This window comes from Cheilinus undulatus, linkage group 21 (assembly GCF_018320785.1).
Source record: "Cheilinus undulatus linkage group 21, ASM1832078v1, whole genome shotgun sequence".
In the NCBI taxonomy this organism is placed as follows: Eukaryota; Metazoa; Chordata; class Actinopteri; order Labriformes; family Labridae; genus Cheilinus; species Cheilinus undulatus.
Window position 1 is genome coordinate 27213394 of NC_054885.1, and position 138271 is coordinate 27351664.

At 39.2% G+C, this 138271-nt stretch overlaps 11 protein-coding genes across 18 annotated transcripts; 4 read left to right on the forward strand and 7 right to left on the reverse strand.

Moving 5' to 3' along the window:
* Positions 1-213: 213 nt before the first annotated feature.
* On the reverse strand, positions 214-34288 carry LOC121503856 (GEM interacting protein). 4 transcript variants are annotated; one of them, XM_041778427.1, is made up of 21 exons: positions 34068-34288; positions 32957-33044; positions 28765-28861; positions 28566-28629; positions 24273-24398; positions 12838-12902; positions 12573-12680; positions 12403-12483; positions 12020-12181; positions 11157-11294; positions 8758-8948; positions 8419-8510; positions 8260-8322; positions 8051-8137; positions 7811-7953; positions 7548-7724; positions 7333-7470; positions 7032-7231; positions 5308-5632; positions 3161-3263; positions 214-1088 (listed from the first exon to the last, which is right to left on the reverse strand). In XM_041778427.1, exons 1-21 carry the CDS (start codon positions 34111-34113, stop codon positions 463-465), a joined length of 3120 nt encoding a protein of 1039 aa, XP_041634361.1. In that variant the 5' UTR covers positions 34114-34288; the 3' UTR covers positions 214-462. The 4 variants fall into 4 exon arrangements, with proteins under 4 accessions (XP_041634361.1, XP_041634360.1, XP_041634358.1 ...); XM_041778426.1 differs by having other exon boundaries at positions 5296-5632; XM_041778424.1 differs by having other exon boundaries at positions 28765-28876.
* Positions 34289-35949: 1661 nt separating this feature from the next.
* colgalt1a (collagen beta(1-O)galactosyltransferase 1a) lies at positions 35950-48709 on the reverse strand. The gene is made up of 12 exons (XM_041816812.1): positions 48329-48709; positions 44472-44582; positions 44260-44377; positions 43523-43657; positions 41086-41290; positions 40853-40972; positions 40611-40687; positions 40381-40487; positions 40152-40284; positions 38659-38786; positions 38366-38572; positions 35950-38268 (listed from the first exon to the last, which is right to left on the reverse strand). The coding sequence occupies exons 1-12, from the start codon at positions 48550-48552 to the stop codon at positions 38001-38003; spliced, it is 1833 nt and encodes a 610-aa protein (XP_041672746.1). The 5' UTR covers positions 48553-48709; the 3' UTR covers positions 35950-38000.
* Positions 48710-48797: 88 nt separating this feature from the next.
* pgls (6-phosphogluconolactonase) lies at positions 48798-55046 on the reverse strand. 2 transcript variants are annotated; one of them, XM_041817401.1, is made up of 7 exons: positions 52500-52626; positions 52201-52274; positions 51559-51850; positions 51311-51418; positions 51119-51220; positions 50317-50457; positions 48798-50190 (listed from the first exon to the last, which is right to left on the reverse strand). In XM_041817401.1, the coding sequence occupies exons 3-7, from the start codon at positions 51820-51822 to the stop codon at positions 50044-50046; spliced, it is 762 nt and encodes a 253-aa protein (XP_041673335.1). In that variant the 5' UTR covers positions 51823-51850; positions 52201-52274; positions 52500-52626; the 3' UTR covers positions 48798-50043. The 2 variants fall into 2 exon arrangements, with proteins under 2 accessions (XP_041673335.1, XP_041673336.1); XM_041817402.1 differs by lacking the exons at positions 52201-52274; positions 52500-52626 and adding an exon at positions 55028-55046.
* Positions 52722-54344, forward strand: LOC121529494 (zinc finger protein 572-like). Its single transcript, XM_041817399.1, has 4 exons — positions 52722-53017; positions 53139-53217; positions 53306-53408; positions 53594-54344. Exons 1-4 carry the CDS (start codon positions 52722-52724, stop codon positions 54277-54279), a joined length of 1164 nt encoding a protein of 387 aa, XP_041673333.1. The 3' UTR covers positions 54280-54344.
* LOC121529495 (zinc finger protein 239-like) lies at positions 54543-57397 on the forward strand. Its single transcript, XM_041817400.1, has 4 exons — positions 54543-54881; positions 55041-55180; positions 56589-56694; positions 56780-57397. The coding sequence occupies exons 1-4, from the start codon at positions 54623-54625 to the stop codon at positions 57388-57390; spliced, it is 1116 nt and encodes a 371-aa protein (XP_041673334.1). The 5' UTR covers positions 54543-54622; the 3' UTR covers positions 57391-57397.
* Positions 57398-58862: 1465 nt separating this feature from the next.
* On the reverse strand, positions 58863-61379 carry LOC121529493 (zinc finger protein 54-like). Of its 2 annotated transcripts, none has more exons than XM_041817398.1 (4): positions 60953-61379; positions 60717-60838; positions 59936-60041; positions 58863-59833 (listed from the first exon to the last, which is right to left on the reverse strand). In XM_041817398.1, exons 1-4 carry the CDS (start codon positions 61215-61217, stop codon positions 58863-58865), a joined length of 1464 nt encoding a protein of 487 aa, XP_041673332.1. In that variant the 5' UTR covers positions 61218-61379. The 2 variants fall into 2 exon arrangements, with proteins under 2 accessions (XP_041673332.1, XP_041673331.1); XM_041817397.1 differs by having other exon boundaries at positions 60941-61379.
* Positions 61380-61442: 63 nt separating this feature from the next.
* On the forward strand, positions 61443-64701 carry vac14 (vac14 homolog (S. cerevisiae)). The gene has a single exon (XM_041778493.1). It carries the CDS (start codon positions 61569-61571, stop codon positions 63939-63941), a length of 2373 nt encoding a protein of 790 aa, XP_041634427.1. The 5' UTR covers positions 61443-61568; the 3' UTR covers positions 63942-64701.
* Positions 64702-68156: 3455 nt separating this feature from the next.
* Positions 68157-72761, forward strand: trim35-13 (tripartite motif containing 35-13). The gene is made up of 6 exons (XM_041777681.1): positions 68157-68653; positions 69363-69458; positions 69550-69780; positions 69877-69899; positions 71214-71332; positions 71411-72761. Exons 1-6 carry the CDS (start codon positions 68252-68254, stop codon positions 71947-71949), a joined length of 1410 nt encoding a protein of 469 aa, XP_041633615.1. The 5' UTR covers positions 68157-68251; the 3' UTR covers positions 71950-72761.
* Positions 72110-82643, reverse strand: slc27a1a (solute carrier family 27 member 1a). Of its 2 annotated transcripts, XM_041777680.1 has the most exons (14): positions 82518-82635; positions 82247-82359; positions 81771-81938; positions 81283-81677; positions 80404-80571; positions 77540-77609; positions 77366-77457; positions 77177-77286; positions 76849-77058; positions 76644-76770; positions 76405-76542; positions 76001-76165; positions 75760-75906; positions 72110-73101 (listed from the first exon to the last, which is right to left on the reverse strand). In XM_041777680.1, the coding sequence occupies exons 3-14, from the start codon at positions 81935-81937 to the stop codon at positions 72944-72946; spliced, it is 1947 nt and encodes a 648-aa protein (XP_041633614.1). In that variant the 5' UTR covers position 81938; positions 82247-82359; positions 82518-82635; the 3' UTR covers positions 72110-72943. The 2 variants fall into 2 exon arrangements, with proteins under 2 accessions (XP_041633614.1, XP_041633613.1); XM_041777679.1 differs by having other exon boundaries at positions 82247-82643.
* A 393-nt stretch (positions 82644-83036) lies between these two features.
* On the reverse strand, positions 83037-86341 carry ptger1c (prostaglandin E receptor 1c (subtype EP1)). Its single transcript, XM_041817547.1, has 2 exons — positions 85451-86341; positions 83037-83279 (listed from the first exon to the last, which is right to left on the reverse strand). Exons 1-2 carry the CDS (start codon positions 86339-86341, stop codon positions 83037-83039), a joined length of 1134 nt encoding a protein of 377 aa, XP_041673481.1.
* Positions 86342-93500: 7159 nt separating this feature from the next.
* Positions 93501-119545, reverse strand: LOC121503751 (adhesion G protein-coupled receptor E2). Of its 2 annotated transcripts, none has more exons than XM_041778296.1 (20): positions 119400-119545; positions 104986-105094; positions 102365-102454; positions 101965-102126; positions 101719-101871; positions 101431-101577; positions 99574-99696; positions 99403-99446; positions 99191-99295; positions 98776-98929; positions 98439-98561; positions 98153-98343; positions 97898-98062; positions 96299-96493; positions 95994-96211; positions 95558-95618; positions 95379-95470; positions 95070-95238; positions 94893-94988; positions 93501-94446 (listed from the first exon to the last, which is right to left on the reverse strand). In XM_041778296.1, the coding sequence occupies exons 2-20, from the start codon at positions 105017-105019 to the stop codon at positions 94405-94407; spliced, it is 2364 nt and encodes a 787-aa protein (XP_041634230.1). In that variant the 5' UTR covers positions 105020-105094; positions 119400-119545; the 3' UTR covers positions 93501-94404. The 2 variants fall into 2 exon arrangements, with proteins under 2 accessions (XP_041634230.1, XP_041634229.1); XM_041778295.1 differs by lacking the exon at positions 119400-119545 and adding an exon at positions 105206-105290.
* Positions 119546-138271: the final 18726 nt, after the last annotated feature.

A 138271-nucleotide genomic window follows, 5' to 3' on the forward strand; every position in this document is an offset into this window, starting at 1 on the left:
AAAGAAAATTAATCAATGAAAATCAGACACTGCTTTTGAACTGTGGTTCAACAGAATTAAAAAAAAAAAAAAAAACAAACTCATGAAACAGGCCTGGACAAAAATGATGGTACCCCTAGAAAAGATTGAAAATAATGTGACCATAGGGACATGTTAAACCAAGGTGTGTCCTCTAATTAGCATCACAGGTGTCTACACCAGTCAGTCGGCCTATTTAAAGGGTGACATTGCAGAAACAAAGAAAATGAGTTTGGTAATTACCAATGCTGTTAATTTAGGGCAGCTGTGGCATGAACTTTACTTTGGGTGGTGGTCTAATAAATTTGTTGAGCACTGTATGTGAGCATTTTATCCATGAAAATATGTCATTAGCAGTAGAAGTTCTTCAACATGATAAAAGTGGCATTGAATGTTTTATAACCCAGTGTGTGTGCATGCGTGTAAATGTATTTCAGTTTCTCCTCAGACAAAGAGCTGCTCCTCCTTGCCTGAGTGGCTGCGTTTCAGCTTCAGGCCTGAAAGGATCTTGTGAGCCGGTGAGGTCAGTTTGTGCTCATGAGGAAGTGATTTAGAGGTGTTACTCTGTCCAACACTCCGCTTGTTATTGGAATGATTTATGTTCAGATCAGCCTGACGCCCAGCTGACACCACCTGAGCAGAATCTTTTGTTGAACTGGATGAAGTCAAAGCTGCAGCCGATGTAGGTGTTGAGTCCAGTCCGAGCATGTACTGCACAACCTGCCGAGGTTTCACCGGCACATCCACTTTACTCTCTCTGGCACTGCTGATCTGCTGAGTCTGGTTGCTGTTGTCACTGTGGGGATCTAAGTTTTGGGACAGTCTCTGCGTTCCTGGCTCTGGAGAGGAGCTACGACTGCTGTCTGCACTTCCTGGGGGACCCCTTGCTGGGGCTTCCTGATGTCTGGCTGTACGACATGGGTTGGGGAATCTGGTTCCTGGGTTATGATGCCGCTGATACTTCACAGGCTGTCTGGTGAAGCGATAGTGTGGCTGGACCCCCAAAGCAGAGTCTGGTTTTCCCACTGGCTCACTTTGAGGATGGCTGGATGCCCCTCTTATAGCCAGGACTGAGATAAGGGGGGAAGAAGAACATGTGACTCATAAAGTACATGACAATTATCAACACAGACTACTAAATATGATTAACTTTCACTCTTATTGCTTAAAGTAAGCACAGAACCTGAACAGTGAAAGCTTTAGTTGCATCTAAAAAAAAATTAGAATATCATGAAGCAGTTCATTTTTTTTTTCTGGTAATTCCATTTAAGAAGTGAAACTTCTTTATATTCTGGACTCATCATTATAAAGTGAAATATTTCATGACCTTTTAGTTTGAATGATGATGATTACGGCTCAAAAGAATAAAAAACCCACTGTCTCACAAAATTTGAATATCACAAAATATCACACTAAAAAAGATTTATAATACACAGATGTTGGCTTTCTGGAAAATTATGCTCATTTATGCACTTTGTAATTGGTTGGAGCTTCTTTTGCATGAATTACTGCGTCTATGAAACATGGCATGGAGCCGATCAGTCCGTGTCACTGCTGGAGTGTTATGAAGCCAAGGTTGCTCAGCCTTCAGCTTGTCTGTATTGTTGAGTCTGGTGTCTCTCATCTTCCTGTTGACACTTCCCCAGAGATTCTCTATGGGGTTCATGTCAGGCCAGTTTTCTGGCCAATCAAGCACAGTAACACCATGGTCATTGAAGCAGCTTTTGGTACCTTTGGCAGTGTGGGCAGATGCCAAGTCCTGCTGGAAAATGAAATCAGCATCTCCATAAAGCTTGTCAGCAGAAGGAAGCATGAAGTGCTCTAAAATTTCCTGGTACTGGTACTAGTATGCTTGGATACAGCACTGTGTGAACAACCAGATTCTTTAGCAATGACCTTTTGTGGCTTACCCTCCTTGTGGAGGGTGTCAGTGAGTGTCTTCTGGACATCTGTCAAGTCTGCAGTCTACCCCATGATTGTGTGGTCTACTGACCCAGACTGAGAGACCATTTAAAGGCTCAGGAAACCTTTGCAGGTGTTTTGAGTTAATTAGCTGATTAGGGTGTGACACCATGACTTTCCAATATTGAACTTTTTCACAATATTCTAATTTTCTGAGACACTGAATTTTGGGTTTCCATTATCTGTAAGCCATAATCATCAAAATTTCAAGAAACAAAGGCTTGAAGTATTTCACTCTATGTGTAATGAGTCTATATGATATATGGGGTTCACTTTCTGAAATAAGTGACAAAAAATATTGAACCTTTCATGATATTCTAATTCTTTTAGATGAACCTGTACATGATATTCTGATTCTTTTTTTGAGATGTACCAATCAGTACATTCTGCAAAGCAGGCTGGGTCTGCATCTATCCCTGGAAAGTTAAACAAAAGTTTAAAACTAATTTTACCTTCCAGTATCTAATGTTCTTATATGAATAATTTTAATTGTGAATAGATGCCTTGAGGCTGCTTATCGCCACAAAGTGGAATGCAAAGGCAAGAAAGCAAGCAAAGATATACAGCAAAAGATAAACAAAGTATCAGCAACAGGGAAAAAGACTTTATTTTACAGGGCTGATACAAAAATGTAACCAAGTCTAAAAAATGAACCAAGACCTCTTACTAAAATAAAATAAGTTATTATCTTTGAATCTAATTATCTTTATTGAATAATCCATTTGATCCAATTTAAAAAAAAAAAAAAAAAAAAAAAAGAGCAGAAACAGAAAGGAAGGAAACCTGACTTCCAAAATTAACCAGATGAAACTTGTAAAGTCAAAAGAAATCATGTGGGGCAGCCTGCATGATTCTTTTTTCATATTTTCATCACCCTAAGGTAGAGCATTCAACTGTCTGTCAGAAATTATGTTAATCTTAACAACTCAAGATATATTTGTGTTGTACCTTGAAGAAATCCAAACTAGAGTTCTTTTTAAACATGCTCGTAACCTGCAAAAGAACAGGCACACACTTCTATCTATGATTCATCATCACAGCAACAACTAAACACTCATCATCTATAGACTTGCTACATAAAGCTAAGCTATAAAAATAAACAACACTATTTGAATTCTATCATTATCTTGTTTATTCTATCCAATCAGCAGGATCTGCTCTGTCTCCGAGTCCCGCCTACCTGCTCTCTCAATGGCTTCAGGGCTGAGTTGGTCCACTGCCTCATTGGATGAAGACTTGTCAGATATATAACCCTCGCTTGACTCTCTCTTGATTGTTCGATTCTGTTGGAATGACACAGTTGAATAGGTTTCTGCAAGTGTTTTTAGAGCACTGCTAATCTGAAATACTACAGCTCTATAGGATGTACAGCGTCTATACAAAGTATTAACTCTCTTGGGTGTTTTACCCTTAATTAATTTTATAAATCAATCATGCTCAATATAATTAGCCTTTTTGGCAAAATAAAATAACCTCTTTAATGTTAAAGTGAAAAAAGATTTCCACAAAGTAATATCAATTAATTAAAAATACTTAAAATAAAATAATCGACTGCAGAGATCTGGCTAGTTGGTGCTAGTGGTCTCACAGTTAGTAAAATGAGAATCACCTGAGTGCCGTGGATGTGTCTCAGGTGATTGTGGTATAAAGACACCTGTGTCTGGAAGGTCCAGTCACTGGTTAATCAGTATTCCTGACCACTATTAAACCATGAAGACAAAAGAACACCCAAAGCAACTCCGAGAAAAGATTATTAAAAGTATGTCAGGGGATGGATACAAAAAATTCCAAGGCCCCGAAAATCCCCTGGAGTTCAGTTAAATCCCACATCAAGAAATGAAGAGAATATAGCACATGTGTAAACCTGCCTAGATCAGGCCGTCCTCAAAAACCGTGCGACTGTGCAAGAAGGAGACTAGTGAGAGCCACCAAGACACCTATGGCTACTCTGAAGGAGTTACAAGCTTCAGCAGCTGAGATGGGAGAGACTCTACATACAGTAACTGTTGCCCAGGATCTTCACCAGTCAAAGCTTTATGGGAGAGTGGCAAAGAAAAGCCACCTTTGAAGAAAACTCATTAAATTACATCTCCAGTTCACCAAAAGGCACCATGTTCAAGTGAAGTTCTTTGCGCTGATGAGACTAAAATGTCTGATGCTACGTTTGTGAACACCAAACACTGCACATCAAACACACCCCCACTGTGAGGCATGGTGGTGGCATCATTATGTTGTGGGGATGCTTCTCAGCAGCCGGCCCTGGAAGGCTTGTAAAGGTAGAAGGTAAAATGAATGCGGGAAAATAAAATAAAATCCTGGAGGACAGTCTTATTCAGTCTGCAGGAGAACTACAGCTTGGGAGAAGATTTATTTTCCAGCAAGACAATGACCTGAAGCTTACAGCAAAAGCTACACAGAAATGGTTTAAAGACAACAAGGTGAATGTTCTAGAGTGGTTGAGTCAAAGACCAGACCTCGATCCAACAGGGCTGTTCAGGCCTGATCCCTGTGCACTCTACTAGATACTGACTTGAAGCTAGTATGTATGCAGTCACTTATTTTATATTACATATATATTTTTTAATTAATTGGTATTATTTTGTGGACATCTATTTTCAGTTTGACATTAAAGATGTGTTTTGTATTTTTCTTGTTTTTTTGTTAAAAAAGCCAAAGCATTTTGACCATGATCACTTCATAAGAATAGATGAAAGGGTAAAACATCCAGTGGGTGAATACTTTTTAAAGACACTAACTGTGACTCTTTAAGGCAAAGGCCATGAATTAGTGCCAGATTACTCTAGCCAGTGTACATGATGTAAGTTATAAAACCTGTCCAAGACTTTTTCAACAAAAAGATTGGGTAAAGCTCATAATATGAATCATTTTCAACTCCTCTCAAAGAAAGACATTTTTACTTTTGTGCTTGAAGGCCCTGTGGAAGACACTGTAAATGTCAATAACTCTTTTTTCTCTCTGTCTTTCATGTTGTTGTTTATCAGCCAGTGAAAACTCCACTTAATAAAGACTGACAGGAAGCCGTGCAGATCAGAGAGCAGCAGAAAAGCAGCAGCTGTCCAGCGTGTTAATCCTGACAGAGAAAGCGTGAAGTGCCAGGTGCTAAGGAACTTATAACAGCAGGTAAATAAATCATTAGGAGAGGTTTAGACATGACCACACACTACCTATGTGTATGCCACATAACTGCTACTGGTCATTTTACACTCATGCTGCTCATGCCTGCAATGGACATTTGTTTACACTTGTACACAATCCCAACCACTGACTCTGTGTTCAGACTGAAAGTGTCCTTACCGTTGAACTTACTTCTAGTGAGAGTGGCCGCTCTCTAGAGGAGGTTTCATGCTCAGAGTCAGCGTCAACTTCTCCGTCCAGGTGACAGGAAGCTCTAGGAGGGGTGTCAGGAAGAGGTGCAGTGGGGGCTGGGGGAGTGGGCGTACAGCTTTTTGGCTGGATTCCAAAAATCTCGTCATGGTGAGTGATGAGGAACTCAACTAGAATAGACTGGTAACTGGTCTCCAGCAGGGTGATCATTGACATGTCTGTGGACACTAGGGGGCGCAACAGTGTCGGCCCAAACACGATACCCAAATTGCTCGGGGACATCTTGTTTTCTTGGTTCTCTGACACCCTGTGAAGACAGAGGGAGACATCAGAGCAATGCAAATGAAATGGGAGGGTTTGTTTACGTGCAACTACAAAGATTTAAACTTCAGAAAATATTCAGAACCCCTTCCATTTTTGTTCATTTTTTTAATGCTGCAGCCTGATGCTACAGTCCTTTGAAATCTATTTGTTCTCTTACTCATCTATACTTAGTGCCCCATCATGACGAAGACAAACAAGAATATTAGAAATTTTTGAAAATGTGTCCAAAATAAAAACCTGAAATATCACAATGACATAGATACAACACTTGAAATTTAGCTCAGCTTCCTCCAGTTTCTCCACCTCTATTGGAGTCCACCTGTGTAAAATGAAACTGATCGGACATGATTCGGAAAGGTACACACTTTTCTTTAGAAGGCCTCACAGCTAGCAATGTATATCAGAGCAAACCTCAAACCATGAGATCAGAGGAACTTCCTCCAGAGCTCAGAGACAGGATTGTTGCAAGGCACAGATCTGGGGAAACCTAAAAAATCTTGGTTTGGCACAACCAGAGCTCTTCCAAGAGCTGACCATCTGGCCAAACTGAGCAGGCTTGTAGTAAAAGAGGTGGCCAAGAATCTGATGATCACTCTGACTGAGCTCCAGAGATCCTGTATGGAGATGGGACAAATTTCCAGAAGGACAAACATCACTGCAGCCCTCCAATGATCTGGGCTTTATGGCAGAATGGCTAGATCAAAGCCTCTCCTCAGTACAAAATATGTGAGAGCCCGTTTGGAGTTTGCAAAAAAGCACCATTCTGTGACGAAAAAAAGATTCTGTGGTCTGATGAAACCAAGATTGAACTGTTTGACCTAATGTTATGTCTGGCAACCAAGGCATCGCTCATCATCTGCCTAATACCATCCTAACAGTAAAGCACGGTGGTGGCAGCATCATGCTGTGGGGGTGTTTTTCAGCAGCAGGGTCAGGGAGACTTGTCAGAGTTGAGGGAAAACATGGGGTAAAGTTCAGAGATATCCTCAATGAAAACCAGGTCCTCAGCACTCAGGACCCCAGACTGGGCCGAGGGGTCACCTCCCAACAGGACAATGACTTTAAGTCCACAGCCAAGACAGCACAGGAGTGGCCCAGCCAGAGCCCAAAGACCTGTAAATGGCTGTACACCTACAGTCCCCATATTCAAAATAGACTTAAAGCTGTAATTGTTGCCAAAGGTGCTTCAACTAAGTACTGAGTAAAGGATCTGAATACTTATGCCAATGTGATATTTCCATTTTTTAACATTTTTTTCATTATTGGGTACAGAGAGCAGATTAATGAAATTAAAAACATAATATAAATGACGGTAGCATCAGGCTGCAACATTGCAAAGATGAATAAAGAGAAGGGGATCTGTAACTCAGCAGCATTCTCACCTTTGCAGGTGACTCATCAAATGCTGCAAAGTGCTGTAGCAATAAAAAGGGAGTCTCTGTAGTAGCTTTTGCAGGTTGTTTATGATCTCCATTATCTCATTAGTGTCTGGTGTTGGCTCCTTTTCACTCAGGTGCTGAATGTTTTTACCCACCGTGATGAAGTCATTGTACAAGTCAAAGGTTAGTAAGGGCTCTGGAAGCTGAGAGAGAGAGAGGAATAGAGAGGTTATTCATGGAGAGGGGGGAAACTTTAACAGAGCTTAATCTCTCACTTAAATGTCTAAATCATAAATTGAAGTACCTCCTTAAAGAAGTGTTTAAGGATTGAAGTGATGTCATGTGGAGAGAGATCAGAGAGGTCCACTAGCTCTTTTTGTGTCTCAAAAGCCTGACAGTGCTTCTGGATTCGAGGTTTAGACCCACTCACACGATACACCCCCTTTAAAAGATGAGTTATCAGACCAAGGCAAAAACTTTTTTGTTCAAAAGTTCAAGCACTGTGATAGTGAATCATACCTGAACAGAAAGAGCGCGACTCTCAATCTCAGAAGTGCATCGCAGCACCACGAAGGGCACCTCATCTGGCCTGTCACGTGGCAACAGAGACAGGTCTACTCCGAACACAGTCCCCTTCCTGTGTTCACACTCTGTGTGACACACCTCCATGCACTTCCTGTGCAAAGACAAGCCGCACTGAGGGCAGAAAAAAAACAAGTCAGAGGACACTACGATCTCACCCATCACCACGTGAGTGTGTTTCTCTTCATTTTGCCTCATACCTCCTCACATTCAACCCCGTTGACAACAATGTAGTTCTCACACTGTTTGCACTTGACCATTTTGCTCTTCATCTTTCTGAGGCGGTGTGTCAGGGCAGCTCGTGAGGGTGTGCGAATCTTGGCTTGCTGACCATCGATGCACTCTTCAAGGACAGGAATAGAAAAAATATACTCAGCTAAATTTCCATGGGAGCTACTTTCAAAGCTCTTAACAAGGGAAAGGAAGTAGAAGTGGCAAACCTGATTCAGAGGCAAGATCCCGTTCATCTAGATCATCTGATGACACCGTCAGAGTGGATGAAGTTTTAGGGAGCCTTTTGGTGTGAGCTTCATTTATACATTAAGCATAATGCAGGGAGAAGGGAAAGATAAATCAAATGTGTTAATCTTCACAGGGGTTGATACAAAGGAAAAAAAAAATCACAGAAAAAGTGCAGACTTGAGCTTACCAGGGCTGGTCAGAGACTCTAAACTTCCCCCAAAACTTTCACCGTCACTGTACCCAGCTTTCCCTAAGTATAACAAAACACACAGGAGAGCAAGAATTAAATCAAAGTGGATAGTTCGCAGGTAAATATCATGCTGGTTTAATCAGTGGGAGTCCGTACTGCCATCATTTGGTCGTCTGTGAGGACTGTCATCTGTCATTGGTGAACAGTCCTGCTGAGAGCTGAGAGTGTTGCTGGTTTTCCGTTTGTTCCTTCAAAATTAAGAAAAAATTAAAACTATTTTTATGACTTGGAAAGTTTGCTTTTTACAGTCTATAATACCGTCATGTTTTCTTGTGTGATATTTGAATCTAATGACATCTTAGGAAATAAGAACAGTGAGTTTCTAAATGCATGACTGTACAAACTATTTCATTACATTTCATCACATAAATACATCTGTGTCTAACCGTCTGACTAAAGTATGAGCAGAGGCAGTCATCGGTCAGCGTGGCTTACCCTTTGCCCTGAGGGAGATACTCCTGGAAGGCGAATGTTTGGAGGGGCTGTTCAGGACGAGGCTTGCTGAGGATGTACAGCAGGTAGGGCTCCCCAGGCTCTAGAGACCTGCATGTCAGCTCCAAGTTGTGGTAGCCAAGGGGGACGGGCTCTGTCTGCTGCCTCTGGTAGTAAAACATGTTGACTGTAGCCTAATGCATGAAGGAGACATGATGGAGGAGACAGAGGGATAACCCTTTAGGGCACACATTGAAATACTTGGAAATTCAAAATTTAAACCCAGAATATTATTGGTTGACATCCCAAGACTTTTAATTTTAAACTTTTGTCACTTATATATATTGTTTCATTATTATGGTGAAAATCAAGGTCAACAAAGTGATCATATGGTTCCTTGCCTGTGTTGTTTTTTATCTTGACCTCGAGTCCATAATAAAGTTTGAATTGAATCAAATTGGATTAAACAAGAATAACAAAAATCACACATATTTCAATATATAACCCCCATTTTTCCAATAATTCCACCAGAAAACATTTTTAAAAGATCACAGATATCAATGTCCGAAGTAATGTAAGCATAAATAAGTCTCACAGTAAAAATTAAAACTAATATAAACCACATAGGTATAATAAAACTGTTACAAGGTTATAAAACTGACCAAAAATGACTCCTATCTAATTATTTACACCATGAAATTTTCTATAGATTAGTAAAATTTAACACTGGATCACTCTTTAAATTTTTTACAAATCTGTAACATCTAACTTCACTATAGAGCAGTGGTTCTCAACAGGTGAGTTGGGACCCAAAAGTGGGTCGCAAAGCTGCTTTCAGTGGGTTGCGAATTGGTGCCTGGAAAAAAATGTAGCTTTGTAGCAAAGATGTGCAGAAATTCTAGGTTGACATATTTTCATTTATTTTATTTTTTAAATTTTACTCTGTTTTGGTGGACAAGGAGTACATTTTGGTTGAAAGCTTGAGATTTTGACTTTTTATTCTGTTATTTTAGATATATTTCAGAAGTATATAATATAATAAAGAAATCTGATTTTTTCCATGAGGGTGTTTTCTTTTTTTCATATTTAAAAACAGAACCAAAATCCACTTTATCATGGTACAACAGAATGAAATGACATGTTTGCATGTACATCCTCCCAAAGTTTTGTCCAGTATCTTTGTTAAGCTTGGTGTTTTGCTCTATCAGTGATATTAACAGCAACATGTTTTGTTGAATTAATTTTAGTGGCTTACATTAGTGGAAATTTTGATTGAGATTTCATGTGAAGGAGGTGTTAGTGGTGTCAGCTGAGAATCATTGCTATAGTAGAGTACTATCATCCTACATGATATGGAGTTATTTGTTAAGAAAATACCCTTAGTATGGCTTGTTAGATGTGTTGGCTGTATGCCTTAAAGGTCACATTTAACCCTTTTAAGACAAATTTATATTGGTCTCAGAGGTCCCCAAAACATGCCTGTGAAGTTTGTTGCCAAAAAACAAAACAAAAACAAAAACAAAACAAAAAAAAAAAAACACGCCAGTATTTGATATTGCATGTCTAAACACCCCTCAGTTTCGGCCCTGCTCAGAACGAGCTGTTTCTGTGTCTGTGGCTTTAAATGTTAATGAGCTATCTGACTACTCCCCTCTCAGGAAATGGATGTGACTTAATGGATGTGGCTCTCCTGATCCTCCTCTCAACGCAGGAGAAGAGGGTGGAACTGTCTTCCAAGCGGGGAGGGCCAACTGAACTTGGGGGCGGTGCTAACTCCCCACATGACATCATGAGGGGAAAATCTGAGAACGGCTTGTTTCAGCACACATTTTCTAAAAGGTGTGTGTGTGTGTGTGTGTGTGTGGGGGGGGGGGGGGGGGTATTTTTGGGGGGATTGTGGACAGCCCAGGGGCACACATTTTTGCTAGAAAGGCCTGAAAAAGTGTGTTTTGTATAATATGTGACCTTTAATATAATAACTAAAAGCTGTTTAAGTGGCATATTCAATTAAAAAAAAGGATGGCCATTTTGATACATTTTTGAAATCCAAACCATTTGTATACTACTAAGATTTTTTCATAGTGCTTTGCTGTTTGAGCTATTATATTCATGCCTACTTTACTGTATGTGTGTATCTGTGAAAGGTTCACTGTTTTATAATAATAAATGTGCTGGAATGTGACGTGTCCCAGGAAGGCAAATTCTTTAGCCTAACTTCTTTAATTTCTTAGTGCAAAAATGTTTAAATGCAGTCTGCATATAAAAGTCTTAAAGACTGACTATCATTGCAATAAATGTAACACATGTTTAAAGATATTATTCCACAGCCTTTAACTGCACTGTACAACCTTTTTGAAAGCATGCAGACATGGGGACAGACGTGAAGCTCTTCGATTACAAACCTCTTTGAGCACAGTGTCCCCCTGGCAGATGAGCTTGCGAATGTGGGAAATAATTCTCTCTTTGACCTTCACTAACTCATCTTGGTGAAGCCTGGCATCTGCCACACATTGTTTGTAAAAAATCTCTGCATCCGTCACCTGGAGGATTTACAGAGAAGAACAGAGAGCTGCTTAAATAACACAAATCTTGTAGTAAATACTGTAAAGTGAATACAAACGTTGTGTCTTAACACATGTTAACATGTCAAAACCCTGAGATCTATGTTGGACTGATTTTTTAATCTAGACTGTTAAAAGGTTGGTCACCTCTTTCCTGGTTTGGTTTAATTTAAGCAGGGCAAAAATCTAAGCCCATGACATCTCTAGTCTCTTTGGGGAATTACCCTGCTCCCCTAATGCTAGTGTTTTTGTTTGTTGTGAGGTAAATTTCCCGAATCTGTCAGCCAAAGTGGCCTATGGGTCATTAAAAGCGTCATAACAGAGAGACTTGTGCTAAAAAACAGTACATTTAACCCCCAGAGCCAGACAGCTGTGCTCTGATCAGATGTATTTTTTTAATTGAGAGGATGGTATTTCATGTGAGTGGGTGTGGCTTCAACTCATTCAATTGACATGCCAAAACCAGCCTAGAGCAGATTTTACTGCCTCATTTTTCATGATTTTGAAGCTTAATTTGATAAACTTAGAGATGTTTCTCATGACTGAATTTTGGCCTGGTGGTTCATAACACAGTGGCCTGTCATACAACCAACCTAAAATATTGATTTTTTAAATCACTTTACAGGGACTTTAAAAGTCATAAACAGTCTTAAATACTAAACTTGCATGAGTGATGTGTGTTGCACAAAAAAGGGGACGTTCACCTTAGTCTGGGCTTCATCTTTGGACTTCCTCCTCTTGTCCAGAGTTTTGAGTCCAGTTGTGTCATCCACAGCCTTAGCTGATATAGCTTTGGCCTTTTCTAACTCATCACAGCGCTGGTAATACTGCTGACGAGCCTTTTTAAAAGCGGTCACTGACTCATTCTGAAAACATGCAAGAGAAAAGTTTTTTACTATCTGGGCCATTATGAAGTCTTTTAAGTTAAGAGTGGTTACCAACAAGTTCAAAACAGTCCTTGTCCTTTTTCAGAGAGAATTTGTGGCTCTTGAGCTAACTCTCCAGACATCTAGTTGTTTGAAATGTCTCAAACTTGACAGTTTAATAAATTGGGCTCAACTAAAACAAATGAGTAAGATTCTCTTACCATCCTCCTTTGTTGTCTTGCCCACTGCTCTTTAAACTCTCTGCGCCATTTTTCAATCTCATTCCTCTTTGCAGACAAAGCCTTTGGGAAAAAATAAGATTGATCAATTAAACCTAAAGATAAAAAAAGAAACCCTTAAACTCTAACTTTTATTGTGTGGCCCTGTATACCTGGTAACAGCGATTTTGCACAAGCTCTGAAATCTTTTTGGAGGTCAGGCTGTTCTTAATGTCTTGCTCCAGCGCCATTGTGTAGATGTACTGAAGGGGCATCATTTCCTTTAAAAAACAAGAAAAGCTTTGAGCAACAGTAGACATAGACCAGAAAAAATATGACGAACTTATCTCTATATTAGTTATTAATTAAAAAAAAAACATTAATACTGTGATAGATAAAATTTATTCTTTTGCACACATTCACATAATGAAGCCATACCTGCTGTGCCACATTGATTTTGGCTCCTTCTGCTGTCTTTATCACATTTTTAGCAAATTCTTGTTCTGTCAAAAGAAATCTTAGAGTTACTCACAAGACACAGTTCATTATAAGTAGAAAAAGGGGAATGATAGGTTGCTAACAAATATGCTTAAGTCCACAACAATTAAGAGGGAGATTGTGGAGCGCATCCCCAGGAAGTCACCGGTTCGGAGGTTGCAGCAAACTAATGTTAATGTTTTATATGAATGCTTTAAAAAATGTCCTTATAAGAATGTCTTAATCATTAAAAAACATGGATTTTTGAATGATTTAAAAACTATATTTAAGACTTTTTCTAAATTGCATCCTCATTTTCACATTTTACATCTCTGGAGGCCTGGTTTCCCCTCTTTTAGTGTGTATAGCTCTGTGAATCAATGAAAAAAAAAAAAAAACAGCAGCAACAATATAAGGCTCTCAGAGTTTAATACTGTAATATTCTTCCATACAGTGAATTTTAAAATAACACAATCTCTGTTATCTTTATTGATCTATTCCCATACGTTTTTTTAGCCTGTGACCCCCCTAAAAAACAGTGTCAGAGACCAGGGTACCACTGAATCTTAAGGTGGTTAAAGCATACAATGTTGCATAAAGTATCTGAAACATATTTACATTCTGGGGAGTTTTTGTACACATTGCTGACATTTAAGCACAAGTCTTACACATCTATGGTTTTATTTTAGATTGAGCTCTTTTTAAAGATGTTCTTTGCAATATCAAATAAAATTTGCTACACTAAATCTTTTTAAAAATTCTTCATTTCTTTTGGAAAGCATCCCTCGACGGCGTTTTGCAACCCACTGGGGGGTCCTGACCCCCAATTCAGGAACCACTGATTTATAGTATGGAAAAGTGCAGTTGCATAACATAGGAAAGAATCCTTAGAAATATCACAGGCAAGCTCCTACATGTTGTCTACATTGCACAAAAAACATTAGCAACTGACATGTTGCAATTTTTTTTCTTACATGTAAGAAAATGTACAGAACTTGCTTACAATTTTGTTGACGGAAATTAAAAAGTTCATAATAGCTTGGATTTATATGGTGCCTTTCATAGGACCCAAGGCTGCTTTACTGAAGAACAGAAGAGAAGACAACACTAAAGACAAACACTAAGTTGAGTGTATGTAGGGGCAGGTTTAGGAGATACTAGGCTGTGGTGAACAGGTGGAGCTTGAGGAGGTTTATAAACATGTCCAAAGATAGAGGATTGCAGATGTTTTCAGGAAGGGTGTGTGTGTGTGTGTGTTGGGGGTAGTCGTGAAGGCTCTGTCTCTATAGGTATGAAGTTTGGTGGTGGGAACAGAGAGAAGCTAGTATCATTACTAAAGATTTATCTTCTGGTCTAATGACAACCCTACTGCGATATTTATCATGTGAATCATTTGTTGAGTTGATATGACCCTTAGGGCACTCATTCCTAAATTCTGAGTTGAGACAAAAAGTTGGGTCATGGGAGAGTTTTCATAATTTCTTTGCCACAGTATTCAGTGTGACAATAATGTCTGCAGTACACATTATAGCATTATGGAGGGCTGCACCCTATAACACTCAACCTCTCCGCCATAACAAAACACAAAACAAGGCTCTACCAGCCACTGGAAGCCTTTCATTATTTCAAAGTTGTTGGGTCCTGATGGCTTGAACCTTGTAAAAATGGGCCACCAGAAATAAAATTTGGGAAACACTAACATAGAGCCTTGTGTTGGATCATATCTGAGTAACTGTGTCCTTTATGGAAGTAGACAGAGTACTGTTGCCATTAGTATTATAACAGTGTTGCGATTATAACATTGTTGTCCAGAGTAATATAAAAGTGTTGTCCAGTGTAATATAACAGTGATGTCAAGTATAATATAACAGTGTTGTCCAGTGTAATATAACAGTGTAGTTCAGTGTAATATAACAGTGTAGTTCAGTGTAATATAACAGTGTAGTTCAGTGTAATATAACAGTGTTGTCCAGTGTAATATAACAGTGTTTTCCAGTGTAATATAACAGTGTTGTCCGGTGTAATAGACGGTGTTGTCCAGTGTAATATAACAGTGTTGTCCAGTGTAATATAACAGTGTTGTCCAGTGTAATATAACAGTGTTGTCCAGTGTAATTTAACAGTGATGTCCAGTGTAATATAACAGTGTTGTCCAGTGTAATAGACGGTGTTGTCCAGTGTAATATAACAGTGTTGTCCAGTGTAATAGACAGTGTTGTCTAGTGTAATATAACAGTGTTGTCCTGTGTAATTTCACGGTGATGTCCAATGTATAGGACAGTGTTGTCCAGTGTAATATAACAGTGTTGTCCAGTGTATAGGACAGTGTTGTCCAGTGTATAGGACAGTGTAGTCCAGTGTAATATAACAGTGTTGTCCAGTGTATAGGACAGTAATGTCCAGTGTAATATAACAGTGTTGTCCAGAGTAATATAACAGTGTTGTCCAGAGTAATATAACAGTGTTGTCCAGTGTAATATAACAGTGTTGTCCAGTGTAATAGACAGTGTTGTCCAGTGTAATATAACAGTGTTGTCCAGTGTATAGGACAGTGTTGTCCGGTGTAATATAACAGTGTTGTCCAGTGTAATATAACAGTGTTTTCCAGTGTAATATAACAGTTATGTCCAGTGCAATAGACGGTGTTGTCCAGTGTAATATAACAGTGTTGTCCAGTGTATAGGACAGTGTTGTCCAGTGTATAGGACAGTGTAGTCCAGTGTAATATAACAGTGTTGTCCAGTGTATAGGACAGTAATGTCCAGTGTAATATAACAGTGTTGTCCAGAGTAATATAACAGTGTTGTCCAGAGTAATATAACAGTGATGTCCAGTGTAATATAACAGTGTTGTCCAGTGTAATAGACAGTGTTGTCCAGTGTAATATAACAGTGTTGTCCAGTGTACAGGACAGTGTAGTCCAGTGTAATATAACAGTGTTGTCCAGTGTATAGGACAGTAATGTCCAGTGTAATATAACAGTGTTGTCCAGAGTAATATAACAGTGTTGTCCAGAGTAATATAACAGTGTTGTCCAGTGTAATATAACAGTGTTGTCCAGTGTAATATAACAGTGTTGTCCAGTGTAATATAACAGTGTTGTCCAGTGTAATAGACGGTGTTGTCCAGTGTAATATAACAGTGTTGTCCAGTGTAATAGACGGTGTTGTCCAGTGTAATAGACGGTGTTGTCCAGTGTAATATAACAGTGTTGTCCAGTGTAATAGACGGTGTTGTCCAGTGATATATAACAGTGTTGTCCAGAGTAATATAACAGTGTTGTCCAGTGTAATATAACAGTAATGTCCAGTGTAATATAACAGTGTTGTCCGGTGTAATATAACAGTGTTGTCCAGAGTAATAGACGGTGTTGTCCAGTGTAATATAACAGTGATGTCTAGTGTAATAGATGGTGTTGTCCAGTGTAATATAACAGTGTTTTCCAGTGTAAAAGAACAGTGTTGTCCAGTGTAATAGACAGTGTTGTCCAGTGTAATAGACAGTGTTGTCCAGTGTAATATAACAGTGTTGTCCAGTGTAATATAACAGTGTTGTCCAGTGTAATATAACAGTGTTGTCCAGTGTAATAGACGGTGTTGTCCAGTGTAATATAACAGTGTTGTCCAGTGTAATATAACAGTCTTGTCCAGTGTAATAGACGGTGTTGTCCAGTGTAATATAAGAGTGTTGTCCAGTGTAATAGACGGTGTTGTCCAGTGATATATAACAGTGTTGTCCAGAGTAATATAACAGTGTTTTCCAGTGTAATATAACAGTAATGTCCAGTGTAATATAACAGTGTTGTCCAGTGTAATATAACAGTGTTGTCCAGTGTAATAGACGGCGTTGTCCAGTGTAATATAACAGTGTTTTCCAGTGTTATATAACAGTGTTGTCCAGTGTAATAGACGGTGTTGTCCAGTGTAATATAACAGTGATGTCCAGTGTAATATAACAGTGTTGTCCAGTGTAATAGAACAGTGATGTCCAGTGTAATATAACAGTGTTGTCCGGTGGAATATAACAGTGTTGTCCAGAGTAATAGACGGTGTTGTCCAGTGTAATATAACAGTGATGTCTAGTGTAATAGATGGTGTTGTCCAGTGTAATATAACAGTGTTTTCCAGTGTAAAAGAACAGTGTTGTCCAGTGTAATAGACAGTGTTGTCCAGTGTAATAGACGGTGTTGTCCAGTGATATATAACAGTGTTGTCCAGAGTAATATAACAGTGTTTTCCAGTGTAATATAACAGTAATGTCCAGTGTAATATAACAGTGTTGTCCAGTGTAATATAACAGTGTTGTCCAGTGTAATATAACAGTCTTGTCCAGTGTAATAGACGGTGTTGTCCAGTGTAATATAACAGTGTTGTCCAGTGTAATAGACGGTGTTGTCCAGTGATATATAACAGTGTTGTCCAGAGTAATATAACAGTGTTTTCCAGTGTAATATAACAGTGTTGTCCAGTGTAATATAACAGTGTTGTCCAGTGTAATATAACAGTGTTGTCCAGTGTAATAGACGGTGTTGTCCAGTGTAATATAACAGTGTTGTCCAGTGTAATATAACAGTCTTGTCCAGTGTAATAGACGGTGTTGTCCAGTGTAATATAACAGTGTTGTCCAGTGTAATGGACGGTGTTGTCCAGTGATATATAACAGTGTTGTCCAGAGTAATATAACAGTGTTTTCCAGTGTAATATAACAGTAATGTCCAGTGTAATATAACAGTGTTGTCCAGTGTAATATAACAGTGTTGTCCAGTGTAATAGACGGCGTTGTCCAGTGTAATATAACAGTGTTTTCCAGTGTTATATAACAGTGTTGTCCAGTGTAATAGACGGTGTTGTCCAGTGTAATATAACAGTAATGTCCAGTGTAATATAACAGTGTTGTCCAGTGTAATAGAACAGTGATGTCCAGTGTAATATAACAGTGTTGTCCAGTGTAATAGACGGTGTTGTCCAGTTTAATATAACAGTGTTGTCCAGTGTAATAGACGGTGTTGTCCAGTGTAATATAACAGTGTTGTCCAGAGTAATATAACAGTGTTGTCCAGTGTAATAGACGGTGTTGTCCAGTGTAATTTAACAGTGATGTCCAGTATAATATAACAGTGTTGTCCAGTGTAATAGACGGTGTGTCCAGTGTAATATAACAGTGATGTCCAGTGTAATTTAACAGTGATGTCCAGTGTAATATAACAGTGTTGTCCAGTGTATAGGACAGTGTTGTCCGGTGTAATATAACAGTGATGTCTAGTGTAATAGATGGTGTTGTCCAGTGTAATATAACAGTGTTTTCCAGTGTAAAAGAACAGTGTTGTCCAGTGTAATAGACAGTGTTGTCCAGTGTAATAGACAGTGTTGTCCAGTGTAATATAACAGTGTTGTCCAGTGTAATATAACAGTGTTGTCCAGTGTAATATAACAGTGTTGTCCAGTGTAATAGACGGTGTTGTCCAGTGTAATATAACAGTGTTGTCCAGTGTAATATAACAGTCTTGTCCAGTGTAATAGACGGTGTTGTCCAGTGTAATATAACAGTGTTGTCCAGTGTAATAGACGGTGTTGTCCAGTGATATATAACAGTGTTGTCCAGAGTAATATAACAGTGTTTTCCAGTGTTATATAACAGTAATGTCCAGTGTAATATAACAGTGTTGTCCAGTGTAATATAACAGTGTTGTCCAGTGTAATAGATGGCGTTGTCCAGTGTAATATAACAGTGTTTTCCAGTGTTATATAACAGTGTTGTCCAGTGTAATAGACGGTGTTGTCCAGTGTAATATAACAGTGATGTCCAGTGTAATATAACAGTGTTGTCCAGTGTAATAGAACAGTGATGTCCAGTGTAATATAACAGTGTTGTCCAGTGTAATATAACAGTGTTGTCCAGTGTAATATAACAGTGTTGTCCAGTGTAATAGACGGTGTTGTCCAGTTTAATATAACAGTGTTGTCCAGTGTAATAGACGGTGTTGTCCAGTGTAATATAACAGTGTTGTCCAGAGTAATATAACAGTGTTGTCCAGTGTAATAGACGGTGTTGTCCAGTGTAATTTAACAGTGATGTCCAGTATAATATAACAGTGTTGTCCAGTGTAATAGACGGTGTGTCCAGTGTAATATAACAGTGATGTCCAGTGTAATTTAACAGTGATGTCCAGTGTAATATAACAGTGTTGTCCAGTGTATAGGACAGTGTTGTCCGGTGTAATATAACAGTGTTGTCCAGTGTAATAGACGGTGTGTCCAGTGTAATATAACAGTGATGTCCAGTGTAATTTAACAGTGATGTCCAGTGTAATATAACAGTGTTGTCCAGTGTATAGGACAGTGTTGTCCAGTGTAATTTAACAGTGATGTCCAGTGTAATATAACAGTGTTGTCCAGTGTATAGGACAGTGTTGTCCGGTGTAATATAACAGTGTTGTCCAGTGTAATATAACAGTGTTGTCCAGTGTATAGGACAGTGTTGTCCAGTGTATAGGACAGTGTAGTCCAGTGTAATATAACAGTGTTGTCCAGTGTATAGGACAGTAATGTCCAGTGTAATATAACAGTGTTGTCCAGAGTAATATAACAGTGTTGTCCAGAGTAATATAACAGTGTTGTCCAGTGTAATATAACAGTGTTGTCCAGTGTAATAGACAGTGTTGTCCAGTGTAATATAACAGTGTTGTCCAGTGTATAGGACAGTGTAGTCCAGTGTAATATAACAGTGTTGTCCAGTGTATAGGACAGTAATGTCCAGTGTAATATAACAGTGTTGTCCAGAGTAATATAACAGTGTTGTCCAGAGTAATATAACAGTGTTGTCCAGTGTAATATAACAGTGTTGTCCAGTGTAATATAACAGTGTTGTCCAGTGTAATATAACAGTGTTGTCCAGTGTAATAGACGGTGTTGTCCAGTGTAATATAACAGTGTTGTCCAGTGTAATAGACGGTGTTGTCCAGTGTAATAGACGGTGTTGTCCAGTGTAATATAACAGTGTTGTCCAGTGTAATAGACGGTGTTGTCCAGTGATATATAACAGTGTTGTCCAGAGTAATATAACAGTGTTGTCCAGTGTAATATAACAGTAATGTCCAGTGTAATATAACAGTGTTGTCCGGTGTAATATAACAGTGTTGTCCAGAGTAATAGACGGTGTTGTCCAGTGTAATATAACAGTGATGTCCAGTGTAATAGATGGTTTTGTACAGTGTTATATAACAGTGTTTCCAGTGTAAAGAACAGTGTTGTCCAGTGTAATAGACAGTGTTGTCCAGTGTAATAGACAGTGTTGTCCAGTGTAATATAACAGTGTTGTCCAGTGTAATATAACAGTGTTGTCCAGTGTAATATAACAGTGTTGTCCAGTGTAATAGACGGTGTTGTCCAGTGTAATATAACAGTGTTGTCCAGTGTAATATAACAGTCTTGTCCAGTGTAATAGACGGTGTTGTCCAGTGTAATATAACAGTGTTGTCCAGTGTAATAGACGGTGTTGTCCAGTGATATATAACAGTGTTGTCCAGAGTAATATAACAGTGTTTTCCAGTGTAATATAACAGTAATGTCCAGTGTAATATAACAGTGTTGTCCAGTGTAATATAACAGTGTTGTCCAGTGTAATAGACGGTGTTGTCCAGTGTATGTAATATAACAGTGTTTTCCAGTGTTATATAACAGTGTTGTCCAGTGTAATAGACGGTGTTGTCCAGTGTAATATAACAGTGATGTCCAGTGTAATATAACAGTGTTGTCCAGTGTAATAGAACAGTGATGTCCAGTGTAATATAACAGTGTTGTCCAGTGTAATATAACAGTGTTGTCCAGTGTAATATAACAGTGTTGTCCAGTGTAATAGACGGTGTTGTCCAGTTTAATATAACAGTGTTGTCCAGTGTAATAGACGGTGTTGTCCAGTGTAATATAACAGTGTTGTCCAGAGTAATATAACAGTGTTGTCCAGTGTAATAGACGGTGTTGTCCAGTGTAATTTAACAGTGATGTCCAGTATAATATAACAGTGTTGTCCAGTGTAATAGACGGTGTGTCCAGTGTAATATAACAGTGATGTCCAGTGTAATTTAACAGTGATGTCCAGTGTAATATAACAGTGTTGTCCAGTGTAATAGACGGTGTTGTCCAGTGTAATATAACAGTGTTGTCCAGTGTAATAGACAGTGTTGTCTAGTGTAATATAACAGTGTTGTCCTGTGTAATTTCACAGTGATGTCCAATGTATAGGACAGTGTTGTCCAGTGTAATATAACAGTGTTGTCCAGTGTATAGGACAGTGTTGTCCGGTGTAATATAACAGTGTTGTCCAGTGTAATATAACAGTGTTTTCCTGTGTAATATAACAGTGTTGTCCAGTGTAATAGACGGTGTTGTCCAGTGTAATATAACAGTGTTGTCCAGTGTATAGGACAGTGTTGTCCAGTGTATAGGACAGTGTTGTCCAGTGTATAGGACAGTGTAGTCCAGTGTAATATAACAGTGTTGTCCGGTGTAATATAACAGTGTTGTCCAGTGTAATTTAACAGTGATGTCCAGTGTAATATAACAGTGTTGTCCAGTGTAATAGACGGTGTTGTCCAGTGTAATATAACAGTGTTGTCCAGTGTAATAGACAGTGTTGTCTAGTGTAATATAACAGTGTTGTCCTGTGTAATTTCACAGTGATGTCCAATGTATAGGACAGTGTTGTCCTGTCCTGTGTAATTTCACAGTGATGTCCAATGTATAGGACAGTGTTGTCCAGTGTAATATAACAGTGTTGTCCAGTGTATAGGACAGTGTTGTCCGGTGTAATATAACAGTGTTGTCCAGTGTAATATAACAGTGTTTTCCAGTGTAATATAACAGTGTTGTCCAGTGTAATAGACGGTGTTGTCCAGTGTAATATAACAGTGTTGTCCAGTGTATAGGACAGTGTTGTCCAGTGTATAGGACAGTGTTGTCCAGTGTATAGGACAGTGTAGTCCAGTGTAATATAACAGTGTTGTCCAGTGTATAGGACAGTAATGTCCAGTGTAATATAACAGTGTTGTCCAGAGTAATATAACAGTGTTGTCCAGAGTAATATAACAGTGTTGTCCAGTGTAATATAACAGTGTTGTCCAGTGTAATAGACAGTGTTGTCCAGTGTAATATAACAGTGTTGTCCAGTGTAATATAACAGTGTTGTCCAGAGTAATATAACAGTGTTGTCCAGAGTAATATAACAGTGTTGTCCAGTGTAATATAACAGTGATGTCCAGTGTAATATAACAGTGTTGTCCAGTGTAATATAACAGTGATGTCCAGTGTAATATAACAGTGTTGTCAGTGTAATATAACAGTTTTTTCCAGTGTATAGGACAGCGTTGTCCGGTGTAATATAACAGTGTTGTCCAGAGTAATAGACGGTGTTGTCCAGTGTAATATAACAGTGATGTCTAGTGTAATAGATGGTGTTGTCCAGTGTAATATAACAGTGTTTTCCAGTGTAAAAGAACAGTGTTGTCCAGTGTAATAGACAGTGTTGTCCAGTTTAATAGACAGTGTTGTCCAGTGTAATATAACAGTGTTGTCCAGTGTAATATAACAGTGATGTCCAGTGTCATATAACAGTGTTGTCCAGTGTATAGGACAGCGTTGTCCGGTGTAATATAACAGTGTTGTCCAGAGTAATATAACAGTGTTGTCCAGTGTAATATAACAGTTACTTCCAGTGTAATATAACAGTGTTGTCCAGTGTAATATAACAGTAATGTCCAGTGTAATATAACAGTGTTGTCCAGAGTAATATAACAGTGTTGTCCAGTGTAATATAACAGTAATGTCCAGTGTAATATAACAGTGTTGTCCAGTGTAATATAACAGTGTTGTCCAGTGTAATAGACGGTGTTGTCCAGTGTAATATAACAGTGATGTCCAGTGTAATATAACAGTGTTGTCTAGTGTAATAGACGGTGTTGTCCAGTGTAATATAACAGTGATGTCCAGTGTAATATAACAGTGTTGTCCAGTATAATATAACAGTGTTGTCCAGTGTAATATAACAGTGTTGTCCAGTGTAATATAATAGTGTTGTCCAGTGTAATAGACGGTGTTGTCCAGTGTAATATAACAGTGTTGTCCAGTGTAATAGACGGTGTTGTCCAGTGATACATAACAGTGTTGTCCAGTGTAATATTACAGTGTTGTCCAGTGTAATAGACGGTGTTGTCCAGTGTAATATAACAGTGTTGTCCAGTGTAATATTACAGTGTTGTCCAGTGTAATAGACGGTGTTGTCCAGTGTAATATAACAGTGTTGTCCAGTATAATTTAACAGTGATGTCCAGTGTAACATAACAGTGTTGTCCAGTGTAATATTACAGTGTTGTCCAGTGTAATAGACGGTGTTGTCCAGTGTAATATAACAGTGTTGTCCAGTATAATTTAACAGTGTTGTCCAGTGTAATAGACGGTGTTGTCCATTGTAATATAACAGTGTTGTCCAATGTAATATAACAGTGTTGTCCAGTGTATAGGACGGTTATGTCCAGTGTAATATAACATTGTTGTCCAGTGTAATATAACAGTGTTGTCCAGTGTAATATAACAGTGTTGTCCAGTGTAATATGACAGTGTTGTCCTGCGTTGTGTAATCCTGTGCTCCACCAAGTATTACTCATTCAAATGCTGGTCACACAGCTGAGGAAAGCTACTCCCTCATTGCTCCATATTCTGATTGTTATCACCAGACTTGAATACTTGGCAACTCCAGCACGGACACCTGTGCTTGCTGATATTAGGATAATCACTGTCTATGTACTCTAAATGCACCCATCTCCTTTATTACCCTGCCTGGCCTGCTAATCTGCCCTCTAATCCTTTCTCTCTGTGTGCTGTCAGTGAGTTAACTCACTTGGGGACTGCCCCACTAGCAGATTACAACTACACAAGACAGACCATTTTACCAAAGGGTAGTCAATCCAGTGACATTGGAAATGATTTGTTAAAAATTTTGTCTTCCTTATTAAGCAAGGCTCTGAACTCCTATGGCCAGTGGACTACAATGGGGATTTGTACTGGTGTATCTTAACCACCTCTCAAATATTAGGTTTATTGAGGCAATAATAGTCTGAAGTTAAAAAATCTAGTTATGTTTATGTAAAAACATGGCTTCACCTTCTTTTTCTAAATGCTATATGGTGTCCACTCTACAAAATAAATGGCAATGCCTTTGTAAAGCTACCCCCTGCCCTCTCATGCATTTGGATCTGTGTTAAAAACACAAACACATCTGAATTTGCTAAACCCCTATCTGCCCTTGTGTGCAGTGTTTACCTTAATGAGGAACTACAGATATGTTGTGTCAATAATTTGCATGATACTCTACTGTTTCCTTGTCCTAGCTGCATTTGCACTCACCCAAGCTGATTCTTTTCTCCATCCAGGCTAGGAGGTCCTTGGCGTAGCGGCACCACATCTTGGCGTACTGCAGTGCTGTCTCCACTCCACATTCGCAGCGACACAGAGCCAGGTCTGCTTCCTGGGCTGAGAGGGAGTACATCAGCATCACTGCAGGCTACTCAGACTTGAAGCGGAACCACCTAGATCAGGCAGTGTGCATTGGGATACACCCAACAGCTCATCTCTCCTCAAACTTAAAGAAAACAGCACCCAAGGAAGATCAAGAGTCAAAACCCCCCAACTAAATAATCACACAAGATAGAGATGCTAAAAAAATCAAAGTCACTTAAAAAAAGGTGTGCACAAACCCAAAACAGGAAACAATGACTGCAAATTGCAGTCCATATCTGCTCCTTAGATAAAGATCGTCTGGTTTCTAGAAGGTCTCTGGTCTGAACTCCTCCACTGATGTTGTGTTCTTTAACAATCCCAAGTCCCCCACTTTAAACAACGTAAGTGAGTGCTAAAAGAGTAGGGCTCCTGTGGTCAAATCCAAACAGCTTTTAGCTAAATAACTTCCCTCCTCTCCTCTTTGCTTCTCTCTAGTCAGCCCCTCCCTCCAACACCTGTTCACATCCACTCAGCCACACAGAGAGAAGCTGTGGTTATAGCAGACACCACCACCACTCAGTGCCAGTGTGCAGTTTCAGACACTGCCATGTCAGAGCTCTACTGTGGCCAGACATGCAGGGTGCTGATCAGACATCCCCTCTCATTCTTCCTCTTTGACTCACATCAACCCAGAGTGGATGATGTGCGTGTAACAATCAAATTGCCTCTCAGGTGCCCCCCACTCAACTCATTAAAGTTCACAAAAATTGTCCGCTTGTATTAAATCTCATTCTTTTCCATGGTCAAAATATGTAGCACATGCACCCATCTCAAACTTTCACTTCTTCTAACAGTCCACAACACAGTTCCAAGTATTCAGCTATGTTTTTGACTGAGCAAGCACGCACTGCCCAAAAGAGTGCAACAACTTCCCTTTTAAGTTCCTCTCTGTGACATGCAGATTTGGCTCTGCTCTGTTCCTTTTCACGGACATCAAAACCAGTTCCTGTTGAATGAAAAATCTCTGTCCTCAAACACTGTCCACAAGAACCAAAAGGTAAATCCACAACAACGACAGGTTTTTGGCCTTTCAGTGTTTTGATTCAGAAATCAGCCTCCATGCTGTTTCTACACGGCCTTATGGCTGTAGCCCTCTCTGCTTGGTTTGGGGATTATCCTAGTCAGGTCCAGATTGTGGATCGACGAGCTTTTAAGAAGCACCGAGTGAGGTTTACCTCCTGGTGTGTCACCTACTGGGAGGTTAAGGGATTGATGGGTATCCGGTCTTAACCAATGGCAGGACATGACACTGATTACCAAAGAGCATGCTATCATGCTGTATTGGCGTATACTTGATTTCCTAAGACATGAATGCATGTCTGTAATACAAGGGTGCAAGAACGTTTTCATCAAGCAAGGCCCAGTATCAGAGACTGCAGACTCAGATGAGAACCTGTTTAAATTGTGAACTTTAACTCCAGTGTCTCTGCATTTCTATTTACTTCTCTAAACATTATCTGTTCCTGTAATTCCTAATCTTATTCCTGTGCTGTGACCTGTAGTGTATGCCACTGTGAGGTCACAGCTTTTGGCAGAGACTTTCTGTTTGGACTGTGATTAAGTCTAAACCTTTTCGTCTCTATTATATTAACAGTCAAAGCCAATACAAGACTGATGTCGCCTCTGTCGCTGCTTATGTCTAAAGTAAAAACTGAGAGCAGCTGTCTGCTGCTCTTATCCATTCCCCTTATCCTAATCTTATTACAACAAGGCAATTACAACTTACAGCTAATTGGAGGAAAACAAGCAAAAGATTTCAGATAACGGGGAACTTTATATAGCAGCCAATACTTCAGTTTATGAAATTATCCTGCTTTTAAGGGGCAGGGTATTATCAAGAGGTGGGTCTTTAATTATTTTTGAACTAAATTTGAGAAGGACAAAATTGTAATAGAGTAGAAAAAATATTGAACTTAGTATAAGATTAGGATATCCATAAACAAAATGTATGAAAAGCCCCAAACAGTTCCTGCTTTTTAAGACAGCCCCTATATGTCAACGTGTTGAGCTGTATGAGAGAGACAGAGATGCCTGTAGGGAAGTATAATAACTATAGAGGTGTTCTAGCCTGAGCTGTGTAAACATTTCAGACAGTCTTTCATTTTTTTTGAACCAGTGGTACTCTACCTGTGGGTTGACCCAAAAGTAGGTCACAGATCTCTTTTAATGGGTTGCAAATGTGTGCCTGGAAAAAATAAAATTGTTGCAAAACAATCTGTCTTATACGAACACCTGAAGCATACTTTAGCATCTTTAAGATCTCAAGATAATGGGAAAAATTGTTATTTTTTCACCAGAAACGACATGACAAAATAAAATTCATGCGTGTCCTCCAAAGCAGTGCTGGGCTAACCTGTTACGAAGTAATAGGTTAGCATACTCAGGTCCCTTCTTGGTTGTAACATATAAGTGACAAACATATTTGTGTTTAATTCCAGAGATCAATTATCTTTTAAGGGCAACAACTACAAAAAAGAAAGACAGAATGAAATAAAAGGAAATGGCCAAGGCATCTGCACTGTTTCTGTTTCTCTCCTACTTGTTTGTGTCTGCAGGTCAGTGCTTGTTCTGCTAGCTGACTGAGTTGATGAGATGGCAGAGAGGACAGAATTATACGGAGGAATTATGTTGATTTTTGAGATGAAAAGGACAAGAACATTATGGTGAAATGTAAGGCCAAAAGTTCATGCTGTATTGCTGATATTGAAAACGCTGTGCAGCCTCTCAGTGAGGCAAACAGTTTTACATACAGCCTATGTGTAATACTGTTTGACTCTGCCTCTGTCTGTTGTCAGATTCTGAACATATTAAAGCACTGTAAAGGTTTTTACATCTTTTAAGCCAGGCATTCACTGCGCCAACTTTGTGACAGTCGTGACAGTGCTCATACTGTACGAGTGAAGTCGGGACAATCTGTGGAGTTTCCTTTGAAAAAATCTCACACTGAGGTTTAAGTTGTATCCAGTTATATCCTTGCTCTCACCTTGTTCTCTCACCTCGCATCACCATCTGTGTCAGCTGGAGGTCAGTGGGAGAATAGGTTATTTCCTACTTGTTTCATTTCTTTATTATAGCTGGGGTGAGGAGGCATTAGAAAGTTATTCCTGCTGTGGTCCTGATGATTAAGGACATTGTCTGACAGTTTACAAAAGGTAAAAATACCCCAGAGTTGAGGATTGTGCTCATGGCTCTCACTTTGGGAGTATGTAGAGTCATACAACCAAAATATCAAACGTCAGATATTTATCCGACCAGTCAGGAGCAGCTAGATGTGTCATAGACAGGCGGTGGTAGGCCGTCGTATCCCACTGTACACAGCATGACAGCCGACATGAATAAGGGAAAGTGAGTCGTGCAACACAAAATTTGTGGCTGAATCGGAAAATTCATGTCCAAGTTATGATTACTGCAAATCTTATTGGTTGAATATTTTTACAGATTTTGGTAGCATTTTCTCATCAACGAGGCTGTGGTAGATTCTGACTCTGGAAGAGTTGAGAGCGGTTGCTTATCTTTAAAGATCTGCTCTATCTTTAAAGCCAGCACAAACAGATGAGTTGTCTACTCTCACTCCCAGAGGATTCCTTTTTTTTTACTTTCTGTGAATGTCTAGCTAACTGGTCTAACCTTCTTTCTCACACAGCTACCATTCTGTCCTTCTTGGAAAGATGTTGAAGTTTATTCTATATTTTTAATTGCCTTGCAGCTTCTTCTCCTTCATTCTAATCTGCAGAGTATTTAAAAACTAAATGTATAGGGACCTCTGACTGGAACTGGCCTTTATTTTTCAAAAAAATGAAGCGAGACCAGGCTACAAAAAGGTTTAGGTTTAAATTGAGATGGGCTTCTATTTAAAGTGTCATGATGTCTATTTATTATTAGGTGTCACAGGAAAAAAAAATCTCCTTAAGACTTTAACTGTAATTCATAAAGATGACAGATGTCATTCAAAGAGTGGTTGTTGTCTAAACAGATGAAAAGTGGTGGTGACAAACAACACATACTATTAATGGATTCCCAACAAGCAGGGCTTCACACCTGACACCACATAGACCTGCACTGACTCACACACATGATAACACACATGCCTCCACGCCTCCTCTTGTACGCCTTCCATCTCTCTTTCCATGCAAATGATACCTGAGTGGTTTCCAGCAGCCTCACCAGTCCCATCACGTTTCAGTGCACAAAAAGTATCTTCCCCCTGTTGGAAAATCAAACAGTCTACTGTGAAAACCTCCAAAACATGGCAACAATATTCTGTAGGTGGTTTCCTGAGTACAAGCAAAAAGACAGAAATGAAGACCTATCATTTAGCTGAATGAACAAGTTGACTTACAGCTAAATCCTGTTCATCTCTGAGCTCCTCGCTTTCTGCAGAGATGGATTCTGAGATGGACTGTGAATCAGGGTCTACCAGCAGATCCTCCTCTGCTCTGAACACAAAAAGACTTGATTGAAAAAAAAAGACAACCAAATAGTAATGCCCTAGGTTTGTCAAATGTAAGCATGCCTAACACAAACATTGTGATCAATCACAAGCTTCTTTTCAGGAAATTAGTGGGTTACGGATTTAAACCATCAGCAGTAACTTGGATGGAAAGCTATCTGACAAATAGATCGCAAAGAGTTTTCTTTAATGGAAGTTTTTCAGTGTCTCCCTAGAATGTGGCCTTCCCCAACATAGCTGCCTAGGCCCACTGCTCTATTCTCTTTATACAAATGATTTACCTTTTGTTCTATCAGATGCTAAATCAATAATGTACGCAGATGATATTACAGTATATGCATCAACAACTACACCTTCTGATTTGACCACCACTTTGAACAAGGAATTAAATATCATATGGAAATGGATTCAAGAAAACAAGCTTATACTGAATACATCCAAGACAAAACGCATAGTTTTTGGGTCAAATCATTCTCTGAGGCAAGAGCCAGAGCTTAAACTCTTCATCAATTGTTCACCTATAGAGCAATTAAAGGAAATTAAACTATTGGGCATTACCTTAGACAACAAATTGTTGCTTCACTGTTACTGGCAACATGGAAGCTTTTGCTATGTAAAACACCTGTTAATCAGTGCAGGAAACTAAAGGGGATTTAGAATCGTATAAATACAATCCTAGACAGGCAACAAATGGACAGTTTTCACACTAAAAGCAAACACTAATTTCCTAAAACGTACAGTAGAGTACAGAGCAATGAAGGCATGGAATTCCTTACCACTGTTACTGACTCAATTAACACAAAAATTTCTTTTTAAAAATCATATTAAAAAACACCTTGGTACATCATATTTGTAGGACACAGAGTGTTTGTGCTTTTCTTATTCTATCCTTTGTATCAATATTTTGTGGCTGACATTTAGTTTACTTCTGACAAACGTTATTGTAAAGTTCAACGGATATTTTAAGTTTCTGGATTTTTGTAAGTATAATTTTAATTCTCATTTTTTTTAGCCTGGACCCCAGGGAGACTAGCTGTGCTCAAGGGCACAGCTAATGGGGATCCAAATTCAATAAACAAAAAAACAAAATAAACAAATAAATAAATATAGACCTTTTGCCATATTTTCATATGCACACCTGCATGGGCGGTTTTACCTTTAGGCAAAGGCTGCCACTCATCAGGGGCGTCTTGCTCCAAATGGTCCTCAAGATTTAGTCATTACAGGGATGTGTCAGATATGAGGTCTATCTCTAAAATTACTTTCAATGATTAAGATATGTAATTTGAACATATAAAAGTTGATAAAATAGCATAAAAATAGGTTCTTATTGTCACAACAAGACCCTAAGTAGGACCCTTACTGCTGGTTTGTTAGTTTAGTTTAGTTTTTATTTTACAAAAATGCTTTGTTTTTGTTCAGTTTTTGTTAGTTTTAGTGTTAGTTTTAGTTTTTGGGGCAATGTGGGATACTTGCCAGGGACAAAACCTAAAAGGCTCTTCACTTTTTCACTTTTCACTGTAATTATTCAACTTTAATGTTTGTATACCAATCAAGACCAAATTACAATTGTGTGAAGTTATATTCAACCAAATCAGGCAATTTTACTCTCTAGGCTTGGGTGTTAATGTCAGTCACTATGCTAGTGTCAAATACTAAAACTAAGAAGATTTTGCCTGATTTTTGGTAAGTTGTTGGTTTGGTTGTATTTGCAAAGCTTAGTTTTTATTTAGTTTCAGTTAACAAAAATGATTTTTACATGTTAGTTTTAGTTATTTAGTTAGTTTTAGTTAACTATAATATTCTTGCATGGGGCCATGCAATACTAACCCTTTCTGAGACCCTAACCCTAATCATAGGGTCTGTTAGGTCTACTATTCATGCCTAAACCTAACCCTTGATGTGGGACCATGCAATGCTAATCTCTTCCAAGACCCTTACCCTAACCCTAACCGTAGGGTCTTTTGGGTCTTCCCTTCCCAGTTTAGGGCACCATAACTCTCACATCCCTATCCTAAACACTTTGTAACCCAGATAGAACGTTCAATTACTTTCTTGACTCCATATGTCACATCAAAGACCTAAAAGTTTAATGTTACATTTTTAACTTGCCGACATTGCCTACATTATTGCCTACTATTACATTAATGACTTATTTTATTGAATCAGTACTTTATTAATTTACAACTATTCAAGGCACCCACTGACACCCTTTGAATGTCTAGTTTCACCTTTGGACTAAAGACCTGACTAATTTTCCTCCGGCAGTTTTATATAAGGTCCAAGAGTTACGTTGATAAATGAGTCACTTCAACATGAGCAGGCCCATGAATCTTATCAGTTCCTACTCCAAGCCACCCATAGGTGGCTGTGTGAGGGGAAGTTAGTTATATCCTTGACAACTCCTAACCCTCATAATATTGTGGCAGTTCTCTGGTAAGTAGGTGGCATTTTACCAAGTCATTTATAAGAAATATGATAATTTTCTACATAAGTTACTTGGTAATACCCAGGTAATTTATTTTGGCCTACTAAATTAAAGTGAGTCCGTAATGAATCATTTTCATGCTGTTTTAAGGGTTAGGTGCCCAGGGTTAGGGATTAGGATAAGGGTTAGGGTTTTGGGGTAAAATACCACCTAATATCAGATAATTAACACAATACATCATGATGTTTTACCAGTTTTATTTGAAGACCCTGATCTTGATTTTAACACTGACCTTTTACACATTTTACCACAATTTGGTGTGATTTTAATGATTTCATTTGAAAAACTTGACGCTTTGGCCTGTTTTAAAGCACTTTAAATCCATTTTTGTGTAGGGGCCAGACATGGGAGGCTCTTTTAAACCACTTCTATCTTACACATATTGATGGAATACTTGAGACTGATTTTATGATGATTTACAGCACCTAGGAATTAAATTCTTTTTATATCTTTAGCTTATTAAAGGGGTTATCTTTTTAATTGACCAACCTTTCAAGCTGATATAAATTAGTGAATCCATGCTCTTGATTTCATCACTTTTTTGTATTATATTTAATTATAAAACACTTTAATGTCTGTTGTGGTTGACCTTCTGTTTTTATAATTGTGTTTTACACTTTTTTAATTCCTAAGCACTTGTTTTATTGTGTGTTTCCAAATATTTTAGAAGCAGCAGCTGGATAGCTCAGTGGTTTATGCTGCTGACTGTGGTATGGGAGATTTGGGTTTGGGTTGCTAAATGACATTACAGATTTTAGCACTTGTTTCTATTTAATTAAACATGGTCTAACTATTCATTATTCATTTCTTTATTTAAAAAATTATACATAAACATTCTTGGGTCATTTCTTCAATGACACTGGGTGATAGGAGCATTTTGGTAATAAACAAACTTCCCATTGTTTACCCTGTTCAGTGGACCAATAATCCCTATTCTTGTAACAAACTTTTAACCAACTTTTATTTTATGTTATTTACCCACCATCCTGTTTTTTCCAGTAGTTTTAAGAGTTAGGGTTAGAAGGTTAGGGTAAAATACCGCCTCATTACCAGAGAATTCCCACAATACCACAAGAAATTCCTTGGTAACTAATATATTATTATCAGGTAAATATTTCCTTAATATTACCATAATCCTGATTTATTGCTTAGTAAAATGCCAACCTATTGCAAGGTAAGTACAACTTTATTCTTAAGAAAACACTAGATAATTACTGCTTATTACTATAAAATTAACAGGCCCACTAAAATAACATATTACCAAAGTAATGTGTTTTTTAAGTTACTTAATTTTGTCTGCAAAATTAAGAAAATATAAACTAAACATTACCCACAACTTAGGTCCGGGACTTCTATATTTACTGTCTTGGTATCATGCCAAGGTGGTAATATTTTATAAAGAATGTATTAGTAGCATACTGAAGTAAAAAATTCTGCTGCCATGATGTCTGCACTCATCAGATGAGTATCATCCTGTTTGGTTTACCCACGTTAAATGACACCTCACTACCCACGGTTGTTTTCCTGTTCTAGAATTAAGGTCAAACTATAAAAAAAAAATGAGTTGTAAGGTTGATAAATTGTGATACTTACGAAGGGATAAAAGATAAATCCAGATTATCAAACTCCCTGAAGATCTCGCTGTATCGTTTGGGTTCAGATTTATGCACCCTCTTCACCTCTGGAATTAAAGAAGTGGAAATACATTAAACAACAACATAGTCCTGCTATGATATTGTACCACCACTGTAGTTGTGACTGGAGCACACAGGAAAACCGGTATAAATCCCAAACAACACCAATATTCTCTTTGTAAAACGTAGGTATGTGAAGATTAAGGCCTAACCAAGTTTAAAAAAATACTGTGGATAAAATCATAATAAATACAGAAGCTATAAACTACAGATTATTGAACACAATAATACAAATAATTTTGTTGTAACTGTGACGGGGTACTGGGTCATAAAATATTTTTGCTAGGTCAAAACTTAGTAAAATTTCAATAAAAGGCCACATAATGTAATGAGAACATTAAAAAGTATACAGAGAGATAATATAGCTCACAAAAAAACAGTTAAAAGATATTTTTTAAAAACCCAGCTGATCTCATCCCTGAAGATACATATCAGTATTTTTTTTAGTTCCAGAGATATAAAAAAGCTTTAAGTGAACATAATTTAGTTAAATTACAGTGGTGCATTATGAAAACAAAGGCGTAACCTTTTAGACCCCTTGTTTTAACACCCTTTAAAGGTTGGCATGTACCAAAAGTTTAAAACTGACAATTTACAACAGTTACGGCTGAGAGAAAAAGCAATCTCTCTCTTGAAGAGACGTCTCCATTTTGGTCAACCACATCCTGCCTGCAGTTTGTGTCACTTCTCATATTGAATATAAAGTCCTTGTTTTTCACACATGCAGTGTCTCAAGATCTCAGCTCAAATCCAACTTTATCATCAATCTTTTGAAAATACATCAAAACTTTGCCCTTTTCAGTCTTAATTTCCGACATATTGATGACAGCTCCTGAACAAAGAAGATTCTTGTTTGATGTGAAGTGTTGATGCATCTCCCTAATATTCCTCTAGGGTTTTAAAGAGAGAAATGTAATGCATTAAAGTGCACTTAAACATGATGGCTGCCATTTCCTCTCAATGAAATAAACTTCCTCACTGTGACCTTACACCACAGTCTTTGTGCTCACCTGCAGTCTGAGAGGACCCCTCGTTTGGCACTTGATCTTCCTCCATTTCTTAACAACCACCCCGGCGAGACCCTAGAAATGCCTCTCACTCATCATCTGCCCAAACAATTCACCATGTCTGTCAAGTGGTGGATTGGCCAGATGTGTGGCACAAGCTAAAATATTAGTATGCAGCGCTTAGCATGCTGCAGTTTGTGCTCTCAAAAGGATCTACTTCTGGTACAGTGGAGGTTAACCAATGTTTTCAACACGATGGGAAGAGGAAGTGTATCTTTCTGTCATGGCAGGCCCCACCTACATTCTCACATCACTCAGAGTGAGAAGCTGCTTGAGTTTAATCTTTGCTGTGTTTGCACAAAATATTTCAGCAATCCCTAGTGTCAAATGAGTATTTCTAAGTGCAGTTTGGATAGCACGTAATTTGACTTAAAAGAGATACTTGACATTTATTTTGCATCTCAGAATTAAAGAAGTATTTGACCGACAAAACAATGGAAATTTCATCAGTTTTGCATAAGAATACTTAATTTGTTCGATTAAAACCCTCAGGATAATTATTTCTTTAACATCTAATGCATGTCTTACAAAAAGGTGACTTAAATGCTTTGTAAAGCTTTGGATGGCATCACTGTTCAACCTTACTTCAGTAAAACCATGACACCTTGTGGACCACCCAGGTAAAACAAGCAAGAGCAGGCTCAGCACATGCCTCCATCCCAGTGTTTTTGCATGAAACCTGGAACGCAGCAAAGGATTCACTTTTCCAGTTTTGGGAGGTCTCTATAAAGACTGACGATTTTATAGAGAGGTATGCAGCATAGTCAACATAAACTATACGGACAAAAGCTTTTTAATTATTGAATTCAGGTGTTTCAATCAGACCTGTTGTCACAGGTGTAAAATCAAGCACCTAGCCATGCAGTCACCATTTGCAAACATCTGTGATACAAAGTAGGTTGTTCTGACTTCAAGTGTGGTACTATGATGTTGCCATCTTTGCAATAAGACGGTTTGTGCAATGTTGTCCTTGCTGGCGATTACACAGACACCTCAGTGATATTAGAAAGTTGAAGCATTTAGAAACAACAGCAACTCATCCACCAAATGGAAGACTACTAAAATCACAGAGTGGGGTAAGCAACTGCTAAGGCACATGGTGCGTTAAAGTCCCCAATGCTCTGCTGGCTTCATAGATGAAAAGTTCTGAACTACCACTGATATTAATGTAGCACTAAGACTGTGCGGTGGGAGCTTTATGGAACGGGCCTCCAAAGCTGAGCAGCTGCATGCAAGCCTCAAATCACCAAGTCCAATGCTAGTCGTTGAATGGAGTGGTGTAAAGCACACCGACATTGGACTGTGGAGTGGTGGAAACGTGTTCTGTGGAGTGATGACTCACGTTCCTTTGCTTGGCAGTCAGATGGATCAGCCTGGCTTTCTTGGATGCCAGGAGAACGTTACCTGCACTGCGCCAACTATGAAGTTTGGTGGATGAGGGATAATGGTGCTGTTTTTTCAGGGTTTGGGCTATGCCCCTTATCTCCAGTGAAGGCCAATCTTAATGCTTCAGCATACCAAGACATTTTAGACTATGCTGTGCTTCCAACTGTGTGGCAACAGTTTGGGGAAGGCCTTTTTCTATTCCCACATGACTGTGCCCCAGTGCCCAAGCAAGGACTATAAAGACATGGTTTGATGAGTTCAGTGTGGAAAAACTTGACTGGCCCACACAGAGCCCTGACCTCAACCGCATTGAGCACCTTTGGGAAGAACTGGAATGGCAATTGGCCACACCTTCTTGTCCAACATCAGTGCCTGACTTCATAAATGCTCTACAGAATGAAAGGACACAAAATCCCACAGTGGAGACGGGAGGGTTTATTAGCTACAAAAGGGGGGGCAACTCCATATCAAGGCACATGTATTTGAATACAATGTCATTACAGTCCCTGTTGGTTTAACAGTGTGGCACCCGAAGACCTTTGTCCGTTTGTATATGAGAGTTTGTCTTTTTGTAATGGGTCCTTGGCCTTCTCCTAGCAGACTTTGCCCCGTTATTTGGATCAAACTTCTAATGTGATGGTAAGTGACTGTGAGAACATTTTTTCAACACACAGAAACATCTAAGAGTAGCTATGTTTCATCGCCAATGCATAGTTTCAATGTAATCATTTTGCAAACAAAATGCTTTCTGCTATAAAAAACACTTGGGTGTTGGGCCCGTGGGGCATCCACAGCCCGACCAGGGGCTTGTGGGAATCCTACTACAGTAATCAAGGCCCCTTACTCCACCCTACAGGTGTGGACTTTATTTTTTCAACAGGTTATTTTCTAATGTCACTGCTAATATGTAACTGCTAATATTGCAAGGACATCTAGAGTATAACCTGTATTTATTCCTCCCTGCCACCTAATGGTGCCCTCAGGTGGGCCATTACACACCTTACTTCCTCCTCAGTTTTTGGTCCAACATAAAAGCTTTGAACTTACTGTTTATTGTAGACTTAGTGTTGTTATGCCAATTCATTTCATAGTACATAAAAAATCTATTTACATTGTTTCTTAAGCATTTTTTCCTATTACTTACAGTGCCATTCACTCGTCTTTAATGGAGAAAAAAGAAGAGGGCTTGTTAACCCTTAGCAGAGCTCTTACCAGCTCTCATTATAATAATCATAAAAGATAGGATATTAAACATTTTTGTCTTCCATTGAGTGTAAATAGGTATAATATTGTAGTTCATAACATCTGTTTTTGTTTTACATTATCTGGTTCTGCTACAGTGTTCAGCTGTTACAACAACAATTTTAACAACCAGGAAAAGCAGTTACACCTGTTTGATAGCAGGGAGAAGTGATTACAAATTCAGCGTTTTCAAAAATAAAACATTTTATTTCTTGTTAGTTTGAGCACAATTCATGGCTGAATGTTCCTACTATTATCCTTTAAAAAATTAACTTCCCGGCAGCTAAGCTTGAAATCAGTTCCAAGTGTGATTAAGAGGTGGAGAAACTTAAATGAGCTCAGATGTGGCTGGGTTGGTTCTTTTTATAACCCTGTTCCTCCCACACCACCAAACTAGAGGCGTGTACAGTGGTTTGTCTCATCTGTAACCCTGTCAACAGCTGGTTCACAGTGTGAGTCTGGAAGCCATACAAAAGTGGCAATAAGGGAAAATGAGCACGAGTGCATTAGTTTATACTCTACTGTATAAGTCTACACAGTTTTGGTTGACTGCAACTGTGCAGCCCAGACCTGCCCTCCTTGTCCTCAGATATGAACTGGCGCTAGGCAAATAAAGATCGATTGATTGAACTGCTTTGTAAAAGTTCTGCTTTGAGAATCTTTAGTGATGACTAAAGATTATAACAACAGAAATAAGAAAAGTGTACAAGGATAAAAAACTCAAATGAAAGAAAACGCAGATATTTCTCCTGATATACTTTACAAAACTCAGACTAATGGTTTAAAACATTTGCACACTGTTGTAAGGCATACTAAACAGAAGTTTTGAACCTTCTAGCTGTAGCACAGTTCACTTGCATATCTCTGGAATTCATTTAAAAAAGGCATTTCACAGTGTAATTTCAAACAAAGACAAATTTACTGCCTGATGAAATGTTACAGTCTGATTGCATTCTTAACTATGTATAGGTTAATTTCTGTATGACAGACAGATAACGGGTACTGCAAATGCCATTCAACATGGCAAGTCTAGTGCCTTGATGAAATAAAAAACTACAAATTGACAGCATGAAACTACAGGACAAAACTGATCCCTTAATGACTTGTCACATCTGGATAAATTAAATCATTCTCAAAACTCTGATGCCACATCCCTGCTGTGATACATTATCAAAGATGAAACATGGTTGAAACACTCGAGTGCGTTTGTCCTACACAGCACCACATTTATCTCTCTTTAAGTTCCTCTCATAGCTCGTCTCGTGCTGTGCTGTCCAAAGGTGATTGGAGAACGTCTGAGTTCTGCGCCTCGGAGCTGATCTTTGCCTGCTGGCGAGTTTTTCCCGAGCGCGCTCTGTCCCAGTCTGTACGGACCTTGTCATTGTCCCACACGGTGGAGGTCTCAGTGTCGCTGATGTAACCGTCGTCGCCCGTGTAGTGTGTTGGAAAGACAAGAAGAGGCTCAGCTGAGAAAGCCTTCAGGTCCCTGGTTTCAAACTGTTCATTGTAATCAGATCTGTGGAGGAGATGGTAGAGTTATAAATAACAGAAAAAAGCACAACTCATGAGCAAAGTTATTAGGGCTGTCACACCAGATAATGCCAAACACTTACACAGGGTGCTTATCATACATGATGGGCAGAAACTCATCCACAGGCAAAATCTTATTGAGTGGTTCTGCCCTCAGGAGCTTCTCTGCACCTTGTAATGACATCATATATCCTAGTGTCCAGTAAGAATAGTCAGCCTCCACTAGGTTGTGTATATGAGGCACTGCTTTCTCGGGGTGATCCACTTGCATTCTCTTACGGCCAATGTAACTGAAAGACAGAAATAACAGGAGGAAAATTTGAAAGTACAAAGACCCAACATGGATTGATATAATAACAAAGGAGCACAAACTCACATGAGATCCCAATCAAGTCCTTCTTCTTCCACCTCACTCATTAAATTCATCAAGCGACGTTTGAAGAAGACCTCGAAACGCAGGTCATCTTCAATCACCAAGGAGGTCTCCAGACCTCGCTCCACTATCTAAGGCAATGCAAAGAATGATCAGTTAGCCACCCATTTGTCAGGCTCACAAAGGTTCAAACTAGGGTGCAAATTGTTGAAAAACCAGAGAGGAGGGTGTTTTCTAAAAAAAGAATAAATAAAACTGCTTGTGCACTTCTTGCAACTGGATTTTTATCTATCACCAGGGACTAACGGTGTACTTTCAAGCTTGTTGACTGCACATTCTCCCACAGCGAGACAAGAGCCACGAGCAGATCCCCAAATGTCAGGGCATTTTTCCAGAGTAAACTTTAGTAGTGTCTGAAAACACCATGACTATAGCAGAAAGGCCTGTCTCCCATACACATGATAAACGCAAGAAATATCTGCATCCATTCAGCTGGCTGTAATGATGTGCCATCTGCAGACGAGGTGGTTTTAAGAAGCAGTCTTTTAATAACTTCATAAAAGAGGTGTAAAAAAGGCATTCAGCAATGTGTTTTTTAAGTCGTCATTGCTGAATTTAGTTCATTTGACAAAGGCCAAAAAAGTAGTTTACCAGATGAAGAGCTGTATGAACATTAATAGTGTAAGTACTATCTCTATAGTTTAGTTTAGTTATTTATTTATTTATGAAGGGACAGTGTGCAAAGACATTGATCATTCATACAAAGTAAATGAAAACATGGTTGCACCAGATTTACCGAGTTGCTAATTTCCATCTATTGTCCCACATAAAAATGACACAAAACATACAAAGTCCCAAAAACAAGGGCAGACACCTGACAAGACCACAGCTGACAAGACAAAGTACATAAAATACACAATTGATCACTATAGAGGACAATAAATAAGTCCTACTTTGTACAAATTATATGAAGGTAATAAAGTAGTCTAAAATTTTCACATATGTATTTTAAAGGCTAGGGCCTAACACACTAGCTAAATAAAACCATGAATAAAACCTATTCTATGAGATATATTAAGCGCAGAGCATTATCATTAAATGAACAAGATACAGTAGCCGCAATATAGAAATACAGGAAGGCAATTGATATGTCATGACCATTACACCATTAACAACATTAAGTAGTGCCTAAAATGCCACATTGAGATGATTGAGTCACCAAAATTCATCATCATGCATGAAATAGCGAGAGTCTCTTTCTCTGTGTTTATATCTGAGCAAAAGATATATCTGACAAACATATAAACAGGTCTTTTAAAAGAAACTTTTTGACTTTTGTCTCAGTTCATCCTGACACAGGCAGTGTGCTCTATTGGACGGAAATATGAACAGATAAATCCGGAGTTTTGGTTGTGTGTCATTAACATTTCAGTTGTACAGCAATGCTGATATTAGACCATCACTGTTAAGAGTTGATATCAGAAGAAGAAGGTTACCTCTTTCCAGATATTATAGTGGGAAAGGAAGCATCCAAGCTCTCCCTTTGTCAGCGGGCGACCGTGGTATGGGTCACTGTATCCAGGAAGCATGTGGATGCCTAAAGCATGGATTTCACTCGTATTCATGGCTCTGAAAGAGAGAGAAAGAAACAAACTGGTGAGGAGAAAGTAACACCAAGAGTGATTGCTGAGTTATACATGGATTTGAAGGACAGAGTGAACTTACTTTCCATCTACAGCTGCAATCACCTTACATGCAATCTCCTGCTCATATAACGCCCTCAGCATGCGCTCTCTGCGGTCCGTTCGCCTCTGCAGGTTTATCATGAACACCTGCATACAGGCAACAGTGGAGCAAGTCCATGTAATTACAGGCTTCTTACATTAGGGGGAGGCATTCAGCACGAAAGCAGATAGGAGGCCATTTTTGCATTCTTCATCTTCACTTCTACTCACCTCATCAAAGCCCAGCTTATCAGGTTTTTTTTTAGGAACAGGTATGTATTTGGAGGGCATCACTGGGGGATTGCGCACTATACAATGAGAGGGAAGATGGATGCAGAAATGGTATAAGTGATAATTAAGAGACCCATGCTTACTGTCCTCATTATGAAGCAGCTGTCAGTAGCATAAAGACTTAAAGCCAAAGAGAAGGCCAGGATTTGAGAGCAAAGAGTGAACGAATTCAAGCTACTCACCATTAACCTCCAGCAGGGAGTGCATGAAACTGTCAACTTCATCTTGTAAAGTATTGTGGGATCGCAGCGGCACAGGAAAGTAACCATACGTTTCTTTGTTACACAGAAACATTTGGACATCTGTGGAGAGCAGACAATACAAACACTTTCTCAATTCAACAACAGGTGAAAAGATGAAGGTTACAGATGAATGTGCATAAGTGTTTGGATTTAAGCACTAAATATTTAAATACCTGCCATCCGAGCAGAGTAGGCAAACACAATAATGTCATCAAAAGCCCAGCTGTATTCTGGGTGTGGGGGATGAAAGGCAAGCTGTCTGGAAGCCTCTTTCCTGAGGTCTATCAGAAAGGTGGAGTGGACCATGGGGACGGCAAAACAGCCCCGTCGAACCTGCTTCCTTATGGGTATGTAAGCAGGAGTGCGCTTATAGTAGCCCTATAGAAGTCAAGGACATTAATAGTTGAATCAAAAAGAGTTCACAGATGGCAACAGCAATACCCCACTGTTCCAGAATGAATGTTCAGTAACTTTAGAATGGTGTTATAATGGTGAAGCTTTGTACAACTTTGTAGTGAAGGCAAATTAATCAAGGGTGTATGGATGAACAGGCAGGCAGTTTAAATAGGGCTTATATGAATGCATGATGAGTAATTAGCTGTTACTGCACTGAAATAATATCTAACATCTCACATACTTGTACTCATTTAGACACACCCAGCAATTTTTCTTTCTTATCCTAAAAACCAACAATGTAATTGACAGCCATGCATTCAGAGAGCTCCTTCAGAACGTTTCCGGCCTGGTGAGCCTCGTTCATCAACTGTTTTAAGAAAACATTTATTCTTAAAACCCACTTTCACAGTTTTTAAAAACATTCTGACATTCACCAAAGCTTTCTTATCCATGATTTGTTCTTACGTTAAAAAAAAATCTAAAAAACAAAAAATGCATTTGAGAATTGATATGACAGTAAAATGATTAATTTTGTACTTACCAGCTCTCAAATGTACTCCATTAAAAAAAGACAAAGTTACTTATAATTTTATAATATATTTGACTCGAAATTTAGCACTTTGTTGTTATTAAATAACATTTACAAATAAATGTTCTGAATAAAGTCATCTTTTATTTCAACCATGCAGTGTTTTACCTTAACAGTAAAATGTTAATGCCACATTTTCATGTAAGACACATGGTTTGTGTTCTTTTATTAAGGAAGTGGTGGTAGGTTCTGACACTATACTAGTTAAGAACCATTGGTTCAAATGATGTTCTGCCCTTTAACCCCTTAGAGTTCTGGGTAAAATTAGTCATGCCTATCAAGTAATACCAAAAATAAATTAAATTAGATGCTATGTTTGAACCTTTTGGAGTAAAATAACAAACAAGATGTCTTTAGAAAGAAAACACTTTGATTTTTCGTACCAAACTCTCAGACTCACTATAGCTGCTACTAGTATTAAGTATATACTTTTTTCCTGCCTGAATTTGTATTGTGAAACAGAGGTCTGTAGGTGACCGTAACTTGGGGGTATTAGCTGGAAGACTTAACTGGAACAAAGCATGAAGTCTTGGCTAGTTTAGGTTCAAAGTTGATAAGAATGGAACAGAAAACAAGGATTTTACACCTGTTTTATGAGGAAAAGTCCAGGTATTTCAAACTGGAGACTCAAGCTTGGCAGACACTTTTCTTTATAACATTGCTAATAGTTGCCTGAAAGAGGACATCATTACAGCAAATACATTAGACTATTGAGAAATATGAAAGCAAATACAAAATACAAAACCAGTCCATGGATCTTTACGGATGTAATATGGTTTTTGGACTAAAAATTGGACTGGATTCAGATTGTGGGGAATCGTTCTGATGCAGCAGGTCTGTTTTTGTCTGGATATTATGATAAGGAGAGTACAGGAGAGCTTCTGGTAGTGAGCTGTGTCACTTTATTATTGTTTTTTGTAGCCTGACAAATGCATTAATTGTTGCTGCTGTGGTGGTTTTTATCTAACCTGACATGCCAGATAGACTGTTTCATATATCCATTGCATTGATGTTTTACCTTCATCTGGGAAAGCCTGCTATCATGGCGTTTGGGACAGCTCTACAACAAACCTACAGGTGAATGCTACCATCATTTGCCGTACAAGAACTGCACAGGCTGGTCTGGGAGGAGCCAAAACGTGTTCTCTCTGCCAAGAGGAGCTTAAAGTGCTGCTCTTTGCTTTTAGTTTAATAAAGAAATGTGGTTCAGTTCTGATAGAACTGCTGCTATACCAATGCTACAGCCGAGCTAACTGCTCCACCAGCTCCCATTGTATATACAGACCCACAGTACAACCCCCACCCCCTTCTCCTATAACTCCTTCAAACTCTTGCTGAAGCAGGCCGGCAGAAGAGCATAAACATCTTTTCCATCATGAAAAGCTTTCAATGCTGTTTCTTGTTCTTTATTGCATGAAAGAAATGTGGTCCAGTTCTGATAAAACTTCTGCTATATTCCAAAAAGCTAATGTGAGGGAATTCAAGCATGTGAGACATTTTTTTTAAATGTAAAATGTGTTTGCATCTCTTGTATTATATGTTTTATATTGGACCCTTCATAACTAGATGATTCATCTCAATAACGAACAGTAACATAAGCACTGAGGCAGCCATAAGCACAGTACCTGGGAGGTCATTCCACACCAGAAGTTTGAATAGGCTGCACGGGATTCCAGCATTGGAGCAATGATGGTTTTATTCTCTTTCATCAGCTTCCAAAGCACATTGGGATTGGTGAGGAGGTTGTCGCAGTCCGCCAACTATACAGAGAAGAGATAATAAACAGTTTAAATCTATAATTGCCAAAGACGATACGTGATACAAAAAAACTTTACTGAGAAAATAACTACTCTCTGCAGGCTACATGGGTCAGCAAAACTGAGTAGGAAAAAAAATATCTGCAGTCATTCATTTTAGTTCTTTTTTTAATTGAAGAACACCAGGAAAGTTTCCAAAAATTTTAAAACTAAATTATTGCATCTCTGGATGTACTTTGCTGAAATTATACCCCACAGAAATAAGACAAAGAGGGCTGGAGAACACAAATAGAAATGCGCTCAAATATGGCTCATGCGAAGTTTTGTGTCCTTGTGAGGATACAGAGTTAGTATATACCAGTGCAGCAGATAAACTTTAACCACAAAGGACAGAAAAATACAACTGTGTCCTTTTTCAACACCCTGCCTGCTACCTAGACAACAATTGTGGTTGTGCTTTGAACTAAACTTTGCACATACCATCCTGCTGCTATAATTGAACAGTAAAGATGGTAGGGGTAAGTTCTATGGCTTGATGTTTGAAAGGGGAAATTATAAGTTATTGTACTTTCTTTTGTCTGTAAAGGGTTTTTTCATTGACTTACCATAAAGTAGTCCGCCCACATTTCACGAGCTGACTCCAGGGCTACTTGCCGAAGCTTCATAACATGCTCGTAACGCTCATCTGTCCACTGCTTTGGACCTTCTTCACTCTTATATTGGCTACAGGAGACATTTATGCATGAATCAGACTGATTTGATCATCTGTCTGAGTACTTTGGAGAAAATATTTTACTAGATATAATACATCACCAACCTAGGCTCCTCTTTTGGCCTCCACTCCACATAATGGTAATGGCTCTGCACTTTCACAAGCCAGTCCCGCAGAATGGTTGTAGTGTTGTCCTTGTTATGATCCGTTGCTACCCTGTTAATATGTGACAAATGTTAATGTTAGGGTTGGCCAGTGGTCAACACAAAAAGGACAGATCATTTTTTAACAAATGGAACAAATAAAAGGAGGACAGCATGGAAGGCTGAATGAGGATCTAGTAACAAACCAGATTCAAGCTAGAACAAAAGGAGAAAGACGACACTGTGACTCATAACAATAGGGATGTATTCACTTTTTGTAAGTCCATTATTTGCAACTGTGAGAACACACACAAGTGTAAATGACACCAACATCACAACCCCCTGAACAATAACTTGATGTGTTTTTATTGTTTTGTACAGCTAGGTTTATTTTATAAAAGATCATCTAGAATAACATAAAACATCATTACTGCAGTGACACTTCTGTCTCTTAGAACAGAGGGAAATCATTCTCATTGAATGATACCATGTGAGATGAATAAAACATGGTGAGACAGCTTCAGTCTGGTTCTGCAGATGCATTAAATCTTAGAACCAGTATAAAAAGTGAGAATTCATGCCACCGCCTTCTATTTCAGCCATGCTGAGTTGAACAACAGTCTCTGCTGAAAAAAGGAACAGCTGCACTAAGTCAACTGAGATTGTATTTTGTTGAGAACTGCAGCCAAGCTGGCTTCTCTTGACAGATTTCGCATGGATCTGTGAGAACACTGCAGCTCCCTGCTAAACCTTTCCTTCCCTCACTCCTGCTGTCCATCCCTCCAAATTCTCAGACTTTGAATTACAGCAACATGTCCGCCTCATGTTCAGCTCGCGTAAATATTTGTTCGGGGATTTAAAAGCCAGGAATACTGGTGCTCTAAACATACATCTGCAGTGGGTGTTTGACTTACATCTGGTCTATACAGTTGGTTCTTATGGAGCAGCAATTCTGTGCTAATTGCATAGACCAAAGATTTAAATGACTGCGTAGTGGCTTTTTCTGATCCAGAGGCTTTTGCATTCATACAAGCAGAAACAAAAAAAGTGTCTAGCATGTAGTATTTACAGCATGAGACAGCCATTTGCATTCTCCAGATTTAGCTTAATGTGCTTGCAAAACATGTCAAAACAAAACCGTGATTTCCTCAAACACATAAACAGACTTTAAATACCACAAAGCGAAAAGGAGAAATCAAACATTTCACTCCTATAAACCCCCAAATAAAGTGAAACTTGTTTATGGAGGTGGTGAGTGAAAAGCATACCTTTTCAGCCCTCCAGGCAGTCGCACAAACTGCTCAGAGCTTTCAAGCTCGGAGAGGGGCTGTTGGAGCACGTTGTTTAGTTTTTATGTGAGAAACACCTCCCTTTCACTTCCCTCAACGTCTGCCAAAGCATGGCAGACAGATGTTTAAATGCTCTATAACATCCATTTGCACTTCCCACTAGATAACTGCCTTTAAGGTATAAGTCTGACCCAGTGACAGATTGGGTGCGACTGCTAAGTTTGGTAAATAGCTGACAGAAACACATGTTTAGTAAGCTATAGTACAGTATAATACCAGGCTTTAGCTCACAGAGTAATTAAGCATGTATATCAAATGTTCATGGCAGACATGTCACCACACTAAAGACGCAGACAAAATTGCTCCGACCATTTATTTTGTGTTTCTTATATAATGTATGCTTTACATTTTCCTCCTATTGGCATGTGAACTCATCAAGCCACAGTAAGGATTTCCTTAGGCTGAAACTGTACATAATGTAAATCTCAGTTTATGTGTCTGTTTCCTGCAGGCGTGGAAAGTAACTTCAACTTCACTCAAAGTACTGCAATAGAGTAGTTTCTTTGGTACTTGTACTTTTTTTTTGCACATTTTGAAATTAATACTTCTATTTCAGGAAGTTTATTTTATTTGAATACTATACTCTTGACATAGAGAGAAGTATTCCACATCACATCTATAAATAGCTGTTGTACATAGCAAAAACTGGAGTGTTGGTATCTCAGGGTTAAACATTCCAGAGTCTCAGTCCATTTTTTCAGTGTTGGAGTTATACGACAGTGTTAATCCACCAATGTTAGTTCAACTCTGTAAAGAGTTATTGATCTAAGCTCTGCACACTGCAATTTCAAATCTGTGGGATGTATGGACTGAGCTCCCCATCATGCCCTTAGGCAGAATGTTATGATGTGTTTTATATGTATTCAGTTGTGTTTGGATGTTGCCTGTTGTAAAGTGATCCTACTGGGGTTCTTTTGCTCATGTTTCCGGTGGACTGTCGTTTTTGATGTGAGATGCACTTGCACAATGAGTGAAGTTATTCACTGAGGTAGAGTTTGCGCCTGTAAATTTGGGTGTTCCTAACAGACTTATAGCATGTATTCTTCACCAATGAATTGCCTTTCTATTAAGGTTGACTCTCTGCTTTGTCCTTCCTAGAGGAGACCCCCCTGTCACAGACTTTCAGGAGTTACTGCCGTAGTTCTGTCATGCTGCAGCACTTTCAAATGTGCAGTTTGTGCAGACGCTTTTAATGTGTTAAATCTAAACGTGTGGGAGTTTAATTAACACTTAATTTTTGCTGTTTTTTTAATCCTTTATTATAGAAGTGTGACTTTACTTGAATAACCTGGTTGGAGAACACTTCTCTTGTTTCTGCCAATGAGGAAAGATCATACTCTACTGTACAATTCCTCAGTAGCCCATTCAACTGACACACCCACAGCATCCTAGGGCAGAGTTTACTGCCTCATTTTTCATGTTTTTGAAGCTTAATTTTATAAACTTAGAGATGTGTTTCATGTTGGTAATTTAGGTGGGGGTTCATAACACAGTCAGCCATAAAACAAACCTACAATGAAGATATTTTTTTTTAATTTACAGGGACTTCAAAGTCAACTTTAAATTAATTACTTTTTTACTTTTACTTGAGTATATTTACTTTTACTAAAGCAAAGTTTAACAAGAGTAACTGTACCTTTACTTGAGCACAATAGTCTTGTACTTTTCCCACCTCTGGTTTATTGGCAGGATCAGGAGTCAATCACTGCACTATTTGAAGACTTGGGCTGTGTTCACACTGCAACACTTGAAAATTGCGCAGATCTGATTTTTTGTTTGTCTGCTCACAAAACCTTTATCAGACTACTACCATCATCACATCAATTGATTCACATACCAGAGTGGACCAAATATGACTTTGGGTCAGGTTCGGCTGTTACTTGTGGTTTCAAACTGCCATGGAAAAAAAAAAACTCTGCTTCATTTCACTTTGGCCTGTGTGAATGCAGCCATAGAGATTAGCCTGGCTGTCAGTAGGGGAGACTGAGGGTGTCATATAGCTTTGTGCTAATAGCCAATGCAAACATAATATAACTCTTTGTTAAAACTGAATCATGTAGCTCCCCTCGTGGACACCGGAGTTGTGTCCCCTCCCCTCTCCTCCACGTATACAGATCAATGCATGATGAGCACGATGACCAGATGTGTGCAAACCTCTGACATGCCAACAATAACCTCCCTAGGCCAGGATTGATATTCGTGGTTACAATTGCAGTTTTCTTTCTGCTCGTTAGAACTTGTTCGACATTTGCAGACAAAACTTGGCTACAAAGTTGCAGATATTAACCCGTCAACCTTCGGGTCCGCCCCATTTTTTCTCCTCTTAAAACCCAACCGATATTCACGCTACAGCGTTTGTCTGATGTAAGAATTTTAAAATTAACCATGGCTATTAACGGGGAACTCCACTTTACTTTGAAGCTGATAGCTGGATTTATAAAACTCGAAATAAACACCGAGAGTAACTCACCACAGAGCCATTCGTTCCTTGGGGTAGTTGAGGCGCTCAATAGTACCGAGGAAATAGGGCAAAGAGTGCTCGGAGTTTCTACAGATGAGGGCGAGTAGTACCCGGGGAGCGAGCAGCGGAGACTCGGGGCTCCAGCGCTCCTCTGCAAAATATCCCCGGGCAGGACCGCAGCAGGACAGGAGCAAGAGGAGCAGGGCGGCGGGGAGGCAAGCAAACCCGAGCATTGCGACAATAAATAAAGAATTATATCAAAAAATAATCTAAATGCTCGAGGGCTGTTACCCGTTAGGAGACACTGCTATGTAAGAGTTGAATCTCTACTTTCTGTTCATCACAGAAAGACTAAATCTGTGCAGCAGCAGCTCCTGATGTGACAACACTGCGAAGTACAGCTTTAAAGGGGTGGGATGTGTCAAGGATCTTAAAGGGGATGGACTAGCAACCATTTATGTAGAGGCATCACAAAATCAACGTTTAATCAAGGTTTTCTTTATTTCTATTAAAACGTGTAATGGCTGAAGAATCTTGATTTACAGTATCATTGCATGAATAGCCTTCATATTTCAAACAAGATGTAGGCATTTGAGGGGTGACAAAGAATACACATTTTACAGTCTATCCATAAGGAACCTTGTCAAGTGTTTGGTCCAAATACTAAAAATTATTTGTACATTTGATTAATCTAATTTTCTTAACTGTTCTAAGAAATATTTTAAACACACAAACATTTTTGCTGACCTGCGCACATAAATGTAGAGCTCTAGCACAATGGTTTCCAACCCGGGGTCCAGGTACCCCTAGGGGACCGGCAAAGATCTCAGGGGGACAGTGTCTGTTGTAGGTGTCACATTAATTTGTATCCATGCATTTTTTTTATAACCATGAGTCGAAACATAATGCATTGGGGCCTACCTAAAAGGTGAAAAAATGGAGAGAATCTATTCATTTTAAGCAAAAATAGTCACATTTTTGGAAGAAAAAATCCTCCTAATTTTTGAGCATATAAAGTCATTTATTTACAAGAAATCAAACTAAGAGCTTCAGATTTACAAGAAAAAAAGGGAACATTTCCAAGTATAAGAGGTAGACATAAAAAATGTCAAGTTGTCAAAATTGTAAATTTGTAACAGCGTACAATAAAACCTTTTTAAGAGAAACATAACTGAAAACAGTGGCTGGACTTTTGACTTTATAGTCTCAAAACTTCTGATGTGGTTCATGTACACTTACAACTTTTAAAGTCTTAAAAATTAACAGATCCTCTTTATTATTTTTTCTAGAGTGGCCATTATAAACTGTTGTAATAATGGATAGTTTAGATCTCTTGTTGAGCAAGTGTATATAGTTATTTTATGTTGGGATTTTTTTCAATCAAAATAATTAAATTGATGATTCTTTTTTCCAAGTGGGTCATGGGGGGGTTAGCTTTTCTCAAATATGAGTAGGGGGGGACCCTAAGGAGAAGACGTTGGGAACCACTGCTCTAACACATACACAACCTCAGTAAAATAAATGCTAAATGTAATGCTGAGCTTAACAGGGGTCTCCCCTGTGAGTTTTATTTATTTCACACTCTATCATATTTTTCTGTCTTACCTATAAACCAGCAGTGCCTTAAAATGAAAGGAGGAATGCAGTGTACTTTTTCCAGTCACATCATTCAAGTATACACACCAATGTAGCACTGTCTACCTGCATTCAGCAGGTAGACAGTGCTACAGTTTTGCTCCTAAGCCTGGCCTCTCTACATTGATAGTTAAGGAGGCAGCTGCAGGGTCATCAACAAGCCAGAACAGCTCTCCGTTTGTCGGCACTACACGAGCTGCTGGAAAAGCTGGTCCTTCTCTACCCTCCAGGACTTCCTGCAAGAAAATGGCATTTGTTACATTTACTGGGGTTTGCGTCTACATATATTCTAAGTTGCAGTGTATCAGGAAATAATTTTGATTTTTTTTTTTTTTTGGTCTAAAAATGTCTTAAAACTTTACCTTCAAAACTGGTGCTTTACTTCCTCCTGTAGATACAAAAGCCACACAGCGTGCAGAGTTTACAATTGGAAAAGTCATTGTCACACGCTGTGGTGGTGGTTTGGGAGAATCACTGATGGGGGCCACAATCTTCTCAGTTTCCTGAATATAGGGTACACCAGAAACCCAGTCATCTTTCATGTGTTATAAAAACAGTCACCAAAAGAGTGACAATGTGAGACCTAAAACCCTCGAGGAGGTAGTTACTGTCAATATGATACAACACGAGTCAGATTTCATCAGAAACATGTAGTAAGGATCAAACGTCAGGGACCACAAAGTCCAAGTTTCACTTAGATCAGAACATATAATTGATCCATACATAGTAAAGGGTGTGTCTTTACATGTGAAACCCATATTTCTCTTGAAGAGCTGTAAATCAGGATCTACATCCAGAGTAGCTACCAACATGCCCCAAGACCTTAATTAGTAGCCAAAACTAAATTAAATAATGTGTTACCAAAAAAGTCATATTTCTGGACTGGCAAGTTAACAAAAACATTAAAGAGTGACATTGGCTGTGGAGTTTAATAACCAGTTGCAAACCGGTAGACATCCCTAAAATAAAGTAAAACAGTTAAACATTTTCAGCATTAAGTTTTACTAATTAGAGAGGTACACATCACTTATCACTTTGATCAAGTGATCCAACTCTAAAGTATCAGATGTGCTTGGTGAAAACTCAGGAACATCTTTCATTACAGCAAGAATATAACATATTCTGCCTAAATGCCTGTTAAATTCACTAAAACACAGCCCTAACCTCCAGGAGAGGGTGGTCTGGGAAGAGGGAACAAGTGTGTCCATCAGGGCCCATACCCAGCAGTAACATGTCAAACACTGGAATCTCTTCACCAGGGAAGGCCTGTGTGTTTGAAAAAATACAAACAATCCAGTTAACACTCAGCTTAATATTAAAATGTAAAACAAAACTAAACTGTGACAGACATCGCACCTCTTTCAATTTCTGTGTGTAGTCCTCAGCACACTGGTTCACAGGCATAGAGGAGTCTATGGCTAAGATCCCACTATCAGGGATGTTGACCTTGGAAAACAACTGAGCCTGGAGAGGAAGCGGAGGAAACAAAGCCTAGATTTTATCTAATATACAAAGTGAAGTCATTTCCACAAACAGGACAGCGACTGAGTTGAACTGAATTGAAGTAAATTATCAATGATAGACAAACGCTTCTGACCAGATACCTTGTACAGTCCATAGGTGCTTTCAGGATCATCAGATGGAACCAGTCGCTCGTCACAGAAACCAACTAACCACTTGCTACAGTCCAGGTCTGGCAGAGAAAGCAGCTCTTTGCTGAGCATGGACACAAGGCTTCCTCCAGAGAGCCCCAGGGTGAACCTGCCCCGAGAGGTAATGGCCTTTTCAGCACGTGATATCACCAGATGGGCCAGCACTGGCCCAAGCTCCACTGAGGAGGGGAAGACCACGACTCTTCTACCAGCCATGACACAGCCGTCTGAATAAAACAGGTTACTGGGCAGAGAAAGGGGGGAGAGAAACTGGGTTGAGAAATGCACAAGGAAGTTACAGAAACAATAAATTAGCAAGTCATCATGATTCCTCATTTGCAGTCCACAAATATACTGCTTGTGTTGGTAAATGAACAGCCCTACTTTAAATCATTTTACATAAATATGTTTAATACTGTTATTTTATCAGTGTTTATGTACAAAGTGTGAGCAAACGCTACAAATCCCAGCTCTTGGGGGATTACTGCACAAGCTCTTCGTGGTACTTTTGAAGAAATGCGCATTGCTTTATTTCTTCACCAATTTGAACAATTCTCACAAGAACTACAACAACATTGATGTAAAATACTTTACCTTCGGTGAATCTCAAGAGTTGAGAGTCATGAGGAGGGTTTTCAGTCGGCAAAAGCAATTTTTCGAAATACTTCCTGAAATGAGATCCCACCAACCAATAATATTCTAGGTTCAGACCGCATTGCTTTATGGTTAATGTAGGCAATAGGAATAAGTAGTTTCGCCGACAAACACCAGCGAACAAGTGACAAAGTGGAAAGAAGAGAAGACCTCCGTGTATTCGAGCAAATTTATAACGACTAATTGGCACGATAGAGTAAACATTTAAATACTGTCATTAGTATAAGTCAATATCTTACTTTTTAAAGGGTGGCGATACTTCCTCCTAGCCGATATGTGGTGACACTCTACTATTCAACCCCTTGAGTTTTGCAGAGACTCACGCGTAGTGAACATGCACATTACAGTTGTGTCGTACATTACGTCGTAACAATATTTAGGCTATCAGTAATTGTGCAAGACCACTAGACTGCAACAAGTCGTCCGCTTAAATCTTGACTATCGACAGAAACTAGGCAACCATGTCGACGGTCTTTTCTTTCCAGACACAGCTCATCTCCATCATGGACGCGTTATCCAAAACAGCTGTGATTGAAATAAGCAAACTGGTCGACATTGAGTCAAAGATGCTGAAAATAGAGATAAATCGAGGACGAAACGAGATAGCCTCTCTCACTGAGAAACTCCAGCTGATGGAGAAATTGCTCTACATGGCACAGGGGGGAAGGCAGGACGCAGTCGCTTCAGCATGCATGGTGAGGGATGGTTCCGAGGACGGGATGTTTGCGTCTGAGAGGACTAGACCTGCAATAAAAAGGTAGGCCAGTTTCATCTCGTCACTTATAAGCGGTGTCTGAATTTTACGAGCACTACAACTACATTATTATCATAACCTTTTCTGTGACATTCACATTGTCCAATGTGTTTACTTTTCCTAGTGAGGGTCGCTTGGAAAGGATAACTTCTTCCAACGAGAGAAGCAGTTTGCATCAAATTGAAGAGCCTACTGTAGCTGAGGTAAGTCCAGCAGTAATCAAGAAGCCATTTAAGGAAATTGTCTCTCTTTTTTAAAGTTACAGTATCTACCTATTGTTTTTCTTATTAGGCCCCTAGTCCACCCAATGGGGAGACTGAGTTGATCATGGTTAAGGAAGAGCCGCCAGAGTTGAACAATGGAGACACTGAACAAGAAAGAACTAATGAAAATAGTAAGTAAAAAAATATTGTCAACTATTTTCAGAAGATTGGGAAAGCTTAAATGTACTATGGTTTGACGATGCACTGTTATAATCAGCAATATGTGGTCTAGAAATAGTATTGTAAAGTGTTCAAACATGGACAACTTTTTTGGGAAGACTGTGAAAATGTTACCCCCCTTGTATGCTGTTAACAGGACAGGAAGCACTCCTAGATACCCAGAAGACTCCAGATGGCATACATCATTCAAAACCTGCTGCAGATCACCCACAGCACCTGTTTTCTTGCTTTGTGAATATAGCTAACCAGTCACCTCCCTCAAGACCAGGAAGGAAGGAGACAGAGTGGAATCCACAGCTTAGATCTGCACACACAACGGTTGAGGCTGAAAAAACCTCTGCTCAAAATGTTGCCTCCCAAAGCTCAAGTGTGCTTAGAAACACAAAGCTTCACAACCTAAGGAACTCTGCTGCTAAGAGATTTGGCTGTCTGCAGTGTGGCAAAGGTTTCAGATGCTTTAGCCAGCTTGAAATACATCAGAGAAGTCACACAGGAGAGAAACCTTTTAGGTGCACACTGTGTGGAAAGAGATATGCACAAAAAGGACACCTGTATACACACCAGCGCACCCACACTGGGGAGAAGCCATACCGCTGTCCTATTTGTGGAAAGGGCTTTATTCAGAAATGCACTCTTGATATGCATCAACGCACACACACCGGAGAAAAACCTTTTGTTTGTATCAAATGTGGTAAGGGATTTACAAAGAACTGTAATCTGAAAAAACACCTTGCTGTACATCTTGACCCTAGTTTGAACATGTTTGGTACTGAATCTAGTGCACCTACTTTTAGTACAACATTCATAAATGGAACAACTTAAAACAGACTGTAAATGCTATGTGGTTTGAATAAAATATATGTGATCAATAAAGTTTTTTCAACAGATGCCTATCTGTCTATCTATCTATCTATCTTTCTATCTATCCTTAATAAAGATAGAACTATATATTAACATCAACATGGCATCCCAGGAAAGCAAGTAGTTCTGGCCAATCAGAAGCGATGTAGGTCTCAGTATAGCAGAGCCTTCCATAGGCAAGCAGACTATTTTCCCATAAACCCTTGCGGCACAGCTATATAACATACAGAACAAGAAAGAGTAACGTCATTACTGAGGGAATCTTTCCAAATATTCGTTGTATATTTCCTCGGTACCGTAAAATATGTGCGACGCTACAAACCGAAATTTTCGGTCGCAGTTAGCCGCTGTCCTGGATAAGCTAATGAAGGCAGCTTTGGTTGAAATAGGCAACCTAGCTGATGAATGCTCTTCCGTCCTTCACACCGAGATATCTCTACATAAGACGGAAAATGAGGCGCTAAAGAAGAGGTGTTATTCACTGGAGGTCCAGCTGAGAGCAGCGAGGGAGGCACAGAGCTATCCCCCACATGTCAACTGTGTCAACCGCCGACACCCCACAGGTCAGGATGGTCCGAAATTATAAGTGCTGTAGCATGCTACTTGGCGTTAGTTTGTGGATGTTTCTTATGCGCTAAAACTGTAATTTATTTTCACTTGGTTTTTATTAACCCATGAATCCCATGTGTTGGTGGTCACAATGTCTTACCTTCATCTTTCAGGGCAGGAGCAGAATCCTCCAGCTATTGATGGAGTGTTTGGGAAGGACTGGTGCATGGATTTGTGGAGAGAAGAACAAAAACTCCCCCCTCATAGGAAAGACACAGTGGAGCCTACTGCTATGACTAGTATGGCACCACAGGTCTGTAATCTATTCACTATTTTCTAATCAAAATTGTTATTGTCTTATGCTCACCAGTTAGGCAGGCACGTGGAAGTTTTACCATTAGGCAGAGGTAGGCAGCTGCCTGGGGCCTTGTGCTCCAAGGGGCCTCAAAATATAGTTGATAAAGGAGCATATCAAATAAAAGTACACAACTAAATATGAGTACACATCTAAAATTATTTTTCAATGATTAAAGCATACATTATACATTTAAATAAGTTACCAAGAGGAAAAATTGCACACACAATGTTTTTGATAAGAAAAGTCACAGGGGAGTTGACCTCGATAGCAAGGTTTATGCTGTTTTTTAAATGCTCTGTGCTCTGTTTTTTTTATGCATGTGGCTTGGCTGCACCCATCTTGGCCAGGACACTCTTGTAGATGAAAGTCTTTATCTCAGTGAGATTTTCCTGGTTAAATACATTCAAATTAAATAAATAAATGAATAACTTGTCACATGTAGATTATAGTTAGGTAGAGTCCTTCATACATTTATAGGTAGGGATGCAAGCAAGGCCATAAAGGGTAGATTAAAGGGAGGGTCCCAGCCAAACTGGGGGCCCATAGAGGCCAGCAAAATTATGGTCCATTGTAAAGTCAAGCTGTGATAACCATATTTTATTTTTAACCTGAATAATAACCACTTTTATCAAATTAACAAAAAAAAAGTTCTATTTAGTCATGCTTTGGTACAGTATAGCCTTCTTTAAAATGGAAACCCCTTAAAATAATTATCTGTTGGTAATGCTAACAATGTGGATGGGCACACTGAACTAAATGATTAGGAAAGTATTGCGAACTTCATAGCTAGGCCATAATGTGCACAAATCAGGATGCCATAAAAAGAATAAGACATTGTGAAAACTCTGACAGAAAAGAACTGAATTATGGTGAAAAGAGACACACATGGGTGAAAAGTGGTTAAAGTGGGTTGCAATAGCAAAAAGTCATGCATTTGGCGGAAGAATGGATATTTCACCTATAATAAGCATATAGGTTATATGATTTGGAAGTTACATTAGGCCCTAGAGACATATTAAAACATTTAGATGTGATCTAGATAATGATGCTCCTCTAAAAGCTGAAGTTGGGTATTTATAGTTCAGCTTTGGGTATGTGCTGTGGTCTTCTGGCTTTGCTACTGAAAACAGCTTGAAAACATTTTCTTAACTCCCTATAATTGTTTTCACCAAATTGGGAAAAAGCCTCAGATTGGTCTTTGCCTGGGACCTCCAAAGTACTCAACTATCCCAGGGCATGCTCTCAGAAGCATATTAATGATTTTTGGTATTTTCCCCAGTATTATAGTTTCCTTAGTAAGGTGTAAAGGTTAATGAAATGATCATTATATTTAAAACTGTCTGACACATTTCTTTGTTGTTAGGCTCTGGACTTGATGGAGAGAGATCCTGATCTTATTTTTATCAAGGAGGAATTGTTTGATGATCACCCCATTGGTCAGCAGATGACGCTCACAGATAACAGAAAAAGTAAGTATGGACTATAAAGACAAAACTGAGTCATCATAACCTTGATTGTTAATGTGTACTAACTGTGTTTATTCTCATTTGACAGTTGTTGGACTTTTTGAGGAGGACAACATGCTTCATAGAGCTGTTGATGATTTGCAGCTTCACACAATGGAACTAAATAACTTCCCTATGGCAGCTGACAGTCAAACACAACGCACACAGCCAACTATTATGGACAAATTAATAGATGATGCCACGATGGGCAGTCTGGTGGACAATACCAATCCCCCTCCAGCTATTGGCGAATACTCAGACTATGCAAACAATATTCACACAAATGCCACCAAAGAACTCATCATTCAACCAAAACCTATGAAGCCCACTAAACGATTCGAATGCTTATTCTGTGGGAAAATATTCAACTATCTGAGCAGTTTAAAAGTCCACATAAGGCGACACTCTGGCGAGAAGCCGTTTTGCTGCTCGGTTTGTGGAAGGCGCTTTGCACAGAAAACGTACCTGAAACTGCACCAGCGCGTACACTCTGGAGAGAAGCCTTACAGCTGTCCGGACTGTGGCAAAAGTTTTTCCCAGAAAAGCTCTCTGAACATACACCTCCGAACACACACAGGAGAAAAACCTTATAGCTGTGTGGATTGTGGGAAATGTTATGCATACAAATATGGCTTAAATCACCATCAGTGTTTTAATTGACTGAACAGACCCAGTTTGAATTTTTGTGTAGGAGGTCAGACTAATCAGAAAGGCTTCTTGTTTTCAAGTATTGCTCAGAGTGGCTCAACACGTGCCAAAATGTTCTTATGAAGATCATATGTGGATGAAAAATTAAGACTCAAGATACTTCCCAACGGAGAAAAGCAAACATTTTTGCTGATATGGAAAGTATCAGTGTTGTAAAAACTTTTGTGGGTTTGGCAGGTTTCAAGCTGCAAAGTAGTCAAGCATCCAAACAAGGTTTCAGGAAGTATATTTTCTTATGGTGCACCACTGGAACGGGTGGGATTTAGCCATTATTTTTGTTAGTGGATCCATCTCCCAATTTTGATGATCTTGACAAGCCTTTATCAGTTATTTTTACATTGTGAATAATAGCTGTCCAATGTAATATGACACTCATGCAGTTTGCTTTAATGCAGAGTGATGTGTATTTTGTCTAAAGAAGCTTCCCTTTATTCATGGCATTGTTTCACATTGATAGTTTATCATCTTAGATTTACCTCAGTGTCAGATTTCAGACCACAAGTCTTCTGTCAAATAATGCCAAAAGAATGACTTTAGTAAGTGGTCCATTTTTGCACACATGTAGCATAAACCGTTAAAACTACCTCTTCACAGCAGTACACAAGTAAAATTACTTACTGTTTGCCTCATTACCAAAATCTGCTCTTGCTGCTTTCTATTACCCATGTGTAATACCTCAGTAAGTAGACCTATCTCTTTAAAACATCTTACTCCATGAAGGACACATACAAATTAAATGAGTTCAGGTTTAAATGTTGTTGTTGTTCGGAATTGTATTTGTACAAAACTCTTGTTCCCTTTAAGTGTTAATCATTTCTGTTCAAGATAACTATTTATTCTACACTGAACTGTTTTGACACCTAAACAGAGCAATCACCTGTACCAAGCACATTTATGACCTGTAAAATCTCCTGACCCTAACTATCCTTACCTGATTGAGTAAATTGTCCCTGCCACAGAAAGAAGTCTGAAACTGTTGAAATGTTATTTTTGATCACACATGCATGCCCCTTAAAACGGGGATAAACATATTTCCAACACTGTTTAATTTATTATAACTTATTGTTAGAAATCAGATTAATCAGGATCAGGGAAACTTCAGTTAAGATTACAAAAAATGTTCTTATATAATGAGTTCGATCCCATACAGTATTCCATCTACAAGTCAAAAAGTGTATTTGGAAAAAAAGAAACAATAACAATTAAATGCTTATTGCCTAAATAAATACACAACTGGTAAGAATGGATCATATGCGCCACTCTATTACACTACTACATGCAAGAAGTACACACAAACATTAATTTCCTAACACCAGTGTTAGAAATATTCCATCATGACTAAGGGAACATTGCTACAGATAATGAACACAATCATTACAGATTGCAGCAATTCAGGTATTATCCTAAAGATTATTTTTGGTCTTTTATGCCTTTATTGAAGAGGAAGAGTTGATAGAATCTGAAACAAGAGAGTGAGGGATGACATGCGGTAAAGTTCCGAGGGTGAGACTTGAACCCAGGCCACCCATTTCCAGGCCTGTATTATCTGGACATGGGGCGTGTGACATAACCGCTAGGCTTTTTGGCAGCCCAATTTCAGATCTTCTAATTTCCTCACTTTTTCTGTGTGACATCATATGATGTTTAAGGTTGACCTTTTGTGTGAAAGACTTTCCACATTTTACACAGCAGAAAGGTCTCTCTCCAGTATGAATACGTAGGTGACAGTTAAGATTGCCTTTCTGGGTGAACCCTTTCCCACAGAAGCTGCACCTGAAGGGTTTCTCTCCAGTGTGGACAACAGAGTGAATCCTCAGAGCCGATGGGTTTGCGAAGGCCTTACCACACAGCTCACATGACAGAGTCTTGGAAGAATACAGTGGCACGCAGGTGTGTGTGTTATAGTCAGATATGTGAGGGAAAAACTGCCTACAAATGCTGCAAAAGTTTTCATTGTGTGTCTTAATATGAAGAGTTAGAGTGCTCTTGTGAAAGAAGGTCTTGTTACATATTCCACATGTGAATTTGTCTTGGTTTGGATCTCTTACAGTTTCAAAATTTATCATGTTTAGGTCAAAAGGTAAACCTTTGTTAAAAGCACTGTTTTCAGAATTCTGTTGCTTGTAGATGGACCCGCCTACAGCATTCATCCTTGGCTCCTGCTGACTCTCGTGAATGAACTGTACATCATCATCGTCATCATTGTTCTCATCAATTGAAATGACATGAGCGCTGAGGGACTCTTCTGCATTATCAATGGACACCAGTTGCAAGCAGTGTTCCTCGGACACATCCTTCTCTCCATCTTGATCAAACGACAGGCTGGATGAGCTGCTGACTCCTGAGTAGCCAACTGATGATTGCTCTGGTTCTCCAACCATGCTTTCTCCACAATCTGTTGCATCAAAATACAAAAGAACACATTCAACAGGTATTCAAAACTGATAAAACTTCAGTCCATACTTCTTTGTGTCACACAGAGCTCCTTAACTCTTACCTTTCTTACTGACTGTTTCATGCTGGCAGCTGCTGGCAGCATCCTCCACACAATCTTTCTCTTTGATGTCAGTCACAGTAGCTTGGTCAGAAGGTGGGGTCACAGACTTGAAAAATGGAAAAAGTCCATGTTAAAATGTGTTTCAGTGCAGCAATATTTTTATGTAGCAGCAAAGCATGACTGGAATGATGACTGGTCTAGTGTATGCATTTGTTTTTTTAAATGAATACACTCTTTATTAATTACGCAAACTGACTCAGATCAAAATCAAAATCACTGCAACTGGTTTCAGACTCTTTGCCATGGCAATGTTTTGACTGTCATTCCAGTTAAAACGTTATTATGAAATCTTTATGGGTCAAAGATAGGTTGGAAAAATCTGAAATTCTAAAATGCAAAGCTAGGCTGTAAATATACTTTTGATGGATGATTTGTATAATGCTTGGTTAAAATGTAAGAAATATAATAGTAAACATTAGGATTATATTCCACACTTGACCAGCCAGAATATACTGCTTTTAACCGGTCAACAACATGAACACAACAATGTATAACTCGACATATGTCGGGATCAGGGCATCTTTAGTTTACTTGTGCTTGTTGGTATGCATGTCGAGTCTAGATGCAGTATTTAGGAACACATGCGTTTTATATGTATTCAAACTCTTGAATATTTGCACAAATATAGTCAATGACACGTTGTAGACTAAAAGACACTGGTTGTTTATTGCCATTTAAACATCACATATACAAAAAATAAATTCATGGCCTCTTTCCTTACCTTATCAATAATCTTTTGTGATTCTGTGATGAGTCTGTCAGAACTGTTTGGGTCTCTGTCTTTCCAAAGATTGATACACCAATCTTTTCCAAAGATCGCCTCTATCGTCGGCGATGCAGACGCTGAAAAAATGTCAAATGATTAAAGCACAAACAAACGTACTAGTTCAAACAGGAGTTATACTGGTACTGGTGGTTTTTTAACAGACTATGAAGCATCCGTACCGTTAGGCTCACCGTCGGTGTAGCAAACAGTTTGTATTCCTATACTGCGAGAACTTTTACCCATCTTCCGGGAATCGCTCCTCACAATCGTCAGCTCACACTCCAGGCTCGTCACTTTCTCCGCCAGGGCTGAATTAGCAGCTTGAAGCTGACATAACTCTGACCGAAGCCCAGCCGAGTCTTGATCCACCAGTTTGCAAACCTCCAACAGGGCAGACCTTGCCATTGTCTCCATGATGGAGGAGAGCTGTGAGTTCAAAGAAAGGCGACTGGACATCGCTAATATCCAAGTATATCAGCTGCACAAAGCCTCTTTAACAGCCCAAGAAATGTATGATTTATATTCAAAAGGTGAAATGAATTTCAAGTCCAAAATGAAAACAGCTGTGTAAAAAGCTAATGTGGCTAAATCTGAGCTAACAGTACTCGAATCGAAAAATGGGACTCAAATAATTGTAGCACAGTAGCAACTGTGACGTATATCCGGCGGAAGTAAGTGGTCAGCTGCTCTGTATTAGAAGACTTCCTGGTTTGCGAAGCGTTTTCTTTAATAAATGAACATAAATGCTGATTTTTTTCCGCTTGTCAAACAGCATTTTAGTATAGAAAATACGCTACAACTGCAGCCATGAACACGGAGAAGGACTTTTCCCCGCTGACGCCCAACATTGTCCGGGCTCTTAATGACAAACTGTACGAGAAGAGGAAAGTGGCTGCTTTGGAAATTGAGAAGCTGGTGCGGGAGTTTGTCGCTCAGAACAACTCAACTCAAATCAGGCATGTCATTCAGATTCTTGCATCGGAGTTTGCGCTTTCTCAGCATCCCCACAGTCGGAAAGGGGGTCTCATTGGACTGGCAGCATGCTCAATCGCACTCGGTAAAGACTCAGGTCTGTATCTGAAGGAGCTTATCGAGCCTGTACTCACATGTTTCAATGACTCAGACAGCCGTTTGCGCTACTATGCCTGTGAGGCCCTTTATAACATTGTCAAAGTGGCCAGGGGAGCTGTGCTACCCCACTTCAACTTGCTGTTCGATGGTCTCAGCAAGCTTGCGGCAGACCCTGACCCCAATGTGAAGAGCGGATCTGAACTTCTGGACAGACTGCTGAAGGACATTGTGACAGAAAGTAACAAGTTTGACCTGGTGGCATTTGTTCCCCTGCTAAGAGAGAGAATCTACTCAAATAATCAATATGCTCGTCAGTTCATAATTTCCTGGATCCATGTTCTGGAGTCTGTGCCAGACATCAACTTGCTGGAATACCTCCCAGAAATCCTAGATGGGCTCTTCCAGATCCTGGGAGACAACAGCAAGGAGATCCGTAAGATGTGTGAGGTGGTGCTGGGAGAGTTTTTGAAAGAGATTAAGAAGACACCTTCCAGTGTGAAATTTGCTGAGATGGCCAACATTCTTGTCATCCACTGCCAGGTAGCAGATGAAACCAAACTCACAAATGACCTGATCCAGCTGACAGCTATGACCTGGATGAGAGAGTTTATCCAGCTTGCAGGTAGAGCAGTGCTCCCCTACTCCTCTGGCATCCTCACTGCTGTGCTACCCTGCCTTTCCTATGATGACCGAAAGAAGAACACTAAAGAAGCAGCCAGCGCCTGTAATCACAGTCTTATGAAACTTGTGACTCCTGAGGATGATGAGGATGAAGATGAAGAGAAAAGTGGAAATACAGGGTCACCATCTAAGGAGGAAGGACAGCCTAAGGTGGATTCAGACAGCAATGATATGCTGAATGCATCTCAAGAATCTGTGGGTCTCAGTAATATCAGCTTCTTTACCCCAGCCAGTGCTGACAGGCCTCAGGTGACTCTGGACCTGGATGGTATTGTCCAGGTTCTGGATAGGCACTTGCATGACTCCTCCACTGGCATGATGACTCGCATAGCTGTGCTAAAGTGGCTCTACCACCTCTACATCAAGACACCACGCAAAATGTTCCGCCACACAGACAGCTTATTCCCCATGCTGCTCAAAACACTGTCTGATGAGTCAGATGAAGTGATACTCAAAGACCTGGAGGTGCTAGCCGAGATAGCATCATCTCCTGCTGGCCAAACTGATCAAGTTGGCTCCTGTGACAGCACTGATAACAAACTGGAGCTCAAGGTCCCAGAAAGTGCCAAGCCAGGGCAGCAACCCAGTGCAGGCTCCAAACCAGCTGACTCATCCCCCTCCACCCCCAGTATGAACTCCTATTTTTACAAGTTCATGATCAACCTGCTGAAACGTTTCAGTCTGGAGAGAAAGCTTCTAGAGAACAGAGGAGCATTCATCATCAGGCAGCTCTGCCTGTTGCTTCATGCAGAGAACATCTTCCACTCCATGGCTGACATCCTGCTGAAGGAGGAGGACCTCAAATTTGCTTCAACAATGGTTCAAACACTCAACACCATTCTGCTCACCTCTGCAGAGCTTTTCCAGTTACGCAACCAGCTGAAAGACCTGCACACTCAGGAGAGCTGCGTTCTTTTTTGTTGCCTGTATCGCTCTTGGTGTCACAACCCCGTGGCTACTGTGTCGCTCTGTTTCCTTACCCAGAACTACAAACATGCCTATGACCTCATCCAAAAGTTTGGAGCTCTGGAGGTGACTGTAGACTTCCTTATAGAGGTTGACAAGCTGGTCCAGCTCATCGAAAGCCCCATTTTTACCTACCTGCGCCTGCAGCTTCTGGATGTGGAGAACAACCCTTACCTGATAAAGGCTCTGTACGGCCTGCTGATGCTGCTTCCTCAGAGCCAGGCCTTCCAGCTGCTTTCTCATCGTTTGCGCTGTGTCCCAAACCCAGAGCTCATGAGGACTGTTGATGAGTCCAAGTACATGGACTCTAAACATCAAGTGGTCTCAAAACGTGCCTCTCACATTCAGATAGATTACAGTGAGCTGCTCCAGCATTTTGACCTTGTTCAGAGCAAACACCTAGAGGTGAGGCACCAACGGTCTGGACGTGCCTCTGATCATCCAGACAGGAAGCTGATGTGAAAGTTTTTTGCAGTGAAAGAAAAAAACATATGGAGAACAAAAATGAAGGAGTACTGGAAGATTGAAATGACACCAAAAAGTATTAATTTAGAACCTCTTAGAAAAGCACTGGGTATATATTGTCTAAAATGATGTTTGTGTATTCTTTAGCTGACATTTTAAACAAAACTGGTTTCATGTAATCAAGACTGTACACAGAATGGCTTTAGATACTAGTTACTGTGAATATTTCTGTGACGAATGTATTTAAAATATCATACACCATAAATCATGATGATAAAATGGCTATATCCCCAGTTTGTAGAGATAATTTCCAGCTAAATGAAATGTTCACAGTGTTTCATGGGAGTCTGACATGCATGTCACTGTTAATAACACACTTGTGTCATTTGATGTCCATGTGAAACACTCTGTTTTCATGGTGTATTCTGTTGAGTAATATGAGAAGAGCATGCGTTCTGGATTGCCTTAATCTCTTGTCAGCTTGAAAAGAAAGTTCACGTGTCAAGTATTAACCCAGGTCAACAGAGATTTTAAACTTTGGATGACTGAACTCTGGCATACATTCTGAGAAGGCCTTTGTGTTTCCATGTCTTTTTGATAGTAGAGCTAATCAGTTTAGAAAACTTTAACATTACCAGCTTTAAATTCCTTTTTGTTTTTATTAATATGTTATTTGCATTAATAAATCTTTGTCATACATATTGTTTGTTTTTAAATCATACATATTTGTAATTACTGTGTTCAAATCAATAAAGTGGACCACGTGATCATAAAGTTTTTCACAGAATCTGTCATTTGAAAAACCAGTGAAGGGAAACAGCAGCAGACACATTAGCGTTAGAACTAATGACCATTTTCTTTCTCTTTGTGCATCCACAACAACCTGCAGCCTTTTGAATTAATCTTGTCAATATTTTTGATTTATGATAGCAATTAGGCTCATTATGCATCTAGCTACAAATGTGCGATATAAAAACTTGGATTTTTAAATTATGTAAATGCATTCATTTGCATTTGCATAGTGTTCAATTGTGAATGTGGGTTTGTATGCAGACAGAACTTTAAGGAAGACTATTAATGTAGCAGCAACAACAAATTGGGCCCTTGGGGATGCCTTTCATTTCATATCAACGTGCCAATTTTTTCATTTGTGAGTTTTTAAAGATTCCAAACTTTAAGACCTTTTATAGCTTAAATGTTACAGAAGTAAAAAGAAATGTTTGTAAGATAGTTTTACTGGATAACTAAAGTAAGTTCCCTTTTCATATTCACAGAAAAAAAGGAATACAGAGGGTATAAGATCTAGTTTTAATACCATAAAAATTAAGCTTTTTTTCAAAATCACAATGGTATCATTAATAAGAATAATGCTAAATTCCAGAAAGATTTTAAAAAGGTTATGAGTATAGTTTGGCCCTGTAGCTTAAAACCTACCTTTAAAATGCATGTTTATTTTAGGAGAAACTGGAGGAGCTGGATCCCCCTGCTGCTGCAGAGACTTATGCACTCATTTATGCATGGTACATACTGTACATGCATGCTGAGGAAATATAGGTCTTGGTGTCTGGTACAGACTCATCAGTGCTGCAGTGACTTTCACAAATGGAGGGAGACATCTCATATCTAGGTGCAGATGAGTCCTGCTGTGCTGTGTGCAGGGAATACTTTCTGACTCCAGTGGTTCTCTGCTGCATCTCGTGTGAGCTAAGCTTTTGTAACTCTTGTTTGGAGAAATTTTGGTTAGAACATGGCACTAAAGAGTGTCCTCTCTGCTTTAAAGAGAGCCTTGGGCTGCCACTTAGATTTTGTTGGGCTCATGGAGAAAGAATATTCCTCCTCTGTGCAACCGATCTGGTTCCTGTGTGCTTTATGTGCCGGATATCAGGCCCACATGTCAGCCACAGAGTGTTTCCTTTAAGGGAGGCATTTAAGGATTATAAGGTAAGCTCAGCAACAGTGTTTTCAATACCTTTTTTAAGCTTTGAGAATTAATTTGATGATATCATGACTGAATCTTCACAGTTTAAAAAAAAGAACACACGTATAAGAAAATGCATCTCTAACTTGGGTTATTTAGCATGCAGTATGACGTTCAGTACAATTATTATTCCCTGATAATTTGCTAACTTCTTTGGGATAAAGGATAATAACATTTCACTACCATGTAGTGACTTTAATGCTCCCCCCTGTGGGCTCAGTGAGCCCTGCACTGTACTGGAATGACTATAATTTTCATTTCGCTTGTTTTGTGAGTGATGCCTGCATGCAAACTCAAACAAGGGGTAAAACTACACAACAGATGATAGATCTGTAATTTAACATTTAATCTGAACTTCTCTTTGAAGACAGTATTTTATATATATATATATCAAACGTAGTCCAGTTAATTGATTTGAAGATTGCAACAGATAAAATTGTGGCAAAACAGTAAAAAATATGAATATTTTGTGTATTAAAATTAAAATTGCATTGTGGAAATGTGGGTGTTATTAGATACTGTATGTAAAAAAAATAAACAGTCTTCAAATTAAAAGAATCAAAGCGGTTAAAGAAAAAGCTGTCAAGGGACATCATGCAGTGTCATTAAAATCTGGCATGACTGTTGTGTGTGTCACCATCTGTTGACTGTTCCTTTGAATGAGTTTGAACTGCTGCCCTGGCACAGGCACAGATACAAATCAAACTCCCACGTTGGCATCTCAACAAGAATGCTACTTATTAGGTCAAGGATCTCTCAGCCAGTTTGAGTGAAAGTGATCTTTGAATCACTATGAAAAATATTCTAGACAATATGACACCAACTTAATTATAAATCCTGTAATAGATTTTCCTTTCTCTGATCTGTTTCTTTTTGGGGACTATTGGATCAATATCAGAATCTGCTTTTATGGCCAAGTAAGCTTAATGCATCAAGGTGTTTGACCCCAGAAAGCTTTGTTCTCAATGTACAGGGATTAAACATTAAATAATTTAAACAAAATAAGAAATAAAGTTTTAAATACATATAAGCTCTTATCAGGTATTTTACAAGTCTGTGTGCATTGATAGTATGGTTCCAAGATGTGCAAAGGGTGCAAGAATGCTGACTTGACATGATGAGAAGTATAAAATATGCAAGGATGTGGGAAGATTTACATCAGGTAAACAAGATTATGGTTAATAGATTAATTAGTGCAATGTGCATCTGAGGTGAGGCTTTTATCACAGTAAGCCGGTATCTGAGATAAAGTAAAGCTATCAATGATATGCAAATTCAATATCTGATTTTGCTCTTATCAGAAATATTCAAAGTAATGCCGTTGTACAGATTAAAGGCTGGAGTAGCAAATGTGTGGACTATTTTCTGTACACTAACTAGCTGCATGTGTTCCTGCCTGCGTGATTTAAAGCTCTTTGTGAACCCCCCAGCATGTGTGAGATTTAAGAGCATAGACAAAATATTATGAAGCAACACTGCTCTACATGGGGTTTCCCACATGGCAGATTCATATTTAGTTTCTCTCTATGCACATACTCTTGCCCTATTTTTGGTGCAGCACTGATTCTAGGAATGTGAACCTCAACAAAATACTGGATGACAGTACAACTAAAGTATGCCTACTTTAACAATTAACCATCTATAACTCTGAGTTCACACACCATGCTTTGAAAATACTCTTTAGTGGCTGTTTAACAAATTCACTGTTTGGGTTTGTTTTCAGGAGGGGAATTGGCTTTTAAAAATAACACTGTCCGTTCTTGAAAAGCTGTTGCCAAAAACTAAACTTGAACTTTAAAAAAACTTTCCCCAGTGGTCAGCAGGAGCATATTTCTCTACTCACACAACTTAGGTCTATATTGGTTGTGCCTGTCTATTTATAACCCCGCCTGGAGACTTATTTAAGCCATTGTTTCTTCATAAGCTCTTTCATTACACAATGACAGGTTGCTTCAACACACTACTCAAATAACTGACCAAGATCACAGAATGGTCACAGTGTAAGTGCAATCAAAAGACTGTCATTACTGAAACTATTTCACATCTCCTTACTGTCTACAGTGATTAGTGGTTTATTCCAGCTGTTTACTGTGATCTGCACAGATACAGACATGATATGTTAATTAGATTTGTTTTATTCTGAGGTGTGGTGTTTATTTGAGAACCCGCAATGTGCATGCTTGACACAAGACGGCATAACATTGGATATGCTCTTTGGGAGCTAAAGTATTAGCACTTATTTCTGAGGTCAAGATGAGGTAGCCTTCCAAAAACACGGGAGGGGTCTCGTCCTCAGTCCTGCGTTGTCATCAAAGCCGTGTTAAGAATAATGGCCACCAGACGTGCTCATCTTGAAGATGACCTCTCCTGTCCAATTTGTGGGCATATTCTTAGTCAGCCTGTGGTGTTGACTTGCAGGCATAGATTCTGTAAATCCTGTCTGAATGACAGCTGGGAGGCACAAGGCAGTGGGGATTCACACTACTGTCCTCTGTGCTGGCGCCGTTCCTCCATGGATCAGATAGTGGTGAACACCGTGCTGGAGAAGTCCTGTGAGTCCTTCAAGAAGGACAGGAGCAAAAATGACCCAGAGGCTTGTAAGGAGCATGGAGAGAAGCTTAGTCTGTTCTGTTTGGAGGATTTGGAGCCAATCTGTGAAGTGTGTGGGAAAGCAGCCGCACACAAAGGACACAAGCTCTACCCCATTGGGGAAGGTGCCCTAGACTGTAAGGTAGGCCGGTTATAGTTACAAGGTGATTACAGGTGTATTGTCAGAGATTGTTTGTGAAATATGTGTCACATTGTTGGGTGCTGATTTGAAATAACTAAACATATTTCCCAGCACTAGTTATGTAGCAGATTTGTTAAATTGTATTAGCTATTCATCATTTTGGGAGTAGAATGGATCCCTTAAAGTTGTACATTATGGAATTTACAGCCTTCCAACATTTTGAAAATTTTTGTTTTTCATGTGTTTTAAATTTTTTTCCTCCTACCTTTGAGCTTCCCTAAGCCTGATTTTCTGATATGTGTGAAGGTGTTTGGCAGAGTTCATTAACATCCTATTAATAGATTTATATTCTTGGTTTGCTGTTGCCATTGGGGTCCCGAGAGGACTGAAACTCGACACCTACAAGGTTTCTCGAATGATCGTTCTACTCTCAACTTTCTCAACCTCAAGCATATGTAGTAGTGTAATATGACAAGAATCTGTTGTCATATTGTGTATCTGTCCTAATTCTAAGTCGCATGACCTCAATATTGCTTATGTCACCAGAGCACTAGAGCTTTCTATAGATTTGTCCCTTTAATTCGAGGCTTTTGGGAATACTGCTATGTGTGAGTGTGGCAGCTGAAAGCCTCACATTGTACTGAGAGATTGGCCACCTGCCAGGCTGACCTTGTTTTCAAGTGTTGATGCCCTGTTACCGACTTTATAGGAGGAACTGAGGAGTGCACTGCTGCCTTTTAAAGAGAAGTTGCAGCTGTACAAGAAGGCAACAATTGCCTGTGAAGAAATGGCAGAACATGTCAAGGTAGGGTCAGTTCAATCACATGTGACTTCTAACACACAAGGCAGCCAAAGTATAGAAGCAATAAGTACCCACCAATCATATCTGTTTCCAGAGCCAAGCTGAACACACTGAAACACAGATCAAAGAGGAGTTTGAGGCCCTTCACAATTTCCTGAAAGAGCAGGAGGCTGCCAGACTTTCTGCTTTAAAGGCCGAACAGGAGGAGAAGGATCTGATGATAACCCAGAGGATTGAGGAGATGAGCAACGAAATGACATCCATCTCCAACATCATCAGACTAGTGGAGCAGGAGATGAACTCAAAAGATATCCCATTTCTTAAGGTAAGCCTGTGGCCTCAGAAAACTCAATTAGCAAATTTTAATTATATATCATTACATTCCTTTATGTCTTTACTTAATGAAACTCTTTCTTCTCAGAATTACAAGGAGACAATAAGGAGGTGAGTTTTACATCCATATCCAGAAATTCATTCAAGCTTATATTTAGCACAATATAGCCTACAGTACTTAACAAATTTATTAGACCACCACCCAAAGTAAGGTTTGTGCCACAGCTGCCCAAAATTAACAGCATTGGTTATTACCAAAATGATTTATGTTTCTGCAATGGTTAATACAACAATATGTAGAAGCTCTTTAACCCAAATGATATTTTTAATGCTAAAATATAATTATCCATGAATTTTCAAATGTACTGATTTACAAAAAACTGAAAAAATAGTAAAGCACATTATAATTTCTTGATTAATATGTCAAAGTATAGTTATTTACTTGCATTCCTGAACAGAAAAAATTGTTTTAGTGGTTGAATGTTATGCTTGATTAATTTCTGACTTCTCAGAGAGGCCCAGCGAGCCGGCTCAAATTTGGGTATAAAAAGGTGAATTCAGTATGAAATTCCTCATTCCTGTTCAAAATGGTAGAATGTTTTTAGTTTTAAACAAGTTTTTGAAAGGTTTCTAAAATATTTATGTTTTCTCATTTTTATGACAGGTGGTCTAATAAATTTATTAAGCACTGTATGCCAACAGATCACTTTATTAGGTATACCTGTTCAACTGCTCATTAGATATCTAGTCAGTCTATTAAATGGCACGAACAATGCATTTCAGCATTTTAATGTGTTCAAGATGATCTGCCTGAGTTCAAAATGAGCACCAGAATCAGGAAGAAGGGAGACTGAAGTGACTCTGAACACACCATTGTTTTTAGTGCCAGAAAGCCTGGTCTGGGTATTTTACCAACTGCTGATTTACTTGTATTTTCATGCACAGACATCTCAATGATTTACATGGAATAGTAGAAAATAAAAAAGGGAAAAAAATCCAGTGAGCAGCAGTTCTCTGGGCCAAAATGCCTTGTTGCTGGCAGAGATCAGGGGATAGAGACCAGACTGGTGCACACAATAAGCCAAATAACCACTCATTACAACCAAGAGCATCTCTAAATTCAAAAGATGTCAACCTTTGAAGCAGATGGGCCACAGCAGCAGAAGACACAGGGTACTACTCCTGTTAGCTAAGAGCAGGAAACTGAGACACATGGGCTCATAAAATAGAACAGAAGATTGGAAAATCATTACTGTCAGTTTCTGCAGCAACATTTGAGTGAGATAGAATCTGGTGCATACATAATTAAATACACTGGTTTATTAGATTTCTGTGTTAATCAGCAGCTGAACAGGTATGCCTAATAAAATGACTGGTAAGTGCTCATAATACAAAATTCTTAACAACTGTGAAATTTGTTTTCAGAACCTGGCGAACTTCCCTTGAACCACAAATGATTTCTAATGCTTTGATCGATGTGGCCAAACACCTTGGCTCTCTAAAGCACAAAGTGTGGGAGAAGATGAAGAGTATAATTAAATATAGTGAGTGCCTTGAAAAAAATAACTAGTTTTATTTATTAGCTCATTTCCTTACAATAACTTCTATTTTCTCCTGTAAAGCTCCTGTGATTCTGGATCCAAACACAGCCGCTAGCTGCTTCATCATTTCAGAAGATCTCACTGTGGTGCACAACAGTTCCCAGATTTTCAAGCTGCCAGACAACCCAGAGCGCTTTGATATCAGTGCTGAGTTACTGGCGTCAGAGGGATATACTTCTGGACGCCACAGCTGGGATGTGGAGGTAAAGGACAACACTTACTGGGTGGTGGGAATAGCGAGTGATTCCATCAACAGGAAGGGAAAGCATGTGCTGACACCAGCGGAGGGATTTTGGACTATAAGGTTTCGCAACGACGAGCATAAGGCCTGCACTGCACCATGGGAGCCGCTGAACATGACTAAGAAGCCTGATGTCATAAGAATAGTTTTGGACATGGACAGAGGCAAGGTGACCTTCTATGACCCGGATGAGAGAAAACCTTTGTACACCTTCACAGGTATCGTCACACCCAAAGCCTTTCCTTACTTCTGCACTGCCTGCAAAGAGTATCCACTGAAAATCCTCCCTACAAGGATATTTATGTCAAAGGACAACTGATTCACAATTAATGCCTATTGTCTAAATGTGTCTGTAAAACCAGCAACTGCTCATGCTTGCATATGTTATTGTTAGTCATGAAAGAGACAACTGTGAGGAGATAGAGCATTAATTTCCAAGAAGTTTTTCCTGTTCTCATAAATGAAGATCCACAAATATATGTTTTAAAATATTTAATTTGAGTTAAAAGAAATCTGAGATCAGGAATTGTAAATACCCTTACATAAACTAAATATCACAACCTGAACGTGATTTAATTTTATTACAGAAAAATAACAGTCACTATGTTTGACTCAGCTTTGCATGACACAAAATCACAACTTCCACATTCTGTTGAGCTTGTTCCAAAAAGAAAAACATTTTTAGCTTCATGTAAGGCACATATAGCAACAGCTTTTTGTGTATCTGAAAAACCTGGATCATTTCTAGTCACAGGCTCAGATATGATTAGTTTTAGATTGTATTAAAAAGACTCTATGGTTAGTGTTTGACCTAACAGCCACATGTTTTGCATGGTATAATCTGGTCCTGTACTGCCACAGTCAAAAACAGCAGTAACTCCTTAACTTCACACTCAAGTATTGCTTAAATCTATAAAGAATATTCTTGCAGCATATTTCATACATGGGTTAAACCCTGTAACAGTTGTCTTGATACTGTCCCTTGCTGTCCTAACCAACTTTTTGTAACATGTATGCAATTTAAAATGGGTTGTAAAAGAAACCCACCTGATGTGTGGTGATGCTCAAAGGCTTTTTGAGGTGTTCATTTAACAGTTAAAAAAGAAGTTATTAAAAGAAGCCTTCACGTTATGTCCTGGTGTGTTACTCATACAGTGTTATAACTTCATCTTTAACAATGCTCTGCCTATGTAAGTAGTCATCTCAACTCTGTTCCCTGAACGGTTCAAAAGCAGGCAGCTGGTGCACCATGACTGGCTGATCCAAACATCAGCTCTTGCATGTGTTAATCTCTCATTGCTAAAGCCTCCATGTCATAGAGACATTCTTCCCTCTGCTAAAGCATTGTATAGCTCCTCATCTATGCCCTCGTAACGTGCAGCTCGGGTATTCAAAAAGTAGATCTGGTCTGTGGTGAGACGAGGGTCATATCCTTCCCTCTGCAACCTTGTTTTCTGGATTTTGAATGTACCTACACAGGAACAGAAGGAACATAAAAAACAGAGTGTGATTCATTTATATGCAGGGTTGATAAACACTTTTAAACATCATAATTTCTGACTTTTTAAGAAATTTTTATGACCTGAAGACCTGCTTAGGAAATGAAAGGCATGTGAGATTTCTTGATACATCAGACAGGACTGAATTTTCTGATTTAATGCACCATTTATGAAATGTCAAATGGTGAAGAACAAAGAAGTTTTTGGTCATAAACACCCAACTTTGTTGATTTCTGGCGCATTAAAAGCCTCTATTCTATTATTCTATTAATAAACTGTAAAATCTTAACATATTTTAGCAGGTGTGCTGAGCTGATTATGATTATTAAAAAAAGGAAACAATGCCTTTATCAGGAAAGATCTGTCAAAATCAGGGTAGGCTGTACCCATTTTAAAGTAGGCAACTTTTTAACCCTGAGGTTTCAAAGAACTGGACCAGTGTTACGCAACAATATAAGGTTTATTTAATCACAGTGATTACTATATAATAGAAGGGGGTCCTCCCCCAGGAAATTTGGATCATCCAACACTTAATTTCCTGCATGTTTTGGGGAATATGCATTGCTGCTCTTATGAGGATAAAAACCAGGTGGTTCACAGTCACACCCAGTGTTTTATATTAAAGTTGGGTATTTACACATAACTGGTGTAAGTTTCCCCTAAGTGATGTCTGTAGTTCACTGCTAGCTACTGATCAAAGTGCATTTGTTTTCTGTTTTGTTTTGTTTTTTGCTAAAGTGTCAGAAAATAAGAGCTTAAAAGTTAAAGCAATGCATTGACTTGAAATTTTGGCTCAAATTGAACAAACCAGCAGCTGAATTTTTCAGTAAATTAACTGAGGTGCACGGGGAACACTGAATGTCACATACACATGTTTTTTTAAATGGCATTAAAAATTTTGTGAAGGCAGAGAGGATGTCCAAGATGATGAACATTCTGGGGCACCCATGCACATCAAAAACCTCTGAAAACATTCAACAAATTGAATAATTTGTTCAAAATGATCGACGTCTCAGTGTAAGGATGAGAGTAGAAATGGTCTCCATAGATAAAGAGACAGTTTGGCAAATTTTGCATGAAAATTTGAACATGATAAAAATGTGTGCAAAAATTGTCCCAAAACTTCTGATTCCTGATCAAAAGGATAAGTACACGCAATTTTGTGAGACATTTTGGAACAAATTGAAGAAAACCCACATTTTCGAGAAGGCGCAATTACATGTGAGGAAACTTAGATCTTCCAATACAATCCTGAGATATAACCGCAGTCACTGCATTGGAAAACACCAACGTCACCAAGGATGAAGAAAGCACAGCAAAGCAAGTCCAAATTAAAATCCATGTTGATTGTTTTCTTTGCAATTAAGGGTATAATTTTGGAGGAGTGGGTTCAACACTATTACAAGCAGCTTCTAAAACTGAGAGAAAAAAGCCTGAAGAAAGAAACAAAAACTGTGAAAAAATGTTTTCATTCTTCAAGACAACACGCCAGCTCACACCGAGCTCTCAGTAAAGCTGTTTTTGGCCCAAAAAACAAATCAGTGCTTGATCACCCTCCATGGCCTAGCACCGTGTGACTTTTTCCTAGGACCAAATCTGTGCAGAAACATGAACCACAGACACATTTTGAGTCCATGTCAGAAGTTAAGAAAAGAACGACAGAAGTTCTCAGACGACTGTCTGAAGAAGACCTACTGGACTGCTTAATCAGTGGAACACCGGAATGCAGCGCTGTGTCGATGCTGAAAGGAAAAAATAGCAATGCCTTGTATTTTCAAAACTATTTGAAACAGAGATCCAAGACTATTGATTAATAATAGAAGACTGTTATTTCCCTTTTAAAGCTTACATTCTAGTTACTTTGTTGCTTCTCATATAGTTATTTTAAAATGAGAAGTTTCACATCAAACATAAATCACATTAGAGAAGCCTATTTATTGCTTTAGCACATAAAATAAATACTATCTAAAGCTAATCTTACATAGAGGCCACACATTAAATAGTATAATCTACAGATTTCACTAAAGTAAGAGAATTATCTTGCTAATGTTGCAAAAGACCTTAGAAACTCTGGCTGGAGCATACTAACTCAACCTGCTATTTTCTATGAGATATAATTAAATATAGCCCTAAATATTAATTTATTGAATATCAAGGCACACTGAAAGAAAGAGAGAGAGAGGGAAAGATACATGAAGGATTGAGTATGAACGCATGGATAGAGAACCTTTAACCTTCAGTGTACAGCCGTCACATTGCTGCCACTGTTTTCTCGCCGTTTTCTGGGGAAGCCTTTAATGACGATGAGTCTGTCTGTGAGGTTGAAGACATTTCTTTCTATTCTTCAAATGTTTGGATAACAACTCTTACACTAAAGGATTTTCTCTAACCCCACTCACACTGAAAGGCAGGGCTGACTCACAGACAGACAACAGGCAGCACTGGACAAAATAGAATAATAATGATTAAAAAAAATTAGCTGGAAAATGAAGATTGGATAAAGACACGCCTGAGGAATGTGCTTTCTAAAATTTAAGACCTCTCACTTGTAAAATTAATGTAATCTGCGGCAACTCTGTATGTAAAAAAACATTTTTGTGAACTCAGTTTACGATATAACAACAGCTTACCTGTTGTGTCTACATGTGGGGAGATTCGCAGGAACACCGGGCGAGCATATGGAGGAAGAGCTCGCTGGACTTTCTGCAGGAAACCATCAAAGTCAAAACTCCCTGTAGTATCTGCAATGGCAGCCATGCCGGCCTTGCCTTCCACACCTGGGATGTCAAATGAAGAGTCTGTTAAGTTGCTTGAAGAATCAAAAAGACAAAAAAAAACAAAAAGATATGGTGTAAATGTGAAGTTGATCACCTGGCACTGCCACGCCATACACGGCCACGTCAGTCTGACCCAGGAGGCTGCTGAGAATGCCCTCCACTTCAGTAGTGGAGACATTTTCTCCTCTCCAGCGGAATGTGTCTCCACCGCGGTCACGGAAGTACATGTAGCCCAGGTCATCCATCACCAACACGTCACCTAATGTAAACACGCAGCAAGAAAATACATGACAATCTTGTGTGAAAAAATACTCTGAATCCACATCAGGTATGGCTGACATATTCCCTCTGATGAGACATGCTTTTATTTTTTAGGATATCAGTTTTCAAGATTAAGCTAACTATAACACTAACATTTGAAATGAGCACTGCAAGCTGTGTTGAGTAACAGTGTAATAACAGCAATATAAACATGGACTGTGATGATCACTTATTAACCTGATATGTATGCAGAATCATTTTTCTTGAAGACATTGTGAGCTATCTTCTTCCTGGTAGCATCCTGATTGGCATAGCCATCAAACCGCCGTAATGGGTCCTGCTGGTTGATACGGCCCACCAGAAGTCCTGGTTCCCCTGCAAAAAACACAGCAGGCTGAAATCGTGCTTTAAGGAAATAAAAACTCATTTTCACTCTGATCAACAAAAGTAATCATTGCAGAATGAGTGTTAGTTACCAGGACGACATGGTATACAGAGGCCTCGGCTGTCACGAAGCAGCTCCATGCTGTCCTCGTCCACCCTCACCAGACGGATAGGGTACACAAAGGGGAGAATGCGACTGTTGAATCCACACGCTCCCACCTGGCAGGACAGATTTTGTCAAACTGTGATCTGATTCATATTTAATGAATGAAGCTACAAGAAACAGTGACTGCTAACCTTTCCATCCATGTTGGCAATGCTACAGTTGCACTCAGTTGCTCCGTAGAACTCGCCAATCTGCTTAACCCCAAACCTTTCTGTGAAAGCCTCCCACACACTGGGCCGCAACCCGTTCCCCACTGCCAGTCGAACTTTGTGGCCTTTTTCAGATGGCCGATCTGGCTGAGACAAGAGGTAGCGGCAGATTTCCCCGATGTACTGAACCACCTATGATGGGAAAGCAGTCTTGCTATTCTAGGCAGTACATTTTGATAATTAATCTTTCATAGTTATTGATTTTTCTGAATATGGCCCTTCAAAATAATTTCCAGGCATTAGCTCTTACAGTGCAGTTGTGCTTAATGCAATCTTCCCAGAAGCGGCTCGCTGAGAATTTCTTCTTCACCACCACAGTGAGACCATGGATCAGACACTGACCCACTCCCATGATACCACCTGGCAAGAAGAGAAGCCAAGACTTCATTTACTCAAACTTTAAACTACACTCACAAGAGCTGGAGGCTTGATCACATACCTGCTGAGTGATAGAGAGGCAGGCAGTCATAGATGATGTCATCCTTGCGCATGCCAAAGGCAAAAAACCCAAAAGCTGCGATTCTGTAGTAACTGTGGTGGAAACACAGGTGGGATTCTCAGACATCTATCATGAGCTGCTCAGAGAACTAAACTCTGATTAGGAGTGACTTACCGACTGTGAACCACAATGGCAGCCTTGGGCAGCCCTGTGGTGCCTGAGGTGTAAATATAAAACAGACGATCTGAAAAAGAGGAGTGAGAACTACAATCACACACTTACAGTTTGAGATCAATGCAGATGGCTTCAACTACAAGAATGCTATTGTTAAAGAAAGGAATGACAAACAGGGAAAATAGACACCACTTTAAACCAGCTTCAGGTTTCCTGGTTAATACAAGCCTACAGTAATCTCAATAACAAGTAGCTTATTTTTCCAGTTCACATCTTCAGTCTTACGGTAATTTTTTCAAAAAAGATTGGTTCAGAAAATTGTTTGGAATTGATTAAAAGCACATCTGAAAAATGTAACGATATTTAGGGAAAATATCAATATCTTTCAAATTAAAAACATTCATAAAATAAGAAGAGACAGAAGTATCATCAAGCTTGTGTGTCATAGTGAGGCTATTGAGACTGAGAAAAACTGTTTGACAAATACTCACTGGAAATTTGGGTTATAATTGAATAACAAAAGGCTGTGAGATGAACAGACACAGAAGAAAATAAGCCACAATAATTCAGACAGCATGTTTCACCAAAATGAAAGTCGACGTCAGTGTATGATTAACATGAGACAAATGTGTAATAGGGATGCATGATACTTTCAGCATGATACCGGCATCTTCAGAAATGAGCATAGAAGTGAATTATCAGTAGATTTGAAAATGTATGCCGACCTTTACAACTGATATTTTGGTTATGAAAATCTGCCCATATAAGCTGTAAATGTCAGCTGTATGAACACATAACTTGGCCAAATTTTAGGCTGGATCAACAGTCAGCTGATGTCTTATTCTTTATTAATCATCATTCTATAAATGTTTTAATGTGCTTTCAAGACTGAAATTTGATCATTTGTTCATCTTCAAACTTCTAATTGCATTTGAAGAACTGCTTTTTTGTATCTGAACTACATAGAAATATTGGTATTGGTATCATTGATTAAAATATATTTTTTAAATAACTGCATATCAGATATCGTCAAAAATCCAATATCATGCATCCCTAAAATATGGCGAATAAGAATTCTATATTTCTATAAAATATTAAGCCGATAAATAAACCACCATCATAGAACTCAAATTAGCTATAATTATGATTACTAATATTAGTCTAACTATTTCATTGTAATTCCCAGTGTCAATATTAGAATGAACAGTCTGTTTTCTGAATTATCTGAAATTTCTGTTTTTTTGGTAACGGTGGATTAATGTTGGGTTTCTGTGAATAACAAAGACTATGTTCTAAACCTGGGTTCTCATTTATAAATGTTGTACAAACACAAAACGGGGTCTGAAGTTGGCATGCACCATATATACAGTGACTTGGTGAAAATAAGTTAGTTTTAATGCATCTTAAACATTTAATTTCACTTAGTACAAAACTTTATCCCACTATGTACATCATCATAAGCACAATTTTGTTTCTATGCATGCCTATTGAAGTACACTTTACTTTCTGATATGAAGATGGGCTATTATCTAGCTTTAAAAAAAAAACTGCCATACATTTCATTATCAAAGCCTCCCCTTCATTTACCCTGAGTGTTGGGGACCAAACCGTAGTAACATCATTTGATGTAGAAACACAAACAACAAGAAGAGTGAAATGACTGCAGACCACAGTTTCAGTATTTACTTAAAATGTCTGGTTATCACTCAGTATGACATTTAGTTTAAATTAGTTTTACTGTGCCTGCTTTTGTCACTATTCCCCTGCATGTATTTAATCAAATAACTGAGCTAAGAGTGTAAGTAAAGCCTGGACAGATCTCACACAATCATAATATATTCTCATAATCAGTCATAATTCAGACTAAGCTTGCCAGAATTGAGTAAGAAGTAAAAAGAAAAAAAAAAAAGTCTATCAAACTTTCTTTAAAAATATCCTGCAGTGATTGGTCTAACTTCAATTTAATAATATCCTAGAGTGATTGAATGACAGATCTGGCATTATTATGTAAAGAAATCAGTGTGAGCCCTTTAAACAAAAATCAGTGTGGCACTGTAACAGGAGCTTGTGAATGCAGCAGCAAAGTGATGTCATTTTTTTTTTTTTTTTTTTTTTTTTACAGTTTATGATCTTTTCACCTGTAGTAAACTAACAATCAGTGTTTCCTAACCACCCTTTTGTACATAAGCAGAATGAAAGTGTTTATTGTCTTTGACTTCCTTCTGGTTGCTGTCATTGTTTTAGGCCAAAAAGCTTTCATCTGGCGGCTCATTTTTATGCTATTTTTCATTCATAAGGAGCCCTGTATTGACCATTTAAGGTTTAATTTAGGCATGTAAAGGGCGGGACAGGGGGCAAATCTACACATACACTTTTTCAGGTGTATCTGAATGTGTAAAGAGATGATTGCATGAAAATGTGCAAGAATGTTTTATACATAGGAACTAATTTTAGCCTTTTTTTGCATACATGCAATTTTAGTATGGAAAGTATGGATTATAAGCACTTTTTTATAAATGGGACCCCTGCTCCTTTTGTTAAGTGTCTTAAGATAATATTCATCATGAATTGGCATTAAACAACTAAAGCTTGATTGACTGACTTAAATTTTTTACATTTCACTTGCATGAACTACTCTGAGGTCATCTGAATACGACAAGAGGATGTGAAAGCAGGACATAAAAACCTCCATCCAACAAGTCAAAGCAAGCACATGACAAGTAGGAGAGACTTGTTTAAATTAAAATATTTTATTATTTGTTGAAATAAATTCTTCTTTTGCAATGCATTTATTGCAAATGCTCCTTTCAGGTTAGCAGTAAAATAGTAATTGAGCTGTCCTACTTCAGGGATTGAGCACTTACCGTTCATGCCTTTTGGAGGAACACATGGTGATGGGGGATGTCTGGACCCAGAGGCCAAAATTGGGTCCAGATGTTGAGCATCCAGACGCACCAGGTGTTCTGCACTGACGTCTCCTGTGCAGAACCGTACCATGGACTGGCTGAAGGATGAACTGACCTCCAACATGGCTGACATTCAGTAAGAGACACAAGGACAAAAGAATAGTCAGCCAACAATAAGCACATTCAGTAAATACATAACTTTATTATGGGTGATATTAAATAAGTCCTGTAAGAAAAACTGTTAATTAAATGGTGCTTTCTTGCTGACATTTAATGTTTTATAAATGCATTTCTTAACCCTTAAATACCACTTTAACTACTTCAGACAACACCAACCTGGGGTAGAAATATTGTCAAAAGCAGAGTAAGGCTGATGCAAACGCTGTTCCAAAATAGAGAGCAATAAGTAAACAAAGTAAAGTGACCCACACAGTTAAGAAGTAGGTGAAATCAGAGAAAAAGATTAAAAAATGTGCACTGGTAAGAGGAGAATAAACAGTAATAACCAACTAAAACATGGATTTCAAAGAAACATTTTACTGCCAAGTTATGAAAATGTTTTTTCTGACAACATGCCATATTAAATGTAAGAATTAACACTTCACTGTCTTCTTCATTGTCAGTGTGATGACATCAAAATGAAGTGTGACACATAAAGACAAATGTAAATCCTCTTACAACACAAAATATTAGATCACAGGGAAGGGTGTTTGTCATAGTTTATTGATTAAAGATATTTTAAAAAAGCCCGTTAACTGACTTTTACATTGGCCTCTTCATTGACAAACTTAAAACAAATATTCATCTTCATAAGGCAGCTTTTTATCACATTCTTACCATCAGAAAGCTCAGCTCCAAACACTATAGCCCGTGACCCTGACACTCCAACACAGTGCAGGAGGGAATCATGGCGGAGGTTGAAGTTGATAAGTGCAGCCTCCACCCCAACTTTAGACAAGCCAAGCCAAAGCGCCACCTGTAAAGGCCTGCTTTCCATGAAGAGAGCAACCACATCTCCAGATACCCATCCCTGACCTCGTGCCCAATGTGCAACTGCATTGGAGATCTCGTCTAGCTGGGTGAAGGTCCACGTCTCCCCGGTGGCCTCATAGATCAGTGCTGGTTTGTTCGGGTGATGTTTGACCGTCTGGGCAAATATTGAAGGAATGTTACTTCCACTGCGCATGTATCGCCATAGAGCCAGCTTCACCCTCAACAGCACATATAGGCCACTGGTGAAGGTCAGGAGAGGAAGACAAAGAGAAATTAGATAAGTTAACACTGACACCAACAAGCATGAATAGGGCTATATTTTGACAACTTACTTGAGGTCTCGTTTGGCAGTCCGTGCTGCAATGTAGAAGTATTTCCAGCTTTTTGTCCCCAGATATACCCCAAGGCCTGCTGCCAGGCTCCAGGACCAGGACACCCCGAAGAGACGCAGCAGTCCCACGGATCCCAGAGAGGCTGAGACACTCGCTGCATTGTGCATTCTTGTCATGGAGAAAATGGAGAGAAACGGGCCTTTATGTTGAAACTGGCATCACTGGAAGACTAAATAGCTTGTGGGTTTTTCTCAAGAAGTTTAATTACTGTGGCACCGGCTGGTACACACTAAGAAACTTTTGTAAGTAGTGAATAACACTAGTTTTTTAAGTCTTCAGTAAAAGGAAGTTAGCTAACACCGGCGGCTCGCATTTGAAAAGTGCAAATGAACATAGCTTACATCACTCAACGGCACGTGAGGGATCATCTACAACCCTAGCGGGAAATCTGCATACATTCACCGCAAACAACTTACCTCCAAGTCAGTAGACAGAAGCGATGTCACCTTTCACCCGATAGCCCCACCGGTCGACACAACCTCTGGATAACTTTCACGGGAATCCTCGAGTTTAAAACTTCCTCCGGATGCTGGAGGCGTCGCAAATTTACAAAGTACCTTTATAAAGAGCACTAATAGTTTCTAAGAGTTACAACAGTTTTTACCGTTAACCACTAGTCAGCACGGTTGTTGTTTAGTAAGCTGATAAACTAACAATATTTCAACAAGCAAGAGAAGTATTTCAGACCTACGTTAGCGAGTCCAGTACCTCAACATTTTCCAAATATCCTTAATTATTAATGCCCAACATACAGAAGTATCCGGGATCCTAACGGGAGTAATGAAGCGCTGTGCGGGTCAGACTATTTTCTGTACTCCATGTTGAATAGAGTCATTGCCGAAGAAGCACCGCCCACCTCTGGTGTGAGCTTCCCCAAGCGGCTCAGGCATTCGTCAAATCCAGTGCCTGTCAAGCTTTTCTCAATTTTCATTGGACGTTACAAACCCCGCCCAACTGTCCAACCACTAGAATTACAAGTGGCTGCTATTGATAGTCGCACCGGCATTGACTACTAAGTAAGTAAAGTAAATGTTGTGAAATGCAGTGAAAGTCTGTGCCCATCCCACAGTCACACTGCCCTCTTGTAAACTCCTGCCCTCAGAAAAAAACCGGTGAAATGAAAAGACAGATGAGTTTACATTTTCACACACTTATAAAGAGAACAATTTATTTCATTCCTTGAAAGAGAAAGTTTATACACTGTTGTCATTGCAGACTGAGGGCCTGCCTGTGTGTTTCTGCATAGGAGCTGTTTTCTGGTACCATGGATTTCTGTGTATAGAAAGCACAGCACACTCTGAGAAGAACTGCCCTCCTCAGTAGGATGTAAACCCAAGGGTCCAAGATCTGATTCCAGGAAGCCATGCGTAGACCCAGAAGAATGACCCCATCCTTTTCATGAGGTGCATCTGTAAGGTTTTGGCTGAAGTGCATTACAAGAATGTGGATCTAGAATGAGAGACACAAAATTGTCCAAGCAGTGTAGATGTTGTTTATCATCATCACAGATATTGTCAGAAATACCTGACCTCTACAGTGGTTTGAACAAAGTATATCCCTCCTCCTGATTTCTTCTTTTCTTCATTTGTCTGACTTAAATATTTCAGATCATCAAAACTTTTTATATTAGACGAAGATAACCTGTTTAAGTAAAAAGTACAGCTTTTAAATGAATATTTCATTAATAAGAGGGGGTGGGGGATAACATTCATCATTCAACATTCACAGTAAAAACTGTAGTGCTGAAATCTCAAAGTTTAACATTTCAGAGTTGATTTTAACTACCAAAGTGTAATTTTAACTCCATTCTTAAACGTTCTTCAGTGTTGAGGTTATTTGACAGTGTTGCTCCATTTAGTGCTAGTTTGACGCTGTCCAGAGTCAATTGGTCTAAGCTCCACTCACCGGCAGTTTAATTCTGGGGGACTATGTGGTGAAGTTTTCCCATCATGCACTTGGACAGCGAGTTTTAGATGTGTTTTAATATGAGTTAAGATGTTGCCTGTTGTACAGTGATAACTACTGGGGTTCATTTGCTCGTGTTTCTGGTGGATTTTTGTTGTTTCTGATGTAAGACACTTTTGCACCATGAGTGAAGTTATCCACAGAGTCAGCCACGCCCTGCCTGTAGCAATAGATTGACGAGGGGAAAGGAAAGTGGATTGGACTTCACAAAGGTATTCTTAGCTGCGCCTTGGTTGCGTTAACTCTGATGTCTTTGTTGTGTGGCCCTATATGAAAAACTAATTTCTCACTAAACCTAATAACTGGATTTGCCACCCTAGGCACCAACAACAGCAAGCGTTTGTGATAACTGGCAATGAGTCTTTTATATCACTGTGGAGAAATTTTAGCCCACTCCTCTTTGCAGAGTTGTTTGGATTCAGCTACACTGGAGGGTTTTTTAAGCATGAGTGCCCTGTTGGAGGTCACGCTACAGCATCTCACTTGGACAAGGCCACTCCATAACCTTCCTTTTGTTTTTTAAGCCATTCAGAGGTGGATTTACTAGTGTGATTCAGATCATTGTCCTGCTGCGTAACCCAAGTGCGTTTGAGCTTGAGCTCATGAACTGATGGCCAGACACTGTCCTTCAGGATTTTATGGTAGACAGCAGAATTCATGGTTTCATCAATTATGGCAAGTTGTCCCGGTCCTGAAGCAGCAAAGCAGCCTGAGACCATTACACCACCTCTGCCATGTTTAACTGTTGGTATTATTTTCTTTTTTTTGAAATGCTGTGCTAGTTTTACCCCGTATGCAACCCCAAAACTTTAACTTTTGTCTTGTCGGTCCACAGAATATTTCAAAAGTCTTGGGGATCATCAAGATGTTTATTGGCAAATGTGAGACCAGCCTTTATGTTCTTTTTGGTCATAAGTGGTTTTGGCTTTGAAACTCTCCTATGGATGCCATTTGTGCCCAGTCTCTTATTGGTGAATCATGAACCCTTACTTAGCTGAGTCAAGTGAGGCTCACAGGCCTTTAGATGTTGTTCTGGGATCATTTGCAACCTCCTGGATGAGTCGTTGATGCACTCTTGGAGTTATTTTAGTAGGCCTGCCACTCCTGGGATGGTTCACCATTGTTCCAAGTTTTCCTCATTTGTGGATAATGGTTCTCACTGTGGTTGGCTGGAGCCTCAACAACTTAAGTGGCTCCATAACCCTTTCCAGACTGATAGATGTCAATGACTATGTTTCTTATTTTCTTAAATTTATTTAGATTGCAACATGATGGCGTTGCTTTTTGAGATCTTGTAGACTACTCCACTTTGTCAGACAGGTTCTATTTAAGTGATTTCTTGGTTCAACAGGTCTGGCAGTAATCAGGCCTGAGTGTGGCCAGTGAAGTTGAAGTTCATTCATGATTAAACAAGGTGGAAGAATTTGCTTTTTACAAAGGTGAAGGTTGGTTTGGGTGACTTTTTCCTTAATAAATGAAATCAACTTTTAAAAACTGCATCTGTGACTAATATTAAAATATGTTTGATGATCTGAAACTTTAAAGTGCGACAAATATGCAAAAGAATAAGAAATCAAGAAGGGGGGAAATACCTTTACACACCACTCTAAAGCCGAAACAAGAAACTGATCTCATTCTAAAAGAGAAGTACTCACAAGAAAAGGGCTCCAGCACACACAGGAAACCACTGTGATCACTGCCAGTTGCACCATCATTTCCAGATCCAACGAACAAAATGAGGAGGATGATGATGTGGATGATGGGTGCCGAGATCGCTGAGCTGCTGGTATTGTATTAGCTGAGCGGGACTTTATTCTGGCCTTCAGCAATGCCAGAGCACTCAGTATGTTGCAGAGAAGGGAAAGAGCGAGTGCAGAAAGGCCAAGACATGAGAAGATCAGGATCAGATTGGTGTCAGCTGTAGTCTTAGATCCATGGATGGGCAAGAAACACCATGTTCCTGGAAACTGAGTGGTGTAGGTCCCTACAGAAAATAGAGGTAGAACTGCAAGGAAAAATGCAAGAGAGGACAGAAAAAAGACAACTCGAACCATGTGGGCTAATGTGATCATTGCAGCATGAAAAAAGGGCTGAGTGATAGCCACACAGCGCTCCACTGCCATGGCACAACCCAACAGCAAAGGGCATAAGCCAAAAAACACCATACTAGCCCCAAAGATCTGACAGAATTCCTTGGTGGGCTTTCCCACTTGTATTTTATTCCTTTGATTCATGTGCAGATACAAAGCAAAGGCACCTGGGATCAAATGCCCAGCGAGGTCAGCCAAAAGCAGAGCCACTGTTAATAGAAGGAACGGTGCTTTGGATTGACGGCGGAACCGGACTCTGGACTTGATTAGGATGCCCAGAGCAGTAAGGTTAGAGATGGCGCCAAATGTCATTGTGAAGAGGGATGTCCCTAAACCTGCAAATCTGACTGGTGGCACGGTGCTGTTGTTCAGCCAGGAGGCTGAATCTTCAGATAAGTTAATCCTCAGGTTTTGGTGAAAGATGGATGGTGTAGAGGAGGTAGAAAATAAAGTCATGAGTATCGACGATGTCCTCATCCTCAGTGTCATCTACAGAGAATAAGAGGCATAGTTAAAACACTTCCATTAGATCATACACAAAGATTTTTTTAGTTTTAATATCCATGTTATCCTGTTCTGTTGTTTATGAGATGGATCAAGTAATTCATAGCCAGCAGGATGGTTGAGAGCTCTTAAATACCAAGTTGTGTAATGATTGAAGTCATACATGCCTCACTCAGCCACCCAAACACCCTAACAAGTGGTCTCCCAGTGACACTCGGAATTTATACCTTATTTAGCAGAGCTGCGAGTGCCCAGGCAATAATAAAAAGAAGATGGTGGAACGCCTCCAAAGCCTGTTTCCATTGTCTTTAGTCTCGGTATTATGAAGGTGCATGCACAAAGGATGTTTTCTTTCTCTTCAAAATTTTTGTTGATTGTGCACAGTTTTTGATTTTCTGTAAAAACACAGGAAACATGCATGCAAAGGAATTACTTGTGAGAGACAATGACAATGCCTGGTATGGACCTGTGTTTGTACATTAGTAAAGTGAATGCCCTCAAACCTTGACGTACGCACTGTGATGTAGAAATGTGGAACTTATGCCATTTCTTCTGCTTTTCAACAAATTTCCATCTTTCATCAAATGTTCCTCTTTTCAGCGTTCCTTTCACAACTACCATCCAGCAAATAACCATACTCTTCTATTTTTATCACCATCTCTGCTCCCTAGCTCTCTGTTGAACTGTTATAATGATTCCACTTTGCTTCACCTGCCATCATTTGCCATAGTTTGCATTTATTTTCTACTGTGTGTACATTCTGCTTATTTGCGTTACCGGACTGTTGATTTGTGAAACACAAGCGCCCTTTGCTGGAACCCCTGCAGACTTGAGCAGTGCAGCCTGAGTATTGTTGTCAATCTGCACTATGCTGTCCCTGAGAGAAGTTGATTTTTAAAAGGCTTGTGTTTTGGTTAAAGTACTTTTTATCCATGCCGTATTTTTGTGAGAATCTCCAACATCATTATCAAACATATGAATATGTTTTTAGGAATTTAGGCTCCATGTTGTTAGCTTTGCTAGCTCAAACTGTAGCGTTATCATTGATCTCCATGGTATAAGTTGTTGATCAAGTCTTGGCTAAAGTATTTTCTAAATGTATTAGCTTTTTTTTTTTTTTTTTTTAGCTTTTTACTGCAGGAATGGTCAAAGTGATACACTTGTTATGAGGTAGGTGTATCATTTTGTTTACACGATATAATTATTAACCCAGAAAAGCAGATGGATTTGCCAAACTATCATCAGGAAAATCCATTTTTACAACCTCAAATCCACAACATTTGTGCCAAACTGGACCAATCAGCATCATTTGAGGAGAACAAGGCAGTAGCTACAGGCAGGGATTAAGTTGGACTGTGAGCCAAAAGCAATGGCTGCCACTTGTGTAGCGGTTAGCTTGAATGTAGCTATTGTGAAGAGGCACTGGGCCACATTTCTTTATTAAAACAAGAGTAGAGAGCCAGACTGAAAGCTTTTCATGAGAAGAAAAATGTTTTCGGATTTCTGCCGACATGCTTCAGCATGAGTGTGCGATCCTTACTGGTAAGTTGTACAGTACAGCTTGGATGTAGTTGTAGAAACGCATCAGTTTAATCATACAAGGACCTGCACTTTCCAAACACTTTATTTAAGAGGTTTCTCAGATGAATGTAAAATATATTAATGCAAAAGATAGGAAATAGTCTACCTGGTGTGTCAGGTTATGATTACTGCTAATCTCCACGGTTCCTCCCTGTGAATTTTTGGAGCTTGTTACCTCCGCCAAGGAGGTTATGTGATCGGGTGGGTTTGTTTGTTTGTTCGTTTGTTTGTTAGTTTGTTAGCAACATAACTCAAAAGTAATGGAAGGATTTTCAGGAAATTTTCAGGAAATGTCAGAAATGGCATAAGGAAGAACTGATTAGACTTTGGGACTGATCCGGATCACCATCTGGATCCAGGAATGTTTTTATAGGATTTTTCACTATTGGGAGATAGGGCTAATGGCCGAGGTCTGTGCTCTCTGAGTGCTTCTCTAGTTACTGCTAGAGTGACTGTGAGACCTATATGCTTTTGCTGTCATCAGAATAAACTACATGCTAGTGCCAACATAAAACTTTACCTCAACCCAAAACGGACTAACCTCAGGATGTTCCTAAACACTCATTTAAATTTCGTTCAACCCACTGGTCTAAAGAGGAGGAAATCCTTAGAATACAGTCAATTTCCTCACAGGGTCATAGTGTCAGCAGGTGTGATGTTAGCCTGATATACCCTCTACAGCAAGGCTAACATTACAAGCTAGCGCCGCCAGCCTTCATTCCTCTTTGCACATTAATATCATGCTGTGACATGTGACCTCTTTTCACTTTGGGTGGAAGTCAAACGTGTGTTCAACCCTCGACAGCCAACATACCACTTTATTTCCATTTAGTACTTTAAAAAACTGTGATATCGCACTGTTCCTACTACACGCTAAACGCTTCTCATGTTTTTACATCCCTAAAGTGCCAGAGAGGAAGGCAGCGACCATTAACTGAGGCTACAGCGGCCTCTAGTGGCGGGAGGTTCATTACAGTTCAAAAGAGCATCTGAGACCGGGATTTCAAGCCTGTGTTTAGAAAAATGAGGGGTAATTCATTTAACTGACTCCTAAATCCCACGCCGGCTAATTTGATAAACAAATTCATCCATTTTAGCAATTAACCACGCGCATCCCTGGACTAAACAACCACCACACGGTCAGGATTGTTTTATTTTTTACTTTGAAACTCAGTTTCATTTATTGTGCTGTGGTTAATTGTCCAAATGTTATTTTTGTACAAATCATAAGATGCTTTCAGTGTGACTTTTAAAGACACAACACTTAAACTGTCAAATAGTTCTGGCAACAGTTATCTTGCCTTATTTTGCTACATTATATTTTGATATGAAACTTTGACTATGATAATATATTTACATGCCCAGTTGTGATATGTCATGCACTTGGCTTCATATTTTCAGCAGGTTAACAGATTTTTTTTCCTCCAGGCTTTACTGGTGATACTGTGCACAGACTCTCTGAGGTATGGGGGTGGCCCTCCGATGGCAAAAAGGTTCCATAAGCTGACAAGCCATCATGTAGGAAGACAAGTGAGCACAATCACAGACAACTTAATTTGATCTGCTTCTTTTCCATCATGTGGCATGACCAACTCTAACTCTTGAATCTCAATATATCCTTTTCATTTTTTTTGCAGTACTTGTTCAGTTATTTCAGTAATAGATTAAACACCAACTCTGAGAGAAAAGAGAGAAAATTGCTGAAGAACTGCATTAACTTCACTGAAAATAAACTGGATATTTTAGATGACAAAGTTTTCTCGTCCATCATATTATAGACCATGTTTATTCATTTGACCCACCCTGGATACTGTCTTGCCTCAAAAATCAGATGTTACTCTTAATTTATATTCCTATAAAGAACCCTAAATACATTTAGCAGGATGTCTTCATCTCTTCAACTCCTCAGAATTGTCACTGGTAATAAAAATTGATTCAATATAAGAACTCAACAGAGAGTTAAGCCTTCCTGCAGAGATCAAACTCTTTTGCACAGTTATTTTCCCCCTTTTTCACTTTCATTAGGAAAGTCTATGCCATGTATGAAGTAACCCATTGAAGGATGATGAATGAATTATGAATGAATCCTACCTTGAGTAGACTCCAAATGAACATAGGACTGTTTGGAATATCTCAGAAAAAAGAAGAGAGGACAGATGTGTCTATCATGTCTGCAGTCTCATTCAGTTATCACAGTTCCCAATCACTTGCTCTTGTTATCCTCCCATGCTCTTCCTCTGCCTCTCTGACATTATCTCTTTCTCCCAAGTCCGGCTGTCTCTCTCCAGAGGCTCAGCAGCTATTTTATCTACACATGCTGGACTCGCACTTTCCATCCTCCCTCCCCATCAGGATGTTCCTCCTCTGTCTCTTCATCTCCTTTGAACCAGTGAGGATTTCAGCCATCTCTTTCATTCTGTAGTATTGATCCGGTGCTAGCTGAAAAGCTAAGCAGCGCCACCGATTGCTCGGTCCTGCCGTTTCGCCCTCTACAACATCAAGAGGATCAGACCCTACTTGACAGAGCATGCTACACAACTCCTAGTACAGGCTCTTATAATATCACGTATTGACTACTGTAACTCATTACTGGCAGGCCTACCTGCATGCACAGTTATACCTCTGCAGTTGATCCAGAACGCAGCAGCACGTCTGGTCTTCAACCAACCCAAGAGAGCTCATGTCACGCCTCTTTTAATCTCTCTACACTGGCTTCCAGTTGCAGCTCGCATTAAATTCAAAACTCTAATCATTGCTTACAAAGCAGTAACTAAAACTGCTCCTGTTTACCTGGAGTCCCTCATCCAGGTCTACACCCCTTCTCGCCCACTACGCTCAGCCAGCGAAAGGCGCCTGGTACTTCCAGCACATCATGCTCCTAAGTCACTAGCTCGACTCTTCTCCTCTGTTGTCCCTAAATGGTGGAATGAATTACCCAACTACATTCGATCTACAGACTCCCTGTCTACTTTCAAGAGAAGGCTAAAGACCCAGCTCTTCAGAGAACACTTTGCACTTAGCTAGGCAATTCTCTACTGTTGTCCCCAGTAGTAGATTGAGTCTCAGCCAGACTATTCTCCACTGCTGTCCCCAGTGGTTGAATGAGTTTCCCAACTATAGTTAGCTCGCACTGTCCTGCTCTACTTCTGGGATTTCTTTGCCCAGCTCTTTGGGAATGATCCAGCACTTGGTACTTGGTAAATAGTTGTTGTGAAGCCTAATGAATGGCAATTAGTGATCCCACATTTTCCTTGATTCATTGTTGCTGTCTAAAAACAAAAAAAACAAAAAAAAACAAAAAAAACAAAAAAAACAAAAAAAAAAAACTACATAAACAACGTATATTTTAGGTACTCTGCCTTAAACTCTACACGGCAGCACTTGCGTCCAATTGAACCTGAAGCACTTGATGGCACTTACTGATGTTGTTTCTTCTTGTCTAGATCATTGCTTGTGTTGTTCTTGCTCTCAAATGTACGTCGCTTTGGAGAAAAGCGTCTGCTAAATGACATTGTAACATTGTAACATTGTAACACTTTCAATGCCAACATTATCCTGTTTACTTTTTTAAATTCCCAAAGATACCTCATATTTGTTCAAAAAACACAGCTGATGTGGTGATGATTATCAGCCATCAGAGTGATATAAACGTCCTGAGACCCAGGCTTTAATTTGGTCCGCATTTTGGATATCGCCTAGTTATTTGCAATTAGTAGGGCCTAACGAAAAACTGAACTTTGCATTTCAGCAAGTACATTTTTTTAATGATGTCCTCACATGTGGACAGTGGGTTAATTTTTCTCTATAACAGAATAAAGAAAACTGTATATAACAAATATTGACCATTCTACCATTTGGCTTTGTCTTTTTTTCAAAAGTCTTCCCCTCCTATATTGTATGATAAAATAATAATACAGTCCCAATGTCCTCGAGTGCTTGCTGTTTAGCAGCACTGTAGCTTGTTAGTATTGATTAAACTTGCCTAAATTGCATGGCAAACTATAAACATTACCAAGCATAAAGAAAATTTGAAGAGTTCTTGTACCTTGACCATTTTTGTGTTGAGACTAGAGCATTTTGTTTAGAAAGGTGACCATCTTGAATGGACGCTGATGATTGCAATGTGCTTTTGTGACCACAAGAAAGTAGATAAAGTGTCCACAAATGAGGCCAACAGGTCTAAGTTCAGCAGAATTAGGTTTAATGGTGCAGGGAACCCATGATGTAAGGCTCTTATATGAGGACACAGGGTCAAAGGAGGATAAACATCATCAAAGTCAGATGAGTTTTAAGGGCCTTGATAATACTGAGACAGCTAATGAATGCCCATTTTCAAACCTTTATACATATATTCTTAAACAGGCATTGAAGTGCCCCCCATTTCTGATGCCATTGAGGTTACATGCCAATTAAAACCAAGTTAGACAAACAAGGGTGGCTTTAGCCATTTGGAGGCCCTAAGCAAAGACCAATATGAGGTGCATGCTTACTATCAGTGTGATATCCATTGTTCTGCCACAAATAATATATTGTCCATTTTCATTAGCAACATGGACCTTCTTAACTAGAATTCTCTTGATATGGAAACATTTAAGTAAAGTCATACTTTATTAAACCCTGTAGGGAAATGTGAGAAAATTAAATTTTGGGGCTATTTATGGGGTTTGGGGCTTGTTGTTGGGGCAGGATGTCTTAGAGGGCCTTTGTTGAATTGACCCCTTATTTTTGTTTAAAATACACTTTATATGGCACATACTTCATGTTTGATACACACCTAAATGACCATATCCTGGCCTCTGGGCATTTGCCTGGCTTTGGCTAATGGTAAAACTAGTCTAATCAGCTGTAATAATGGTACAGCTACAACTACAGCTCGGCTTGGCTGGCTGACCAGCTCTTGGAAAAGTGGTGCCAAACTTCTTCCATTACAGAATTATGGAGGCCACTGTGCTCTTGGGAACCTTCAGTGCAGCAGAAATTTTTGACCTTTCCCCAGATCTGTGCTTTGCAATGATCCTGTCTCTGAGCTCTGCAGGCATTCCTTTGACCTCATGGCTTTGTTTTTGCTCTGGTGTGCATCATCAGCTGTGAGGCCCAGAGGTGTGTTCTTATCCAAATCATGTCCAATCAATTTAATTTACTATAGGTGGATATTGATATTCATCAAAACATGTAAATTATTAAGGTGAAAATGCTGTGTTTAATCTGCACTGGTTCATATGTTAGTCTGTTTAATGTCTTCTCAGGACTATATACTTTGCAGTGATCATCTTAGTTTCTTACATAAACAGGATGAAAGACATGAGCTTGTATTTCCTGTGTATGCACTGCTCACATCTGTATAGTTAAGTCAGATAAGTCTTAAGTCTCTCAGCAAAAAAGCAAAGAGTTATGTAAGTGAGCATCAGACAGGAAGGAAGACCATGTCCTTACAAAAGTTTAAACAAAAATATTTTTGCTCTTGACAAAAAAAAAAATTATATATCTTGAACTTTAAAGTCAGGGAAAATGACAACCTTCACACTGAGACTTTTGGTGTCCCATTATTTATTTACTTTAAAGCTTCAAGAAAGACAGGAAACATACGAAAACACTGAAAACATTGAGAAAACAACTTGTAATAATTTACACATTAGAAGGCATAAAATAAAAAAATGATAACGTGTCAAAGGAAAGAATTGAGCTTATAACTCAGAATAGATAAACTTGTGCTTAAACCAGTGCTTAAAACAGTACTAAAGGAAAGTTCAAGTTTTGAAACATTTATTCCCTAAACTCAGTAAATAAAACTCTTTTCATTTAAATATAAAACCATGGCACATCATGCTTAACATGAAAGGAAATCAGTCATAAACTGTTTTAGAAAACTAATTTGCCCAGCAATATATACATAAATTCTTACTTACATTTAAAGTCTGCATTGAGGTTTTTAAATTTTTGTTGGTAATATTTACACTTAAATCATTTAAACAAGATGCCGGCATAATAAAGGCAAGAAACTAGTTCCTTTTAGTCTCATATAATGCAATTCAATAACCTGTGAGAAAAGAGTGGCATGAATGATCCTTTAGATATATTTAATGCCAGAATCGAAGTTCAGGACACAATGGGCTTCTTATAAATATTTACATCATTGCATAAATATGACAGCATCCAGTTTTTGTGATAGTCTGTGACACAGTTTTCTCTGCTGAAGAATGTCATTGAGAGGAAAATCCCTAATTTCTAATAAATTATCACACATATTCTAACTCTATTTTGATACCTTAAATACACTGACAATTGTTTAAAAAGAAATAAAATAATAAGAATATCTTATATACATTGTTTGCAGCATTGCAGCATTGGCTACAGTTGACAGAATGCAGTAGTTAGCTGGATGTTTGGGGTGGAAGTCTCTGGAGAATGTGTGGAATGCTCTCATGTGTAATTCCTCAGATGTGTGACTCTCCGGTGTCATGGCTGCTCTTGGATACCTGAGGACAACAAGGTAGATGCATTTCAGCCAGTCTTCAGTGAAACTTTTAGAGTTTTAGAGTTGAGGACAGGATGTTTACTTTAAATGTTTCCCAAAGATCTGACCTCTTAAGAATTCTTATCCTGGAAGTTCAACATTGTTTTACAAAGGCACTAGGTGTTTGTGTTAAAATGTATACATGCATGTGTGAATGAATACAGTACATTCAGAAAGTATTCAGACCTCCTTTACCTTTTTTCAATTTTGTTATGTTGCAGTCTGATGCTACATATGAAAAAAGTCATTTTTGTTTTCATTAATCTACACTCAGTACTTCATCATGACTAAGTGAAAACAGAAATGTAGACATTTTTGCATATTGTGAAGAAGAAGAAGACACTATAAGGCTTTAAAGGCAGCATACTGCAACATTGCAATGCCAGAAAAACAGAAATACATTTTTACCGGTGCTTTGCTTGAGTTGGAGGAGCTGAACTCTGAGTATCTCTTCTTCTTTGGTGCACAGCATTTGGACAGGATGTTTCTATACTCATCTCTCACCTAAAAACAGAATAAAACAAGTGTCACCCCTGGAAAAAGTAGCAGTGATTGCTATAAATATTTCAGAGGAGTGTGACTGACCTGTTTTGAACAGAGACAGTGCATGACAAAGAGCATGACTCCCTGGAGGCTCCCAAAGATGGTGAACAGATAAGACATTACAATCGTGCCCTCTTCAAACTGGAAACATCCAAAGATCCACATGGTGCCCAAGACACACAGCTGAGCCACTGCAGTGATAGTGAATGCCCTGCAGGGGGCAACAAAGACACATGGGGGTTAAATCTGGTGCACTTCAGCTCTGGAATAGAGTCTGTCTCATTGCACACAGCAAATATATTTCTATTAAGTTTATCCACATACACAGCTTGAAGGATACTGGTGACTCACTTTATTTTCTGCAGCTTGTCCAGGTCGGGGTTTAAACTGGAGAACTTCTGTGCCAGTTTCCGCACAGTGATTAGAAAGAAGAAAATGTTTATCTGAAAGGCAAGAGAAGAAAGGCTTTTAGAGGAGTAACGAAGACATTTTTTGTCCCTTTTCTCCTTAATAATTCTGCTCTTACTTACAATGATAATGATGCAGACAGGGCCAAAGAAACTCCAGATGAAGCCCAGCTTTAACCAGCAGCTGCAACAAAAGATCAGTGTTAACCAGGCCAACTTGTTACATTATTTCAGATGTTAGTCCAAATCTTTGGTTCTCAACTGGTGGACCCAAAAGTGGGTCTCAAAGCCATCTTCTGTGGTTGCCTGGAACATAAAGTTGTGACAAAAAGTCTATGTTGTGCTTTTATTTTGAAGGATTGTGTCATTGCTTTGTTCCATCATATCTTTTGTTCTATTTCAACTCTGAGTGAAACAATTTTTGATTAAAAACACGTCATTATGAATGAAAAATTAAAGAAACTTTGGTCACGGTTTGCTGTGAAGGAGGTGATAGTTGGTCCTAATGCTAGACTAGCTGAGATCTGAATTAAGGATGAGCATCTATGGGGAAACTCACTGTTTCTCAGTGCCGTATCCCTTGTAGTCAACTATGGCAGAGATAGCGACGATTACAGCTGGGACTCCATAGCCGCCTGCCATCATGTAGAGGGTTTTGAAGTTGGTGTTAAAAACAAGGACTACCATCCTGAAAAGCTGAATGCCCTCCAGGCACATCCAGCAAAATGCAGCAAGGAAGAAGAAATGCAGCAGCCCAGCCACCACGGCGCAGCCAACCTAATGCAGAGAGGAACCGAGGAAGAATGACAGCAGGAAGAGGACATCTTGGCAGCGTAGACATTAAACTGTTCCTTTGGTATTTACCGGGTCCTCTGTGCGAGAGATGCCTGCGAGGAAGATAAGGATGGCGATGAAGAGGCTGATGCAGAGGTGCAGGTGGATGGTTGTTCTTGGGCTGCGGATGGAGTGGATCAGCCAGAATGTCAGGATGCAGATGGACAGACAGACAAGTGATAGGGACAGTCCCACCCATGAGATCAGCTCTAACTCGTACTTGTCCTGTTCAAAGAAATCCATGCACACACAGAAGGGTTACAGAAACAGACATCAACTCCAATTCCAAAAAAGTTGGGATGCTGTGTAAAATGTAAATAAACACAATGCAATGATTTGCAAATCTCATGAACCCATTTTTTAATTTACCATAGAGCATCAACAACCTATCAGATGTTGAGCCTTGGTCATTTTACAGATTCATGAAAAATATTAGCCTAGCTCATTTTTAATTTGATGGCAGCAAATCTCAAAAAAAGTATAGACAGGTCCATGCTTACCATTGTTTAGCATCCACTCTTCTTTTAACAACAGTCTGTAAACATCTGGGAAGTGAGCATTCAAGTTGCTCTAATTTTGGGAGAGGAATGTTGCCTCACTCTTGTCCGATGTAGCATTTTATCTGCTCAATAGTCCTGGGTCTTCTTTCCCAGATTTGGTCTTTTATGATGTGTCAAATGTTTTTTCTGTTGGCTAAGGCGTGAAACTGGCAGTCAGGCCTTTCCAGATGTTTAAGCTGCCCACACCATAGCACTAATGCAACCCATACCATCAGAGATTCAGGCCTTTAAACTGTGTGCTGATGACAAGCTGGATGATCCCTGTCTGATTTAGTCAGCATCTTCTTAAAAGACTTTCAAGTTTTGATGCATCTGACCACAGAATGGTTTTCCAAGTTACCTCAGTCTATTATAAATTAGCTGTGGCCCAGAGAAGATGGCAACTTTCTTGATCGTGTTCTCATAGGACTTCTCCTTGCATTCATGGATGGCACAGTGAACTATGTTGATGGACAATGATTTCCCTAAGTGTTCCTGAGCCCATTCAGGGCTTTCCAGTACTGAATCCTGTACTGATTGCAGTTTACAAGCATCCAACATCGACTTTCAGCCTTGGCCTTGGCACTCAGAGGTTTCTCCAGATTCTCTGAATCTTTTGATGACATTATGCACTGTAGATGGAGGTATATTTCATCATCCCATTTTTCCTGAAATTGTTCCACTGGTTTTAGACTTAGTTAACCTGCTAACCTATGACCATCTTTACTAATGAGAGACTCTGCCCCTCTAAAATGCTCCTTTATACCCAGTCATGTTACTGACCTGTTGCCAAATTAACCTAATGAGTAGCAAAATGCTCCTTCAGCTGTTTTTCCATTAGTACCACTTACTTTTGCTGCCCAATTCCTAGATGTGTTGCTGCCATCAAATTAAAAATGACGAGTGTTTTTCATGGTAAACGTCTCAGTTTCATGCCTAATATGTTGCTTAGGTTCTATTGTGAATACAATATCAGTTTATGAAAATTGCAAATCATTGCATCATGTTCTTATTTACATTTTACATTGTGCACCAACTTTTTTGGAGGTAGGGTTTATTATCGTCATGATTTGCTTTTGAGAGTCCAAACCTCCATATCATAGAGTGCCAAGAGCACAGCAAAGCTGCTCAGATGGTTGCAGGAGCACTTTGTGTGTTCGGAGGTGGACTCCACCACTCTGCATCCATCAGCTGACCACGTCCCTCCTCCTTGAGAGGAAGCCCAGAACACACATGTGTGATTGTATTTGTCTTGCTGTGGAACAAAAGAGAGGCAGTAAACATTGGAGAAGTCTTATCTTCTTGCTGAGATATAAAATTGTGCTTAAGTTAAACCTTTTGCTACCTTTTTCAGGTGTTTCAAAGTTATATTGACTGGCTCGTGGAGATGGCTTGTGTTTAAGTTGCTGACAGAAACAGTCACGACTTGAGAGTCGATCTGAAAGCGTTCTCCCGCTTTTGGTTTCATTCCACTGTAGAAGCCCTCTGCAGACTCATTCAGGTTTGCATAACTCAGCATGGATACTACTGTAAAGCCTTAGAAAATCATAGCGAAAGAACAGTGGATTTAATGAGCAATCATCACATTTAAAAGTGATTACACATGTTTTCATTTAAGCCATGATAATTACCGGGGTAAGAGGAAGGATCTCCAGCAGCTGTCTCCATCTTGATATCCAGCCGAGTTTTCATAGATGATAAAGTCACTGCTCCTTGGGGAAAATCAACTCCCCTATTCAGCAGCAGCTGCAGCTCTGGACCCAGATACAAATTCAGCCTTTATTATTATTATTTTTTAGTTAGCATGCACTGCTTGTCTGTCAACATGATGTACACGACTAGTCAAAAGAAAACTCTACCAGAAATGCAACACCTAAAGAAGCGAAAACCTCCTCAAGAAACACATTTGTTAAAACAAATGTTATGACTAGATTGCACATTTCTCTCCAAGTGTATTGTCCATCTAACCTGTATGAGGGGAGGATCTGTTGGTTCCTGGGGGTTGCATGAAAGGACCAATGAGCTTCATTGCATTTTCCACCACATCCAGAAAGGTGGAGACTTTCTTGTCATCCTTGAAGGGTTCACCGGCCAGGAGATCGTCAATGATAGACAACAGTCTCTGCAGTGGCAGGAGGGGATTGTGGGGAAGGAGAGAGACCAAGATAAGCATGTGCAGAGAGAAACCGGAGACAGAGTGGGTCTGAGGCAGACTTTCAGGCTGCATACCACAGGTCAACATAAACAAATTTGTTCACAGACATCTGAAAACCACGTGACTGAGCATGAGGGAGGCTTCCTGTTTCTTTGCTTCTCGTGAGAAACTGACAACTTTTTTTTTGCATAATCACACGATATTTTATAGCTTTATGTGAGGATTTACCTCCAGGAAGTCCTCTCCATTCAGCTTTTTTGATTCCTCTCTCTCTGTTAGCTCCAGACAGCTTTCCTTTAACAGCACCATCAGCTCATATGCATCTCTAAATGTCTAGGAAAGCAATTTTTCAAGAATGAAAAAGAAGTTTGAGGCAGCAGATATTTAAAATATATGTTGATTTTTCTAAGAACTGATAAGAGTTCCTGGAGTTGTATTACCTCTTTCAGATAGCTCGTATCTTTTAAATCATCGCAGTCTAAAGCTGAGGAAACAGATTTGGTTTGATTAAATGTTCTTGCACTAACATTATGAAGATGATATGTAAATAATCAAGTTTGCTTTATAAGTTTTAAAGATAAGTTTAGGAAGAAGTTCATTGTTGCTCTTACCAGTGCATCGAGACGCTCTAAAGCCGTAGTTAGTAAAGCCAGAATTGCATGTACAGTAATGGCCTCTGTCTTCACGGTGGCAGGTTCCATTTCCACAGATTGTCTTATCAATCACACATATGTCTAAATTTAAACACATCAGGGAGAGGAAAACAGGACACTGTTTGTTTCAGACAGAACCAGCGGAAAAAAATGATCCTGTTCCATCCATAGATAACATAGAAATAACAGAAAGCTGGCTGAGTACAAACAAACACAGGGCCAACCCTCTGTAAACTAGCCATGAAGGGCATTTTAGACAAACTGGATTGTAAGTGATATACTTTAGATTTTATTCTCAGAAAACAACATGAACTTAAATTAAAATCAGAACTGAAATAAATCAAACAATATTTCAATCAATGCTTCCTCATTTTTTCAAGATGTAGCCCACCAGTCAATAGCATGATTAATCAAAGTCTTAAAGCAAGTTAACTTGAACACCTGAATGAGGTTTTAATTCTTTACAGTCCTTTTAAAGTGAAATCCAAAGTCTCTATATGTTGAAATAGCACTGCGATCTTTGTGTGACTGAATTTTTGATGTAGGCTGTATGGTACTTTCTCGGGAAGAACAAAAAACTGAGTCCATATCACCAGTCTTGATTGGGAGTTACCCCGCCCCCCTGATACAAAAATGATATAAAATCCCAGAGCAGTTCATCTCAGTGCAGTCTGTTGTTAGCTGATGTCACTGCTTCCATTGAAAGTTATTGAACATCTTTCTATCCATGTTATAATCCATTATTCAGTCCTTTCTGCAACTAGCTAATGCTACAGTACATTCTGACTGGGCTGTGACAACCAATAATAGGCTGTTCTGTCATCACATCATGCTTTCAAACACTTTGAAACTGGAGAAGAGAGGCTAAATGACTGATAATAGAGAGAAAGAGACAAAGATAGGTTGTGACTTGTTGCTCTGGGTCACTGCAGACAGAAACTGCTTTGAATAATTATTCAAGCACAAGGACTCTTTTTGTAAATATGTGATAATTTTAAAGACATGCTGTGTTTTTGTCTGTTGTGAGGTAAATTTCCCAAATCTGCCAGCCACAGTCACCTACAGGTCATTAAAAGCATCAAACCAGAGAGATTTGTGCCAGAAAACAGTAAATTTAATCCCCAACTTCTGTTTCTCTGCTAGAAACAAGACAGCTGCGCCCTATTGAAGCTTAATTCTATAAACTTAGAGATGTTTTTTCATGTCTGAAATCTGGCCTGGTGGTTCATAACAAAGTTGGCTGTCATACAACAAACCTAAAATAAAGACTACATAAAACATTCATTTTTTTTTCTCAGGACAATCTGGGCTGACTTTAAGAATATGTGTGCTGCAGTAACGTCACTTTGATTAAAAAAAAAAGTTGTGGGACTATTCAGAGAAAAGAAAAAAAAATCAATGGATACTAAAACTAAAAGATTTTCATGCATTACACACAGTAAACAATAATGACCAAGACTTTTTGCACAAACTTGTTCATCTCTTGGGGACCAAAAAGTGAAAAGAAATCATTCTGTGGTAAAAAGTCTTTAAAATCATCACATATTTACAAAACAAAAATCCTTGTGCTTTTTGGAATGATCTTTTGAGTAATTATTCAAAGCAGTTCCTGTCTGCAGTGATGCAGAGGGACATGTCACAGCCTCTCTGTGTCTCTTTCTCTCTATTGTGAATCATTCAGGGTCTGTCAGAAGTGACCTTACTTTGAATAATGTATGTCTCTTCCTGCTGTATACAACAATGCGGGGCTCAGAGGTTACAAGTTGTAGAATGAAAGTGTGTACTTGTTGTGTTACATGATTTCATAGTCCTCACCTTCGCATTGCTCCTGATCCCCAGTGTAGTTAGATTGACCAGATTTCAGTCCAAAGCCAGCTTTGCAGACACAGTAATAACTGCCCATTGTGTTGTTGCAGAACGCATTTTGATCACAAACTTTGTCGTTTTTGCACTCATCAATGTCTGTTGGAAGAGAAAGGGGATTTTGTTTGCTGATCAAAGTGTGCATTAACTAACAAATAACGTCTCTCATTGTAGCACAGAATGATTGGGGCTGCCTTAAAAAGATCAGTTAGAGTTTGTCTTCATAGTAAAGCACATTACCTTCACATGTATCATTGTCACGGGGGCCAAATGTTTTATTTCCTGTTGAAGAGATGAATCCATCCAAACAAGTGCAGGAATAATGTGGACTAGCGTTTTTACAGGTGGCGTGAGGTCTACAGATGTCGATTTGGTTCAAACATTCATTGATATCTTAGAGGAAAATGTGACACTTTAGGACTTTTATATTGTAATAGACGTCTTTCCGAAATCTTATCTCATTGTGTTCAATACAAGAAAACTTACCTCTACATTTTGCAGACGTATCAGCTGAGAAAGTCACAGTTTTTAAAGATGAGATGAAACCATCAATACATTTGCAGTAGAAGCTGCCATTTGTGTTTATACATATTGCATTCTGTCCACAAGGACCAAGTGTTCCCTCATCCACAAGACATTCATCATCATCTTCATTAAGGAAACAAAAGAGAGTACAAAAAGTACAAAAAAGTGGTTAGAATGTGTGACTTATGCCAAAAGACCCCAAATAAATGTACACAGATTACATGATTTGTAATTTCAACGTTCATAATTTTCAGTCCAACACAATCTTACATTCTTTGATTTTTAAGTTACAGCAGCAAACATTAAACATCTTTGGTTACTTTGCACGATTTTTCTGTTATATATGATTTACAATTCATACCAATGCAGTTGTCTTTCTCTGTCAGAAATCCCTTAGGGCAGGACAGAGAGTGGACAGAGAGTGTACATGTGGAGAGGGACAGGTATAGAGCTGAAAAAAAAAAGCAACTGTCAGTCTGCAGATCAACACCTTCTGGACATGAATAAGGCAGGACATAATGTTTATTATATTTATAATAATATACTAATATTTATTGTATTTTATCACATTCATATTGATAATAAACATTAGTGTAATTGACACACATAGGGGAAGTTCACTTGTACCAATAGCTCACAAAAAACTAATACAAACCCCAAATCCAAAAACATTGGGACATAGTGTGGTATTTGAATGATAACAGAAACCAGTGCTGTCCAAACCCCCATTAAAAAAATACAGTCATTTGAAGGTTTCTAAGACAAAAAGAACATCTGACATCCTGACTCATACTCTCTGTTCTTAGGATAGGTAAATTACGTAGTTTGCTAAGGTTATGATGAGTACCGTTTCTTTAAGATTAAGAGGAACAAACAGAGGCTTTAAATATTGTAACCATAGTAACACAGGACTTTCTTCCTCTGGGGGCAGATGTGTAACACTGTGGTCACTATCAGTCGACCAGTAATGTGGCTGCTGTTTGATGAGCATAGGTTATAAATATCTCTTTAAAGCAGAAGAACAGGGGTCCTCTGTGCAGCGGGGGCCCAGACAGTGTACTGTTTGGAGAAAAGCTGCTGTGGTCAGCATCACTTTCCTTCCTTCATCCTGAACGTATTTGGGTTATTCCCCCACGATTCAGACTCAGATTACCGGGACTTACATTTGAAAGAAGAAATAATGTAAAACTGACTATTATACTTGAAATCAAAACAGATTATTAGTAGGGCTGTCAAAAGATTAAAAATTTCAGACATGATTTTGATGATCTTAAACTAGGGATTAATGACTTTCTGTTTAGATACAGACCTGCTTTTCTTGGTAGATTTAAGATTTTAACATGAACTTGATCACGGAAAGGAACTTGTTATGGATGGATAATGAAATTAAAGAAAATTGAAAAAGGCTTAGAGGACTTTGACTTCCACTGAGCTGTCTGTAATTTTTTTTGAAGTAAAATGGGATATAAAGTGGCAGTGGTGGACTTGTTTACATCTCTGAGGCTGCAGACGCTGACATACCTTAATCAAAGTTTAATGAAAGGGACAATAAATGGATTTTAAAAAATGTGTGCACTAATGGTGGACCCTGATTAATCGCAGTTAACTCGATTAATCTTGACAGCCCTGATTTTTAGATAAAGTCATGATACTTTAGCCTTTGACAGTTTAAAAAAAATATTTAAGGTATTTTCTGTGTGAAAACCAAAAATAGGAACTTCTATTCTACTTCATTTCTCTAATGCATACCTTAAAAATTACAAAACATACGAAAAATAAAAGTAGGACATTGTTAATAGAAAAAAAGTTGTGAGGCTATAATTATTATTAATATTATTAGTATGTTTATTATTTCATTTACACATTGATGTCTATTAGCATGAACAAATCTGTTACTGCCAAAGCAATAAAAAAGGTGTTGTATATCTACACATAGAAAATAAATGTTTAAGAAATATTAACTATAATAAAATAGATAAATTAAAATTAAGAAAATATATAAAATACAAATTTTCTGTTATTTAATTACCTCAGAACAGGTTAAAGTTGTAAGTGTAACAGTATTTTTTATCAACTCCTGTACATGAAAGGTTGTTTAAACAGTTACTATGTCTTTTAAAGTATTTTGCTGGTTTAAAAGCATTGGACAGATTTTTTTCTTGTCCAGACATTTGTTCACAGATTCAAGCTTCCAAGGAATACATGCAGAGATGATCATTGTTAGTGTAACTATCATACCTGGTGCCTCATGAATTAAGGGTCCTCCAGACACACACAAAGGCATGGATTAAAAATGAGATACACAATGAAAAATATTTTAATAATCAATTTGATTATTTAAAATGTAAGGCACACAGAGTGCATAAAGTAGCATCAAAACACAATCTGATTGGCCAAAGAAAATCCCTAGGAAGGACGTTTGGACCTCTCATGGATGTTCAAGTCCTTAAAAAAAAAACTCCACTTTTTACTCACAGCAAGCAAATTATGGCAAGGTAGATCTGACAAATCCACAAAATTGTGGATTACTGTGAGGGTAAATGTCATGAATTACATTAAAAATCCCATTTTGTATGAGAACTACATTACACCTATGGTAATGTTTATTTCTGAGTGCCTTGCTTTAAGAAGTGTTGTACATGTGGAGACTTTGAGAGAAGTGATAAACAAGTACTGCTAGCTCACATTTGGGTACGCCCTGTAATATTGTTGTTCTCTGTCTATGTTAATTAAAAAATAAACATTTCAAATATATTTTCTTCATGATTGTTTTCACCAAAATAGAGAAAGGCCTCATATTTCCAGGGGCCCCCAACCTACTATAGGTGGTCCTGTGAATAAAATGTACAATCCTAATTGTCTTCATGCCCCTGCAGCCAGCTAGATTCCCCTCCTTGGAGCACAGAACACTTTAAAACTTCCTCAGCAGATGATTTTCCATTCAAACTACTACTGTGCAAATGGTTGACAGATGTGACTCACCCACAATCAGGAGGTTCCACCTGCAACCCACCATGCTGGAGAGGAAAACACTATCCAAAAGAATGTCTTCTTCTCTTCTCTTCTCTTCTCTTCTCTTCTCTTCTCTTCTCTTCAAAAGGTGAATAAAAGGTTCCACAGTTATTGCTGATACCAGCAAAAAAAGGTGTACATAAATGCTGATATCAGTGATCCCTCCACTTATACAACTTTCTGTCCTTACTGCTACTCTTCCTGTCTCTTTCTCCTTCTCCCCTTTGAATCTTGGTCTGCTCTTATTACTGAGGTGACATGCTGATTGGTTTTGCCAGTGAAGTCCTCTCTCTCTCTCTCTCTCTCTCTCTCTGTCTCTCTCTCTCTGAGTTACTTTTTAGGCTCTTCTGCTCTTTTTGGGGTGGAGTCATATTGAAAGGAAATGACTGTGCCAACTCACTCAACTCTGCTTCCATGACTACAATGTGTTACTTAACAATGCTTTCTTTTTTTCTACAGGTGGGTTTCAGTCCCTCTTTTCAGTGTGTTTCCACTCCATTGGTAGGGGGTCACTCCGAGGCTCATGGGGAGTTTAGACTACTCATTGTTCAACAAAGTGCTGCGGGTGGGTAAGCCCTTCTATAAGCAGAGATTCAGCTCACTCTGTTGATGATGGTGTTGACATATATATAGCTTCTGCCTCTGAGAGGGCTTTTCCGAGACAATGAAACAATGGTAACAACAATGTTGAGCGTCATGTAGACAAAAGTTGACTGTAGATGAGTGTAAGTCTATTTATAAATGTACAGTGCCAATGTGTTTCCACTTCTTGATTTTTTTTGCACAATTATCACACTTGAAGGTTTCAGATCATCTCACAAATGTTAATATTAGACAAAGATAACCTGAGTAACCATAACCCTAAATGCAGTTTTAAAAGGATGATTATATTTAACAAGGGAAAAAACTCATCTAAATGTAATTGCCCCCCTTGTTAAATCATGAATTACCTATGATAAACCTCATTTTTTGGAAAGGTGAGTTCAGTTTCACTAGACACACCCAGGCCTGACTACTGCTAGACCTGTTGAATCAAGAAATCCCTTGAAAAGAACCTGTCCGTCTGTCTGTGATCCTTGCAGAGACTCTAGATGTCCTTATGGGGGCTCTTAAGTTGCTGAGTGTGGAGGATGAATGCCTATCTCCTTGGCCAAAAGAAAGATCCAGAAATTTGGGGATGTCTTGGGTACTGCCATAGAATCTGTGTCTTAAATGCTGAGAGCATTGAAGTCGAAGAGAGTTTGACTACCATGGCAGCGCAATGCAATGATCCACTGAGTGGTCTGTCCAGTCTGACTACACTCTTGTGAGGCCTGGATTTTGACTAATGGACTCCTTTGTGATAACTTTTCTTCGGTGCATCTTTAGGTATTATTGGGAGGACGGTGCGTTTAATGAAAACTTTCACAGGAGAACTGGCACAGGCCTGGAGGATGCCTGTCAGGAGGCCAGAGCAGAACAGGACCAAGGTCGGCATGTGCTCCCATACCTGACCAGACCTGTCTGACAAGATGAAATAGGCTAAAAAATATATTAAAAAGCATCATGCTAGTGCTCAGATGGCCTAGTGGTCTGGTCATGCCCCATGTATGGCTGACCAGGTTCAAGTCCAGCCTGTGGCTTTTCACCACATGTCACCCCCCTACTCTTTCATCCCTGTTTCCACCGTCCTTTCTCTGATAAAGACAAAAAAGCCCCAAAATAAAACTTAAAAAACAAGCGTTGTGGCACCATCTTAAGAAATTCAAGATCAGATAAGAAACAAAGTCTTAGACATCTTTCAATCAGGAAAGGGTTACAAAGCCATTTCTAAGGCTTTGGAACTCCAGCATACCATAGTGAGAGCTATTATCCACAAATGGTGAAAACTTGGAACAGTTCCCAAGAAAGGCCGGACTACCAAAATTACTCAAAGAGCACATCAACGACTCATCCAGGAGGTCACAAAAGAAGCCAAAACAACATGTAAAGACCTGCAGGCCTCACTGGAAAGAAATCACCGTTAAAAATGTGTATTCATCCAGTATTTACATTTGTTTGATGATCTGAAACATTTAAGTGTTACAAATATGCACGCACAAAAAAAAAAGAAAAAAAAAGAAAAAGAAATCAGAAATAGGAAGTACTTTTTCATGTCTCTGTAGATTCCCTGAAGAAATAAAGATCTGTACTTTATGCTGAAAAGAAAACAGAGGAGTCAAGTCCTTGATTTTTTTTTTTAATCCTTATTTTAGCTTGAACCCACTGAGACAGAGGTCTTTTTTCCAGGGCTGCCCTGCTTGACAGACTTTCATCAGCCATGACATCTATCATTACTTTTTGTGTGTGTTGACACATTAGGAGACTTCTGATCTGGTTCTTTAGACAGTTTCAGTGGTCACTTTCTCTCTGTCACAAGGTGTGACTAGTGCTAAACATAACTACATAACAGCTTGTTCTGTAGACGCGTGGGCTGTGCTGGCCTGAACATAAAAATTCAGAGGAAATGCACACATGCTCTAGGCGTTTATAAGAGTAGTCACACTGAACAAAACTAATTGTTTAATTTTCAACAGCTCTTCTTGTTTTCAGCTCACCGCGGCAAGGTCATTTTGGGGCCTGAACACACTGCGCAAGGCTCACAGATCAGCAGCATGGGTGTAACAGAGGTTCTCACTCCTGAACAATAATGTACGCTGTAGGTCTTGTGGGTTTGGAACATGGGGTAACAGACAGTTGGTCTTTAGGGACAGGGTCCATGCGGCTGTGAGACTGAGAACGCTCACAAACGGACTTACCACAATGTGACATTAGCGTGACCCAACGAAAAAAAAAACTGCCTGTAAATAGACCTTCACATTGACTCTATGTTTAAAAAGAAATGACTAATTTTTCCTAGTATGTGATGTGGTTATCAAAAGGTTTCTCACACTCTTGTCTGCACCTCCTACTCAATTACACAATAGATTTAGTCAGTAGCGGATATGTAGGGTGGGATTTTCTCTAGTGAAGAAAGTTGTACTGTGTAGAAGAAAGTTTTATGTCGCCTCTAAAATAACTGATCCTCAAATATTCAAATATTAGAAACTAACTCTTGGTGGTTCCCACAGAGTTATTAAGCTCCAAGTTCTGTCCAGCTGTTGGGTTTTGTAGGTAAGAGTTTTTGAGCCTTTGCATGGACATAAAAAAGTCAGAAAAGAAACTTCTTGGATCAAAAGGAGGCAGGAAATCTGTGCAGTAAAAAGGTGTCTGTTAATGACAACAGGAAACTTTCTTACATAATAGAACCAGAGCTGACACAACAAGGGACTTCACCTGTTAACAAACTAACTTACAGTACATTCAATACACGGTCGATGCTTTTCTAGCTTCAGCCCACAGCGCACACTGCACAACGAGTGCAACCATGGCCACCCATAAGGGGGAAGAGAGGCGAGAGCTTCATGGGGCCCAGCCTAATGGGGGGCCCATGGAGGTCAGAAGAATCAAGATCCATTCTAAAGTTAGTCTGTGATTTGTATTTTGCTGGAATAGTTACACTTATCCAAGCAGTAATGAGTTGTTGTTTATGCAGACTTTAAATTAGGAATAAAGACATAAGTATTATTACAGATAAAGTTGTTCTACTCTAGCCTCTGGCAGTTTTAAAAAATATATATTTGAGGCCTTTCCTCTACGTCCATCTATTTTTCTAACCGCTTATCCTGCTCGCAGTCATGGGGGGCTGGAGCCTATCCCAGCTGTCATTAGGCGAGAGGCGGGGTAGACCCTGGACTGGTCACCAGTCAATCGCAGGGCTGACATATAGGCCACGTTCACACTGCAGGCCTCAAAGCTCAATTCAGATCTTTTCTCAGATCTGATTTTTTTTGTTTGCCTGTTCACACTGCAGTCAACTTCCAAAAGATCAGATATGTATCTGATTCAGAACCACATGCAAAAGTGGCCTGAATCTGATTTGAAAAGGTCAGATTCAATGTGACTTGCGCTGTTCACACTGTCAGAAAAAAAAAATAGATACGGGTCACATGTGAGCAAAAAAATCAGATTCAGGTCACTTTTAACTGCAGTATGAACGTAGCCATAGAGACAGACAACCAGGAGTTTTAGAGTCACCAGTTAACCTAATGAGCATGTCTTTGGTGGTGGGAGGAAGCTGGAGTACCCGGAGAGAACCTACGCGTGCTCGGCTTGCACTCCGCACTGAAAGGCCCTGACCGGGAAGTGAACCAGGGACCTGTGAGGCAACAGCACTAACCCCTGCGCCGCCATGCAGCCCTTTTCTCTATGTGAAAAATATATTAACTTTTATACAACTTTTGAGTAACTCACAAAATGCGTATAAAAATATAAATCATTAAAAGAAAAATTGTATCACTTTTCTTGCATTTAGTAATCTAAGTTCATTTCAAAGTTGTCAGTATAGGGGTATTTTTTTCCACTCCTGTATATCTGATGATTATTAAAGAGTTACTGTCAAAAAGTGGCAACATTTTGCAGAAAAAGTGGAGGAAAGAGTTTAAAGAGTTGAGGGAAATGGGTCAAAAGAGACAAACGGTGTCAAAATGTATCAAAAATAAGACAAAAGCGGCAGAAATCTTGCAAAAGATGCTAAAAAAAGTAGTGAAAAAGAGTTAAAGAGTGGAAAAGGGTCAAATGTGCCCCAAATGGATTTTAAGAAGCAAAATGGGGCAGAAAGTTTAAAAAAAAAAATGGGTTAAGAGTGGCAAAAATGTTGCAAAAATAGCCTGATAAAGTGGAGAGAAGGGATTAAAGGACAACAAAAATGAGCAAGAAGAATCAAGAATGTGAGTGTGAAAACTGTTGCATAAAGGTCAGCTAAAGCAGAGAAAATTGGTTAAAAAAGCAGCAAAAATGAGCAAAGAGTGGCAAAAATGGATTGAAAGAAGCAAAACAGGACAGAAAGTATTAAAAATGGGTTGAGTAGCAAAAATAGCCAGAGTAGTGCAAGGGGGTTAAAAGAGTGAGTGAAAAGTGGCATTAATGGATTCAAAGTAGCTAGCACCAATGCTACTGATCCCCAATGCTATATGCATTGATATCATTAATTCATCAAATAGGGAGGGCCCATTCACCAGGCCTTTCGGGGGCCCAGCCAATTCTGTAGGTGGGCCTCACTGCAACTGTTAAAATTATCTGTCCTTCTTCCCCCATCAGATTATTTATCATCTTAAAATGCAAATGTGTCTATGCACTCCATAATCTGTCCCATTTAAGTCATTGTGTGACCTTGTGGTGACAAACAGCACCTATAACAATCAGTCTTTCTATGATGATTTACAGCGTAGGTATTAAATCAAACCTTAGATGAAGTCTTATACAGGAAGCCAATGAGGTAATGTCATTTTCATGTTCTAAATATCAAATCTATTGGGTTTTGATCATTTATTAGCTTTTTTTAAAACCTTAAAATCATCTATAAATGTTATAATAACCTGGCTCCACAGGTTCTTGGCATCCTTGGTCCAACATAGGCTACAATGAGCTACTAAGCTGCAGTGCCAGTTAAAAGCAGGGGGGGGGGGGGTCTGCAACAAGTTGGAGGAAGAAGAGGATGAAGGAGATAAAGGCAGCAGTCTCAGATCATTTTGAGTCACTGTGAAAGATGAAGTTCTTCCTCATGGAATGAGTATGAAGCAGGATGGGAAATGACACTTATGCTACGCCTCTGCTCTTGCAGTTCCTATTGCTTCACAGCATTTTGGTATTCAGATATTTATCAGGTTGAGATAACATATCAGCCCGCTGAAGCTCTGAGCTGTGCAACACTTTAAAGGTCTCAGAAATGTGCCGATGAAGTTTACGCGAGTGTTTTGTATTTTGATGGTGGACTTCTTTCAGATTCACCTGACCAGGTGTGTCTGAGTTGTTTATTAATATTTAGCATGATAAATGTAGCTGCGTTTTCAATTTTGTATGATTGAGTGTTGTTTACTTGCTTCTTACAGTGTTCTCAGAAATAATATTTTCCTGGAGCCGTCCGTGAGTTTTCTTTATATTTCACAAAATATCTGCAATACAAATGAATGCAAATCTGCCAGCATTAGCTCAATAGCTACATTGTCCTAAGGCAGGTGATTACAAAAACATGAAGCAGTTGTTTTATCTTGACTGAAGAATCTGAGGTATTGTGAATGTAGCTTGAAAACTGGGTTTTGTGTTCACAGTTTAGCAAAGGAAACAGATCAGCAACTGTGAAAAACTGTTGACTGAAACAGAACCCGTTGTTAAAGAGGACTCAGACTTCTTGTCATGTGCGATCTTCCAATTTTACAGTGTGTTACTGTATGATGTTTCATTTTGTGCTGTCTTTTATTGTAAAGCTTATTTTGTATGTATTTTTTGTTTATTTTTAAGGCCTGTTTGTAAAACAGGTACTGTAAAGTACCCTGGGCTATGAGCTCTGCAGTCATGATACTGCTCAGTCAGGGGCCCAACACTCATGAACAATCTGTCCAAGGAGATCAGACTGGCAACTTCTCTATCCTATTTTCACTTCCCTTAAAAACACATTTTTTGAAGATTGATTTTATTGGGTCTGAGTTTTAACTTAGCTTTATCTTACATCATTGCTTTTTTTCTGGGTTTAAAGTCCCAGTAAAGTGATTTTAAAAAAGTGTTTTAGGTTTGTTATATGAAAGGCCACGGTGTTATGAATTAACAGGCCAATTTTCAATCATGAAAAACATCTCTAAGTTTCTAAAATTAAGCTTCAAAATCCTGAAAAAGAAGGCAGTAAAATCTGATCTAGTGAGGTGTGGGCATGCCAGGTTGAATGGACTGAAGCAACACCCACTCATGAGAGATATGATCCTATTAAAAAATGCTTCTGATCAGAGTGTAGCTGCCTCGCTCTGTGCCAGAGCAGAAAGACAGAAGTTGGGGATTAAATTTACTGTTTTCTGGTACAAATCTCTCTGTTATGACACTTGTAATGACCTGTAGTCCATCATGGCAGATAGATTTGGGAAATTCACCTCACAATGAACAAAAACACATGTAACTGCTGTTAACTTTTAATGAAGACACTGACACCAGCTAACAACAGACTGTACTTAGATGAAATGCTCTATGATTTTATATCGCCTTAGTGTTAGGGGGGTGGGGTAAATCCCCATCAAGATCAGTAATGTCAAGGGCACACCCAGTACCCTACAAAGACATGATTTTGAAAGGTACACCTCTTTATAGAAGTACTCACAGCTGACAGTGTATATAAGAGCAAAAACAAAGCCATGGCTCAAAGGTCAAAGGAACTTCCTGCAGAGCTCAGAGATCACAGTGGCCAAACTGAGCGATCAGTTCAAGGGCCTTCATAAGAGAGGTGACCAAGAACCTGATGGTCACTCTGACTGAGCTCCAGAAGTCCTGTGTGGAGATGGGACAAAGCTCCAGAAGGACAACCATCAGAGCAGCCCTCCACTTATCTGGGCTTAATGGAAGAGTGGCTAGATGGAAATCTTCCTCAGTGCAAAACATATGAAAGCCAGCTTGGAGTTTGCAAGCCTAAATACTTTCTGAAAGCATTGTATCTTTATCATTATTGCTAGAATTTTTGCCATCAGTCCGTCTTATTTTCTTGTTTTATTGTTTGTTCCTCCCTAGCTGCACAACACAGTCTCAGCAGATGGCTGTTCAACATGAAGCTCTGCTCAAAGTTTCTGCCTGTTTGAGGAAAGTTTTTCCTTGCAGGTGTTTTTTTTTTTTTGTTTTTTTGCTAGCAGTCAATTCATGTTGAGTCTCTGTGAATAGAATCACAAGGAGTGCAGTTTAAACCTGCTTGTTTTGCAAAGTGTATCAGGTATGTTCATTATAGCTGGATGAAGATACACACACCTTTTTGACAAATGAAGCAATGGACTCTGGTCAGTGATACCAAGAATCCTCACAAGGACTGAGAAGTTCAGCTATTAATGAATACAACCTCTACATACTCTTGTAAAATTTCCATCTGTCCCATTTTATTTTGCTAACTGATCAGACTTGCTCTACTTCAATTCTGGCTCCTTTTTGACAAAGTGATTTCCTGTGAATATGATCATGGCAAGCATGCAGACCTTATCCTGTTATCTCACCGCCTCTTCCTGCCTGCTCCAAGATAGTGTACATTCAGAGGTTTGTATGTTTTGTGTTGGCTGTGTGTTTTTTTTTCTTTTTGTTTCTTTCTGAACTCTCAAACAATAAGGAGGGACCTGAATGCGGCCCAGCTGTCCCAACAACTTCCTGACAAACCCTGAACAGAGAGGTCGGAGTGGAGCCTAAGCAGTCTGCTACAGTTGACTCTGTCTTACACTGATGACTTAAACTCAGTCAGAATGATCTATTTTTAAACAATGTGCATCTTTGAATATTTTCCAACCATCATACTGATGACAATGCAAGTAAAAGTGGTTTGGATAATGTCTATGATAATGGCTTTTTCTTGCAGCAGCAGTCATGGTCAACCCACCATGAAAACAAAAATAGATGCTTGTCTGAAATAAGGTTTAGAAACTGCTGTATGGCACAAACTGGAAACTTCCCCCTGCAGACCATGAGTCAAACTTTTTTTTTCTGCAGGTAGCTGGTGGGGGAGAGAAATGCTGGCTGCCTTGGTTTTATAAAACCACAAGCAGGTTTTTCCGGCAGCACTGTCAGACATTTTCAGCCCACTGAGCAGGTCTTGTTTTGATTACAATCTGGAGGGAGGAAAATGGTCTTAGCAGGGAAATATAGTCAAAATTTTAAACCCTCTTCATCTTGCACACATATGCCTATTCCTCTGTGGGAAACTACAACTTCAGATCAACTGTAACATTAGTTTTACTATCAGAATTCCATAACTCTTTTCCCATGCTGCTCTCTTTCTATGAAGGGGGCCAGGAGCAAAAGAAAAGTTATTTGCATTACATCTGCCTGGATAAAAAATGAGGTTCAGAAATCTGCAGACATTTTCAGACAGGCAAACTTTAACTATCACATAAGACCAAACAGTTAAAGGTTGTTTACAACAATAAGATGTGTTAACTCAAAACTCAAAATAGCTATTTCACCTCTATTTTTCTAAATTAACTGAACACATATTTAGTTTTCAGTTAATAGTACCCAATCATTCTAAGTATTTTTTGTCATTGTACTCAAATTATTTGACAGTCATCCCTTAATCAACAGAGTTTTCCCAGAATGCCTTTTGACACTAGACACTTTTGCACCATGAGTGAAGTTACTGACTCAGTTAGACACATTCCAGCTGTAGGACTGACTTAAGCATAATGAGATTAACTAAACTCTATGGAAGTACACTTACTGGATCAAATACATCTAGCAGTCCTTTATTGTACAATAAAACAGTTCATCTACAAAGAAATAATGTTCTGGGAAGCCATACATGATACTTTTTAAAACTAGGTCCCAGAGTAAACAAATCTGTAAACACTTGCCGATTTGTCCGTGTGGACAGTCGTATCTTTCTTGAAATGACTACGTCATACATGGCCCACTTAAGCCGCATGCGTGGGTCAAGCCAAAACAACAATGGCGGATTACAGGGTTGTGTTCGTGCTGTGGAAGCTACTGAGCTTATTATAGCTTTAACAGCAAAATCTGATGCTCCTTTACCACCACCGAGACCAGCACACACCAGATGATCTTAAATCCACCATGAAGAACAAACAGAAGGGCAACCAGGAGAAAGTTTTGGGCAGTTTTCCGTAATCTCTCTTTTGGTGCATTTCTGTGGCAGCATTGCAGCGCAACTTACAGGCTTGGCATATATACTACATTGTTCAGGCGTTCCGTGCTTATGCAGGAATTTCCTGAAACAATACAGTTCGATATCGTTGTGGACAAGGCCTTGAGTTTAAAGTAAACAGTACCCAATAACTTTAAGTATTGTTGTCATTGTACTCTAATTATTTGACAATCATCCCTTAAGCTGGGTGTATACTATGTGATTTTCCTGGAATTCAGCCACAGATTTGGAGTTGCATGACTCATGCAACTCTTAGTCGGATCGGGCGTCGTTTCTTGTGCTGTGTACAGGGGCATACAACAGCCGACCACAGCCCGTCCAACGACCCCACGACCAGCTCCTGACTGGTCCTGAGGATTTCTTGCATGTTTGATATTCTAGTCGTACGACTCCAGACACTTCACAGTGAGAGCAGAAACGCGAGCAGAATAAACAACTTTTGGGGATTTTTTTCCTTTGTAAATGGTCAGACAATGTCCTAAATTACAATGACAACAGCTGGAATGACTTTCTGATGCATCCTGCTATGATAAAGTAAATAAACAAGCAGGAACCTGCAGCTGACACAGACAGTGATGCTGTTTGTGTGTGTGAGACAGAGAGAGATAGTGGGAGAGGGAGAGAGAGAGTGAGAGCAAGAGAGAGAGAAAGCGGGAGCGATTGAGGGGGGAGAAAGACAATATGACTGGAAACACTTCACCCTCAGACCCTGAGACTTTTTAAAAAGGAAACTCTGCTGGTTTCTGTCACAATCTGTCCCGACTTCAGTCGCACAGGGTGAGCACTCAGGACGTGCCTGACCGTCGGATCGTACAGTGTGAGCACACAACTCGTGCGCGATGGTCGTGCGTTGTAAACAGTCCAGTCGCACAGTATGAGATGACATTCTGCCATGACCGTTGTACGGTTGGCTTGAAATCGCAGAGTGTACAGCTGGCTTTAGAGATATCCAAGAATACCTTTAGGCACTGGAAACTTTTGCACCATGAGTGAAGTTACTGACTCAGTCAGAGAAATCCCAGCTGTGGGTTGCATCCACACATCACTATTTGAATGTTTGTGATTTTGCCTTGGTACCCACATGTGTCTCATCCTCTCGTGTCCTCTTCCTCCCTCTTCCTCAGCCGACACCTAAACTCAACCATGGACAGAAAAGGGCACAAGCCCTTAGCTGTCCCACCAGGCTTAAGAAAAACCTTTGATCCCCACATCACTAAGTATAGTACACTAAACATGATGGATGAGAACTTCCTGGTTCAGTCTGCACCTTTCAGGTATTCTCACTTGTAGTCACTTCAGTTGGCCTACTTTGAGTTGCGTGATTAATCAACATTTTACTATGTGATAGAAAAAAGGACAGTTTCTGTGAATATAGAACACCCAGCTTTAATAAAAGTTCTTAAACATGTTTTGTGTTGGTTTTAAGCAGAATTTTTAAGTGCAAGAAAAAGTGAAGCTGATATAGTTTAATAATGGCTTAGTACTTCCTACTAAAGTTTTATTGTTTTACAGGGCCATTTTTTCAGTAGCTTTAAAGTCTAACATAATCAGTTGTCACTAATCTTTGGTGTTTTATCAACTCATCTTGAATTACTCAACAATTCTATTTTCACTTCTTAAAAACTTCGACGCAATCAGTTTCCAGAAACTTTGAGCATTTCTTCAGTTTCACTGTGTGCAATCACTCAGTGTTTGTGTTAATGACGTAAATCCACAGGAGGGAGTTTCTGCATGGTCATGAAACAGACTGAAATAAAAATATTGATACCTTCTTATTAGCTACAAAACCAAAGAAGGACATCAGCAGCAAGATTTACTAGATCTAATTATTTATAGTTTTTGATCCCTGACACCATTTAGCTGTCATTACCGGTGATTTATAACAAGATGAAGCAATGTTTGGCTTTTGAGAACAAGCAGGGTGGGATTAACAACACTACTTACTTCTGCACAGGACAAACAAAGGGGGCACCAAAATCAACAAAGACAAAGCTGTGAGATGATGAATTAAGATATAAGAATGTTAGACTAATGCATCAACAAAACAATTATGAGTTGTACTCTATAAATTAAAAATACTTATAGATGATGAGTTAAGTATTTACAAATACTTTTATGTCGGGTCTGGTTTAGGAGCATATGCCGGTTTGGCACTTCACCACATCAACCTTGGTCCTGTACTACTCTGGCTTCCTGGCCATCCACCAAACCCAACTCCTCTCAGCTGCCTCCTCCAAGACCTAGGAATAGGAATGCCTTGGGTGCTGCCATTAAATCTGTGTCTGTGAATGGTGAGAGCGTTGAAATTGGAAGTTCAACTATCTTGGCAGCGTAATCCGTCAACCCACTAACTGTGAGAATGAGAACAACTGCAGATTTGGACTTGTGCATGTAGCGATAGGTTTGCTGATCAAGACAGTGTGCCGACTGGACTCTTTCATGACGACTTCGTGCAATATGGGGAGAAAGTAAGATCTTTCTGCAGATGAAAAGCCTGAAATAGTTCAGCATCTTGCAAAAGGTATGAAAACACTGGATACTGTGAAAAATCCACTGATGAGTAGCAAACAGATGTTTGAAGCTGCAGGTGCCTCTGGAGTCCCAAGAACCTCTTGATGCAGGATCCTCCAGAGGCTTGCTGATGTGCATAAAGCAGAATTTCAGCCCCCCTTAACCAATGCCCACAAGGAGAAACAATTGCAGTGGAGACTAATATATGGAGACTAATTTTCTAACAGTTTTATTGACTGATGAATGCCGTGCTACACTGAATGATCCAGATGGATGGAGTTCTGGATGCTTGGTGGATGGCCACCATGTCCAGACAGGGCTGGAAGATCAGCAAGGAGGTGGTGGAGTCTTGTTTTGGGCTGGAATCATAGGAAGTGAGTTGGTAGGGCCCTTAAGGGTGCCTGAAAGTGTCAAAATGACCTCAGCAAAATATGTGGAGTTCCTAACTGCCCATTTTCCGCCATGGTATAAAAAGAAGAAACGTGCCTTCTAGAGTTAAATCATTTTCATGCGAGACGACGCACTATCCCACGCTGCAAAAAATCCAACTGAGGCCTTGGCTGCTCTGGGCAGAAAGTTAGAAAATCATGGTGTGGGCACCATCATCCCCTGACCTCAACTAGTGGTGGAAGTATTGATATTAAAGTATTGATATATCGATATTTACCAAGTACTCTTTTGGTATCGATCCCTTTAGCAAAGTATCAATACAAAATGAGTACTATAAAATACGTCTCACCACCGCTTCTCCGCCGAATGCCTCCCTACCTCTCTCTCTTCCAGACTGTTTTGGCTTTACTGCCAGTCCGTGTCACGTGGAGACCAATCAAACATGCCTTACCTGCTCAGCTTTAAGGACCAATCGGACATGTCGATCCTGCCGTACCATGTGACTTTGAGGACTAGTCATTAATGAGTAACAGATTTCAGCAACTCCACTGGCTCGCATATCAACTCATTTTAAAGTCTGTGATGTGAATCTGGCTGTCTTTCTCACTCAATGTGGTCTCCAGTGAATTTCAAAATTGTAAGGTAACATAAAAAATACTGAGATCACATGCCAATACCATTAAATGTATGAAGACCAAATTGTAGAAACATAACAAGATAAATATTTCTATGAAAATCATTGATGACTTGTATTTCTTACATTTTTATTTCAAATTAGTGGGTATAGATGGCTAACCCTTCTAACTGAATTTGATAAAAGAAAAGAAATTGGTTATGTTGTGGATATTTTAATTCTATATACAAGTTTGTGCTATGATTATAGTTTATTTATTTTATTTTTTTACCTGCTTAAACAATTCAATTGAATTTTCCCCTAAATGAATTTCTGAATGACCTGCATATGCCTTTTAAACTGCCTGAAATGTGTAACTTTTGAAAGTTTGCGAGTCCAATATTTTATTCTTTCTTCAAAAGTATCGGTATCGTTATCAGTATAGATAAAATTACATTAAAAAGTATGAGTATCGTATAGAATTAAAAAACATTGGTATCGCCGATCTCTGACCTCAACCCTATTGAGAACCTGTGGAGCATCCCTAACAGGAAGCTCTATGAGGATGGAGGGAAGTTTACCTCAAAACAGCAGCTCTGGGAGGCATTTCAGGCACCCTCAAAGGAAATACAGGCAGAAACTGTACATGGACTTACAAGTTCAACAAGAGAGTTGCTAAGGTGATAACAAAGAAGGGCTGCTATGCTAATATCGAACTCGATCTGTAAAAATGTTTTTGATTGAAAAAGCTTTGATTTGTGAAAATTACTTCTTAATGCAAACAATTACAACAGATCTCTTTTTTCAATTCTTTAGACCCTAATGTGTGTTTTGAAACTCTGTTTTGCATGATAATTTGGATCACTGTGTTTAAGTTATTGTGCAAAACAAAACCAGAAAAAGAAACATCCCATTGCTATCATTGGTAATTTTGTTGAAAACATCCAGATTACAACTGAGGAATGAAAATCCTATTGACTTCCAAATATATGACTATTTCAGAAAAAAATGAACAAAACCAGCATAATATTTGGAACACAGTTTATATTGCAGTGTCACTGAACATTCATGTTTTCTTTGATCTTCTAAGTTTCTTTAGTCTTATTTCAGTCAGTAGATTTAAAAAAAAAACCCTCTTACCTAAGGTAGGACCTTTAATTTGCATTTTGTCTGATCGATTTTGCCTCCAAAAGTTTCCACATTTGACAATGTTCAGTCTCACGTGTTCTGTAATTTGAAATGTTTCCATTTGAATAGATGTTGAATGATGTGAGAATGACACCTCCAGCTCAACACTTCTGCTGGTGGCGCCCTGCCTGTCCAGGCCGAATGTCACATTGTGTGCAGAATGTTATTTCATTTATATAGCCGGAAAAAAATAGCACCCTTTTGGAGGAACCATCGTCATGATGTTCGCTCTCCCTGTTTCACACCTTCAAGTTGAACTTTCATTCTCAGAAAAGGAAGTGGTGTTACAGCTGCCACACTCAGTGAAGATCTTATGAACTGATATTGAAGACATAACAGCTTTTAACACTTGCAGGACCTTTAGTGAAAAACTGCTTATAATACAATTTGATCAAAGCATTATAAAACAAGAGCAACAAGTGACAAAACATCAAAGGTGGGGGACAGCTGGAGCTTTTCATGTAAACGGACAAAGTATTTCCTACTTCCTCTTTCAATTTGATGACTGCTGTGTAAGCACTAGCACTTGTTGAACTATTTCTATTCAGCAAGAACACATCTGAAAACTCTAGACAACCTTAAAAACTGGTCCACATGTCAGAGGTTTATCTCACTGACATTATATATATATATGTTTTAATCAGATATCCCAAGTAGCCTTATAAATATCTGTAGACAAAGTGTGATATTGTCTTAATCCTGGTAGTTATAATTGTGCTGAAATACACAAAAATAAATAAATTAAAACAGAAACTGTGCTGCAAAAATCAACATTCTGCAAAAAAAAAAAGTCACTGAAAAAACAATAACAGTTATAAAAAATAGATTGCTGCACTTCAAATTGATGTAATATACTGTAAAACACAAAACTCAATATGCTGTTGTATGAGTTCATAGAAAAACCTTACATTCAATGTCTTGTGAAAAAAATATACATATATATCTCAAAGACACACAAGCAAAAGTTGGTGCAAAAACAAGCTGCTCACTGTGAAGGTTTTCATCATAGTTAAATAGCATTATCTAGTGGATAAAGGTGTGAATTACACCAACAACCACAAAACGCAGCCTGCATATTTAACTGCAGAAACATCAGGTGTCCAGAGGAGTGGTGAACGTGTTGCTGATTTAACTGTTTTGGACCTTTTCACAGCGCCCTGCTGTTTTAGCGTTCTCTCTAGCTATAAAGACAAATGCATTGATCATGTCTTTTTGTCCTTGAAAAATCAACGTATACATCCCAAACAATAAAACGGGACATATTATGCAAAAATCACTTCATCAGGCTTTTCTAACAAAAATATGTGCCCCTGGCCTGTCCACAATCCCCTCAAGTACCAGAAAAGTCAAAGAAAATGTGTGCTGAAACAAGCCGTTCTCAGATTTTACCCTCCGGATGTCACATGGGGAGTAAGCATCTGCCCCCAGGTTTGGTTGGCCCTCCCCGCTTGGAAGAAAGTTCCACGCTCCTCTTCTGATCTTCCTCTCACTCGCTAGCTGAGATGCTGGATGACTCAATGCGTTACCCTGCAGACTTTGGTCCGGGAGATTGATGATCCCACTCAGGTTCTTAACTTTGGAGGAAAGTGCCTGTAACATTGTAACATGAGGATAGCCACATCCATTTTCTGAGAGGGGTGTGGTCAGGGGCGGAGTCAGACAGCTCATTACCATTTAAAGCCACAGACACAGAAACAGAGGGGGTTTTAGACATGCAAAAATCCAACACCACAGTGTTTTTTTCTGCAACAAACTTTACAGGCATGTTTTGGGGACCTCTGAGTCCAACATAAACTTGTCATATAAGGGCAAAATTTGTCCCCTTTAAAACATTATGAAAAGTTCATTTTCATTCAAAAAGTTAAACTTCTAAAATTCTACATCTATCTCATGCAAATTTAGATGTCTCAGGACTTTTCTTTTAGTCTCAGCTCATGAAAATCAAAAATCATCTCAAAACATTAGAATATCACAAAACACCAGTCCCCCCCAAAAAATGATTTTTAATACAAAAATGTGCACAATCTTTTTTCCTGAGTCTGGTGTCTCTCATCTTCCTCTTGACATTTCCCCAGAGATTCTCCAGGTGGCTGAGGTCGGACCAGTTGGCTGGCCAATCAAATACAGTAATACCAAAGTCAGCAAACCAGTGGTAGTTTTGGCTTCACTGTGGACAGGTGCCAAGTCCTGCTGGAAAATAAAATCAATATCTCCGTGAAGCTTTTTAGCAGATGGAAGCATTACGTGCTCTAAAATCTCCTGGTAGATGGCTAACAGCGCTGACTCTGGACTTGATAAAGACCAGTGGACCAACAGCAGCACATGACATGGGACCACAAACCATCACTGACTGTGGAAACTGAAAACACTGGACTTCAAGCACCTTGGATTCTGCTCCTCTCTGATCTTCCTCCAGACTCTGGAGCCTTGATTTCCAAATGAAATTCTAAATTTCCTTACACCTAGAAAAGGACTTCTGACAGCGGTCCAGTTCTTTGTCTCCCTATCTCAGGACACTTTGAACGTTGTGGTTCAGGAGTGGCTTGACACTAAAAACACAACACTTTCATCCATTTCCAGTACCAGTCTGTGTGTGGTGGCTCTTGATCCAGTGACTCCAGTCTCTCCAAGATATTTAATTTGAGGTAGTGGATGTTTTTTATTTTCACTAGCTCTAGACTATTAACATCAACAGTAAAAGAAATAAACTGAAATATTTCTCTTTGCATGAGATGAATCTAGATTTTTTTTTAAGGTTTATTTTTTTATTAAATCACAGGAAAAATGAACTTCTACATTATATTCTAATTTTTTTGAGATGTACATGTATATCATGAAAATTTTATGAGTCAGATAATATACCCCGTGGAGAATTATACTCCTTTAAACACTTATTAGGTGCAATTTGTCACAAAATTGTACATACTGTGGATGGATTAAAATATTAAGATGAACCTGCTCTCTTTGCACATTCAGCGAGTTTAAGGAAAACTCATGAGATGCTGACTTGAGCATTTTGATCACTGAGCTGGTTTACATGTACAGTACCAGAGCCAGAGGGAAGCTCCAGGGCAAATGATCAAACTGTGCTTTATGTTAACAGAGAAATACATGATGTGCAACACATCCTATAACATCCCCGTTTCAGAGTGGAATCTTATGACAGTATTGATATAAAAAAAAAAATAAAATAAATACAGACAATTTTAATGCAGAAAAGTTCAGGTTTCAACTCTTATTTAAAACAAACATTACAACATAATTTACCTCTGTGGTCCTACCAAGATAATCATTTATTTGTTAAATAATAATTAGATTTACATTATGGAAACTCAGCAGGATTTAGGTGCTTATTAAAAATGTGTTTAAGTTAGCTTAATCATTTTTTCCTGTCAGCAGCCTCAGCAGAGAAGGAGCTGCTGATGTGTTTGCTCCATGCTCCATGCTGCCTACACCCAGCATGAGATCCACGATGAAGTTTACAGTGCCTAGTGGAGCTGTGGGCCTGTCACATTCCTTTTCATATATCAGCCTACTTTGAACAGTGTACAATGTTACAATGTTACAATGTCATTTAGCAGACGCTTTTCTCCAAAGCGACGTACATTGTGTACAAGAAAAGGAAACCATAAAAGGGAATGTCATATTACAAAGGATGGTGTCCTTTTTTGAAGAATGTGCGGTAATGTTGGCCACCTGGCCAGGTAGGCTGACTAAAGGTTGCAGCTGTTGATTAAATGTGCCACCAGAGGAGAACGTCAAGTGACTTAAATCGAACACACTCATGTTGGCGCGTGACCACATTGTGTGCTGGGTGTCTTTGCAGGCTCATGGTTGGTCGTCGTGCTGCAGTGCATGGTTACGCTAGAGTGACAGGCGTACCCAAGAGTCGGTTGGTGTGGCGTCCAGAAAGGTGAGTTCATTGACAAAGTCTTAACTACATAAGAACATTAGGCACAGTTCAGCAGAAGGTGCGTCACACATCAGCGACACAGTTCCAGTGTTGGTTTGGAGCAAGAGTCTGACCTAGCAAACTCCCAAACAGCCCCTGCTCTTGCCAAGCACCAACACTTGAACTAGCAAAAGGGTTAACAGTGTGTTTGTATGTGCACGTGTGCGCTTGTGTTGAAATGTGGGCTCAGGATAACCTTGCAAAGCAGATGGATACACCTGTTTCCTTGTTTCTCACTGGCAGATCCATCTTGCAAAGCTCCCATCTGAACCATATGGGCCAGTTAGAAATTGACAGGTCCAATCAGCGACGAGGGGCAGTACTTTCAGGTGCAATAGAGTCGTGATATGAACAAGCAGCAACAAGAAGCTGGTGCAATTATGGCGGAAGACATTAGCGTGGATGCTGCTAAAGCATACGTTTTATCAGAATTTGATGACAAAAGAAGAACAAAGAACAGCAGTGAGTTGTTTTCTTTTCAAAAACAACAAAAGTCGTGTACTGACTTGTCTATATAGTCGCCATGGTTCGCGTTATTCCTCGGTAGCTGCGCATGCACACCTCGGTCACGGCTACCTCACGTGTTTTGTTGCTCTGATTGGCCCATAAAGATGTGACAGACAGAACATTCATCCAATCACACTTCGAGTTTTGACCTTCCTCAAACGCTTAGTGTTGAAGGTTTTCCAGATCTGACGTGTCAGGTTAAGCTCAGTATGGACCTGGAGTTTACTTTGTTAGGCCAGTAAGCCTATCACTGCTCCTGTCTGCATTAGAGATGCTTTATTTCACCTTTCATTGTAGGATATGAGATTGGCACTTAACCCTTTGAGATCATAATGCCACAACTCTCCAAAAACCCATCCAGAACTTTAAACTTACATTGAATTGTTGACTGTAAAATTAACAAATTTCCAAAATTTTCATAGAAACACTTTAGAATTTATAGCGAGTTTCCGCCTTTTTTGTTTTTTAATCACCCCTCCCAAAAAATAAGTAAGTATATTTCTCCATGTAAAAATACAAAAATTCTGTGAAATTCTCTATAAATTCCTCAGAATTTGAAAGGACACACTACCCCTGCCAATGTTCCCACCAAAATTCTCAAACATTTACAAATAACTTTCCCCTGATTTAAACACAAATAAAAAAAAACAAATCCCTTCAAATTTCTAAATATATTACCCAAAACTCAATGAAAAGACAGGATATTCCCCCAAACATCCAAACAAATTTCCTGAAATTTCCATGACATTCTTGGGAATTTGAAAAAACCAGCCCTACCAAAATTCCCACCCAAATTCCCAAATATTAGCAAATAAATTTCCCACTTTTTTAATAACGATACTTTAGAATTTCAAAGCAAATCCCCCTCCCCCCCTTTTTTAAAATCAAATTCTCCCCAAAAAATCTAAATGCATTCCCCAACACTACATGAGAAAGACAGGATATTTCCCCAAAAACCCACCCATGCCAGATTCACAAACATTAACAAATAAATTTCCCATTTTTTAATAAAAATACCTCAAAATTTAAAGCAAATTTCTCCAAATATTTCAATCCAATTTTCTGAAATTTCCATGCAATCCTCAAAAATGCTCCCCCCAAACAAAACCTCAAATGAAATTTCCCAAAATATACAAAGTATTCCCCAGAATTTCTTTGAAAATACTTGAAAGACACCAGCTAATTCCCCTGAACATCCAAACAAGTTCTCAAAAATTTCCATTCTAATGCCTACAACTTTCAAATGAAATTCTCCCATTATTTCAAGCAAAATAACACAAACTTTAACAGATATTCTGGACAGTTATCCCAAAAATTGTAACAGCAGAAGCCATAATCATGTACATACATGCTAGGAGGTTAAAGCACCTGTGAGTAATATTTGTATTGTACGAAAAAGTTAAAACTGATGCTTTAGTGTGATTCACAAAGTAAACCAGACTATCAGTGGGAAGACTGGTTCTCTCTGAAGAGTCAGTCTGTCTACCTTGCAGTGAGGGTAGGCGTCAGGTGAGGCGAGGAACAGCACGCTGCAGAAACAGCTGTTAGAAAAAATTTCAACTTATGAGTTGCTGCCTAGTGAAGGAAAATGTGTGTAATGCAGGGTTGCCACAGATCCTTAAGTCTTAATTTTACCTGTAAGAGGTCTTAAATTTGATAAGGCACATTGCCTAAGACATGTCTTTATCCAGTCTTTCTATTCTAGGTGTTTTAAAACAAAGCACTCTAGCATTCTTTTTCCCGATGTTTCTCTACATTACAGTTTATGGCATTTATAACAGTGCTACCTCTGTCTATCTGTGTGTGTCAGCCTTACCCCTCAGTTTAAGTGGGGTCAGAGAGAAGCCTTCAGTGTTAAAGAGATATTTGTGAAGTAATTTAAGAGAAGAAGAAGAAATGTCTTCAACCACCCAGACATGACTCATCGTTATTTAAGGCTGCCCCAGGAATCATCAAAGTAGGGTGTTTATGACCAACAAACTTTGTCCTATACCATTTTACATTTCAAAAACAGTGCATTAAATCAGGAAATTCAGTCCTGGTCAGATTTTCTGAGGAATTATACATGCCTTTCATTTTTGCTGTGCAAAAAGCACCATCAATTTTTCTCAGCTCAGATCTTAAAAAGGTCATAGAAAGTCTTAAAAAGTCTTAAATTTGATGTTTGACAGTGTTTTTCATGATCGACTAAAAGAGAAATAGACAAGATTTGTCCACAAGGGGTGTCAAAATCGTCCATCCATCATCTACATTGCCTATCCCATTTGGGGTCGTGGGGGCACTGGAGCCTATCCCGAGAGGCAGGGTACACCTTGGACTGGTCGCCAGTCAATCGCAGGGCTGACATACAGTCACAAACAACCAAGCACTTTCACACTCACACCTACAGCCAATTTAGAGTCACCAGTTAACCTAACGAGCATGTCTTTGGTGGTGGGAGGAAGCCAGAGTACCCGGAGAGAAACCACGCATGCTCGAGGAGAACATGCACACTCCACACAGAAAGGCAGAAGGGAACCAGGAATCTTTGCTATAAGACAACAGCACTAATGAACTTGCTTTTATGTTTTGTAAATCTTTATTTAAAGGGGACATATCTTACCCTTTTATATTGACCTCAGAGGTCCCCAAAACATGCCTGTGAAGTTTGTTGCAGAAAAAACACTCTAGTATTGGATTTTTGCATTTCTAATACCCCCTCTGTTTCAGCCCCTCTCAGAACAAGCTGTTTCTGTGGCTTTAAATGGTAATGAGCTGTCTGACTCCGCCCCTGACCACACCCCTCTCAGAAAATGGATGTGGCTTTCCTCATGTTACAATGTTACGGGCACTTTCCTCCAAAGTTAAGAACCTGAGTGGGATCATCAATCTCCCGGACCAAAGTCTGCAGGGTAACGCATTGAGTTATCCAGCATCTCAGCTGGCAAGTGAGAGGAAGATCAGAAGAGGAGCGTGGAACTTTCTTCCAAGCGGGGAGGGCCAACCAAACCTGGGGGCAGATGCTTACTCCCCATGTGACATCTGGAGGGTAAAATCTGAGAACGGCTTGTTCCAGCACACATTTTCTGAAAGGTGGAGAAAGAGAGGATGGAAGGGAATGGATTTTTCTGGTACTTGAGGGGATTGTGGACAGGCTAGGGGCACACATTTTTGTTAGAAAAGCCTGAAAAAGTGATTTTTGCATAATATGTCCCCTTTGATCATTTTTCACTCACCTGATTTCTATTAAATTTTAAGTAATTTCACCTTGGTTTTACCTACTTGGTTAAGAGTCCTCATCAACCTGCAAACCTTCAACAGGTTTTTTTGTATGCAGACTCCAGCTGTCCCTGATTTAACATAAAAGTCTGCAGTGTAACTTGCTAATAAAGATCAGCGCAGAGTGGCAGATGCCCTTTAAACTCCCCACAGACGCACTGAACTCTGTGGCTCATGATCTACCTCTCAGAAATAAATGTAGATTAATTCTGAATTATCTTTTAATGCAATCTGGTGTGAATAATCACTTCAGTCGAACTGAAAATTGGAGACTAAAGGCCGATATTATCCTGCCGTACATTGTCATTATGAGGACAGTCCATGAGAGGCTGTCTTTTGTCACATAATCAGTCAGGTCTGCAGGAGCAGATGCAGATGGTGTGTGCAATATCTGCAATATGAACTGTAGGAATCTGTATTTGCAGCTTTGTCTCTTCTGTCTGTGATTTCTTTTAGAGACAAAGTAGCAATGCTAGGCTACGAAACCCACCCGTCTATCAGAGATCATGCACAGGGCCACTGTGCCCTTTGCTCAGGCCTCTAGGAGAAAAGTTCATCCTTGGTGGAGGCCCTAAAAACATGGACTGCTTCTTTGCCTCGAGTGAAACACCTTCAAATCTCAGAGGTAAGAGCATGTAGGAAATATATAGCAATGCATTATTAATATAAAACTTACTTGTGTTACATTTTGTGTTTTTAATAATTGTCATACAAGTCAGTTTGGTCAAGGATTCACATAGCATATTAAATAAAACAAGGAAACCCCTCTGCTAATTTTAGGGTATATTAATTCATGTTTTTCCAAAATTGCAGTTTGAGATTGACTTTTTTGACCAGAGATTTTCTAATCAAATTTTCTCCATCTCCACACAGACACTGTTGATGAATGCCCCTCATAAATATGTCTACTTTAGATATTAGTAAGTCTTTGCAGATTTTCGGCCTGGGTAGACTTGTTTGGACTTATGCGTTGTGTTTGAAAGAATCAGTAATCACTTTAATGGCCACATTCTCCGACATCATAAAAGCCCCATTAAAGCTGTCACATCCTACTGCTGCCCCCAAACTCATGCGTAATGTATAGTTTATTGCATTTCATTATATTTGTGAAAATATATCATAGAGTGCTGTTTACCAAAGCCTTTGAGCCTATTAGCTGGATTAACTTGGAGATATGTTTGCTTTATAAGGTCCATTTGATGCACAGTGGTTGAAGGATGGCTGTTTAAGGTTTTTTAATAGTAGATAATTAGGATATTTATGTTCTTCCTGTGCCAGCTGAATCCTGGAACCACAGCGAGTACAAAGAAAAGTGGCTCTCAGCAGAGGGGAAGCCTTTAAATAAACTAGTGTAAGGAGTTTCTAGATTCTGTAAAGTAAATTACCATAAATTAATAACATTAATTAGATTATTATATTATCATGATCACATTAGTGGAGATCATTATGAGTAAGTACAGCATTTAAAGCCAGACTGAAGCACTAACAGCTCAGCATGTTGCACTCTACAGAGCCCTGATGTCTGTGGCTAATGTGGATTTAAGCATTCACTACTGTCAGCAACGTGCCCCAGATAGCCCATTTGTCTTAAAGGAAGCCCCTCCAGACCCATTCAACTTATTACTAAGTTAATAATCAGAGACTGATGTACTTCATATTGTCTGAACTTGATTATGCCATCATTTGATTGCTGACGTTTAAATGTAAATGCTATTTGAAGAGCATGAATAAACAAAAAGCTGCCATGCTGCTTGAGAGATAAATGATCAGACCCTTACATATAATAGCATCAAGATAATTGCATCGCTCTATCCTCAGATGTGTTCATATCTTCATATCCTTAGTTGTTTCCATGCACGTGTGTGCAGAGGGAATAACATTGTTGCACCCATGAGTGCAAAAGTGCTTATGCTAGGTCTTTCTGCTTACACTTAAAAAACTGAAGTAGGGTTTGGAAATAAGCATCAATTAGAAAGACACTTTAGCGCTAAAATATGGAATCATCTAGGGTGTAATGTGGAAGATTTATTACATACTTATTAGCATCATATGTTAAATTCATTTATGCAAACCAGTAAAAGCAACTTTTTGGTTGCTTTTTAACCTTTAAATAATTATCAGAAATAGTTAGTTAAATCAATGGCAATAAGTGCAAACAGACTCAACTGTAGGTACTCTGCATTCCCAATCTCATACCTTAGTATGTGCAATCTAGTGTAACCTGAGTGTGCAGTAAGCATTTTAAAATTCCTTTGAAGCCACATATAAGACATGGAGATTTTTATATCTCATCTTATGCTTGATGTATCTGTCTCCTTTGTTCCTGCTGCCATTCAAGCTCTGCATCTATGAGAGCATTTGACTGTGTAGGAGGAATGGAGAATAATTTATTTGGACATCAGCTCAGGAGTTTCCTCAGGAACAATAGCTCACTTCTAAGTGTGTGTTTTATCTGAGCACGGTACAGCGGTAGCTAATCATATGATAACAACTGACATGTTTGGCAAGTCTAAAATAATTCAAAGGCTGTAAGCTCTACGAGTCAAAGATCCAATTCAGACTCAGAGCCGGGGAAAAGTAATAGAGTTTCAGAGTTTTATCAGTCTTGCTCAAAATCAGGCCGTGCATTCCAGCTTAGCTTCAATCAGGGCTGAGTTTGCAAAGAGCTCCTGCTGTAAATGACAAACTGTAGATAAAGCAGGACTTGGACAGGGAGGGTGTGAGGCTTGTTGTGCTTGTGCTCAGCCAGTAGGATGCACTGCAGGCTCATCACACACAAGCTTTAATGTCAGGAACACTATCAAGCGAGATGAATATTTATGTATGAGGGCAAATGAATACCATTTTTCATATAAATGAATATCTGAACTCAAACAAGAGGTTGGAGGAATGGCTTAGATTATCTTGTTGCTTAATGCTTAATTGAAGCCAGCTTCTAATTAGCTTGGCTATTATCATCCAACTTAGGAACAATTCTTGAAACTTTTCAACATGCTGTGAATAGAATTTGGCCTTTAGAAATAAATTTAAAGCAACTGCATTATGAAGAATTCTAATCTGTGTCCTCTTGTCACAGATTCAAGCACTGTGACCTCTTTTTAATTTTCATCCTGCTCAACATTAATTTAGCTCGGAGCAAAATCTCTGAATTAATGTCCCTTCACTTCTTTCTCTTTCCGTGTCAGCCTCATTACATGCTGTGTAAGTGCCGGGTGTCTTACCTCTCACAGGGAAAATAGAAGTTCACTATGGTGTATCTGCAGCAAATTTTCTCCACTTTTATTCCGCACACTGCACTGACTGAGACAAATGACACAGCGTTGGTTATATAGAATGGAGTTGTGCATTGAGCTTTGGGGCTTTGAATGGATCCCTGTGGTTTTCATAAGAGTATAATTCCTCTGTCTGTGTGTGCACTGCAGGCTGGTGGCAGCTCTGATTGTGGCCACACTGCGCGCCTGCCAGTGTGAATGAATTGTTCCAAAGTGATGTCCTGCACAAAGAGCTTACCTGGAAGCAAAGCGCAACAGATTTTGTTTCACCGCGACTGTGCCAGGAATTCTGCTTCTGGAACCCAAACACTGGCACACCTGCACGTTTTTTTTTCTGGCACTTCTGACGTCTGCATGCAGCAGGAGCAACGCTGGTTTTGATTGATAATTCCTGAACCATGGGCGATCAGCACTCACCCTCTTGCCCTCCAGCCCTCTTACTACAGCATACTCTATATGCATGTTGCCTCCCATTCTGTCCCCTCCTTCTCCTCCACTCTTTCTTTTTCCACCACCCTTTGAATTATTGAGCTCTTTCTTTCAAGGGGACCACTTCCTCTCATCAGATGTGTGGGCCATCAAGCTTGCTTCACCGCTCCTTCACCCGTAGCTGCAGCCGCCCCCATGTTGCCACATGACATTGAGGAAATCACTCACATGTCCCTCACTTACTTTTCACCCACTCCACTGCTTGCTCCCTCTCAATCTTTTTTCAAGCTCCCACCCTCTTCACCCCTGCTTTAAATATCCCCTTCTTGCCTTTAGGATCTCTAAACCTCTTTTCCTCTACCCCCTCCCCTCTTTTACAGCCCTGTCCCTCCTTCCATTGCTCTGTTTTTCTGTAATGTCACGGCCCACTGCTGGGTGTCACTGAGTTGATGGAGGGAAAAAATGGAGGACTGAGGCAAGGGAGTGGCTTGACAGGAGTGTGTGTGTGCATGGACGAGTCTGTGAGAGATGAAGAGAGAGAGAGGGACAGACTGAGAGGCACAGTGACAGACATTATGCCTGTGGGGGTGTCTTGTGTAAAATGCTCCATCCTGGTGAAAACATACTTGTCAGTAATTGTGCCACCACTTGCAATAAAGCCACACAGCCTGCTGCTTGTGACTCCTCTTATGCTTTTCCATTAGAGCTTCCCAAAGGACGTCTTCCTGCACACACAACGACTTCAGTCGGTTTCTATCCTCTTATGCAATCTTGTGCCACCTGAAGCCAAGTTCGTTGTTTGGCACTAACATGTGCACACAGTCAAACTGTAGCATACTGATTAAACCGTTTGTAGTACTGCTACTCATGTTCACCTTGTAGAAGGAGCCAAATCGCCGCCTCTATCTGGCTGTAGAAGAAGAGCGTAGCGCTCTTTGTAGAAAGAAAAAGCAATGATGCCTTTATTCTGCGCTCTGTTGTTGTGGCTTCATTTTGCGCCTCGGAAAGCACTGAAGCGAACCTTAAGGATCCCTTTTAAAAGCCATGCTAGCAGCCCATTTGATCTAAAACCTAATCAGGGAGACATTTCAGCTTGGTGCAATTGCAACATTATGAGAGTCGATAAGACCTTACTGTTTAATACAATGATTTTCACGTGTCATCTCTCTTTATCGCTCAGGTCAGTCAATAGAATTGATTCAATCAGCAGCATAGCACAAAACACAAGCTGGGAAAAAAAGAAATCACCCATTCAGTGGCAAACATAATTCACAGTGACAGCAGCAAACATCTCAACCCCAAAAATACAGCCATCGTCACACAATTACTAAACAGGGATTTGGGGATTGGGGGCTTTGAGGTGTTTGTGTGTGTAGGATTTGGACTGTGAGTTTGGGTGTGAATTGTGTTTGAGGAAAAGACAGATGTGCTCAGCCACCAAGACAGTAAATTTAGTGGAAAGTGCTTTTTGGACCCCCCCCCCCCCCCCCACAGCTATTTAAAGGGATTAACAGCAACAAACAAGCAAACAAAGCTCAATAACACACTGCCAATGGACGATCGCCAACTGACCGATGGCAACAATTGATTTTTGTTTTATGATATTTATGCAGCATATGGGGCGGATGTTTTGTAGAGACTTGCACAGCGTTGTGCATGTGTGTTTTTATGTGTAGGATTAGGGTGCGAGAGGTCTCTGGCATGAGTGGGTGGTAAAAATGCCCCATCTCCTGTGATACGTGATGATCTGAGGAGGAAGTGGGAAGTGCCTGATCCGGTCCATGTTATTAGTCGAGCTCTGTTAGAGCATGTAATAGCCTCACAGCGCAACAGGGAGTCGCTGTTCCAAGAGCCGACTCTGCCCAGTATGACAACCTGATATGGAAGATATTTGTAATGGTGCTACAGCAAAAATTCGCTAGATGGCTGTGTACAGGTGTGTGTGTCAGTAAGTGTTTGTGTGTTTGTGGCTAGCTCCTCAGAGTGTTTGCATAAGTGCTGATTCTGCTTTTCTAAACCCTTCAACTCTGCATTTTTTCACAGACTTTCCCCCCTCCGTGCTGTGCCCTCATCTCCTCTCCTCTCCTCATCGCCACACAGCTTGCCTCCTCGCCCTTTGCCTCAATTCGTCACACATACCTTTTCATTACCCCTTTTCCGCCCCTTCCAATCCTGCCAAAAAACAGGGGAAAAAAGCCCTTCAACACCACCTCTGGAAACAGGGAATTTCAAACAACATGGGGTGGCGGGCATCGGGTATTATTTTCTGGAAAAGTGAGAGCTTGAGACAGCAAGGAACCTTTGTGACAGTGAAGGGAAAGAAAACTCAGGGTGATATAAGAGTGGATAAAGATTCTTGACAGAGGAAAAGAGGTCATTCAGTTGGTTTGAATGATCAAGGTTTACAAGTACGTGAGTAACACTACAATATGCCTTGTGATTTTAGATAACAAACATGCCCTACACATAACTCCCTATAATAAGCTGTTCTTTAGAAGAAAACAGCAAAAGCATAGATTAAGGATCATTCACTTTAAAAACTTAATTTTAGATCCTCAGAGATCCAAGGAGTAATTTGAAAATATTCTGTATGCTGTCCATTCAAGTTTTTATGGATTTGACTTTAGACTATTATTCAGTGCTGTTGGGATGGCACAAACTGGCCCACTGTAGCTAGCTTAGCTGTTATTGCTAACTGCTTTTTAGGCTGGTGCCTTGTCATGTATATGGATATTGTGTTGCTGCTGTGTTTTGCCTTGTTCTCACACAGTTTGCTTATTGCATGACTCATGCTCAACTCATGACTTTCTTTTGTTTGAAGTAACCTGAAATAATCCTGTATCGCTTTTCATTCATACTGACAGTCGATAGATTTTTTTCAGCATGCTTGTTTGCTCTGATCGGAAGTGTGCACTGCATTAGCTGCCATCTATTGGTGCTTTTTGTTAAATGCACCTTAGACAATGAGTATTTTTATAACTCCTATCAACAACCATAACATCACTTAAATAGCGTGTACTGGCTAGGAGAATGTGACGATGTATTGCCATAACATTTTTTGAGACCTTTTATATACAAGTGCATCTCTAAAAATGATAATATCATATAAAAGTTAATTTTTCCAGTGATTTACTTCAGAAGGAGAAAATGAACTGGACTGTTGCTCGGTGGTCCAAAGTCCTGTTTTCAGATGAAACTAAATTTTGCACTTCATTTGGAAATCAAGGTCCCAGGGTCTGGAGGAAGATCTAAGAGACAAAGAATCCAAGGTGCTTGAGGTTTAGTGTTTTCGGTCTCCACAGTCAGTGATGGTTTAGGGATGCTATGTCACCTGCTGTTGTTGGTCCATTGTGTTTAATCAAGCACAGAGTAACTAGGAGATTTTAGAGCTTTATGGAGATACTGATTTCCTTTTTACCTACCCACAGGGAGGCCAAAACTACCAGAAACTGGTTTGATGACCATGCTATTGCTGTGCTTGATTGGCCAGCCAACTGGCCTGACCCGAACCCCATGGAGAATCTCTGGGGTATTGCCAAGAGGAAGATCAGAAACATCGGACTCAACAATACAGACGAGTTAAAGGCTGCTATCAGAGCAACCTGGGCTTCATAACACCTGAGCAGTGCCACGGACTGATTGGCTTCATGCCACGTCACACTGATGTAGTAATACGTGCCAAAGGAGCTCCAACCAATTACTGAGTGCATAAGTGAGTGTAATTTTCCAGAGGGTAAACATTTCTGTAATATAAATCCTTTTATGGACTGATGTTCTGTGATATTGTAATATTTTGAGATATTGGATATTTTTTTTTAATTTTGAGAGCTGTAAGCCATAATCATATAGATTAAAACGATAAAAGGAATGTAATATTTCTTTGTAAAAATGAATCTAAATGGAAGTTTAACTTCTTGATTTAAATGAACCTTTTAATAATATTGTACTTTTTTGAATTGCACCTGAATATGTTAAAAGCTTATACTAAACATTGGAAAACTGTATGAAATAACGGTTTGAAAATCTGCACTTTTGTTGGACAGATTTTCCTCACTTTTAGGTTCAGTCATTATTAAGGTGGCCCCAAATGAGAGGCTCAATGGTACACTCAGGTTCTTCAGCATTATCCTGTTCCCCTAGAACTAGAATGATTTAAAAGCACAGAGTGCTTTACCATCTTTGGCTCTGCAGCTTGATCACATGTTTCAATGAGTTTCAATGCTAAGGTATGTAGTTTTGCTTGCTGGCTATGACTTTATTCTGAAGGTCCAGGTTCTGAAGGTCGTAACAGTTGAGAGAGTCTTTCCTGTGAGTAGCAGGGCTGAGTACTGTTTTGATTTTGTTGCTAAATAATTGTAATATTTATTTAAAAGGGACAGTGCATATTAGTAGACAATAGTAGTACAGGACTTGACAGTGTAATCAGGAAAATGCACATTTCCACATTCAAATACAGGGTCCTTTTATCAATTCTGATTCTGATTAATTCATGATCCCAACTCCAAAGTGTTTTGTAGGGTAAAATAATGAACAAATAAATATCTCAAGAACAAAAATTTGCTTACCTTAATAGCTGGGACAGTTAGGCTCTGAAAAGTGAAATGTCAACTATGACAGGGATTTTTTTTTATTTTCCCTTTTTATTATAAACACACATTACTTCTTATAAGGACACAACAAAAAATGTAAAAAAACAAAAACAAATAATAATTAGAAAATTATGAATTTTTTTTTATACTTTATATGTTTTATAATGTTAGAAATTGTTTTTTAATTACTTAAATATCAAGTAAGGCTGAAATCTTCAAGTATCACTATTAATCAGTAGATATCAGCAATGCATTTCATAAAAAAAATTTCTGAATGCAATTTCTGCACTACAGAGTCTCTTCCTGGGAGTCAGGGTGTAGGGATGACCCCCGAAATCATATTTACAATAGTATATACAGTGCTTAACAAATTTATTAGACCACCGGTCATATTTGTCTCAGAGACCATCCAGCATCATGAAGTGCTTTAATGTGGACTCTTTTATTTTCAGTCAGCTCTCCACATTTTACCATTTTGAATAGGAATGAGGAATTTCAAACTGAATTCACCCAAATTTGAGCTGGCTCACTGGGCTTCTCTGAGAAGTCAGAAATTAATCAAGTGTAACATTCAACCACTAAAACTATATTTTTCTGTTCAGGAATACAAGAAAATTCATGGATAACAATAATAATTATATTTCAACATTAGAATATCATTTGGGTTAAAGAGCTTCTACATATTGGTGTATTAACCATTGCAGAAACATAAAAAATGATTTTGGTAATTACCAATGCTGTTAATTTAGGGCAGCTGTGGCATAAACCTTACTTTGGTTAGGGTTAGGGTGGTCTAATAAATCTGTTAAGCACTGAATATCAAATTCTTGTAGACATGAGAGATCAGCTGTGTTTTTTACTTGAAGATGATGAGACGTTGCTACAACTGCTACCACAAGATGTGGTAGTGACATTATTGTGGACAGAGGATTGTACCACATTGGCCACAGTCAACAAGTCAACCTCACTCTGTTGAAGTAAATGCTTTATCATACTGTGAGCTGTTTCTTTCTTGACATGAAACATCTGTACTGTGTTATACTTTGCTGTGACATCTTCAGTTTGGATTCCTCGCTGTGATCTCCCATAGTCCTGTTCTCATAACTGTGTTTATTCTTTGCTCCAGATATGGCAAAATATTTTGATGGCACAGCAAGTCCTGGTAGAAAAGTACACTATTAAAGGACTGCAAAATTCTCACTGAGGTGCCAGACTTGGGTAACTGCAGAGGCCCGGAGGGGAAAAAGTGCATTGGACAGTGAATGCTACTGTTAACCACTATGTGGAGCTGCATTTCGTGGCAGTTTTAATCCTCCATCTCTTCAAAACAGTGCATGTTTATGTAGCCCGGAGCACTGAAGCCAGAGAAACAAATAACATCTGGTGCAATAAACTCATATACATACATTTCAGTAAGAAAGGAAAAAAAAACTCATGTTCAATGTTAGTTAAAACCAGTTAACTAAGAAAAATGTTTAATTAGAAACAATCCTGGCAGAGAATGTAAGAGAATGTAAAAAATGCATTTTATGTGCTATTTCAATGTTTCAATGTTTTTGTGTTATTGACTGCAGCTGCTCTGCATGCTAAGTGGTCTGTGACAACATTACTGCTTTGTTACCAATTCTAGCAGCATTATTTCTTTACGAGGATTAGAATTCAAAAGGTGAATCAGTGACTATTTTTCCATGTTATTTGTGTTTTCTGTTATACACCTAAATTGCTATTGATTTTCTACTTAAAGTTTTGGCTCCAGCACTGCTTCGGTTGGTTGGTTTTGGATCAAAATGTGATAACTGAAGACAACAGAAGATTTTTAATCAGAGAATTAAGTTTATTTCATAAGATTTATCCACAGACAGAAATGCTCATGTTATTAGCAAAAAATTTAATTTTATGTTTACTTTGTTTAAAGGTCAGGATTTTTTCTTGAGTCAAAGACTTCTCAAGTCAGGCAGAGATATCAGAAGTTCTCAGACCAGGAGAAGACTCCCGACATTCCAGAGAAAGACCTTTCCAGGACTGGATGGTGAGCCAAGCCCAAGAGGTACCAAGCCAGTCACCTACTCTAAGGAGGCAGGGAACAAAGGAACAGTCATGTATTCCACTCCATCATCAAGCACGGTAGGACTGAAGTTTACGCACATCCAGCTCTAGAGACATGAACACCACTCAATTCATACTGGTTTTGCTGGGGATGTGGAGCGGAAACTGTGATACAAAAAAAATGTAACTGCATGTTTTGTTATCAGATGGATAACGTTGACATTAACAGAGTTTTATTTAATATGCTTTTTCACTTTTAACACACATACGTGACTTAAAGTGTGTCTAAATTCGATTCAGATTTTTATCCCAAGTACAATTCAGTTTTTGCAGTCTACCCAGAACATACATGTCAGGGACAACAATAAAAGATGGGCAGTACAATGACAGAGATGCTCATTGGCACGTTGACCCCTCCTGTGACCCCTCTAGGGATGAGACACCCAGGGTCAGGCAAAGATTAAAGCACATTTAAGCACTTGTTCCACACTTGGACAAGAACAGGGTCTTCCAGATATGCCTGGGTTTGTTTCCTAAACTTTTACTTCTGTAAATACAAGAACACAAGCACATCAGCTTAACGTGGCATCATAACAGCAGGCATTTCAGTCTACTGAACAACATGTGCACTTCACACACGCTCACTCTCATATGCTGCTAATAAATGTCTGTATCTTCAGTCATTCACACACACTGTAAATATTCTGCACACTCACACAGACATTAAAGCAGGATAAGTCTGTTTAACTACTGGCTTCTTCACGTCAACTG

Coding starts and splice junctions, on each gene's coding strand:
- LOC121503856 (XM_041778423.1), bottom strand. CDS start 34,113: ATGGAGGAAGATCAAGTGCCAAACGAGGGGTCCTCTCAGACTGCAG. Junction 12,681..12,837: donor AAATCAATGTGGCACAGCAG/GTATGGCTTCAT, acceptor TGTTTTTTAAAG/GAAATGATGCCCCTTCAGTA. Junction 8,511..8,757: donor TATCTCCCTCAGGGCAAAGG/GTAAGCCACGCT, acceptor TTAATTTTGAAG/GAACAAACGGAAAACCAGCA.
- colgalt1a (XM_041816812.1), bottom strand. CDS start 48,552: ATGCTCGGGTTTGCTTGCCTCCCCGCCGCCCTGCTCCTCTTGCTCCTG. Junction 43,658..44,259: donor TGTGGGCGGACTACTTTATG/GTAAGTCAATGA, acceptor TTCTCTGTATAG/TTGGCGGACTGCGACAACCT. Junction 40,285..40,380: donor ATTGCAGCTGTAGATGGAAA/GTAAGTTCACTC, acceptor TCTCTCTTTCAG/AGCCATGAATACGAGTGAAA.
- pgls (XM_041817402.1), bottom strand. CDS start 51,822: ATGGCTGGTAGAAGAGTCGTGGTCTTCCCCTCCTCAGTGGAGCTTGGG. Junction 51,419..51,558: donor GCACCTATGGACTGTACAAG/GTATCTGGTCAG, acceptor CTTCCTCTCCAG/GCTCAGTTGTTTTCCAAGGT. Junction 51,221..51,310: donor ACACACAGAAATTGAAAGAG/GTGCGATGTCTG, acceptor TCAAACACACAG/GCCTTCCCTGGTGAAGAGAT.
- LOC121529494 (XM_041817399.1), top strand. CDS start 52,722: ATGTCGACGGTCTTTTCTTTCCAGACACAGCTCATCTCCATCATGGAC. Junction 53,018..53,138: donor ACTAGACCTGCAATAAAAAG/GTAGGCCAGTTT, acceptor TACTTTTCCTAG/TGAGGGTCGCTTGGAAAGGA. Junction 53,409..53,593: donor AGAAAGAACTAATGAAAATA/GTAAGTAAAAAA, acceptor TGCTGTTAACAG/GACAGGAAGCACTCCTAGAT.
- LOC121529495 (XM_041817400.1), top strand. CDS start 54,623: ATGTGCGACGCTACAAACCGAAATTTTCGGTCGCAGTTAGCCGCTGTC. Junction 54,882..55,040: donor CAACCGCCGACACCCCACAG/GTCAGGATGGTC, acceptor TTCATCTTTCAG/GGCAGGAGCAGAATCCTCCA. Junction 55,181..56,588: donor TGACTAGTATGGCACCACAG/GTCTGTAATCTA, acceptor CTTTGTTGTTAG/GCTCTGGACTTGATGGAGAG.
- LOC121529493 (XM_041817397.1), bottom strand. CDS start 61,217: ATGTCCAGTCGCCTTTCTTTGAACTCACAGCTCTCCTCCATCATGGAG. Junction 60,042..60,716: donor CACAAAAGATTATTGATAAG/GTAAGGAAAGAG, acceptor CCATTTTTCAAG/TCTGTGACCCCACCTTCTGA. Junction 59,834..59,935: donor TGAAACAGTCAGTAAGAAAG/GTAAGAGTTAAG, acceptor TTGATGCAACAG/ATTGTGGAGAAAGCATGGTT.
- vac14 (XM_041778493.1), top strand. CDS start 61,569: ATGAACACGGAGAAGGACTTTTCCCCGCTGACGCCCAACATTGTCCGG.
- trim35-13 (XM_041777681.1), top strand. CDS start 68,252: ATGGCCACCAGACGTGCTCATCTTGAAGATGACCTCTCCTGTCCAATT. Junction 69,459..69,549: donor AAATGGCAGAACATGTCAAG/GTAGGGTCAGTT, acceptor ATCTGTTTCCAG/AGCCAAGCTGAACACACTGA. Junction 69,900..71,213: donor TACAAGGAGACAATAAGGAG/GTGAGTTTTACA, acceptor ATTTGTTTTCAG/AACCTGGCGAACTTCCCTTG.
- slc27a1a (XM_041777679.1), bottom strand. CDS start 81,937: ATGCACAATGCAGCGAGTGTCTCAGCCTCTCTGGGATCCGTGGGACTG. Junction 76,543..76,643: donor CTGTATACCATGTCGTCCTG/GTAACTAACACT, acceptor TGTTTTTTGCAG/GGGAACCAGGACTTCTGGTG. Junction 75,907..76,000: donor GTATGGCGTGGCAGTGCCAG/GTGATCAACTTC, acceptor TTGACATCCCAG/GTGTGGAAGGCAAGGCCGGC.
- ptger1c (XM_041817547.1), bottom strand. CDS start 86,341: ATGACTTTATTTTCTACCTCCTCTACACCATCCATCTTTCACCAAAAC. Junction 83,280..85,450: donor TGTGCTGGAGCCCTTTTCTT/GTGAGTACTTCT, acceptor CTCTCATTCTAG/ATCCACATTCTTGTAATGCA.
- LOC121503751 (XM_041778296.1), bottom strand. CDS start 105,019: ATGGTGGGTTGCAGGTGGAACCTCCTGATTGTGG. Junction 99,697..101,430: donor GGATCAGGAGCAATGCGAAG/GTGAGGACTATG, acceptor GTTTAAATTTAG/ACATATGTGTGATTGATAAG. Junction 96,494..97,897: donor TGGCACTCTATGATATGGAG/GTTTGGACTCTC, acceptor TTCTTTGAACAG/GACAAGTACGAGTTAGAGCT.